Here is a 142349-nt window from a genome sequence, read left to right as displayed (position 1 = left end):
AGCAACTTGATGAACTCTTTCTCTTCAGCTGGTATGTCTCTGTGGGACTTCAAGTATTTTGTGAGCGAGAATTTCCTTAAACTCTCATGGTTGTGCTCCCTTTCAAAGTGCACAACCTCCCAGTGTCCAGGGGACGTCTTCCTCACAATCATGAGAGCTAGGAAGTGCGTCCTATCCACATAATCCTTGCGCCTTTGCCTCACAATCTTTTTCTCAGTTATTGGTCCATCATCAGCAACCTTCTCTTTTTTGTTGGCCCCAACCTTCTGGCAGATATAGATATACTTTGTTTTTTCATTGGCCTTCTTCGACTCACGGGATGTGTCGATCCTTATAGAGAAACTTGTATGACGGGCACAGGAATTGTCGTAGTCTTTAGCAGCATCAGAAGTATTGAAAGACATGCCTACAAAAGGCTCCTGCGGAGTGAATAAAACCTCAACACCATCCTCAACATCAACTCCATCTGCGGCTGTCTCAGCCGTGGGAACTGTCACACCACCAGATTCAGTCGGGAGCACCGTTGCTGCTGAGTTGCTAAGTTGCTGAGTCACCAGATTAGGAGGAGCTGAGTTGCTGGGCAGATGAAGAGCTTCATTGGGTATTATAGGGGGAGTCAAGTTGCTGCTGCTAGGCACATGTGCACCACTAGCAGCACGCACCGGTGGGAAAGTTGCACCAGGAACTTGCTGCAACTCAAGATCCGAAGGGGGCTGCAAGGAAATCATGCTCTTGTAGTTGTGCAGAATTCATATAAAAAAGCCCAGTAAAAGACATATTGAACCTACAAAACACAAATATTAAGTATAAGTTGTCATGCAAGGAAACTCATAATGTATATAGGGGGGCACACAATTTGTTACAATAATGAACCTACAAAACAAAACTAAATAGCACAATACAAGTTTCTTTTGTAGGCACAAAAAAATGAACACAAGTTGCCATCCAAAAAAAACACAAAATGTAGATAAGCTGCAGTCTGAGGAAACACAAGTTGCCACAAAATAATGAACACAAGTTGCCATCTCAGGACTACAATCCATAAACCTATATGTTCAGAAGAGTCTTGCAAGGGCATCCATCCTGTTGCTATTTATTTTTACTCTGCAAGTTGAATTATAAAAATTTATAGATAAGGTTAGATCTATCAGACGAAATTGAGTCCTAATAGTTCATTTACTGATCATTAGTCAAGAGGCACCATCTATATATTAGTTTAGTAAACTGTACTGCTTGGTAATGAAGATGTCTAGACAAAAATTATGGGATATGGTCACATGGAAAGGTTGTAGTCTTGTAGATATCTATTCCTTGTATTGATCGACAAGAAAGTTCCACAACCTCAGCAGTCAGCTCCTAGAACGTAGACCTAGCTAGTGCAAATTTGGCAGCAGTTTCTTTTACATTATTCATACACCGGATGTAAATTCACTGGTGCATTAAAAAAATAATAATCATGAGACATCATGCAACAAAAAGAACACAAAATTTGTTGCAATTCACACAAGTTGCTAGCAGTTTTTTGGGGATGGACATGAAAAATTACCTACAATTCGAAGATCACAGGGAAGAGTTGCGCAGATTTGGGGGGATTAGATCGAGCAGATGAGAAAGAAAGAGCACGAAAAGGAGTTGCAAACCTGTAAGGAAGGAGTTGCAGATCGGGGAGGGAGGATGCAAGTCGCGAGGGCCCTGCGGCGGGCGCGGCTGCCCTCCCGTGCGTGTCGGTGAGATGCGGCGGTCGGCGGGATTCGGCGGTGGGGGGTTGGATGGATGTTGCGGTCGGCGGGATGGGGCGGTGGGGGGGATGCGGCGCGCCTCCCTCCTTCCAGCGCGCGGGCCTGGGATTGCGGCGGCGGGATCAGAAAAGGAAATGTCGGACCTGTGGTTGCACGCTGGTGGAAAGGGCCGGGGGGGTCGCGCGGTCCCCAAGCGCGCGATATTTCGCGCGATAACGCGCTCCTAGCTGAAAATATCCCGGTAAGATTATATGGAAAGCTAAGTGGTTGAGTAATAAAAGATGGACTATAAATACAACAAATCGTTGACATGTGAAATTGGATACTCACAATTAAATTTATCTGAGCCTAAATAATAAGAGGATATATGTCGTGCCTCATCAGCTTTGAGATATATCAGAACATAGAGATGTTAGCCTCGAGATGCAAAGACTATATGAACCCCTGAACAATGATGAAATGGAAAACACCCAAATAGCATCTCTCTCTCTCTCTCTCTCTCTCTCTCTCTCTCTCTCTCTCTCTCTCTCTCTCTCTCTCTCTCTCTCTCTCTCATTTCATCTCATGGCTCTCGTCAGATGCAATAACAAGACGGCCATCTGCCTGACAGCTACCGTTTTTGTGATACTCGCGATCATGTCTTCAAACGCATCATCATGCCAAGGTAGATATCACCAACTCATTTGCATTGTTTCTTGAGATGTTCATCAGGGTATTACTAACCGATCAACATGTGGTTTCATTTTTTTTATTATTGCATGGCATGTGTAGGTAGTGAAGAGCAGCCGCAGCCCCAGCCCCAAGCAGCTCCAAAGCAGACGTGCTACCCCTACGATAACCGATACTGTTTGACTTATGACTGCGCCGCGATGTGCGGCGCAAACGGCTTCGATGGCTCTCGTTCCCACTGTGTTAAGAGAGAGAATGGTAAATGGGATTGCTGCTGCCCACATTAATAAGCATCGTGTAACTCGTGCATCTGTTTGGTTTGAACTGATCAATAAGAAAATTATTGTGTTTTCCTGCTTCCTAGTGGTTGCGCTGCTGTGTTTTGTTCCTACTGCAAGAAAACAAATGGTGTCCTTACTGCTAAAACCATTAGCTTGGCTACGTACAATATTAGTTTACTGCCAAAACAAATGGTGTCCTCAGCATGTAATAAAAGTCTTATGTTCAGTAATCTCTCCTAATCACTATCTCCAGGGTCGTTGTCCATAACGGTCATGTTAGGCACTAATGATCGAGTCACTAGTAGCGTGTTTGGTTTGAGATGCAGCCATCCAGAATCATCAGATCCATCATAACCGAGACGTTATGATACGTTTGGATTTCGGTCGCAGGATCAATAAACCGCATCTGTGACGAAGCGCCATTCATGTAGTGTTTTCCCAGCCACAAACCAAATCGCCTCCAGGGTTGAATCCGTTTCTCAAAAATTGCCTGATCATTCCATATCAGATGAGTTCGATCAATCCCCAAACCAGACACGCCATAAGTTTAGCAAATAAAAACATAGCATTTTAGAAATGGTGATGAGTAGATCCCTAGAAATTAGAGAATTTTTACAATGATTGAAAAAAAATAGGAGCTGTCTATCTGATAGAATCATACGGTGGTCAAGATAGGAAGTACCTAGAAGTACTTAGACTAAAGTATCTGGTGGTACAATAATGTGGAACCAAGTACCAAAAAGAGTGGGACTGAATACTAACTTAATTTAATTTTTCATAGATCAACGGTCTTGAAAAATTCAAGGGAAAAAGTATCTAAAAGTACCTTTTGGTACTTTACAGTTATTATAACAGACTAGAAATTAACGCATCAAATGGCGTTACAACCTTGGTAAGGATCTCATGCTTCAACCTTAAGATATTAGATATCCAAATCTTAGTATATGAGAGGACATTGGATACTATAAAATTTATTTCAACCTAGGTAATAAGGATATCATGCTTCAGCCTTAAGATATTAGATATCCAAATCTTAGTATATGAGATGACAAATTCCTAGACGATACTTGTGATTTGGTTGTCCTTTGACCTAAACACCTGCATACTGAAACAGAGAAGAGAGACAGATAGAAGTGATCCTCTCCTGACTCCTATCCTAGCTAAAAGAAAAGAGAGCTATTCTCCACTCATGGCACTCACCAAATGCAGTACCAAGAGGGTCGTGTACTTGACAACCACTGATTTCCTTATACTTGCGATCATGTGTTCTAGCTCTCCACACTGCCAAGCCGAGGAAAGTACGTGTCAGTTGTCGCTCCTTATATTTTGAAATAGTATTTCTTGAGATGTTCAGATGGTTTACTAATCAATCTGCGAATTTCTTTGTATTGTATTGCAAATAAGTGCAGTCGACCTTGACGACCGTCGGCACAAGCCGGAGCTGACGTGCTACAGTTACAATGGTGCGCACTGTGTGGATCATGACTGCCACCAAGTTTGTGACAAGAACGGGTTCAAGGGTGGTAAGGGGGCCTTCTGCAATAAACGTGGGGGTGCATGGGAGTGCTGCTGCCAACATCAAGCAGTGTAATGCGTCCATCTGTTTGACGCGAATAAAATTCTTATCAAAATGGTTCAGTTTTTGGTTCCAACTCAAGAGAACCAAATAAAATTCTTATCAAAATGGTGTACTGAGTACTGACCCTTACACTACTACATGAAACATTTGTCAAGACGCCGGCAATCAGGAGCTGGTTGCAAATGGTTGCATTGATAGTTCTTTTGTCGATTAGCGTGTTCTTCTTGTCTTTCATTCGCCCACCTGTTGGGATCTTGTGTCCTTGTCTGTGTTGTGTTGCGCTCGCAGTTGTTGTTCAGGTTGGCTTCTTACCCGCCCTAGTTTATTTCTTCCTTCAAAAAGTATTGGAGGACAAGAAGCCTTTCGATCAGTTCCGCAGATCTACTAACGCTTCAAACATTGTAGGACATGTTGATTGCTGTGCTACGACAAAACTGAACGTTCCTTCCGACAATACTAGCTGGGAAATATTCAGCTCTCACGGGCTAAAGTAAAAAAGTATGATAAACATTACTATATATAAAACTTGCAACCAGCCTAGTAACATGAGACGGGCCTTATCAGCTAGCAAAACTCTGACATTTTCAGATCCACACCTATTGGGGGCGTCCAAGCATATGATCATTTGCGGTGTTGTGTGGGTTTGGTTGACACAAGGATGGTGGTCTAATCCTAAAAGAAAGGAAGTGCGCTACCGACTGGGTCTTCATGCCTGAACCGCCAGACGTTAGATACGCTTGGCCTTTACTTTGCAGCCATTCATCAGCTCCTCCTGTGCTCCTTGTACCAGTTTGAGCTCCAACCAAAACAAACAAAATAGGTAAGATGCTAGATAGCTTGGCTCCAACCTCTTCTTGACAACGTCAAACTGCGATAGCGATTGGAACAAGAACTTATTGTGCCAAATGCCATCAGAATAGTTCACCATCCATTAACTAGGTACCAAAAAGAAATGGCAGTATCAACTAGTATAAAGCTGGAAAGAAGAGGTCACCGATCAGATCTAGTCGGTGTGCAAAAAAAAGGCCTCATCGTCAGAGAGAGGTCTCGCTGCAGCATCCCTGTTCCTGAGGGTTCTCACGCTCCTCCTCCTGATAGCTTCTCTTGTCATCATAGTGTCTAACAAAGTGTATGCGCCTTTTTCCGACGTAGTAGACCCACCAAATCTCACCTTTCGAGACTTCTCTGCGTACCGGTGAATTTCAACAAATCTCTCCTCATCTATCTCAAGTTCTTGTCTCGATCTTTTTGTGTGTTTGGTTGATCGATTAGTTGCTCAATTTTGTATCTGTTTGTTCCCTTTTTCAGGTATGTTCTGTCGGCTGCTGTCATCGGATGTGCATACACTTTGCTGGTGCTTCCGTTTGCCGCAATCCATGTTGCCCAGGGGAAGAAATTTGGGCGCGGTCGTGGCATAGCTCTCCTCATTTTCACTGATGTGGTATAAGCATTTTCTCCACTGTAGAGTGGGGCTGCCTACATCTCTGTATCCATTATCTAAAGTGCAACCCTCTTTTTATTTCTCTAGATAAAAATATTGAAATTTTAGGGGATTTCATTCCTACAATAATTATATTATCTTATTTTATTCAGATTAAAAAATATTTTTCAGAACAATTTTTTTCTCGTATTACTGAATAAAAATGCTTGCTGACAGTGAGTGAATGGCCCTGAATGCTAGGTGTCTGCTGTGCTAATCGCCACAGGAGCTGCGGCAGGCCTAGGTCTAACTGTTGAAGTTCAGCGTTCTCCACATGATTTTGATTCCAAGAATTTCTTAAATTTGGTGGACGTGTCATGTGGTTTGATGCTGGGAGCCATCATATGCACGGTGATCATGATAATGATCTCGGTTCACCCACTCACCTAGCTATCCCCACACACTCATACGCGAAGGAACTTTTATTTTAGACACAGGAAAAAGGTTTTCAGCCTCACTCTAGACATACAGATGAAATAATATTGCTCCTTTTCTTCTCTTTCAATTCTTTGTCAATCAAACAGTGTTTGTAATAAGTATGACTACCTTTTCTCCCCTACAACAATCTTAATAATGGATAATGTTCTATATAAAAGCCTATTGAAATGCGGGTGACATGAAGTCTTTTGTTCCTTTCTTTGTCCATGTTGTTTTGTGTTATAATAAAGAGGACAACAACTTGTTATTCTTATGTTGTTTTGTTGTGTTTGTGTGTTGACACTTGATTGTGCACATTCTAGTTCAATGGCATATAGAAAAACATTCATCCACTGTTGGCTGGACATGACTCTCGCAACAACTAGTTTATATCAGAAATTTCTAGAGAAAATTCAAATTCTTCACGAACGTTCGAAGGAATCTGGCCAAATATAGTACTTAATATTTGCTGCCAATGCAATAAGCTTACCCCCAGATGTCATGAAATATTAAAATATGAGCGTAAGTATGTGGAGCGACTCAACGACCTTTCCAGGTCACCAACATCCGCCAACATAGCAGGTTAGTCGTGCCAAAACAAGAGGCATGATAACAGGGGTGAAGGTAGAGCAGATTAGCGAGGGTGCACCGTACTTCATCTCAAGTCCAGGGACATCCAAAATGTTTGAACATTATTACATACTAATTTCATAGTTACCAAGTTTTAAACAAATACAAAATATCCACATAGGCAATAAGTTATTTTACATACTAATTTAATAGTTACCAAGTTTTAAACAAATACAAAATATCCACATAGGCAATAAGATGAGAACAACTATGAAAACTTGAAAAGATCAACAAATTTGAATTACCGATAATATTGTTTGCGAAAATGAAGATAATATGGGTCACTTCAGTGTACTTAATAATGAGAGAATGCAAAAATCATGAACAAAGGATGACTGGCATAGCGAAATCCAAACATATGTGATCCACTGATCCAACTTCAAAATCCCACTCACCTAAAGAAAAGAGAACAAAAGAATCAACTTTTATACCTAATAAATTGTAGGATTATTAAATAAAAATAGGTACAGTTCACTGTATTACCTCTCATAGATCATATTTACACTTTTTTTCCTTCTGCATGTTCGTGAAACGACGAATCACGGTCTCATTGGTGACTTTTCTAAATGCTTCTTTCTCCACATAACAATTAAGTCAGCATCCGTGTTTAGGAAGACAGAAAGCAATCTTGACCACGCGTGCTCAACTACTCCACTGCCTGGGCACTTTGCAGAGTTGCAGTCAGCAGAGAATTAGGGGCTGTTTGTTTTTAGGGATTTTTTTAGTCTCCATCACATCAAAAGGAATCTTAATTACTATTTTGCAGTATCAAATAAAATCTGTTTATAAATTTTTTTTACAGCTGAGTGCTAATTCGCGAGATAAATCTAATGAGCCTAATTAATCCACAATTTGCTACAGTAACCATCCGCTAATCATGGATTAATATAACTCATTAGATTCCTCTCGCAGTTTAGTCCCAGGGTTCTACAGTTAGTTTTATAATTAACTTTTATTTAATACTAGCTGAGACACACGTGCGGCACGGACGTGTACATGAATCACACATGTGTTTTAAGATCTTTATAAAAAATAATATTTTTTATAATAATTATATACACAAAATAATTATGTAATTTAACCATTAAGGCCCATGTGCTAGCGAAGACGGTCGAGATGCATCGATGTGTGTCGGAGTGTTTATATTTGGGATTTTATTTAGAATACTGTTAGATGATGAAGTATTTGTATAAACTTATATTTTTAGTTCCTTTTAATTTTGACTTTTCTATTCATCGATAATACTTGGTGTAATGTTAGATTATCATAACAATTGACAATGTAGATCTTTTCTTGTTCCTCTACTCACGCATGGTAGCAGACCAGCAAGTAGCTCCGCCGAATAACATAATGCAACCAAATAATACATTATTACATTATACAATTGATATGAAAAATCAAATGGAACGGCTTAGTCAAGTTTTGCGATTCTGACATGATTTTCATATCTTCTTAATATGGCAATGCTAGTGATGGCCAAAATAATCTCCAAACCTCTTAACTATCAATGTTACTGCTTCAAAATCAACATGCTAAATATTCTGGTAGCCTACTCACCAGACGGGGGTCACATGCCAAAGCCGTAAACATTGTGAAATTTATGTAATTAGATCTCAACTCGCATGTGAATCATTATTTGACATCCAGTTCGTAAGTCTTTCCAAATTTAACTTCGTTACGGATGTTTCTACTCCTTTTCCTTCTTTTCCTTTCTTTTTCTCTTCCAGATCAAATGATGGGATATTTTTGCCCCTGACAAGCTCGCCAGTGGTGAGGAGCAGAACGACGGCGAGACTCCCAGCTTTGTGACGGTATGTGGACCAGCATGCAAGCACGGTGCCGTCACACGGTACATGTAAAAACTGCGGTCAAGGCTATCGCCGTACATGGCTGCCTTTGCCCATCAAGTTCAGAACAAAGCTAGCGCAGCAACACCATTCATGGCTGCCTGATGCTCAACAGCTAAGGCGAGAGTCTAAATCCAAGCCATCTCCCTTCTCTCTTTGTTGTTTTCAAATCCACGAGCCAAGATCAGGACATATCTGTTTCCTTCTCCTCCGCCATCCAATCCACCAAAAGCAAGCTAGCAGCAATGCACTACCCATCCAATCGCTAGCACCAGTGACCAGCTCCCCATATGGTCTTCCCCACCATGAATCTCTTGCTCCACATCCTGAATAGTAGCACCATCATCATCTTCAATCTCTCATTTGCCAAATCAACGCGGCCCCATGCCTTATTGTCTTCCTCCTGTCCGAGGCGGCGAGCCGTGAGCGGAGGCCGGCAGCACGCGGAAGCAGCGCAGGCCGGCTGGAGCAGTGTAACACCCGTATTTCAAATTAGGAACCTAAATAAATCTAATCAGATTTTCTGTAGGTTCGATAAGGTTCTATTTATTTTATCTTGAATTTAGAGCATTTATCGCAAGCTTAAATAAATTATTTAGCCATAAAATAAATATAAGGAAAATAGGTGTGTGCATCTCATGCTGGTTTGCATTTTTTATTTGCTTGTTGTTCAACTTAAATTCAAATCTTTGAGTTTGAATTTGAATTGAAATTGTTTGAAAACCTTTTCTGAAATTGGAAAACTCTTCTTTTTCCCCTCACACCTTTCAGCCTGGCCCACCTTTTCTTTTTCTTCCTTTCTCCTTTTTCTCTGCAGCCCGTTTCCTTTTTTGTTCCGGCCCAACCGGCGTCCCAGCCTTCCCTCCCCGCCGGCCTTTTTCCCGTTCCTGGCCCAACCGGCCCAGCGCCCCTTTCTCTCCCTGTCACACCGCCAGGCGAGCCCCGCCTGTCGGGACCGTCTTCCTCCCCGACCGAGCCAGACTCTAGCTCGAGTCCGACCCAGCCACGCGCGCCGCCGCGTCCCCCTCGGGCCCGCACACCCAGGCGCCACGCCCGCCCCTATAAAAGCAACGCCACGCCCCCTGGAACCCTAAACCGAAGCCGCAGTCGCCGCCTTCACGAAACCTAGCTCGCGCCGCCATTGCTCTGCAGAGCTCGGAGCCCCGTGTCGCGCCGCCGCCCCGCTTCGCCTTCTCGACGACATCACAGCCCCGAGGCTTCGCGTCGAGGTGAGGGAGCTCTCCAGCTCCGTTTTTCCTTCTCCCTCTCGCTCTGTTCGCTCGCTTGAGCTCACCGGCGCCGCCGCTCTGCCATGCGCCGCCGCAAGCCCGCTCCGCTAGCCTCTATCCCGCACAAGCCCCGCCATCGAGTTCGCGTGCTCGCGCGCATGCTCCCAGTCCAGGAACCGAGCCAAAAAGAGCCCAAATGGCCGTTTTGGCCTACTCCGGCCATCCCGCCGCCGCGCGCCGCCGCCTAGCTCACCGCCGGCCGTTTCACGCCGCCGCCACTCGCCCCAAAGAACCCTAGCCGTCAGATCTAAATCGCACGGCCCAGATTAGATCGGATCTCAAGTCAACCAGTCAGAAAAACGGTCAACCGTGTTCTTTTTGCACTAAAGCCCCTCTGTTTTTCCAAAACTAACCCGCCGTCCTATTCAGTTGAAAAGTATTTACAAAATCACCCCTATTTTTATGTTTCAGCCCCTGCGTATAAGGTTTAATTGCGATCTAGCCCTTAGATCTTGTTTTAGCCATAACTTTCTCGTTTTAGATCCGTTTTCTATAATCTTTGCGCTCACGCGATCGTTGCAACGAGTAGAATAGTTTAGTAACCTCTTTTTGTACTGTTTATGTTGTTTGGTGTACTGTTTCTTATTGTTTGTACTTGTTTTCTTGCATGTGCGTGTTCGGTGCGATAGACGATCCGCAGTTCAAGGAGCAGCAGCAAGATCAAGGCTTCGGAGGATCGGACCAGCAGCAGTTTGAGGAAGGCAAGTGGACCTTTGATCATGCTTTTGACCCATGAAATCACCAAATTTATTACATTTACTTTTATGGTCATGCATGTGTCTATAATATGATGGGAACCGAGTTAAGGACATGCCTAGTATTGTTTACCTTATTCCTTGATCAACTTGGGTTTAATTTCATGTTGGGTAGCTATGCTAGCTGCTATACTTTGGGTTATGGTTGGTTAATGATGATGCAAATGCTATACATGTTTTATTCCATGTTCATGATGTTTAATGTTGTTAATCAAGAGTATATGATTTAATTGGAACATGGAGAACCACCCAGGAAAACAGTACAACCACAATACTATATGGCTCTGGTCTTGGCTAAGTAACTAGATGATCTATATGTTGTGCTGGGGCGTTTGATTGGTGGATTTTTTTTCGGGTATCGTGCTTTGAGGAGCGGGTGAAGGAAGCTTCGTCTTCTGAGGTACCGCAGAAAAAGGGACCAGTGCGTACATATAGTGATTCTTTGGAAAAGCCTCGTAGTGAATCCCTAGCCACTCACCAAAGGAAGTGTTTAAGGGCTTTGCAAACCCGGGCGACATGGGAAACACGAATTGTGGGTAAAGTGTACAACCTCTGCAGAGTGTAAAACTAACCGGTTAGCCGTGCTCACGGTCAAGAGCGGCTTGGACCCTCACATGATAATTGAACTGGAAGTTGATCTAAATCGTTGCTCTAATTTATGGTTAATTGTTGTTTATCTTTATATATGCTTATCTTGTGGGTTTAATGGTATATACTTATATCTAGTTAATACTTGCTAATAAAATTTGATCAACTAAAATTGCTGAGTGCAGTTAAACCGTGTCAGCTATTCCTTGAATTAGCCATGCATATATTATAGTTGTTTCCCTACCACTTGTTGAGTACCAACCATAAGTGTACTCACCCTTGCATACTTGCTGCTCAGACCGTAATAACAACTGTCCGGAGTTTCCAGAAGACTTCGAGGACTTCTAGGTGTATGTCTCTCAGTCATCTGCCTGTGCTGAAGAAGTTTCCGCTGCTACTCTATAGACGTTTATTTATTCGCTTAAGACATTCGGTTTTGTAATAAAGTCTTTAATACTCTCTTTACGCTTGCACTAGTTGTGATATTCACTTTATGTTTAATCATATGTGTGTAAACTGATCCTGGCGCACATATGAGATGCATTCGGTTTGCCTTCATAAACTGGGTGTGACAGAAGTGGTATCAGAGCAGTGTTAACTGTAGGACGTTAGCCTAGATAGAAATGGTCGAAAATTAAGGTCTATCTTGCTTAGTGGCCATGCTCTTTCATGCTTATTTGCTTAATCTTTATTGCTAGCTTTTATCTCATCCTTGATCACATACTTGTCTTTTCTTTCAAGTATGTTCTAAAACTTTTCAATCATGTTCTTCAGATGGCCTGAACTAGGCAGACTGCACGCAAGCGCACTGGAGGTCGTGCCTTCGCCCGTCGTACCGTTCCTGCACCCGCTGAGCCAGTACCCGCCCCAGCGCCTGCTTCAGTGCCAGCTCAGCCGGAGGAAGAGGTTGAGGAAGTGCTCGGGAGGGATTACTTCTTCGACGAAGACCAAGAAGGCAACATCCGGGAAGTTGATGCGGACGGAAACATGCAGCCATCTCTACCGTCACCGACGCCAGCACACGATCTAGGCCCGCCACTGGCCTATTTCAAAGCTCAGGTTCTAGCGACCGCAGTCGCTGGAGGAGGAGAAGAGGAGGAGCCCCTGGAGATGTCAGAGGATGAAGCCCCAGCACCGCCTCCAGCACCTCCTGCTCCAGCAGCTTCAGCGCCTGCACCAGCTGGAGGAGACCCGGAAGGCCCAGAGGACCCGGGCGACGAGGATGATGTAGAAGATCATCAGAATGATGACCCGCCAGAAGAAAGGGGACTGTACTGCGTCTACACCTCATGCCACGAGGAGGGTCACTTTCCCCTTCTGCTTCGGGATGTGCTGGAAGAGCTTCACAACCCCGTGGCTCCCATGTACGAGACAAGGCATTATGAAGACCCAGCGCTCGGCGACTACTTCGTCACTCGGGTCCACATAAGGGTGGATACTAGACCCCGAGGCATGATGACCGTCTCCGCACACAATTCCTCGACACCCATGGCGACCTACCGTGCCTCAGTCAGCCACGCTGCCATGAGGGCTCTCTAGTCTCTCAACCACACTAACCGTCGAGACTTGGAGAGCACAGACTATCAGCACCTTCCTCGCCGTGCTCGTGGGACAGAGCATACGGAGTTGACACTTGGAGAGGACGAGGAGAACCGCATCAATGTCACAGTGTGAGCTCTCGCCGGAGTCGACACGGACTTAAGGAACGTCGTCAACCAGCTGGACGACACCCAAGACCGACTGAGGGAAGCTCACCACAGGATTCGCCAGCTAGAGGCCCAGCTTGCAGTAGAGGTGCCTCCACCTGTTCCAGAGGAGGAGCCTCCGCTTCCCGTTTTGTCACCCCCGCGCAAGAGGCTTCGTTTCGGCGACCGTGGCTACCAGAACCGTTTCTATTAGATGATAGGCTTAAGAGTTTAGGTTGAGTCTTGTAAAGAGTCTTTTTGTAATCGCTAGCTCGTGAACATTTGCTTAAGTGTGTTAGTTAATCAGTGTGTTTCAATGCTTGGTTTTATGAACATTTGTGAGTTGGCTTTTTGTAATGATTGCGGTGTAATTATGGAGTGATGACCATGATTGCATCAAGTTTAATAAAGTTAGCTAGTTAGTAAAGCTTGGGGTTATCCATTTTATTTTTATATTGTCTCTATCTCATCCTTGCACCTATATTTTACCATGATTATTTCATGAGTCTTACTTGTCTAACCGGTCAGATGGTGAACACCAGGTCCGGATCAGGGGTTGATCAGCCACCAGTGCAGCGTCAGAGAAGAGGCAACAACCAGCAACCCAACAACATGAGTGGAGGCAACAACCAGAACAACGGGCCACCGCCACCACCACCAGCAGGGATGGAGCAGTTCCTTGCTGCGTAGACACAGCTGTTGACTCAAATGGCCAAAGCCATGGCCAATCTACAAGCTCAAGCAAATCAAGCTCCAGTTCCACAGCCACCACCGAGAGATCACCACCGTGACTTCATGAGTCACAGACCTCCTACTTTCTCCCACTCTCCAGATCCTCTTCACGCCGATGATTGGCTCAAGACCATTGAGAAGATGCTAAATATAGTTCAGTGTACAGACAGGGAGAAGGTACTGTATGCTTCAGGTAGATTGGAAGGAACTGCAGCAGACTGGTGGGATGCTTATACCGCCGCCCATGTTGATCAAAACACTATCACCTGCGATGAGTTCAGGACTCAATTCAGGGAGCATCATATACCTGAGGGTTTGATGAAGCTGAAGAGGCAGGAATTTCTAGCTCTGAAGCAAGGTGGAATGACCGTAAGTGAGTATCGGGACAAGTTCATCCAGTTGTCCCGCTATGCCTCCGCAGACGTGGCCACAGATGGGCAGAAGCAGGACTACTTCAGGCTAGGGTTGCTTGCACCCATCAGATATCAGTTGTTGGTGCACAGGTTTGAAAGTTTCCAGAAACTGGTGGACAATGCCATCGCCGTGGAGAATGCTCGCAAGGAGATGGGCGAGCAGAAGCGGAAGTTCGAGTCACAAAGCCAGTCTAGCAACTCGCGCCCGCGCTTTGGACCCCCACAAGGGAACCAGATTCGCCCAGGAGGACAGAATGCCAACTTTGGGCAGAACCAGTATCAGTACCCGCGCCAAGTTTAGCAAAATCAACAGAATCAGCAGTCGGCGCAATGTTTCAACCCCCAGCAGAACCGTCAGAACACTCCTGTCGGTACTCCCATGAGGAACAACAACACAGCCCCTACTGGGACCACCGTGTGTTTCAAGTGTGGTGGACATGGTCATTATGCGAACCGTTGTCCCAATCCTCCTCAGAACACTCCTGCTCAGAACAACGCTAGCAGACAGAGGCAGACTCCTCAGCAGCAGCCTAGGAACAACAATCAGACCCCGCAGAGCAACAGAGGACAGCAAAACTACGTCCACGGCAGGGTCAACCATGTGGCTGCAGACACCGCTCAGGAGGCTCAGGACGCTGTATTCGGTATGTTCTTAGTCAACTCAACCCCTGCATCAGTTTTATTCGATTCTGGAGCATCGCATACTTTTATATCTACTCAATACATGGCCAAGCACTCCATACCGCTTTGCACCATGCCTAGAGCTATGCTAGTAAACTCACCCAGGGGAACTATGAGAGCTATGTACCAGTGCCACGGAATTAAAATTCAGATTATGGGTAGAGAGTTTGATGCAAGACCTATAGTTCGGGATTCGGATGGAATTGATGTTATCCTTGGGATGGACTGGTTAACCAAGCACGATGCTGTCATTCAATGTGCCAAGAGATCAGTGATCCTTACCAGCCCAGCAGGTGAGAGGTTTGAGTTTGTTGCAACCCCTCCAACACCAGCAGATTATACGGTGAACCAGATGAAGGCTGCTCTGATAGAGGACATCAGGATAGCATGCGAGTACTCAGATGTGTTCCCCGATGACTTGCCAGGTATGCCACCTGAACGTGACATTGAGTTCATTATAGATCTTTTACCTGGTACTGCACCTATTGCTAAGAGACCATATAGGATGTCCACTGGTGAACTAGAAGAACTTAAGAAACAATTAAAGGAATTGTTAGATAAGAAATTTATTCGTGCTAGTTCGTCACCATGGGGAGCCCCAATGATCTTTGTGGACAAGAAGGATGGTACACAGAGGATGTGTGTGGACTACAGGTCATTAAATGAAGTTACTATCAAGAACAAGTATCCGTTGCCCCATATAGAAGATTTGTTTGATCAGCTGAGAGGAGCCAAGGTATTCTCCAAGATTGATCTGAGGTCAGGGTATCACCAGTTGAGGATACGACTGTCGAATATTCCCAAGACCGCTTTCACTACCAGATATGGGTTGTATGAATATACGGTTATGTCATTCGAGTTGACCAATGCACCAGCTTACTTTATGTACTTGATGAATAAGGTATTTATGGAGTATCTCGACAAGTTCGTAGTGGTGTTCATTGATGATATATTGGTGTACTCCAAGAATGAGGAAGAACATGAGGAGCACTTGAGGCTTGTTTTGCAGAAGCTCAGGGAGCATCAGTTGTACGCCAAGCTCAGCAAATGTGAATTCTGGTTGAAAGAGGTTTCGTTTCTTGGTCATGTCATCACAGATGGAGGAATTGCAGTTGATCCCAGCAATGTCAGAGATGTGTTGAAGTGGGAACCACCTCAGACAGTGTCAGAAATCCGGAGTTTTTTAGGACTCGCAGGCTACTACAGAAGATTTATAGAAGGCTTCTCCAAGATAGTGAAACCCCTTACTTCACTACTGGAGAAAGGAAAAGAGTTCGTATGGTCAGATGAGTGCCAAGCTAGTTTTGAGGAATTGAGGAGACGTTTGACCACAGCACCAGTGTTGGCTATGCCGGATATCCACAAGAGCTTTGATATATATTGTGATGCATCTCGGCAAGGACTAGGTTGTGTGCTGATGCAAGAGGGACATGTGATTGCTTATGCGTCTCGTCAGTTAAGGAAGCATGAGCAGAACTACCCCACTCATGAATTGGAACTAGCAGCCGTGGTGCATGCCTTGAAGATATGGAGACACTATTTGTTGGGACATAGATGTCAGATATATACTAATCACAAGAGTCTGAAGTACATCTTCACTCAGAATAATCTCAACCTGAGACAGAGAAAATGGTTAGAGCTCATAAAGGATTATGACCTAGAGATACACTACCATCCAGGGAAAGCTAATGTGGTTGCAGATGTTTTGAGCCGCAAGAGCCATGTAAATGCAATGAGAGTTAGGCAGATGCCTCAAGAATTGTGTTGGGAGTTTGAGAGACTCAATCTTGGTTTTGTTGGTCACACTGAGGGAATCACTATAGAAGTCGAGCTGACTCTTGAGCAAGAGATACAGAAGGGTCAGCTTGAGGATGATAAGATCAAGGAGATCAAGGAGCTGATAGAAAGAGGCAAGGCACCTGATTTTACTGAGGATGAACATGGAACCATGTGGTTCAGAAAGAGGATATGTGTGTCAGAGGTGGATCATCTGCGGGAGAAGATTCTAAAGGAAGCCCATGATTCAGCCTATTCGATTCACCCAGGCAGCACCAAGATGTACCAGGATTTGAAAGAAAGGTATTGGTGGTATGGCATGAAGCGTGATGTTGCGGCTCACGTGGCCATATGTGATGTGTGTCAGAGAGTCAAGGCGGAACATCAGAGACCAGCCGGTTTGTTGCAACCATTGAAAATACCAGAATGGAAATGGGAAGAAATTGGTATGGATTTTATAGTGGGGTTACCCCGTACAAAGGATGGCTATGATTCCATATGGGTTATTGTGGATAGGTTGACAAAGGTAGCTCACTTCATTCCAGTGAAGACTACTTACTCGGGAGCCAAACTGGCAGAACTATACATATCCAGGATTGTCTGCTTACATGGGGTACCTAAGAAGATTGTGTCCGATAGAGGTACTCAGTTCACGTCTCGGTTTTGGCAGAAGTTACATGAGTCAATGGATACGAAGTTGAACTTCAGCTCAGCTTACCACCCGCAGACGGATGGGCAGACAGAAAGGACCAATCAGGTGTTAGAGAACATGCTTAGAGCTTGTGCTCTAAAGCACGGATGCAGCTGGGATAAGAGCTTGCCGTACGCAGAGTTTTCATACAACAACAGTTACCAGACCAGCTTGAAGATGACACCGTTTGAGGCATTATATGGAAGGAAGTGCAGGACTCCATTATATTGGAGTGAGACGGGAGAAAGCCAGTTGTTCGGCCCAGAGATCATCAAAGAGGCCGAACGACAAGTACATATTGTCAGAGAGAATCTGAAAGTGGCACAGTCGAGGCAGAAGAGCTATGCAGACAAGGGACGTAGAGAGTTGATCTTTGAAGAAGGAGATTTTGTGTATCTCAAAGTGTCACATATCAGAGGTTTGCACAGATTCAAAGTAGCTTATGAGCTAGAACTACCGGCCCGATTGTCCGATGTGCACAATGTGTTCCATATATCTCAGTTGAGAAAGTGTCTGAGGGTGCCAGAGGAGGAATTGCCACTAGAGGAACTGAATGTGCAAGATGATCTGACTTATACTGAGTATCCGGTCAAAATTCTGGATACGTTAGAGAGGATTACTCGGAGTAAGAGGATACGGATGTGTAAGGTTCAGTGGAGTCATCATGCAGAGGATGAGGCTACTTGGGAAAGAGAAGATGAGTTACAGGCAGAATTCCCCCAGCTCTTTGCTAGCCCAGCCGAATCTCGAGGACGAGATTCCTTTTAAGGGGGGTAGGTTTGTAACACCCGTATTTCAAATTAGGAACCTAAATAAATCTAATCAGGTTTTCTGTAGGTTCGATAAGGTTCTATTTATTTTATCTTGAATTTAGAGCATTTATCGCAAGCTTAAATAAATTATTTAGCCATAAAATAAATATAAGGAAAATAGGTGTGTGCATCTCATGCTGGTTTGCATTTTTTATTTGCTTGTTGTTCAACTTAAATTCAAATCTTTGAGTTTGAATTTGAATTGAAATTGTTTGAAAACCTTTTTTGAAATTGGAAAACTCTTCTTTTTCCCCTCACACCTTTCAGCCCGGCCCACCTTTTCTTTTTCTTCCTTTCTCCTTTTTCTCTGTGGCCCGTTTCCTTTTTTGTTCCGGCCCAACCGACGTCCCAGCCTTCCCTCCCCGCAGGCCTTTTTCCCGTTCCTGGCCCAACCGGCCCAGCGCCCCTTTCCCTCCCTGTCTCACCACCAGGCGGGCCCCGCCTGTCGGGACCGTCTTCCTCCCCGACTGAGCCGGACTCTAGCTCGAGTCCGACCCGGCCACGCGCGCCGCCGCGTCCCACTCGGGCCCGCACGCCCAGGCGCCACGCCCGCCCCTATAAAAGCAACGCCACGCCCCCCTGGAACCATAAACCGAAGCCGCAGCCGCCGCCTTCGTGAAACCTAGCTCGCGCCGCCATTGCTCTGCAGAGCTCGGAGCCCCGCGTCGCGCCGCCGCCACGCTTCGCCTTCTCGACGACATCACAGCCTCGAGGCTTCGCGTCGAGGTGAGGGAGCTCTCCAGCTCCGTTTTTCCTTCTCCCTCTCGCTCTGTTCGCTCGCTTGAGCTCGCCGGCGCCGCCGCTCCACCATGCGCCGCCGCAAGCCCGCTCCGCTCGCCTCTATCCCGCACAAGCCCCGCCATCGAGTTCGCGTGCTCGCGCGCGTGCTCCCAGACCAGGAACCTAGCCAAAAAGAGCCCAAATGGCCGTTTTGGCCTACTCCGGCCGTCCCGCCGCCGCCTAGCTCACCGCCGGCCGTTTCACGCCGCCGCCGCTCGCCCCAAAGAACCCTAGCCGTCAGATCTAAATCGCACGGCCCAGATTAGATCGGATCTCAAGTCAACCAGTCAGAAAAATGGTCAACCGTGTTCTTTTTGCACTAAAGCCCCTCTGTTTTTCCAAAACTAACCCGCCGTCCTATTCAGTTGAAAAGTATTTACAAAATCGCCCTTGTTTTTATGTTTCAGCCCCTGCGTATAAGGTTTAATTGCGATCTAGCCCTTAGATCTTGTTTTAGCCATAACTTTCTCATTTTAGATCCGTTTTCTATAATCTTTGCGCTCACGCGATCGTTGCAACGAGTAGAATAGTTTAGTAACCTCTTTTTGTACTGTTTATGTTGTTTGGTGTACTGTTTCTTATTGTTTGTACTTGTTTGCTTGCATGTGCGTGTTCGGTGCGATAGACGATCCGCAGTTCAAGGAGCAGCAGCAAGATCAAGGCTTCGGAGGATCGGACCAGCAGCAGTTTGAGGAAGGCAAGTGGACCTTTGATCATGCTTTTGACCCATGAAATCACCAAATTTATTACATTTACTTTTATGTTCATGCATGTGTCTATAATATGATGGGAACCGAGTTAAGGACATGCCTAGTATTGTTTACCTTATTCCTTGATCAACTTGGGTTTAATTTCATGTTGGGTAGCTATGCTAGCTGCTATACTTTGGGTTATGGTTGGTTAATGATGATGCAAATGCTATACATGTTTTATTCCATGTTCATGATGTTTAATGTTGTTAATCAAGAGTATATGATTTAATTGGAACATGGAGAACCACCCAGGAAAACAATACAACCACAATACTATATGGCTCTGGTGTTGGCTAAGTAACTAGATGATCTATATGTCGTGCTGGGGCATTTGATTGGTGGATTTTGTTTCGGGTATGTGCTTTGAGGAGCGGGTGAAGGAAGCTTCGTCTTCTGAGGTACCGCAGAAAAAGGGACCAGTGCGTACATATAGTGATTCTTTGGAAAAGCCTCGTAGTGAATCCCTAGCCACTCACAAAAGGAAGTGTTTAAGGGCTTTGCAAACCCGGGCGACATGGGAAACACGAATTGTGGGTAAAGTGTACAACCTCTGCAGAGTGTAAAACTAACCGGTTAGCCGTGCTCACGGTCAAGAGCGGCTTGGACCCTCACATGATAATTGAACTTGAAGTTGATCTAAATCGTTGCTCTAATTTATGGTTAATTGTTGTTTATCTTTATATATGCTTATCTTGTAGGTTTAATGGTATATACTTATATCTAGTTAATGCTTGCTAATAAAATTTGATCAACTAAAATTGCTGAGTGCAGTTAAACCGTGTCAGCTATTCCTTGAATTAGCCATGCATATATTATAGTTGTTTCCCTACCACTTGTTGAGTACCAACCATAAGTGTACTCACCCTTGCATACTTGCTGCTCAGACCGTAATAACAACTGTCCGGAGTTTCCAGAAGACTTCGAGGACTTCTAGGCGTATGTCTCCCAGTCATCTGCCTGTGCTGAAGAAGTTTCCGCTGCTACTCTATAGACGTTTATTTATTCGCTTAAGACATTCGGTTTTGTAATAAAGTCTTTAATACTCTCTTTACGCTTGCACTAGTTGTGATATTCACTTTATGTTTAATCATATGTGTGTAAACTGATCCTGGCGCACATATGAGATGCAGAGGCGGCGCGGGGTGGCGAGCCACGTGCGGAGGCCGTCCTCCCACGGACTCCTGCTGCGCCGTTGGGTCGTCCACTCGTCCTCTTTGGAGCCGGCAGCTACCTCCTCGACGAGCTTCCACCCGAGCACGCACAATGCACGGGTGTGAGCGGACGGCATAGGTGCGGGGGTGGGTGCGGGCTGATCCATCGCGACGGACCAGATCGCGTGCTTCCGCTGCGCCGCCGGGTAGTCCTTTCCGCGGGCTCCTGCTGCGCCGCCGCGTCGTCCTCATCGAATCCGGCAGCCACCTCCTCGGCGAGCAGACACTCGAGCACGCACGACGCACGGGTGCGAGTAGAACAGCGCGGGGCCGCAGGGAGCAGGGGCAGGGGCCGATGCGGGCGAAGAGGTGGGCGAGCGGCAACCAGTCCGAAATATGGGTATACGGCGGGTATGTGCGTAGGCGGTGAGAAAAACAATTGGTATAAGGCAGAAACATTCTCCAACTCGTAGTTTTTATGAGTCTACTCTCCCTCGCACTCCCTCGGCTCCGACAAGCGAGTCCAGCGTGAGAGGTATAGTGGGTCCAATCCAGATGAAAAAAAAATTCAATTATTTTCGATCTTTATAGTATAATAATATTATAGTCAATTATTTTCGATCTTTATAGTATAATAATATTATAGATACTTATAAATACTAAGATATTTATAATAAAATTTAGTCTCTGGAACCAAACAAATTTTTAAGGAGGGCAAGCATGCATCCATGGGAACATGGGAGCTGGCCGGCTGAGGAGCACAGTAGTACATGAAGCATCACAAGGAAATTAAAAAATACGAAGGGTCGGGCGACCGGGTGACGGACGAATTGATCTTGACGTGCATACTGGTAGGATCGATTCCCTGCAAGTCTGGGAAGCAGCTGGGCGCCTGGACTTGTGTGGGCTCATCCTTGGGCTTCAATCTCGTCTAATGGCCTGGTGGGGGTGAACACAACTGGTCCATGGGGTGCTTATATGGTAGAAATTGATGGTAATAACTGAATTTTTATTTGGGTCGGGGTGCCTAGACATCGCAAATGTTAGGAGTCATACGTATGACTGATAGTCAAATAATCATACAAGGTCTAATAACTATTTTTTATTCCAGAACAATTTTTTTTATTGCTCGAACAATAAAAAAAATTGTTCGAGCAACAAAAAAATTGTTCCGAAACAAAAAATATGTTCTATCAACAAAACACAAGCGGGCCGGTTTGTTAGGCCAATTTTAGGCTCAAAACACAGAATCCTGGAAGGGTGAGAGTGGTGTGACAGTTCCACTTAGAGCCACACGCGTAACCCCAAGCAGCACCCTAGACATCCATCCACAGGTTTTAATTGGGCTCCGTCTCTGGGGTGAGAGTGGTGTGACAGTTTCACTTAGAGCCACACGCGTAACCCTGAGCAGCACCCTAGACATCCATCCACAGGTTTTAATTGGGCTCCGTCTCTGGGCACGACCCTTCAGATAGCCGTGCCACGAGGTTTGGGGTGACCAAAGTGCTAGTTCTTGAAAATTTAGATCCACATGGATTAATATTAAAAATATTAAATTAAAATAATTAAAATAAAAAATTCTAATAGGCGGTCACTTACACAGTTTTGTAGCATTTAAGGTGCTCTTTAGAATGGACTTGGTCATTATCAGCAACTTCATTAGCAGAAGATGGTCCCTATGCAAATGGCTTGGAACTGGATGAACAAAGATCAACAAATGACTTCCTTCCTGTGGCGGCGCTAATCCATGACATTATCATCATTTCTTCATTCTTAGTGAAAAAGCAAATTCAAGCCCATTAGTACACTAGGTCCATGGAATTGATGGACCATCTTAGATTTCCAGCCCACGAGTGCACCCACTGCAAATCCTGTTGGTGATATGCCCAAGAGCCCATCATCACAATACGGTTTAAAGGCCCAAGTGGATATTGATCCAAGAGGGATTAGGATTACTAATGGGCCTATGAGATAGAAGCCCATTAGTACGCCCTATATATATGAGGGAGGGGCTAAGGGGGGCGACGACCTGAGCCGCGCCACCTGCCTAGCCGCCGCCCCTCCCTCTCTCTCGGCCGCCGCCCTTGCCGTGCGTGCGGTGCTAGCACACCGACGCCCGGCGTTTCATCCCCGTACGTGTGGACTCCGTGGAGGCGCTGCTGCGACTGCTGCGCTGATCGGCTGCTGGGATCAAGTACGAGGAGCTCGGTTCGTGGGACGTTATCGACTACTTCCTCTACATCGACGCGCGACTTCTTCCGCTGCGCTGCGCGTCTAGTGGTAACGATCTATGATCTTCTACTCGCAAGTATCTTGGGTTTATGCGGTAGTGATGCTAGCGTAGCCTACCCGTTTCCCTACAGTGGTACCAGAGCCATCTTGCGTAGTTTTTGGTCTGGATCTTTTGCATATAGGTGATATGTTGTTGTAGTAGATTGGATCTATTACTTTTGCACGGTTTGATTAGATCAATTGGTCATAAGGGGTTAAAACTAGAGCGAGTTGATTGCGCGGCATATGACAAAAGATTAGTTTGTGTTCTTTCTCTGTTATGCATATGACATGTCCCTACCGGCTGGAATCACCATCGGGACTAACTGTGTGCATAGTCAGCAGATTGAACCAACAGATCAAGGTCATGTGTAGATGCAGTCTTCTCAAGTGCAAAATTTGCACAGTCAAGGTGATTGACCTAGTGAAAATTGAGGCATTATGAATGGCTCGGATTTGAGGTGATGCGATCACTCTGATGAGATTTTCATAGGGACCGCCGTTGCTTTCTCGCTGTAGCGGCTTCTCAAGCGCTACTTTGGTAGAACACGTCGTACGCCTAACTTGTTTTTGCAGGGTGTGATGTGAATGGTATGGCCTCAATGTCATGTGATGATGTATGTGATGATTTGTGCGGCCTGCGTGTCGCAAGTTAACACAACCGGGTTGAGGTTGCACCATTATTGTATAACGACCTGCGTGTCGACTTGTGATGTTTGAATCCTCATGTAATTATTTCACTAGCTATTAGATGTAGTAGCTTAGTATCTTTTCATGGAGGCTTCAATCATGATGGCGATGATGATCACCACAAGACAGGACGGATGGCAATGGAGGTCACCTTGGAGCCATGGCGATGGTACCCATTGTGATGCAAGAGGCCATACTATTCACAATATAATATGATTATATGCTTGTGATGTTTATTTTCCTGTCATACTATTCTTTCATGCTTTTACATATGGTGGATGCTTTAATCATGATAGAATAGCTTCCCTCAGAAAAGGTTGAGTTTTTGATGCCTTTTACCAATAGCTGCACCTATAAATTTTGATCGTTGTGTGGTAGGTTTACCAAAGTAGAGTACCCTCAGCTATCACTTTTGTATAGGGTGGATATCGGACATTCACAAGCATAGTATTGGTTTACTCAGCAAAGCTATCAAAACAGTTTTAGGCTTTAAGGCATAGGGTTGGGGCCGGGGCATTGGATGCCACCCAACAAACAAGAGTTGCATAGAGATGTGATTAGTAATTTGTTACTTACCTGTATCACTACTTTTCTAGCCGTGATGCTAAAGCTCACTAGAATTTTAGTGATTATGGATCTTGAACCACTATATGTCATTAGAGGGAAGATGACTTTGATATAGTAGGTTGTCTTTTGTTAAATCAGTTAATGAAAGTCTTTATATAAACTTAGTGCTGAAATCTTGCTTTACTTTAATGTTGTAGATCATGTCTGCCAGTAACAATTCCGCTTTCAATTTGCGTTCTGTTCTTGAGAAAGAAAAGTTGAATGGAACAAACTTTATTGATTGGTACCGCAACCTGAGAATTGTTCTCAGGCAAGAGAAAAAGGAGTATGTTCTTGAGCAGCCATATCCTGATGATCTCCCTGACAATGCAACTGCTGCTGATCGCAGAGCTTATGAGAAGCACTGCAATGACTCACTTGATGTCAGCTGTCTGATGCTCGCCACCATGTCCCCTGATCTGCAGAAGCAGTATGAGCATGCGGATGCTCATACCATGATCGAGGGGCTGCGTGGGATGTTTCAGAACCAAGCCAGGACTGAGAGGTTCAATATCTCAAAATCCTTGTTTGCGTGCAAGCTGGCAGAAGGTAGCCCAGTCAGTCCTCATGTGATCAAAATGATTGGTTACATTGAGACTTTGGATAGACTTGGTTCTGAACTTCACCAAGACTTGGCTACTGATGTTATTCTCCAGTCGCTCCCGGCGAGCTATGAGCCTTTTATCATGAACTTTCAGATGAATGGCTTGGATAAAACATTGAGTGAGTTGCATGGGATGCTAAAAACAGCAGAGGAGAGCATTAAGAAGAATCACAATCATGTGATGATGATTCAGAAGGGGAACAAAAAGAGGAAGCGTTGGACGCCTCCTAATCCCAAAGGTAAAGACAAGGAAAAGAGTTCCGGTGGTGAGTCCTCAGGCTATAAGCTAAAGCCAGCACCTAAGGCCAAATCTGGCCCTACTTCTGAAGATGAATGCTTCCACTGTCATGAAAAGGGACATTGGTCTAGGAACTGCAAGAAGTACTTGGAAGAAAAGAAGAAGAAGAAGAAGGGAAGTGAGACTTCCACTTCAGGTATAAATGTTATAGAAATAAATATTGCATTATCTTCTAGTGAATCATGGGTATTTGATACTGGATCGATGATTCACACTTGCAAATCGTTGCAGGGTCTAAGTGAGACTAGAAGATTTGCAAGAGGCGAGTTGGACGTTCGGGTCGGCAATGGCGCAAAGGTTGCGGTGTTGGCGGTCGGCACCTACCACTTGTCTCTACCCTCCGGATTAGTTTTGGAATTAAATAATTGTTATTGCATTCCTGCTTTGAGCAAGAACATTATTTCTTCTTCGTGTTTGGAAGAAGTTGGTGATTTTAAGATTGTAATTGAGAATAAACGTTGTTCTATCTTTTGCAATGGTATTTTTTATGCTCATTGTCCATTGGTGAATGGATTATATGTTCTTGATCTTGAGGATAAATCTGTCTGTAACATTAATACTAAGAGGCTTAGACCAAATGATTTGAATCCCACATTTATTTGGCATTGTCGCTTAGGTCATATAAATGAGAAGCGCATTGAACAACTCCATAAAGATGGATTGTTAAGATCATTTGATTTTGAATCATTTGACACATGTGAGTCTTGTTTGCTTGGAAAGATGACCAAAGTGCCTTTCACTGGTCAGAGTGAGAGGGCGAGTGACTTGTTGGGACTTGTACATACCGATGTATGTGGACCAATGAGCTCAATAGCCAGAGGTGGTTTTCAGTACTTCATTACTTTCACTGATGACTTTAGTAGATATGGCTATATCTACTTAATGAGGCACAAGTCTGAATCGTTTGAAAAGTTCAAAGAATTTCAGAATGAAGTACAAAATCAATTAGGCAAGACAATTAAATTTCTGCGATCTGATCGTGGAGGAGAATATTTGAGCCTTGAATTTGGTGATCATTTGAAGCAATGTGGAATTATTCCGCAGCTAACTCCGCCCGGAACACCTCAATGGAATGGGGTATCCGAACGGAGGAACCGAACATTGTTGGACATGGTTAGGTCCATGATGAGCCAAGCTGATCTTCCATTGTCATTTTGGGGTTATGCTCTTGAAACTGCTGCGTTCACACTGAATAGGGTTCCAAGTAAGTCTGTTGAGAAGACACCATATGAGATATGGACTGGGAAGCGTCCCGGATTATCTTTTCTCAAAGTTTGGGGATGTGAGGCTTATGTCAAACGTTTGATGTCAGATAAGCTCACTCTAAAGTCAGACAAATGTTTCCTTGTGGGGTATCCTAGGGAAACCAAAGGATATTATTTTTACAATAAGCCGGAAGGCAAAGTGTTTGTCGCTCGCAATGGTGTTTTCTTAGAAAAGGAGTTTCTCTCAAAAGGATTTAGTGGGAGCAAGGTGCAACTTGAAGAAATTCAGGAAACACCCGAAACTGTTTCAGCACCCACTGAAGATCCACGGGATGTGCAAGATGTTGCACAACCCGTAGTTGAGGCACCAGCCCCACGAAGGTCTATAAGGGCACGTCGCGCTACTGACAAGCTCAACCTCCTTATTACGAAGGAGCGCCATGTATTATTGATGGAAAATGATGAGCCCTTGACCTACAAAGAAGCAATGATGGGACCCGACTCCGACAAATGGCTTGAAGCCATGGAATCCGAGTTAAAATCCATGCATGATAATCAAGTTTGGAACTTGGTCGATCAGATTGACAGTGTAAGATCTGTCGACTGTAAGTGGATTTTTAAGAAAAAATTAGACATGGATGGAAATGTTCACATCTATAAGGCACGATTGGTGGCGAAAGGTTTCCGACAAATTCAAGGTGTTGACTATGAGGAAACCTTTTCGCCCGTCGCAATGCTAAAGTCTGTTCGGATTCTCCTAGCAATTGCCGCATATTATGACTATGAGATATGGCAAATGGATGTCAAAACCGCTTTTCTTAATGGACATCTAAGTGAGGATGTGTATATGACACAGCCTGAAGGTTTTGTCGATCCTAAAAATGCTGGGAAAATATGTAAGCTTCAGAGGTCCATCTATGGATTGAAGCAAGCATCTCAGAGTTGGAATATTCGTTTTGATGAAGTAGTCAAAGGGTTTGGCTTCATCAAGAATGAAGATGAGTCTTGTGTTTACAAAAAGGCTAGTGGGAGCGCACTTGTGTTTCTGGTCCTATATGTGGATGACATATTACTGATCGGAAATGATATTCCAATGCTTGAAGCCGTTAAAACCTCATTGAAAAAGAGTTTTTCGCTGAAGGATTTAGGAGAGGCGGCTTATATTCTGGGTATTAGGATCTATAGAGATAGATCAAAAAGGCTAATTGGATTGAGCCAAGACACGTACATTGACAAGATATTGAATCGGTTCAATATGCAAGATTCCAAGAAAGGTTTCTTGCCAATGTCACATGGCATTACTCTAAGCAAGAGTCAGTGTGCATCTTGCACCATGTACTATGCACTTATGTACTTTGGTTTCAACATCTTGCACCATATTTTACATTAATATGTAATCTTAGCCAATAACTTACATCTACAAAAACATGCATCCAAACTAGTATCTTTGTTTACTAACTCTACCATTGATTGTAACTTTTTAGATTCATGAATGAAACCAAATGCCAGTGGTATCTTCTCATTGAAGGGTGTGATTATATTGGTCTGGCCAAATTCACTTGTTATTATACGTAGCTTTAAGACTGAAGGCACCTTGATCGCCTTATTAGCTGTGCCTGACGACCTAAGCAAGGAAGAATCCCATCGGAATCTATCGTCCTTGAAGATGTAGTTTAATTTCCTTGAACATAACTCACACGTTATTACCAACCAAACAGGCCCTGCATGCATGCATAGGACTTGTATAAATCCTCATGGAAACAACAATTGCAATGCAAGCACAAAGCATATCAAATCCAATAAGACAAAAATGGCCGTCTCAGCTCGAGCTCGAGCTCTCGCCGTCGCAATTCTAGTGCTTCGGGTCATCAATCTAGGCTTCCTTGCAGCTTCTCTTGCCATCATAGCATCATCAGCTAGAACTCTATATGACTTGGCTCATGTTGATATTATTGGTGACTATAGCCGGTTTTACTATATTGTTGGTATAGTACCTCGTGAAGTATTTGACACCAACTTCCAGGATCTATACACATACAGGTGAAGGTTTGCAGAATATGAGAGTTACAGATAATCTCGGGATAGGCATACTTTCTTCATTCAACAAGAAAATAAAAAACCATAAGCAACTTTCTTGAATTAGCTATAGTCTCTTCATTATTTAATCACTTACCATAGTCTAATTGTATTTTTTGTTCATGCTTTTAGGTTTGTCTTGTCAGCGGCTGCCATCGGGTGTGCCTACACTCTTGTACTAATTCCTTTGTCAATAATTGCTGTCGTCCAAGGGAATAGATTTGGAGGCACAAGTGCTGCAAGGATCCTCATCTTCACTGATGTTGTAAGCATTTCCTCACTATATTCTTCAATAGTTGAGCCGTTAAAATTCATCAAGTATGACAACACAACTGTTCAGTACAAAGTTTAATTTGCTATACAGCTATGTGTTTATCTTGCCATGGTGCAGCGCATGGATTAACTAGTTATTTCCTCACAAGTACTCACTGAAAACATCGTATTGTTTGATGATTACGAATTAAAGATTGACTGAAAGGTGGTTTCTGGATACTACTTACCACTCTTTTCTGATGAATGAATGTATATATTGTCAGGTATTTTGCGCACTTTTCACCTCGGGAGGTGCTGCAGGACTGGGTCTCGTAGTTGACAATCAACGTCTTAATGGAAAACACTTTGACCATGGTCTTAGAAAATTCTACACCTCCTTCGACGCCTCATGCAGTTTGCTCCTAGCATCTGCGATATGCACCGTGGTCATCGTCATGGTTTCGGTTTTTTCGAAGTAATGAGCGTTTACATGGCTATGATGATCCATCAGCATGAATAACTTATATATATTTCCCTATTCAGCATGACGATGGGTTTGTATTGTTTGTGTTTGGACCCATGCATGTCCTTGAAAAAAATAAGATGGTTATGATTGCTTCAAAATAGTTACAGCGATGTAATAATATTTTGTGATAGGCAGAATAAACTACATATATATGTCCATTTAACATCATAAGAATTGCTGGAATATATACTAAGAATTTTATTAAGATTATTTTCATAGGTTAACAAATAACAACATATAACAAAAATCTAGGCATTCAAAATTGCATGGAAAGTAGTGATGAAGATTCTGCTTAAAGCATTTTCCTAGAATACGATGTTATGTCCTCTATCACCGTATAAACTTTCAACTTAAAACTGAACCTATAAATAGAGGAGATAAAATGACAAATCCCATTGGAAAATAAATCTGATCAATTAAAATAGTTGCCAGAGCAATTTTCTCCAACATTTTTATTCAAAGGTCAAGCGGACGAATTAAGTGGATTCAGGTAGTCTTCCAATTCCAATAAAAAAGTGCAAGAAGTGTTGCCATTTGTTGGCTGCTAGTTCTAATTAAGGGGCTATCTAAGTTGTCAAACATCATCAGAATTTGGCTGCAGGCCTGGCCGATGGCCTCATTGTTGTCTTGTGGGCATTTGGGATTTCCTTGTGAGCTGGATGACTTCCAAGACAAAAGCATGGCTTGGTCTTTGGTGCTCTGACTTTTTGGACCGGGTGGTCAAGCCAGCGCCCTTGGCACAGGGGCCTGGCGTCTTAGGCTTCATTAAATATGATGACCACACTAAATTTGTATAGTGTGGCTTGCTGCCATAGAGTTAAGATATATTTCCCTCCCCTGCCTCTTGTACATACACGAGCTCTCAATTTTTGGTTTCACTTGGAAAAATCGTGCTGAAGTTAGTTAAAGTTTGATTTATGATACGTGGGCCAAGGGGCTACAAAATTTTGGCACGCATGGCAAAGTTATTATATTTTTCAGCTAGTAGGAAATTATATATCTAGAAAAATCAAAATGACTAATAATTTAGGACGGAGGGAGTAAAATTTATGGCTAGGTCTTGTACCGCTAAGGACCTTTGCCTCCAGAAGCACACAAGTAACAGCCGTAGTACAAGGTCACATAGCCTTGTGCACTCGTTGATCCACAAGCCACGCTATTGCAACGGCGTACGAGTGTCCGGCAACAAAGCACGGGATTATCCAACGACACGTACACATATCAACCCGGTTGTACATACAGCTTGATCGCCCAAGATTGCTAGCTGCACGTTGTTTGTTTAGCAACTCGTGCACACTATTATCAGCGTGTGTACTTTCTCTCGATCTTTCAACGAGAAAATCAATGCGTGACTCTAGCTACCAACGCTTTTGTTTGTTTACAACCGCTATCCTAAGCCAAGGTATCATATATAGGCTAGGACGAAATGAAAACCTAGTAAATTCTAAGAGGATAAAACTTGCATGCACAGATTACTAACATTTTTCCAACAGTTTTGTTTCCACGTGAAAAAACAATTTCTCATTTATTACTAGCATATTTGGATAACTAACTGCTATGACCATATATAGGAAATAAATTTGTTAGCAATACTTAATATGGTTGGTAATTTGGTAGTACTAAAATAGTAGGAAACTGTACAAATTAAATTAGCTAAAAAACTGTTAAGTTGGCCACTCAGAAAGCAATAATGCTAAACAGCACTAAAACTGTTTCCCATTGATTAAATAAAAACTGTCAAGAAAGGCAACAAACCTTGTATAGTGTGAGAAAAACCTCAGACGAAGATCTTGCTAGAAAATACACACGGAAAATTAAGTAGATGATAGCACGATACCCCCAAGACAGATCCTGACGGAAACCTGACTGTCCCTTTCGTTCCAGACGTCCCCCAGCTGATAACCAAAAATGGCAACAGGAAAAGCGTTGGTTACGATTGTCACTCAACGGAAAAAACAATTAATAAAACCACGTAAGTTCTTGCCCTATCATGGAAGGACGACTCCACATGTTCCACACGCACCAACCCTAGCTCAAAGCCTGGCACCGTACACGGGCGGTACATGGCAGTGATGACCACCAGCAGCCTGATCCCGGCCACCACACGCTATGGTCATCATCCCAAACCGACGCCCCGGCCGGGCCCATCTGCAGCCTCACATTAAAACGATCAACAGCCACCCATCCATTGGCGCCAAGGAGCCTATAAATTCAAGCGATCTCGCCATGCTTGAACACACAAACAATCGAGAGCGAGCGCCTCACCATCCCGTGAGCATCTTCTTCATTTTTTCTTCCTCGAGCAATCGCCGAAGACCGGAGGTGCTCTGTGATGGCTCGAGTAGTTGGGATCTTGCTCGCCGCCGTCGTGGCGGCTGCCACGGCGTCGCTGCTTGCACCGGCAACGGCAGAGCTGACACGGGTGGAGCACCCGCCCAAGACCGAGGGGTCGCTCAACATCCTTGCCGTCGGCGACTGGGGGCGGCGCGGGCAGTTCAACCAGACCCTGGTTGCCGAGCAGGTAACAAAAAATCGTGACTCCATGCACTGATCAGTAAAAGTATAAAATTGACACAGTAATAACCGACGTTGATCAAGGAACGGAATGCCGAAATTACATATACAGTTCATTAATTTGGGCTCTATACAGGTAGTCTAGCCTACATAGGCACTTTTTTTTGTTGTACTAAGTTGATGAGTGTTGGGCAAGCAAGAAAACCTTACATGGTGATTGTGCAAGCAGACCATATCTTTACTATTAGTACTAACTGGAGGCTTCTGTTGAAGCCTTATGTGAAGACACCTAAGATCCTAGTTGGACACTCTAAAAATAGAGAAATTTAAAAAAAAATCAGAAACATCCCGTCATCAATCTGACAACTCTAATCATAATAGTCATAGAATCTATTATCTTTCCTAATAAATTACCCACCCCTACCATTATGAAAATAGAATAAAGTAACCCCTTAAACATTTATCTTTATCTAAACTATCCACCTCCGCCATTATAAAATTCTAAAGTAACCTCTAAATCTTCGTGTAAATTACCCACCTCATCATAAAAATAATGCAAACAACAGTCTAAATTTGCATATAAATTATCCAATTATATCATTATTAAAAGTTAAAGTAACCCATAAATTTGAATCTAAATTATATAATTATAAAGAAATATTAAAGTGCACCTATAAAATTATAATTATTGTTTCTATCATTATTAATATATTACTTATATTATTGTTTATATAAAAATACTACCTATATATATCAAACACACGTGGAGGTGTGATGCAAATGAAATCTATTACAACTAGATAATAATAAATATGTATTTTAGAGTATGTGTTAGAATATTTATTAGATGAAAGAGGGCGTAAGATAGATAATTATAATTATTAGCTATAAGTTTTATTTTATTTTAATTCTAATTAGTTCATGTGGGAGCACGGGTTGATAGGCTAGTGTTTAGAAATGCAAATGGCATAGGCACCTTTTTTATCTACTAAGAGTTATGAACCTGCACTAACGAGTAAAATTATTAACACTGGTTGATTAGTTGAGAACAGTGTAAGATATGTTCGGTTGCTACTCTGAATTGTTAGTAAACAACTCCTGGAAAAAAATCTAAACATATAACTTCTCAAACAGATTAAATGGTTAGCTTGATATGGATCATAGGTCATTTATTGTTCTCATGTCATTTTGGCCGATTTAGAGATTTTTAACGAGTTGGATAGAGTTGGGTGGCGATGACAGTGTATACCATTAACGAAATCTTTTTCCATCATAACAATGTAAGTGTGGATAAACTTCATGTAACAGTTATCATTATGGTAGGAACATTTCTACCAGCAATAGGCAATAGCTAAGTGAACATGGCCTAAAAAAAATTATGCCGTGATGAGGAATGGCGCTCTGTTCCACCTGGATAGCACCATTAGCATTCATGCCATGCATGACCTATTAGACCGGCCTCCTTCATGGCCATGCAGTGGACCTCATGGCCTTACCACACCCGTCCATGGAGCAGGGCCAGAATAGGCCAATTTATGATGAACACTATTTACTTTATTTTTTTCAATTATGCTTTAATTTGGAGGTTACTACCATTCATAATTGGACAAGATGATCCTCTTTGAAATAAACCATTTGGAGGTTATTACCATTCATAATTGGACGAGATGGTCCCAGCTAGAGAGTACTTTGGGACGTAGGGAGTAGCTGCTAATGCATTCTTGTTGATTTTAAGCCGGTCTGCCTCTGCGTGTGCACGTGTGCCTGCAGATGGGACTGGTAGGGGAGAAGCTGGACATCGACTTCGTCATCTCCACCGGCGACAACATCTATGACGACGGCATCGCCAACACCAGCGACCCACTCTTCAAGGAGTGCTTCACCAACATCTACACCGCCCAGAGCCTCCAGAAGCCTTGGTACATCGGTAATGGACTCTATATTTACATGTTACTCGATCACACAAATTGTTGCGTGCATGCCAAGCTAGATCCATTGATGTATGGCTTCAGATCGAGCTCAGATGATTGCAACACTCGACCAATGCCGTCGCTCGATCTATTTTAAATTGATAGAAAAGCAAGAGTACGTGCTGATCCTGTTCTGTGACATGCTTTGCAGTCCTCGGCAACCATGACTATACCGGCAACGCGCTGGCGCAGCAGGACCCTGCCATCCGCGAAGTGGACAGCCGGTACCTCGCCATTGCCAAATCCTTCATTGTCAACTCAGGTGAGCAAGCGATGCAGCTCATCAGTGCCTAAGTGTACACTATACACTAAATTTTGCAACGATAACTGTCTTATCAAAAGTTTGCAGCTTTGATGTTTACACAAACTGATGGGAGAATTTTTACAATAATTGAAAAAAATGAGAACCGTCCATCTGATAGAATTGTACGGTGGTCAAAGTACGTAGGAAATACCTGAAAGTACATTGACTAAAGTACCTGGTGGTACAAAAATGTGAGCCAAGTACTAAAAAGAGTGGAACCGAATATTAGTTTGATTTAATTTTTCATAGATCAACAGCCAGGAAAAATCTAAGGGAAAAGTACCTGAAAGTACCCTCTCGTATTTTATGATCATTGTAACAGAGCTCGAATGATGGAACATTCTTTGACATTTTTCTACGTTCCGGTATATATTTGTTCTTCATCGAAAAGAAATTGCGGACTTCTTCCTCATCGACACGTCGCCGTTCTACCTCAAGTACTGGAATAGCAGCAAGTACGATTGGAGAAATGTTGCTCCTCGCGACACCTACATCGAAACCCTCCTCAAGGTATACGCATACTGCATGATCGATGTGGTCCAATACGATATCTGAATCTTGATCTCATTTGCAATAAACTTGTCTCTTTGCCAGGACCTGGACAACGCGCTGACGCAATCCGAGGCGCCCTGGAAGATCGTCGTCGGCCACCACCCCATCAGCAGCGGCTGCGAGCATGGGAACACCACCGAGCTCCAGCAGCTGCTCCGGCCCATCCTCGAGGCATTTTGTCCATGACTTCGTCATCTCTTTTAGTTTTGCCTGTCGATCTGGACAGGTTACTAGTACTAGGACTAGCTGCTGGTCCACCAAGATGAACTCTGAAACTTTTTTGTTTCCTACGCCATGGAAATGATGCAATGCAGGCGCGTGGTGCTGACATGTACGTGAACGGCCATGACCACTGCCTGCAGCACATCAGCAGCAGGAATAGGTGAGCTCTCTCTATACCAATATCATCGTCACATATACTGAATTTACATTAATTGTACTGCTCCTGACAAAAAGTATATTTGCATTCTTCTGTTCTTGAGACAAAAAGTAGTAATTTTTCACCGTTGTTTAATTTCTGGGGAAAAATAAAAACATGCAGCCCTGTGCAATTTATGACAAGCGGCGGCGGGTCCAAGGCATGGGCAGGCAAGTTCAAGACCACCTCGGACAAGATCGAGTTCATCTACGACGGGCAGGGGTTCGTGTCGATGCAGCTGAGCAAGACGGAGGCGCACCTTGTCTTCTACGACGTTGCCGGCAACATCCTGCACACCTATGACAGCACCAAGACTGAAGATGATGAGCACTAGATATACCTAGCTGGCTAGATCCTAGATGGCCTTCAAGCTAGGCAGGCAGCACTGCAGATTGGTAAATCATCAGAGGTTGTTAATTAAATGTTTGTCTGAATTGCGATGCAGTTCGTGTGTGTGTTTGGTTGTGTCTGTGATAATATAATGTGAGATGTGTGTGGTGTACAGAAGAGAGAATTGTATCTTCTGTGGAATTAATAAGTTAATCAAATGAGAATTTTTACAATGATTAAAAAAAATAAGAACTGTCCATCTGATAGAATCGTACGGTGGTCAAGGTAGGAAGTACCTAGACTACAGTACCTAGTGGTATCAAAATGTGGGACCAAGTACCAAAAAATATGGAACCGAATACTAATTTAATTTAATTTAATTTATTAATTTTTATAAATACATTCATAGATCACCGGCCAGAAAAAATTCGAGGCAAAAGTACCTAAAAGTACCCGTTGGTACTTTACAATCATTGTAAATCATTGTAACAGAGCTCCAAATCAAATTATTTGCAAGTGTTGGCGGTGCACATGCTGCAAGATTGGTAGTGTTTATAAACAAAAGGTTTAACTGATTATCATTGCTGGTTCTTTCTCGGAGTTGTGTCAAAACCTGTCAATGATGCATAGAGTACTTCATCCCCCTCAAAATATAACAACTTTTCTGTTTGTCATCATCAATCACCATGCATAAAAGTGATGTTATGAAACCAAATATCACATCATGTTATTTTTTTCTATTTGAAACAAATTATTTTTTGTCAAAGATAAAAATGTTTGACCAAGGACAAACCTAAACTACTGTTTTATAGGATGGATTATGGAGTTAGGTGTTCCAAGTACATAAAGGTGGTTTGAAGGTCATAAACAGCAACACAAGTATTAATAATCAAATATATGTGTACTACACTTGTGTGGTGAAAGAAAAACTCAAGTTATTGGGACTAATCAAGCAACTAATTTAATGAGTAGAACTTTGGAGAGCTGCTGTGCAATTTCATTATTCATTTCTGCATTAGCGTTTACTTTAGCTATTCGTTTACAGCTACAAGATAAAACAACCATCCAAAATGGTGCCTTTTCCACCCATTCATTTATAATTTGAGGCATTGTTTGTAACATTTTTTTTATGAATGAACCAAACATGATCTGTACCTTCTTGTCAAAAGGTCGCTGGCCATTAAAATTTAATATTATTATTTTTACTATGCTGCACCTCTCTTTGAGCTTTGCTGCATGACGAACTAAACAAGGAAGGAACAGCTCCATCCAAATCTATTGTCCTTGTAGATGTACTTCCCGAGAACCTAAGTTTTCGTTATTTCCAATCAAACTGGCAAGCATGCAAATGACTTGTGTGTGTGTGTGTTTATATATATATATGAAAACTTGTAGAACTCATCTCAGATCAAAGCCAGGAATGGCCCTCTCATCTCGAACTCTCGGTGTCATAACCCTAGTCCTTCGGGCCATCACGCTCAGTCTCCTCGCAGCTTCCCTTGCCATTTTGGCAGCAGCAAGAGTTCACCGAGACGCTATATACATTGGTGATGTATTACTTCAACCATTACATGACTTCACCTTCAAGGATCGTTACACATACAGGTGAGGTTTTGGATGACAGGCAACTCTACTTTTACATTACCAAAATCTGCATTGGTCCCAAACCCTTGTGTTCCTCCCTCCCCAACAAAATCCCCAATTATGTAGTGAACCTAATGCCCTGTTTATGGAGTTTATATTGCCCAATATTGGAAGTTATAAATCTTTATTTTCTCCCTATCATGGTCATTTGAACTGTCTACTCTATACGGTTCACCAAGTTACTTTAATTTAATTATGTTAATCAAGTTTTATATCTAGGTATGTCTTCTCTATTGCTACCATTGGATGTGCCTACACTCTGCTGTTAATTCCACTGTCAGCTATTATGGCTGTACAAGGAAGAGGGATTGGAGGCACCAGTTTTGTAAAGTTCCTCATCTTCGCTGACATTGTAAGCATCCGTGACTTTATTGTTCATTAGTAGCCACATTAAAATCACTACATGATATGATCACACTAATAGTATGTATTTCATGAGGTTAAGGTTTGAAATAGACATAAAATTTAATTTTCTTTCATTATCTACATTTGAATTAAAAAAATAATCAAAAGATGGTTGACACATGATTCTACTTGTTCTTAAGTTGAACATCGCTGCTCGCATTATTGTTCAGGTTTTCTGTGCACTATTTTCCACTGGAGGTGCCGCAGGGCTAGGTTTCGTAGTTGATTACCAACTTCATGACAAAGGAGCTCCTATCCGTACTCGTAGATTCTTATACATGGTTGATGCCTCATGTGGCTTACTATTGGGTGCCGCCATCTGCACGGTGGTCATGATCATGATTTCAGTTTACATGAAGTGATAATATGGTTTACTTACATCGACATGGTGAGATTCTATTATTGACGCTGTTTTTCCTTTCCTTTGTCATGACTCATGATATGGGAGCAAAATAAATCGTTTAGTGGTTGTTATAAGGCTTCAGTGAAGTTATATAATTATTGTGACTCCAATTGAGGATTATGATAGAAAGGTACAAATTAAATTCCATTTTGATGAGTGGTATTGCGAAACATCTGGAATTGGAAGCCACCTCTGGTGTGGAGCTGGGTTGGGCGTATGATTCTAGTGACCATGAATCCATGATTGCTCATATTCCTACATTTGTACCAGATCGAAGTGTTTGCTGTAAGGATCGATGGACCAAGAGGGGGGTGAATTGGGCCTTTTTCAATTTCTAAAACAAAGTAAAGCAACCTTAACCTATGCAATACTAGTAGGGCACCAATTCACCAACCGGATAACTAAGCTACCTACACAAGCTAAGAGAGATAAAAACAAAGTAAAGCCTAGCAAGGTAGAGCTAAGTTATGATCTCTAAGTCAAGCACATGAGTAAATTGCATGAAAGAAAATGCTTGAATAAAGAGAGTGGACAAGAGACGACCGGATTTTTTCCCGTGGTGTCGATGTGTTGGCACACACCCCTAGTCCACGTTGTGACACTCACTAAGAGTCTTGTCACCTCCCATGTCACCGAGACTTGGGCGCTCACTAAGAGTCTCCGTTCACCATCCCGGCGTGGTGGAGCTCAAGCCACGTACAATCTTCTTCTCCGGGCTCCCACAATCCTTGGCAAGCTCCGCGAGAAACACCCCGATCACCAAGATCGCCTAGGTGATGCCAATCACCAAGAGTAATAAGCTAAGGCCTTCACTTGAGCAAGAACCGATCACCAAGAACGGATGCACACTAACTTCTCTCTACTCAAGTCCTTAATCTTGCTTCTTGATTGATTGAAAACACAAGTATGTGAATGATGAAGCTCAATGTGGCTCTTGACTATAGTATGAGTGTATGGATGTTGCCTGGTGTCAAGAGTGGGCGAAATGACCCATTGGAGGGGTATATATAGGCAGCTCACACAAATAGAGCCGTTGGAGAAAAGCTGCCAGAAAACTGCGTAGCGCCGGTTAATCCGACGTCCCTCCATTTGTCATCGTCGGTTTAACCGGTGAATGTAAACTGCCTCTTCTGAAAACTAGCCGTTACAACTTGGGCAGATTGACCGACGTATCATCGGTTTAACTGGTGAGTGTAGTTGTCCACTGATCAACTGAAAAACCAAGTCTCTGGACAACTGCACCGACGTTAACTCAAACCTATCGTCGGTTTAACCGGTGAGTACAACTTTTGAAATCCACTGAAAAACCATCTCACTGGTCAATTGCACCGACGTCTTGATTCAAACAGCGTCGGTTAATCCGGTGAATAGAACTTGAATTGCCCTGGAAAAACCAACTCTGGACTAATGCACCGACGTTAAATTCAAACACGTCGGTTTAACCGGTGTATTGAATTTGTCCAGATTCTGCTGACTTCGTTTAACCGACGTATAGAAAATTGAGAGCGTCGGTTAAACCGGTGTATAGACTTTTTCTGATTTTGTCTTTTCTGATTTGAGTCTTGAATGAAATCCAAATATTCTTGAGATATAGTTTGAGAACCACTTATTTGAACTTCTAGAAACCTGAGTGACCATAGTGTGCATCCATTTTCAAATGACCATGTCCATGCTCAAGTTACTAAGCCTTAACCCCTCTTAATAGTGCGATCACTACAAAACTATAAAACCTATACTAACCTAAGTGTCCTTCTCAACCTTGTGACACTTAGGACTAGAAAGATCCTTAGCTTTGACATATATAAATTGAAAACCGAGATCGCCTTTTAGAATGACCGAAATTGAGGGGCCTCTTTTGACATATGACCAAATGAGCGATAATGATCTATTAAGCTGCACAAACTCATTAGTCACAATAATGGTTGTCATTAATCACCGAAACATACCTTGAGGGCCTAGATGCTTACATTTGCCCCCAAAACCAATTTCATGCTTCGTTCATCAGTGTACAACAAGAGTTTTTTTTCCATTGTCCATCCTTTTTTGTGGTCATGAGTTTTGTGCTAAACTAAAATGTGTTTTTTAAAAAAAAATACGCAAATGCTCCTATACAAGCATGAGTTCATGTACATTCAACCCTTTGAGCACTTTGGAGAGATTGGATCAGCATATCTTGAGATTGACAAAGTAATGACCCACGCTATTTGCATGAGAGATGGGTTGGCAGGACCTAGCTCTAGGAGCTCAAAACCCAACAAAACAACATACTCAGGCAACAAACATACGTACCATACCTGCTGCCAGTGGAGGATGAACATGGGGCAGAAGAGTGGCAGGAATACTTATACTCACACGTGCGGCTGGGAGTCAGTGCATGGCAGAAGGGCGCTATGGGGTCATTGGCAATGGGCCCTCTACTGGCGGTGTTCATCTTCCACCTTGCTGGAATCGGACGAGTCGAAACCAAGCAGAAAAGAAGGTAAGAGAGGGCCAAAACTCAATGTAATAGCCTTAGAGTAAGGAAGAGCAAGCCAAGTAAGTAAATGGGCAAATCAGCAAATGGCCAAAAGTCCTCTCCCTCAAAGCCCTAGGGCTCTATTTATATGGAGGAGGAGGAGGTGGTTGTTTATATTTTTTCCATTTGTTACCTCAAATATTACAAGAAAATCCCTACAATTTACAAATAAGTCACTAGAACTTACAAATAGGTCCCTAAATGCTGCAACGAAGTCTTTAGACCTCATAAACAGGCCTTTAGAACCCCACCCCCACCCCCCAACCCACAACTTAGCCTCTTTTACACAAAGGGGTCCCTAGTCTTAGGTGGTGGCCTAAGGCACACCCCTAACAGTAGCCCCTTAGCTATTCGGTCTCAGCCGGCACAAAGAGACCGAATAGCGCAACGATCTTTGGCAAAAGGATGCTTTTCAAAAGTGTGATCACATCAAATTAACTAGTGAAAATAGGCGGGTTCCCGAGCAAGTCAGTCCTGGAAGGCAAAGCCCTTTTCAGCAGTCCTGGAAGGTCAAGCCCTGGCTCGACTGAAAACAGTGATGTTTTTCAGACCCACCCTCGCAAGAGGGCTAGGGGTGCCCACCACCTCGGGACTCCATTGCCGAGTTTTATCCCTTTGTTAGAACATTAGGTTAACTTTCACATAAGGGTCCGAAGGGGAGCCAACCGAGTTGAAGTGAGCGGAGATGGTAGATTGAGAACTCGGCGCATCTTACCAAACATGTACTTAGTTTACCAATGAGAATCGCAGGGTGGGCAAACGGATGAAATACAGAAATCAGCTCTTGGATCAAACTCAAAGCAAGGTCTACGACCTAAGAAATAGCGGACATTGGACTCTACTTAGAGCGGATGATCGATAAGCCATTTGCCGAGGGTTTACTACAGGAGTAAAAGAGATGGGCGACAAGAAGGCAGTCACCAGCTGCAACTAATGGGATTACCCACTCAGATGAGACCCATTAGAAGCGGTTGCCCCTAGCACTACCAGGAGGGTGCCTGGCCGGGGTTCGAAAGGACCTTAACAGTTAGCAACTGGGCAAGGGGTTACGCTATACCTACGACGACGCTGGCTCCATACCGGACAGAACTACAGGTATGAATTACCGTCAAAGGGGAAAACCATGGTTTGAGAATGGAAAGGCAGAGGATGGCTAGGGGCATACAAAATGGGGCGCATAGAATTGCTTTTTCCAAAAAGAAAAGAAGCAAAAGAAAAAGGAATGGAATGGTTGAGCCACCTAATAAAAGCTAAGGAAGGCTCAAGCTAACCATGTTAAAAGAGGCATATCTACAATCCAAACTCTGGTTGCAAGGAATGCCCTTTGCTACCTACACATGTGCCAACTTCAGATCTTCAGGGATTTGATTTCGCAATTAGCTTCGCTCCTGTGCTTCAATTGGTGAGTGGCTTCTTCTCTAAGCTTTAAATAGAGCTCCATCATCTAAGACAAACTAGTCCTCTAGTACACCCCACCTCTATTGGGATTGTTGTGGCCGAAGGTTGCTGCAACATCTTCAAGTCTTCTCTCACCAGCGTCGGATAAGACCCCATCGACAAAGATGAACTGGTCCTCCAGTACACCCCATCGCCAAATGGGATCAAGTCAAGTCTGTCCTTAAGGCACTGGTTTAACCGACGCTATACTTGGAGGCATCAGTGTAATCGACATACTATTGCCCAGAGACGATGTCAAGTGTGCAGGAGCCAAGCTTTCAGCACCGGTTGCACCGATGTTCGCCAGAGCATGCGTCGGTGCAATGACGTCAGCAAGAAATGAAGAGTGCAACGGCTACACGACATTCCCAGTGTCTCTGGTTTAAACGACGCCTGAGCATTGGTTTAACTGATGGTTACCAACTCAGCTGCAGAAATGTCAGAGGAGCCAACGGATAGTTTCAGCCTATGAGTGACTGGTTGAACCAACACCCTACCATCGGTTCAACTGATGCTTGGCTGATTTTTGCTAGTCGTTGGTGAAGCAACGGCTCCAAGACTTGGTAGCCTATATGTACGCCTCACCCCGGCCATTTGAAGCTTGCTGGAGTTCCAAGACATCACACACACACAAGAACACCTTCAAGCCATCCAAGAGCTTAGTGATCACATATTTAGTCCTTAGTACATCCTTGAGACTGTTACTGCTAGGTTAGCTCTTAAGTGAGTGAGAGAGCAAGATGTTGTTGCCTTGTGAGTGTGTAACGAACATGGCACCATTTATGCCATTTCGAGTGATTTTGGTGATCGAATGACAACACAACACTTGGACTAATATGATTGTTAAGATGATCATTCTCAGGCTTTTAGGTTCAAGTGATGACAAAGAGAAAGAGAAAATAGGCGTAGCAAGGCCCGAAGGGCAGCCCCTACGGGGGCATCCGGTGGTAGTCGGAAGAACCGACGCCATAATACCTTGGTGCAGAAGGGAATCGAAGCCAAGTCAGCCTATAGGCACCGGTTGAACCGACGGTCCAAAATAGGGCATCGGTGCATTGGGCGTCCTTTGTACCAGAGACGATGTCAAGTGCCCAGTAGAAGTGTCTTCAGCACCGGTTCAACCGATGGGGCATCGGTGCATACCACCGGTGTAATGACGTCAGCGTCCAGGAGAAGATTCTTTCAGCACCGGTTGAACCGATGAGGCATCGGTGCATTGCATCGGTTCAACCGGTGGTCTCTGCGTCAGCCATCAGGAGTCCAACGGCTACTTCGTGTTATGAGTGACCGGATGAACCGACGCTACCCTGCCAAGAGGCATCGGTTCTTCCGGTGGTACGCAGATTTTCAGCTAACCGTTGGAGCAACGGCTACAAGACTTGGTGGCCTATATATACGCCTCACCCCGGCCATTTGAAGATTGCTGGAGTTGCTGGACATCCCACACACACCCAAGAACATCTCCAAGCCATACAAAAGCATCAAGATCATATCCTTAGCCCTTAGCACACTTTGAGAGTGTTGTGTAAAGGATTAGCTCTTAGTGAGTGAGATTGCAAGGCCTTAAGCCTTTGTGCTGTGGTTCTTTAGCGAACCAAAACAAGAGCTTGGTGCGCCGGCACCTTGGAGCGTGAAGCTCGCCGGCAACGTCATCGACCCTCCGACTTGGTGTGGAGCGGCGACGACACCTTTGTGCGGGGGACGTGGAGACCCCCATCCTTTGTGGAGAAGCTCCTTAGTGGAACCCGGGGCCAAGGTGACCGTGATTGTGTTCACGGAAGAGACTTGGTGGCCGAGTAGCAATACTCTTAGTGAGTGCTACAACAACGTGGATGTAGGTGTGCCTTTGTGGCTAACCGAACCACGGGATAAACACCCGCGTCAAGAGTTTGCTATCTCCTATCCCGCTCTTTAAGCTTCCGCATTTCATTCTAGTAATTTGTATGCCTTTTCTTTCATAGAATAGTTTCTTGATAGGAAAGGCTATAGGTTGCTAAACTCTTTTGGGATAGGGGTTTTACACTAGAACAACCTAGTTGCACATCTAGATAGCTTGTTTTAGTTTAAGCTTTGTGCAAACTAGTTGGAGCCATAGGTCTAAGTTTTTATTAGTGCCTAATTCACCCCCTCCCCCTCTTAGGCTAGAGCACCCGATCACTTTCAGAGTGGTTCTAGAGTGAACCAACAAGTGTATCTCGGTGCGCCGACCCCTTAGAGCATAGGTGGCTCACCGGTCAATGACCCTCCGGCTTGGTGTGGAGCAGTGTCAACAACCTTGTGCAGGGGACGTGGAAACTCCCTTCCTTTGTGGGCAAGCTCCTTAGTGGAAAGTGGGATCAAGGTAACCGTGATTGTATTCACGGAAGAGACTTGATTGCCGGAAGTAATACTCTTCGTGAGTGTTTCAACAACATGGATGTAGGTGTGCCTTTGTGGCTAGCCAAACCACTGGATAAATCCTCGTGTCGAGAGTTTGCTTCCTCTCATCCCCTCTTTACGTTTCCGTATTTTTTATTGCAACTTGTGTGCCTTTATTTTCATAGAGTAGTATCTTGATAGAATTGGCTATAGGTTGCTAAACTCTTTTTGGGATGAGAGTTTCACACTAGAAAAAATCATAGTTGCACATCTAGATAGCATGATTTAGTTTCAGTTTATGTGCAAAATAGTTGGAGCCTTAGATTAAGGTTTCAAGTTACCTAATTTACCCCATCTCCCTCGTTGGCTAGAGCACCCGATCACTTTCAAGGTCCTCTCCCAGAATTCATAGGGGATTTGTCTAGTTTAAGGACACTTGACCTTAGCTGGAACAAATTTACGGGTCCCATCCCAACATCCATAAGATACATCACCGGTTTAAGGACCCTAAACGTCTCATACAACAATTTGACTGGATTACCTCTCGAGATTGGTACACTAAGTAATCTGACTAACCTGTATGTAACCCACAGTCACTTGGTTGGAGTCATCACAACGGAACACTTTGGAAGCTTGAAGAGCTTGCGGCACATAGATCTGTCTTCCAATTTCTTGAAGATTGGAATCAGTTCGAAATGGCGGCCTCCATTTACGCCGTGGCATGCTAACTTTGCTACTTGCAAAATGGGCCTGCTCTTTCACGCCTAGTTGCAATGGCCAGTGGACATAGATTAGCTCGATATCTCGAGCACCAGTATAAATGACAAGATTCCAGATTGGTACCAGCCTTTTCAAATGCTATAGATATTTGTCCATGTTAAAGAATAATCAACTTATTGGAGGATTGTCAGAAAATATGGGAATCATGTCATTACTGGAGCACCTTGACCTCAGTAACAACCAATTAACCGGTCAAGTACCAAAGCTTCCATAGAACCTTGTCTACTTGGACATCTTCATCAAATCCTTGTCAGGACCTCTACCTGCAAATATTGAACTTCCAAACCTTTGAGTGTTGTCGGTAGCTTCGAATCACCTCACTGGTGGTATTCTTAGATCTATTTGCAAAAGTGGAGGGTTGAGAACCTTAGTTTTATTAGCCAACAATATAATCATCTTGACAGACAACAGAGTGATGACATTCTTATTAGATTTAAGTAACAATAATTTTGTAGAATGCTCACATCATCAATGAAAAATTGCGAAATGCTACAGATCTTGTATTTATCTGGAAATATGTTCTCTGGACTGGAAGATTGCCTGTATGGATTGGAAAATTAAGAGCTTACGGTTTCTGCGCCAACGTCAAAATAATGTTCTCTGGGAACATTCCGATAGAATCTTGCATGTCTTCATACTTGGATATGTCAGATAATGGTATTTCAGGTTACGATTTCTGCACCTACGTCAAAATATTGAAAACCACTGAGACGTGAATATCCAGCAGAAATTTGTTCTGAGGTTTTTTCAAAGGATTTTGCTACCAATTTCTCGACATTCCTAAAAGGGGGGAGAAGCTCTTTGATGGTTCAATTCTTAGAATTGTTGGTCTGGATATGAAGATCGTTGACTTATCTTCCAATGACATCAGTGGTGAAATTCCAAAAGAAATAGCAAACCTTGACGGACTTCTGAATTTGAATCTCTCACGGAACCACTTCAGCGATAACATTCCAAGGAAGATCGGGGCCATGCATGCGATCTCTGGAGTCACTTGATCTCTCAAGGACCAAGCTTTCTGGTGAAATACCAGCAAGTTTGTCAAATTTGACATTCTTGAGTTACTTGGACTTCTCTTACAACAATCTTACTGCAACAATACCATCTAGATCACAAATTGACACCCTATATACAGAACATCCCCATATATGTATACCGGCAACATTTGTCTTTGTGGACCTCCTCTCCAAAAGGAGAACATATTAGGTGCAAACCAACATCTTCGTGCAAACTATGGAAACTTCAAGCTGGGTCATCGGATCAACCTCTAAAAAAACTGTTAAATACTGTTTGGTCCATGTCCAGGTGAGCAACGGTGAATGCACAGCTGTGATCATGGAATACAAAATCGCTCGATAATCGCGATTATCGGTGAAATTTACCGTTACCGATGTTGACTGATAAATGTTATCAATTGATTTTTCGATGGATTTCGATCCAAATTTCAAAAATTCAAAAAAATTTATAACTAGTGTGGAAAAAATTCTATAAAAAACTAGAGCCTCTCTATAGTCTAGAATGATGTCACATATTAAAAACAACCACCGTTTGCTTAGACAAAAAAATGTTTCCAATACTAAAGCCTGATAATTGATGCAAATCCATCGATAATCAATGCAAATCAGTTGATATTCAACAATTTTGGTTGATTTTCTATTTCCTTTCACCAACTTGACCAAATATGCATGGGGTATTTACTATATTGTTGTATATTATGCTACAAATGGATGGTTATACTGATAATTTGCAATGTAGACTAGTGTTAAATATTAGTGGTGGGAAGAAAGACTTCAATGTTGACTTGTTGTTAAATCGGTTAGGATACAATAGGCTTCAATGTTGACTATAATATGTATGCTTATACTAAAAAAAACTATGTCTAATTGGTTTACATAATTATTATTAAAAAAAGTGTCATTTATGAAAAATGGATGTTTTAAGTGTCTTTCTGTATGAATTATGGATGTGGTCATATGAGTCTGTTACCAATTTGCATAAAACTTGTGTCAATTTATGCTAATATGGACAATGTGGTTTGTATGGACTATGTACTTTTTTGTATTTATGTGCAATTTCATTTGGTGTATGTCTATTTGTGTGGTTTGCATAATTATACATAACATGGATATATGTAATATGTATCTATAGTTTATTCAATTTATGTCCAAAATATATGTACATGTTTATTTCTAATGCAATTCTATCGTAAGCTACGTATGTATGTATAATTTACCTTATAAAATACCATACATAACAAACCAAATAAAAATACTATAAAATTTTTTATTTTCCATCTGCTAAATACATTTCTCAGCCGAATTTTCGATAAATCGACCGATTTGCATCGATTATCAATGATAAATCATTGATTATCGATATTTGAATTTGATCTTCCTTATCAGTCGATTTTAGCGATATTTCACCGATTTTCAATCGATTATCGATACCGGAGGGCACTGATAAACCATGTATCAGTGATAACGTAAACCCTGTCGTGTCCTCATGCTCGTGTTCTCGACCACTTTCCTTTTTTCCCCCTTTCCCCGTGTTGACGACCGCTTTCAATTAGTAATGTTATTACATGCATGTTGTATGGGAGTAAACTATTATGCATGCGCTCGATTGCTTTTTTTCCTTTGGTCCTTTCAATTCTTTTCATGATTGTTGTTGTGTCCATCGAAGTAAAATTTACAAGTGGACAGCAATACAGAAAATATATATAGTAAAACTAACATCTTTTGATCATTCAAGTATCATGAACTTTAATTTGACGTTGATATTGATTTTTGAAATTTGGTAACATGCATGTATTTGATAACAGAATGCGCTCTTAAGTTTTTAAATTCATATTTTTTTCAAATGGTTCTTAATAACTGAATGCACACTAACATGCAGACTGAGTATACGCAAAATAATTTCAATTGAAAATGAAGTGTGATTGAAAGGGGGGAAAATAGGCCAACACAATTCCTATGATTGATGCATTGGCACGCGGCACCAACACTCATTTTGTGTATGCAGATGGGGATAATCGGGGAGAAGATGGACTTCGATTTCGTTGTTAGTGTCGGCGACAACTTCTACAAGAATGGTCTCACTGGTGTCGATGATAAGGCCTTTGAGGAGTCTTTCACTAACATATACACCACCAAGAGCCTCCACAAGCCCTGGTACACAAGTAAGGCCATACAATCTACCCTGATCAACTTCACTTATTTACTGTCCCAATTCCACAAATTAAATTAAGGGATCTATATATATTTCATAAGCTAGCAAATATATTCAAAACCTTAATTCAGCCCATCTATCATGCAGTTCTTGGCAACCATGACTACAGAGGCGACGCTCTTGTGCAGCTGAGCCCCGTACTTCGCAACCTTGACAACCAATGGATCTGCATGAAGTCCTTTGTAGTTAACGCAGGTTAGCGCAAAAAAAAAAGGTTGCACATCAACCGTCTCATCGAAATTGCTTATATATGACAAACTAAATTGTTGAGAAAAAAGAGACGCTCTTGTAAATTTCAATGTATTTACTATCTTAAATTTATTTCCCCAAAAAAAATTGTAGAGGTTGCGGATTTCTTCTTTGTTGACACGACACCCTTCGTCCTCAAGTACTGGAATGAACCTAAGAACAGCACGTAAGACTGGAGAGGCGTTGCTCCTCGCGAGACCTACATCGCCAACCTCCTCAAGGTAGTATGAAATGCATCAGCTGTTGCCATTAGACGTCACACAACAACGATGGGTTAATACTAGATTCATGCTCACTGTATGATCATTTAATTTCGACTAGTAATAAGTTCATAGCGTGTGTTAATTCATCTGAATCGCCAGGATCTTACCTGTGCGCTGAAGCAGTCCAAGGCGACATGGAAGATCGTCATCGGACACCACGCCATCAGGAGCGTCAGTGAGCACGGTGACACCCAGGAGCTCGTGCAGCAGCTTCTCCCAATCCTCAAGGTGTGTTCATGGCATATCATAGGTGTCATACATCATCTTCCACCTTATATATTGCTTGCTCGATCAAGGTTCAAGGTCGTGCCATTGTGATTTGTTAGCAAAATAAATGAATTCGCTGCCCCATGATTGAAATTTATGCAGGCCAATGGGGTAGATCTCTACATCAACGGTCACGATCACTGCCTCGAGCACATCAGCAGCAGGGACAGGTAGGCACTACTGCTCGGAGCTCGTCTCTCTCTCTCTCTCTCTCTCTCTCTCTCTCTCTCTACTGATGAAAATAAATAAATAAATAAATAAATAAATGACTTGATTATTGCAGTTCACTTCAATATCTGACGAGTGGCGGCGGTTCAAAGGCATGGCGAGGCATCTTCACGCCCAACACCGACAAGCTGGAGTTCTTCTACGACGGGCAGGGATTCATGTCGCTGCGGCTGACCAATACAGAGGCGCATCTCGCCTTCTACGACGTCGCCGGAACCGTCCTGCACAGCTGGGGGCTCACCAAGGGGGCATACTACTAACAAGCTGTTCCATTCTTGTTTGTGAGAGTTGATTGATCCATTAGTCAGGCCAACCGAGCACACCTCCTTTGGAAAATTGTAGTTGATTTTTCAAGTGCTTTTATGGGGCGATATGCAATTGTAGAGGATGTAATTGTTTTTTTCGGTGTAATAAATCAAAGGGGTGCTGCTCGGACACTCTTCTGAAAGATAATCATCTCAAAGCATGTGTTAAATAATCTTGGCAATGGGTATCAAATATATTGCAAATGAATAACTAGTAATAGAAACATGTTCGTTAGTTAGACTAATCCTAGTGCATTGTGGCATGCACATTAAATAAGTTCCATATATGAATTTTGATGTAACCTGTCATAAAAATAAGGAAGACACGTCGAGAGAAAAAAGTTAGACTCATGTACTCAATATCTTTGACTACAAACCATGTAAATGCTTATGCCAATTGTCAAAATTTGGGGTGCTCCTGGTTTTGCTAAGTCACTTATTATTAGGTTGTGTTTGAATTCTCAAATTTTCGAATTTATTTCATTTCTATTGGATTTATTTCTTTCTGTAATAGTGGAAATCCTAGTGGACCAAGACTTGGTCCATACTCCGATCAATCTTGCCCGTCTCCACCTTTGTCGCCTTCATCAATATCTATGCCATTTTCTTATTCTCTGCTTAATTATTAGGTTTATTCTCCGCTTAATCATATTGACCATTTTTTTCAATAGAATCCGGTTTTTTTCAGAAGCAGATGGTTCCTAGTTTATAGCTGTTAGAAGTAACTTTTATTGCAATTGGTCTCTCATCCTTCAATGTTGGCACATGGTTACCCTCAGTTATCTTCTTTTCTTTTAACTATGTGTATTTACATTTCTGATATAGTTATATGCTTTAGTATATAATTTTCATTATGTTTATTACCTAAAATAAGAACAAACAATAAATGCCACAATGAATAAATAATAGGAATATAGAATAAAGGAGAGTGAATAAATGTGGAATTGGAGGCTCATAATTCATTGGAATGAAAGATGATATGATCTAGTATTATATCACTAGTGTTCCCTCCCATGTATATTTTCAAGAAATTTGCAACATGAAGAAGGAATCCCATGTTCACATAGGGTGTGATTGGTTGCCTGTAGTATTTCTAGCCTGGGTAGAAGTTATGCATGGTCTGGGCAAGCCAGGCTATTCCTAGCCTGTGTGGTCGTGTTTGGTTGGTTGCACTGTGGTTTATTGCCCTGGCTAGAGTTTGTTTGGTTGGTTGCGTATGAAGTTGGCTTGCACTGTGTAATGCAATGTGGCATGTTTGGTTGCTTGCACATAGGCTGTTGTGATCACCTTGCGCTTGTTGGGGGTATGCTTACCCTTCCGCCGCATTAAAGACTCACCTAGAACCCTCCTACCCAGCGGCGGTCATTCTCACCCCTCCTCATCCCTTCGAGTGTGCCTCGAGCTCTCCTCCCCTCCCGTCCCCTCCCCTCCCCTCATCGAGTCCGCTACCGGCGCACCATGGCAGGGGGCTCTTCCTCCCGTAGCGGTGCGGCGAAGGAGACCGCAGGGCCTGGATCTAGTCGATCCCCATCTGTGGAGGTCTCCTCGCCACACACCACATGCATTGACTACTCACCGTTCATCTGCGAGGCGGGTCGGCCTTGTGCTGGGTGCCATGAGTACTACGAGTGGAAGCGCAATGCGGAGAAGGCGACGGCCGTGAAGAAAGGAAGCAGCAGCTCTCCGTTGGCTTCGAACAGATCAATGTCCCCCCTCTCAGATGGATCTAAGGATGAGGATCTCGAGGACGAGGTGGAGCAAGACGAGGACGAGGGGGATTCCGATGAGGAGCAGGAGCAGGATGCGGAGGACAGCGATTCCGACGACAACTACAGCGACTCACTTCCATTAACACCGGTTTGAGATCTCTCTACACCTAGTCTTGGATTAGTTTAATCACTTCTGTTTGTAGTGTTCAATAGGGGTCGCTAGGATTCACTTCTAGCATAGCCTGGGGTTAATTCGTCCATGCCGATTAAGAAATTGGTTGAATCAATGCAGCCCGTCTCTGTTAGCGAGATACCTGAAGGCATGGAGGTTTCAGATTGGGGTGGAATTGATAGTGGCACACAGTATAGGTGCCGCCATGGGAAGCGCCCTAGGCGTTTGCTCTACTGGGATGGCTGCAACACTGGGCGTCGCTATCTTGGTTGCTCTATGGTGGTATGAACTGTGTTTTAAAAGTTTACTCCCTTGAATTGTTTCTGTTCGATTTAATCATTGTTGCCTGCATTTCGTTCCTAGGGGAGGTCCAGGATGTGCCGTTTCGTGAAGTGGATGGATGAAGAGTGGCCTGCAAAGTTCTAGGAAGTTGCTTGCACCCTGTGGGATGTTGTTGACAAATTCAAGAAGACGGCAGACGATGCCCAAGCTGACTTGCTTGGTGCAATTCAACTGAGGAATGAGATCTATGAAGAAAAGGAAGCCCTGCTTAGTGAGAAAGAAGTTTGGGCCAAAGAAAGGGCCGTTCTGGTCAGTCTGAAGGAGGCATTGCAGAGGGAGGCGACAATGAGGGCTAGGTTCGCTCATGTCTCTTGCAGCACCTTGCAAGACAGGATTGCTCGTGAAGTTCAAGACAAGAAGATGATGTTTGTTGTGATCGTGTGCATGCTTGGTGTGTTGGTTGCCATTCTCTTTGGCATTGTGCTCAAGAAGTAGGTAGCTGGAGCTCTGCAGATCAGCATTTTGGTGATGGATTGATGAGTAGCTAGGTTGGTGGTTTTAGCTCTGCAGAAGAGAACAAAGTTGATGACATAATCCCACATGCATATAATTTAAAAACTAAAAAATGGCCATAAATCTTAAACCGTGCATAAAAAAACATAAGCAAAAATAAGCATTCTAGTCGAATTCCATTCCATTGCATTGCAATATTTGTTACAACAAGATCTTCGAAATAAGACCATATATGATTAATTGCAAATGATATTGTTACGAACATTCTTTTATCAAGCTAGAATATTTTGACATCAGCAAGCAAATAGTTAAGAAACAAAAAACTTATGATCTTTTTTGTACAAATTAAAGGTTAAACATAATGCATAAATAATAGAAAACTACCAGCTAAAAGAATCAACATCATGAATATTTGATTGTCTAGGACAAACAATAGGAAATGAACATCACAAACAAATCATTGCATGCATGATTAAATTATGTTATACAATGAAGAAAGTATTATAAATTAGCAACAAATGATTGTATGACCAGAATAAATAATTTAATACTGCAAATAAAATAGTCTATAAACATGACTAAATTAAAATAGCTCCACATGCATGGGAACAAATAATTTTGCATGGAGAAAAAGTGTATCTACATCATGAACAAATTATTCTTACATGTTAACAAATATGTACACAAGGTATACTTATTAGTATACAAAGAAATAATAAGAAGAGGAAAATTAAAGTAAATAAAGGAAAAGAGAAAAAGAAAGAAAAGAAAGAAAAGAAGATGAAGATTGAAAGAAAGAATTACTGTGAAAAAAGAAAAAGAAAAAAAGAAAAGAGAATAGAATAGAAAAAGGAAAAGGAAAGGAAAAGACAAAACTAAGGAAAACAAAATAAAGAATGGTTAAGGCAGGCTTATCGAGGGAAAATGGTATGGTCCTCGAGCAAAGGAGCAAGTCCTTCATTCAAAGGGGTTGAAGTTGCCTCGCTTCTGACCTCATGAACAGTTTTAAGGGGCTTCATGCCTTGCTTTGCATGTAGTCACAAAGGTGGAACACTAGTGTAGGGTGTCAGCCTCTTGAACAAAGAGAGGGTCGGGTACTTTGCGCGCGCGAGAGAGAAGACTGAAAGAGAGAGAAACTAAGAGAGAGGAAAGGCAAAAAAAGAAGAATGATCCAGTGGTATGTGGGTCCCATATAATGGCGAGAGATGAAGGGTTCTCCTATAATAAGCAAATCTCTATCTCTACTATTTCTAAAGCAACCTATGATTTTTTGGTCTATCAATTGGAATTCTAATCGGGACCCAAACAAATCGATCGATCCGGACAAATGAATCGGAATCCTAATCGGAACTTGAACAAATCAATCGGAATCTGAACAATTAATACCTCACAATCACAGCACAGCCTGTACATGTAGTGAACGAGCACAAAGTTACTAGTATTATGTACGTCTATTACATTACCCGTAGCAATGCATGGGAACTATGCTAGTAACTAATAAGCAGATAAAAGGGAAAGGTGATGTGTTAGTTTCTCTATGAAGATACCGATCATTGGTCGTGAGATATCAATGTGGAGGGTCAAAGTTTTTTCTGGTTTGGATACCCATATACTAAATAATGCCCTCCAAAAGATGCCACATGCTAACTACTTTTCTTTGAGATGTATCTAAGGGTTACGTGGGATAGGGGAGGATATGGATCATAAAGGCTATGGATTTGTACACGCCGTTGTTTTGAGCCCATTTTATTCATTTTATATTGCAGCACACGAAGGTTGCAAAGCCCTCGGACACAATTTAATTTAATCCTTCTATATAAAAAGACATACACAAGCTGGTACCCTGCGAGACACACACAACACAAGCAAGCCTTGATGATCACCACCCTCTTCTCCTCGCAGGAGTGTTAGAACTTTGTTCCCTCGCCCTCTTGCCACCTCCTGAAGATGGGTAGGAAGAGGCTTGCCTGCCTGACGGCGTCCTTGCTCCTGCTGGTTCTTCTTGTGGCCATGGCATCTACCTCGCAGTCCCTCGAGACTGAAGGATGTAAGTAGGCGCGCCGCCCAACTTTCACTACTCTGAATTGCTTGTATTCATTAGATTTTTTTCATTCAAATGTTGGTTATTAATTACTACATGAAACTGTGTTAGTTTCTATAATCATACTGTGATGCATGCATGTGTAGGCTTTGGCTCCTGGTGCCGCCGTCGGCCGCCGCGGGCGGCGCCGATCCGACGGCCATGCTTCCCTCCCTACAACTGGGAGAACTGTAACGTTCGTGGCTGCCTCTACATATGCAGAGACCACGGCTACCTGCGCGGCGGCTACTGCCCGTTGGACCAGTGCTGCTGCAATTAGCACATTTAGGAGGGGTGTGATCGATATAATGCATCCATCCATCTGAATTAGCAGATCCAATAATATAGAAGACCATCACAAGTGCTCTATCTAGTGCACCGTTTACTAATCTCTATCTCTTCTCTATTTATTTTTAAAACAAGCAATGATTCTTTGATATATCAATCGGAATTCTAATCGTAACCCGAACGAATCGATCGGAATACTCATTGGAAACCGAACAAATCAATCAGAATCACAATCGGAATCTGAACAATCATTGCCTCGCACAGTCACATCACGGGTTGTAGGTATATGTCATATAACTCGTAACAATGCACGTGCATTGTGCTACTTTAAAGTAAAATCTAAAGTACTAGGTCACACATACGATCGACTATATTCTTGATGCCATCTCTGACAGCGCATCTAGCTCGGCTGTCTGATCGCCATCGTACCACTATTCCGGGGTAATTAAATTTGGATAGGCAAAACTAGGTAAATTCGAGCCGAACTTACACAAGATGAATTCTTAGCAAAGTTTTCTCTCTTTTTTTTGCGTATTTCTACATGGGCCGTGGTAGGCCCGCCGCACCTCTTCCTAGGCCCGAGCCTCGACACAGTTGGACCGTACTAGGCCGAAATGGGCCAGGAATCCTATACATCTTCCGGAAGATGGGAAGGCCATTGAACTTCCAGTGTTTAAGATCCGTGCGGTACAATCGAGCGGATAATATTCGAGCAGTGGAGTATAGCGCCGTGCGTATGTCCGCCTTGGGAGTGTGCATGGATGTTGGTGGGTGGACGTGGAGATTCCATGTAAATTCAAAACTTTGATTCCATGTTTCTTCCAAACCGTAAATACGTTTTGGATTCCGTTTGAACCATGATGTAATTTGGAATTTATGCAACAAAACAAGATCACATATGCATATATTTTAATTAATTTTATTTTTTTCTAAAAAAATCAACATTCAAAGTATACTATTGCAACATCTGAGTATACATATTCAACATTTTGGACATACACTTTCAACATTTTCATATAAAATGTTTAACTAGTTTATAAGAAATGTTGTATTAAGTTTGAGTGAATGTTGAATATTGTATTTTAAAATATTGACTGTAGTAGTTTAGTGAAAATATTAATTATTGATGCAGCTTGAAGAGAGAAGAAAAAATAAAAGGACCCCTAGCACCACCTGCACCACATGCAAGCTGCACGTCAGCACATGCTTGCTTGCGCAGCACCGTCGCGCCGCGCACTGCTGCTAGGCAGACAGGCAGCCGGATGTGAGCTTCTGGTGGGCCGGCCGCGTGACACCTTTGTAATTGGGCTTTATAGATATATTTGTTATCCATCTTCCGGAAGGGCCGGAAGGGGACAGGGAGCCCCAAATGGGCTAGATAGATTAGAGGGCTCTTGCCCGCTAGGACCGGTTCTGGACTGAACCGAAGTTGCCGCTGCTCCACTCACGCTCGCACTCGCTATTTCTCTGTCCCCTCCCACGCGCGAACGAGCACGCCGGCCGGTGAGGCGGGTCACCACAGAGAGCTCCTCGCACCCTCGTCGCTGCAGGTCGATCGATCCCATCGCCGTCGTCGGCTCCGTCGTCGCCGGCGAGTTCATGGCGGTGAGTGATGGATGAATGCTGACACTGCATGTGTGATCTTCAGCTGTTAGCTGCTGCCGTTTCTTTTTTTGGTTTCTTGTTGTCTCGATTCTTTTCGATCGGTCTGAACATCTGTCGGTGTTCGTCATCGCATTGCCTGCTGGTCCATCATGGATCGGTTTAAACCCTTTTCTCCATTTCTGAATGCATGCACACGCAGCGCGATGGGTTGGATGTAGTTTGATTATGATGCAGTGAAAAATAAATCTCCAACCACAACGCCAGGTCAACCGTAGATTATAAGTGACAGCAAGGTTGTTTTCAGGATCGATCCATCATCCATGAGATTTTTCTTACAGTACAGAGTTAGAAAACGCATCTAGCTAGGATAGATATGACTGCCGACGCCTATTCCTAATCGCTGCAATTCCAATGATAACTGAAAATGGATTAGTCCCAGCTGATTTTTCTCACCTTGTAGCTTCAGCTTCAGAAGTGATTAACGAAAACACAAACGTAAGCCCTGATTGGCTGACCGTCATGCATGTCTAGTGCAGGTCCGGCTGGACCCCGGCTGCCTGAGGATAGGAGTGGCTCCTGCTGAATTTAGCATCTCACCATCACCATCACCGTCGCCACAGCCCTGCACTTCCCCCAACTGGACCATCGACGTCTCGGACGTGAGCCCCGGATCCATCATCTCCCTGCACCATGCTGCCTATTAGTACAGATTTCAGAAATTTTTATCACACGGTTGTCGTTCTTCTAGTTCTAGTTACTGGAAGTTAAACCATATAGATAAACAAGAATTTTTTTCTCGGCGAATATATCAGATCAGTAAACCAAGCTCAACAACATAATATTCAGAGAAGTACTCCAATTAGTGTGGACATGGGCTCTCAACGTGACAGTCGATTAACTGAACATGTGTGTTGTTTGCACAAGCACCAGCTGCTAATAATGGCACCTAACTAGTGGAAGCCGATTGATTGATCTATTTGGTGTGCTCTCTGCTGCTTCAGGTCAGAACAATCAAGGTGACCAACATACCGCTCTCGGCGACCGCGGAGAACATGAAGGAGTTCTTCTCCTTCTCCGGCGAGATCGAGTACGTTGAGATGAGAAGGTCTGTCCCTCTGCTCATTCTCTTAATCCCTTTTGCATCCCTTCCCCCCTGCTATTTGGTCATGCATGTCCTTTTCTTCTGTGTTCTAAATCTCGTGACAGGGACTCGGAGACGTCTCAGGTAGCTTATGTCACCTTCAAGGAGTTCCATGGAGCGGACACTGCTCTGCTCCTCTCCGTATGAGCATCGATCTTTCGATTCCAAATTCACCATTTTTTTCAAACTTCTCTTGGTTTCAAATTACAGTGCTTGAAATGCCCTCCTGTTCTTCCAGGGATCAAGCATGTGTGGCGATGTTCCTGTGAATATCACACCAGTGGAAGATTATGAACTGCCTCCGGAAGCCTACTCCTCCAGCACAGAAGTAATAATAAGAGTAAAATGCACTAGGGTCCTTAATAATAAGAGTAAAATGCACTAGGGTCCTTAAACTAGTTTACCTGTTCTGTTTAGGTCCATGAACTTCGAAAATGTATTTATAGGTCCACAATCTATTCAAGTGTGTCGCTTGAGGTCAAAAACACCTCTGACCAGAGTTGACCGCCTACGTGGACCGCCACGTCCGATCCAACGTGGCTGCTGGCCGCCACGCGTGCCTCGCCGGCTCCCGCGCGCGCAGTCCTGCTGCATCGCTCGCCGCTCCGCCCTCCCCCCTCTCTCTCTTTCTCTCTCTCTTTCTCTCTCTCCCCGTTCTCCCCCTCACCGCGCCTCCGCCTCCCATTTCTAGCCGGCGCCGCCCCCTCTCTCCCCCCTACGCCGCCGGCTAGGTGAGCCGCGGTGGAGGGACCGGAGCCCCGGCGAAGTGAGCCGCGGCGGAGGGGCCGGAGCCCCGGCGAGGCGAGGCTGGCGGCGGAGGAGCCCTCCTGCCCGATGCCCCGGCGACCACGTCCTCCTCTACCTCGCCGGCGCGGAGCTGCGGCGGGCGAGCAAGGCCATGGCGGATTTGCGGGTGGCGGAGGTCGGCCGGCCATGGCGGATCTGCGCGCGGCGGAGCTCGGCCGGCCATGGCGGATCGGCGCGCTGTCGGATCCGGCTCCCCCTCTCCGGCTGGCGTGCTTCGGCGGCGGCGGGCCGACGCGCGGTAGGTCGGAGCGGCGGAGCGGGCCAGGACGGCACTCGGTCGGCCGCGGCGGGGCAACGTCGCAGGCGGCGGCGGGGAGCTCCCTGGGTTCCGGTCCGCGGCAAGATCTCCTCGGTCCGCCGCGCGCTCGACCAGCCCCTCAACTACACTCCCATCTACCTCGCCGACCTCCTCCCGCGCTCCGTCCCACGCGTCCTCTACCTCGACTCCGACATCCTCGTCCTCGCAGGCGGCGGCCCCCGCAGGGCTGCGCCGGAGGCCCGCCCGGCGCTGGGCAACGCCGAGGCGAAGTCGGAGGCAGGGCCTCGGCGCGCAGATGGCAGGCTCACGGCCAGGGTGCGGCGAGCGGCCGGGGCAGGCGAGCGGGGCCGGCGCGACGCGGAGCAGATGGGAGCGAGCGAGCGGCGGTGGCGGGACTGCGCGCGCGGGAACCGGCGAGGCACACGTGGCGGCCAGCGGCCACGTTGGATCGGACATAGCGGTCCATGTAGGCGGTCAACGCTGGTCAGAGGTGTTTTGGACCTCACGTGATACACTTGAATAAATTGTGGACCTATAAATGCATTTTCGAATTTCATGAACCGAAACAGAACAGGTCAACTAGTTTAAGGACTCCCAGTGCATTTTACTCTAATAATAACTAACAAGAGCCCATGCTCTTCAATCTTCACTTGAGCTTAGCTCCATGATTTTGTTAGATTATTCAAGCACGATTTCAAATTCAAATTCAAATTTCAAATGACCTTTTTTCTTGTTTTCTTTCTGGCAACAAATTAAAAATTAAAGCCCGGGATCATCAGCTCGGCGCCGGGGACGCCGACGACCGGGGCGGCGGTGAGGAAGGCGGAGGACGTGGTGAGCACGATGCTGGCGAGGGGCTTCGTGCTGAGCAAGGACGCGCTGCGGCGCGCGCAGACCTTCGACGGGCGGCACCACCATCTGCTGTCGTCGGCGACGTCGCAGGTGGCGTACCTGGACCGCCGGCTCGGGCTCAGCGACAAGTTCAGCGCCGGCACGGCGGCGGCCCGCGGCGCGGCGCGCGGCGTCGACGAGCGGTTCCAGGTCACGGAGCGCGCCTGGGGCGCGTTCGCCGCCGCGGGGGAGGCCGTGGCGGGGTCCCCCTACGCGTCGCGCGGCGCCGCGTGGGTGTCGGCGGCCGTGGGCGCCGTCGCCAGGGCCGCGTCCGACGTCGGCGCCATGACCATGGAGAAGGTGGGGAGGGCCGATGGGGACGGCGACGGCGACGGTGGCGCGGCGGAGGCGGAGCAGCAGGCGCGCGTCGACGTGCATGACGCGCGTGCGGGCGGCGGGGCTCGGCAAGGAGATGGACATGACCACAAAGGACAAGGCAGTGTAGAAGTATAAAAAAAGTAACAATAGAGTAGTAGCTGTGTTTTTTTCGTCTTCTTTGAGCTCTTTTAATTTACTTAGTTTTATACAAGAATGCATAAAGTTATTTGAAAAATAAGATCGACTGAAACTATACGGAGCGCAAGATTTAGCTACGTTTCATGCTTGGAATTCAGTTTTCAATAAGCAAGTGTCCAAATCTTTTATTTTTTTGCGAGTTGAAAGCTACGACGAATCGTAACAATAATATAAGCATCAAATCAGCAAGCCTCAAACTCGGATTAGTCTCAGGTTTTGCTAGTGTATTAATTACCAATTGCAGACTCAAATTTTGAGTCCGACTCCTCATATAAGCGAATATTACAGAATTTAACGGCGTTATGCTTTCAGTAGTAGACGATGTTCCCGTCGACAGCGAGGTGTCTCTGGGAACTTCGTGAATCTTGGGGATCTGCGACCTCACACTTTAAAGATGCTTGTCCGAATAGAGTTTGTGCACATGCGTTCGTATAGGTGAGTGTTAAGGTACGTTTTCCAAAATTTGGACAAACTTTTTACAACTCGCGAACAAAAATAATATGGAGCGTAATTTGCCTTTTTTTTATTAAGGATGTGGAGCGTAATTTGCCGAAAAATTAGGGGAAGACGCGCGAGGCGGCCCTATTTAGATCGGGCCGAGTTGGATTCGGCCCACGCATCCGCGCGCTGGGGGGCTGGAGCCTGGACTGGACGTGCGTGGGTGGAAAGATAATTTTCTTTGTTCCGTACTGCTCGAACGGAACGAGTTGGCTCGTCTTAAAACGGAAGAAACGAACGGCAGCGTCGCCTCCTCGGAGGCACCTCTTTCATGTTCTCCAGATCATATCCCACGAGGAGGTGGTGACCATGGAGAGGTGTGTGCGCGGTATGTTGCACCTAGCACAATAAAATCAGAATTCCTAGTCGGCGTTCAGCGGCAAGTGCGACATGCACTTTCGACACAGAAGTCACATGTGGTACAATCGGCAAGTGCGACATGCACTTTCGACACAGAAGTCACATAGCGTTCAGCGGCAAGTGCGACATGCACTTTCGACACAGAAGTCACATGTGGTACAATCGGCAAGTGCGACATGCACTTTCGACACAGAAGTCACATGATGTCCCACGCCACAGGGAAGTCGGGTGCGGACGCGACGACTACGGGTAGACTTCTATGGCGATCTGTAACGTAGGCAAGGGTGCGGACGCGACGACTACGGGTAGACTTCTATGGCGATCTGTAAACGTAGGCAAGGGTGAGTACAAAAGTACTCAGCAAGTCCAGTTCATGCATAATGGAGTACAAGGAATTGGCTGAGGTTTATTTTGCGAAAAGCAGATTTTTACCCATGCAAGGTTAAATTTGTAAAGGCGTTTTAGCAAAAGAGTAATATAATCATATTTATGAGTATATATAAAAAGAAGTGAGTCCAAATTTTAATGCTACCGGACACTCTGTCCGCAGTAGCCCACGGCACTATTGCCGGACATTTCCAAAATCAGACCCAAATCCCATTTTAATAAAAATATTTTTTTTAAAAGCTCTAAAACCGGTTGTCTAGTTCAAGCGCTCTTAACCGTGAGCACGGCTATTTGAATAGTTTTACACTCTGCAGAGATTGTACACTTTACCCATACGTAGGGGTGGTAAAGGGCCCTCCAATTTAGCCTAGCAAATTTAAGGATAGGGCTGGATAAGGGCAGGGCTAAAATTATATTCATTTTTGAGCTAAAATTGATTAGGGCTCAAATTAATTTGTGAAGGAAGCAAAAGGGCCTGGCCCGTTACCACCCCTACCCATACGACATGTTTCGCTTTGATGCCAGCGCGCATATACACAATTCCTTAGATGTGTCGGCAAACTAACATGACAAAGCCGTTACATCAACCGGACCCAAAATATGCTACACGACAGACTGTAGGAGTGTCTCGGCTCCATACATCTGACCGGGTTAGCTACCCCGACACCGACGAACTCCTCGAGCACTCGGGCGGTAGCATCCTCTCGGGCCGACTGACTTAATAAGCTAAGGCCAGTGCCCATTTAGCCGTATGGTTGCACTATAATACTTGGCTAGAATCCTGCCAATTACCGGTCCTTAATCAAGACAAGGTGGATAACCAAAGACCGAACCACACAGGCTCGAGTCAAATCTCCAGTAGTCCCACACATGGATCCTATTCCACCCCATCTCTGGGTAATCACCACCATCATCATCATCATCATCATCATGTTCATTATACTTTATAAATTTAACTCACAACTTTTAAAACAACCATCCCATTTTTCTCATTTGTAAATAATTGCATTTGATAAATAATAGTGAGTAATATTGCATAAATAAATCCAAAGCATTCTAGTATTATTTATCAAGGCATTCCTCTAAACAGAGATAATCATGTTTAGAGATAAATATTAGGTTGTCAAGGAAAAATCAGGATGTAAACAATAGCAAGGTATGTCCTTTCAATTGGGTATTTAACTATGTCAAGCAGTAAAATATTTCAAGGTTTCGTATATCAATTGAATGCACTTTTAAATAGGCTTCTACGGGTTGTGTTTAAAAACTGGGATAAGCATGATCAAAAGCGAAAAGGTTGGACTTGCCTTCACTTAACAAACCGGTAGATCAACTCGCGGTACGCGTTTCGATTTCCGGCTCGCGGTACTAGTCCTCGTGCTCGCGGTACGTACTTCGGGCTTCTGCTTGCGGTAGGACCTTCCTAACTCGCGGCACCGGACTCCAAGCTTCTCCTCGTCGTCGTTCGCGAACTCTCGGCGACTAATACGCGGCACAAATCATACAAACAAAGCATACATAAATACAAACTGAACTTCAAAAACTATAAAACTAACAAAGATAGTTAGAGCTTGATTTTAGATAAATTTAGGAAAAAGAGTCAGGCCCGATAGCATGTAGTGCTTACCAAGAGCACGATGAGCTCGTCAGAACGAGAGAGCGACGAGCAAATCCTTGCTCTGGCGGGAAAAGATAGGGCGAGTGAGCTGGGGTTGGAAAACTAGCCGGGTTGGTTGGAAATGAGTTGAGAGTGATGGAGGAGCTACGCGAATGCGCCTTTTATAGACCAAGAGGATGCAGTGGCCGACAGCGGCGTGACGGGGTACTGGTGCGAGAACAGAGACAATGCTGTAGCGAGAAGTGGCGTTGCCGACACACGCACGACGAGACGGCAAAGCCGGCGGGGGCGGCAAAGCGAGATGAGGCCGCAGTACGGAACGGCGCCGAAAGCTGTCGAACAGTGACGTGCGGTCTCATCGTGGGGCCAGAGTGTCGCGACGCATGTGAGTGTGGTTTGCACGTGTCGCTCGTTCAGCGAAAGGGAGCGGCACCGCGAGGGGCACCGTGAGCAGAATGTAGGCAACGTTTCGTCCGGCGAACGGCTCGACGTCGGTTACACCGAATGAAAGCGTGCCATGTGCAGAGTGCTAACCACAGCAGTCAACAGACAGAAGTAAGGCCACTATTTGATAGGGCACGATTTTAGATGATTTGTGGAAAAAGAATCGGTGGAATCGGAATTCATATGTGTGAGATATTGAGTTTGGGATATTAACTGTTAATAAATTCCGAAAATGGAAATCAACATTGATCAAGTGCGTGACATGCTCATAAACATTAGGTACTACGTGGCCTATCTGTGTGTGGACGTGAGAAATGCACTTGGGCTGAGCTCTATTCAGGCAAGGATGGAGAGAAGCGTGGCCTGGCGCAGATGTCGAGGATGGCCGAGAAGGTGAAGTTGTGGACAGCGTCATCTTCCCCTCAGGCCCTCCTTGCTCGCAGTCCAGCTTGCCTCCGGAGTGGGTGGCGACGTTGATGCTGCTGTTCGGCTTCGGCGTGGTTCGGCTCGGTGCGGGAGAAGGCGCGACGTTGATGCTGCTGTTCGGCTTCGGCGTGGTTCGGCTCGGTGCGGGAGAAGGCAAAGGACAAGGGTCAAGGCCGGGACTTGGCGTCGGGGTGCTCGCGTGCGCGAGCCCGTGGCTTTGCCATGGCACACGTGCGGGCCCCAGCATCCCGGTCCTTGGCGGCCAGCGACTACGGTGGTGGTGGACGCGGGCGACGGCGAGGCAAAAGTAGGAACTTTTGGTCCCGGGTGGTGCTCAGTGCGTACACGCACGGGCGCTTGGCAACCCGAGGTCACGGCGGCCGCGTGTGCTCAGTGGTGGCCAAGAAGGAAAAAGGGGCCGGCACTGCTGCGCCGAGCGATGCGTGCACAGGCACTCGGCACAGCCGAGGCCGCGGCAGCGCCGTGACGCTCGCGGAGCTCCGGCGTAGCCGGGCCGCAATGGCGTCAGGCGGCAACGGGAAACGGATGGCGATGGCGTTCGGCTCTTGTACAAGAACACGGGAGGGAGGTACTAGGCTCTACGAAGGGGTCATCGGCGGCCGTAGCTCATGCTGGCAGCACTAGGGCGTTGGGAGCGGGACGGCGGCACCCATCGTCCTGGTACTTGTGAAAAAAATCCTAAAACCAAACAAGGCCTGAGAGAGCAGGAGGTAGGGAGCGTGGCGTCGCCAGACTGTGGTCGAGGACAGCGCACAGTGACGAAGGATGACGAGGACAGAGGCTGCGCTGCGCTGCGGGGTGAAGAGGCGCCGAGGAGCAGCGCTGGCCGTCAGTACACGAGGTCGTACGCGGGCGGTGCAGAATGGAGCAGCGACCAGCGGAGAGTGCAGGCGTGCATCTTCCGTGCGTGAGTGCTGTGCGGCTAGTTTTGTCGTGAGGTAGGAAGCTGATGAGCTGGTGAGCATCCGAGGCGAGGGGAAACGAAGGGGGCGCTGGCAGCCTCCTCCGCACGGGAAGGGCCCTGAGTTGGTCCCACCGGTCAGTGATACAAGAGAGAGTGCGGTGTGGCCGTGTGGGCTTGCTTGGTTTGTTTGTACTCGTTTGGGATTAGCAGGCCCAAGTGCCATGACACTCGTTTGTGGGCCTTACGTACAAGAACAAACTGGTATGCCATCACGTGAACAGGAGCATGCAAAAGAGATGGATTTTTCTTGCAAAAGAAGATGAGTTCAAAATTTTTTAAATTAGATTGGGAAAATGAATTTTTAAAATGAATTTTGAATTCAAACAAATTTTTATTTGTGTGAGATTTTGGGTTGTTACAATCTCTCTTCTCTATCAGGTTGGGCACATTAGCTAGGATTAGCTCATTGCTAGTCTTATGGAAGGTCCTCCAAAGAGGAATCAATTCCATCACTAATACCTAATTTTTTTATCGCAAAAACACACCTCAAAGAGGAACCAATTCCATCGCTAATACCTAATTTTTTTTATCGCCAAAACACACTCTCTTCACCCTATCATTTGAGTAATCCGCTACAACACATGCTACCAAAAAATGAAAAGTATTATTGGTAATAGAAAGAGAAAATATATTAGATATGAGTGATAAGTAATCTGCTGAAGATGCTCTTAGACTTTAAATTTTTGGGCCGTCAGCCTATGACCAGCCCATTTTTCTGAAGCTAAATCGTTAAAAATTGATGTATGAAGGCGATGTCGCCCTCGGCTCATCGGCTGCCTCCACAATTCCTCTTCCTCCGTCACTTCGCGCCTCCGTCATAGGTAGATTTTAATCCTAGCTCCACCACTAAATATAAAAGGTTATAGACATATGCTAGGCATTTTAGTAGGTAGATATGATTATGTATTTATGTGTTTTTATAGAAATAAGGGTGTGTTTAGTTGGTGAAAAAGTTTAGATTTTGGTACTGTAGCACATTTCATTGTTACTTGACAAATAATGTCCAATCATGGACTAATTAGGCTTAAAAGATTCATCTCATGCTAACCAGTTAGACTGCGTAATTAGTTATTTTTTAACTCCATTTAATGTTCTATGCATGTGTCAAAAGATTCGATGTGACGGGTACCGTAGAATTTTTTTTGAAAACTAAACAGGACCTAAATATATGCACATGTATATAACCTACTAATACGTCCATATCATGTTTTCAGAAAAAAGAACCAAATTGGTTAAACAATGACCAACGACAAACCAAAAGCACGCCGTTACTTTTCTTTAACGCGCACACACCATCACGTCCACGCGCCACGAGACTTCTGCTCGCGTCCGAAGCTCACGCGCGCGCCCCTCCTCTCCGACGTTGCGCGACGACGCAGCGGACACGCAGCGGCACACGATATTTTATCCGAGGAGGAGTTCCCCGGGTGACGGTTTTGCCCTCCGGTGGTGTTTGTTGGGGGATATTTTGGATTTTTGGCGCCACTGATGGAAGGTTCTGGATTCCTGGCTTACCGATTTGGCCTTTTTTTTTGTGCATCGATAAGCATGTGCATAGTGATATGGGTTGGGTTTTACCTCTTTCTCTCTTTTTTTAAAAAAAAAAGAAAAAGGAAAAAAATGAAAGAATGTCGCTTGGGAAGATCTGGTACGAAAAATCTCGATGAATTTGTAGGGTACAAGGCTACAAAAGTGTTATTTTCTAGCTCCTGATATGATTTTTCATCATGCGTATGCTTGGGCTTATAGATAGCCAAATAGGCAGTGTCTGATGGGCTGCATGGACACGACACTAAAAAATACAACACGAACATGACCCGACACGATGACCTTAGTGTCAGTGCCGGCACGACACGGGCTTAGTGTCGTGCATGGGCTGAAACAGCAGCATGCAGTGCTGACACGGGCACGACACGGTTAATGGGCCAACACGGTCTAACATAGCCCAGTCCACACAACCTCATATATAATCTCCACTTATCTCTCTTAAACCCTAATTTTCCTCCCTCCACTCCTATTTTCAGCCACGCCCACGCACGAGGCGTGCCCCCTGCCCGTGCACATCTCACACTCCCCTGATCCCCTCCGACCCTCTCCCGCCGTGGCTCGCCCTCCTCCCCAAGCCGCGCGCCGTCGCTGTCCCGAGCGCCGCCGCCATGGTCTTCCCCGCGGAGTGTGCCGTCCCCTCCGTCCTCGCGTCGCGCGCTGCCTCGACGCTCCCCGCGGCGCGCCCTGTCCGCGTGTCGCACGCCGTCGCCGTCATCCGTGCGTTGTCGTCACCCTGCTCAGGCGCCGTCACCGCCGGACGTCGGGCTCGTGCCAGCATGGAGCCGCCGGGCCAACCGTGCTGTCGTGCCGGCACGACACGATGACGTGGCCTTCGTGTCGTGCCTGGGCCGCGCGGCCAGCACGCAGTGCCGGCACGGCATGGCACGACTAAGCTTAGTGCCTAGTCGTGTTGTGCCGGAACGTGCCGTGCCGAGCCGTGTCCGTGCCGCACCGTACGGCACGTTTGGACATCTATACTTGGGCTGCAAAGATCGTTAACCATGACAAGAAATTGTTTGCCACTTTTCCGTTGACTATGACAAGAGATAAAGATTTTGTGTCGCAGGTGTGCAAATATATTGGACATGGAAAGCACATGAGTGCATTGGAGTAACTACTTCCTCCATCCCAAAATAAACGAACCTTTGCGATTTAAATTTTGTCCCAAAATATAGGTACATATAGAGTATGGCGTACAGATCACAGCAGCTGCAAGCTGCAAGTTCTGGAACCAACGAATAGAAAAATTGTGGTATAGATGTTGTGAAACCGTGCTGCCAAATGGTTCTGAAATCTGAATTCTAGCCAAATTATGGTAGTTTTTTATTTGCATGTGAACTGTTACCGTAATGATGATGTGTGAACTGAACGGAGGGCAAACCCTTTTTATAGGGGTATTACAGTAATTTTGCAGTTGTACTATGTTTGCTCGTTTGAACCTGTACGTGCACTTATTCTAGGACTGAGGGAGTATATGATAAGCATAGTCTAGCAGTCTAAGCACCACAGATCTTTATTAGGATGGGGCTTTGTTAGACAGGCCTCCACTGTTTTCTAAATACTAACATCTATGAAGAGGCTATCAATTTTGTCATTATTGTAAGAATGCATCAATTATCTACACAAAATAATCGGCAAAAATTAACTAAAAAGAAAACTTGATGGCAACATGACAAACTCTTTGCTTAGAATGTTTGCTTTCCTAAAACAGAAAAAGAACACTAAATAATTGACAAAGTACTTTACAACTACCTAGCAAGATCTTTTTTTCATAAAAGTAACCATCCAGTAGAACAGTACAAGAAGTTTTTGGCCAAAGACGTCAACTTCTGACACTACTTCTATATATATATGCTCCACAATTGTTTCGGTGGTCCTTAGCAATATCGTAATAATCTTCCCGGGCTCCTAGCAAAGTAGTTTACCATAACTTAAATGCAATGTAAAAATTAAGTTGTGATGAACTGCCTCACCTCTCTTAATTATCCCAGCTTACCAGCCAATGGCAATTTTATGCTAGGTAAAAAAAATACCATCATGATAGTGATGACTAGAAAACTTTACACTAAAAAACATTAGCATAAAGTACTAAATAAAATCTATTTATAAAATTTTTTGTACCGATGGGTTGTAAATCGCGAGACGAATCTAATAAGGCCCCGTTTAGTTCCCAAAAATTTTCACCCAAAAATTTTCACCTCTCCTTTAAACACATGTATGAAGCACTAAATATAATTAAATAACAAAACTAATTACACAGTTTGGATGTACACGACGAGACGAATCTTTTGAGCCTAATTAGGGCATGATTAGCCATAAGTATTACAGTAATCCACATGTGCTAATGATGCGGTCAAAGGCCTCAAAAGATTCATCTCGTGGTTTCCAAGTGAGTTCTGAAATTAGTTTTTTAATTAGTGTCCGAAAAACCCTCCCGACATCTGGTCAAAGTGCTGATGTGACATCCAAAAATTTTTGGGGAAGGAACTAAACGCGCCCTAAGCCTATTTAATCCATAATTTTCAGCAGTGATGCTACAGTAACCATACGCTAATTATGGATTAATTAGACTCATTAGATTCATCTTACGATGTGTAAAAAGTTTTACAAATAAATTTTATTTAGTACTTCAAAATAGTAAATTTCTCTTTTAAAAAACTTTTACCTAATGATCTAAACACGGGCAAAAAGCAAAAATAAAACGGCAGGAGTATTCGACTAGGCAAACGGTACTCGTATCTACGGGAGCACCTTCACTGCGAAGCGAAGAAAACCACGTGCACCGTCGGACACGCAGGGCCCCACCCTCCCACCCAGCGCCGTCCACCTTACCGCCGGGGCCCCACCCTTACCGCGTGGCAGATCTCGTAAATAACCACCAAACGCGTGCCCCTTTCCCTCCGCTCCCCCCGCGCAGGATAAAAACCACTCGCCGAAATATCTCGCCGCCCCCGCAGAATCTCCCATTTCCTCCCGCACCAGAGCACGCCAAACCACGGGCGCGCTCGCCGAGGAGAGAGAGGAAGCTAGAGAGAGAGGGGAGAGGGGCGGGCGGCGTGGCATGTTCGACGACGGCGCGGCGGGGGATCGCGGCGCGGTGGCGGTGAAGCGGATGAGACTGTGGGAGGAGGGGTGGGCGTGGGGGCCGCCGGCGCCGGCGGCGGGGGTCGGGGAGCAGCGGGCCGCGGCGATCGTGGTGGCCGACGCGGCGGAGGCCGACTTCCCCGTCATCTACGTCAACGCCGCCTTCGAGGCCGCCACGGGGTACCGCGCCCACGAGGTGCTCGGGCGCAACTGGTTAGTACGCCGAACCCTCCTCTCCGCTCCCTTCCGCTCTGTTTTCGATGCCGGAGAATGTCGCTTGCCTGCTGTCCCGCGCGAGCGGGAATCATGGGCCGCCGCTTGTTCGAGTGACTTTGACTAGCATCGGCGCAGTGCAGCCCTCTTTGGATTTCAGGGCTCTTGTAGCACAGAGCACCACGCATTCGTAGTAGATCCGCAATTTTTTCAGCTCAATCGATGCGTGTCGTCGCGACGCATGCAACGAAGGCAGGAATGGGTAGTGCTCTGCTGTTAGTAGGATTTCAGAATGTAGCAGGGCCTTTTGATTGGATGGTTTGTGAGCTTAGGATTCTGTGACGATTTAATCGAAGGACAGGTGGTACTATCACGGGGTTTGGGCAGACGGTGTCAATTTGAGTGATCCTGACACTGTTTGTCTTCGCGGGATAATTTGGTGTAATGGTCAGTGCTGACAGTAGTGAAATGATTTGGTGGACCACTGTCCGTGTTGCGATAGGAGTAAGCAGGCTAGCGATGTGTGACTGGTAGAAGCTCATCCAAAAAAAAAATCTTGGTTGTGCATATGCTGAGGAACGTGTAGACAACATCTCTTAAAATAATGAATGAGCGGATGAGATTTAGTTTTGGGCTTATTCATGTTGTAGATAAACTATTTCAATGGGATTGTAAGTGATGGGTTTTGGATGGCAAAGGAGCTCTGACTGTGAAATGTGCTGATGAGGACACCACGAGTACGTCTACACCAGCAGCACCTTCTCTAGCGTCTCCAGATGCACCTCCACCCCAGGCGCCACCTTCTGGGCCAATCACTCGGGCCCGTGCAAGAGAATTGAACTTCGTCATGCTACTGAAAAATGAAGGCCCAGAAGAATAGAAGCTGGCCCAACAGAGGCCCTTGTGTGGGCGCCTAGGGCTGCGCCCTCCCCCTTTGCCCTGGACACCAGGGGCGGCGCCCCATCTCCTGGCCGCCCTTCCCTAGGGGCTGCGCCCCCTCTCCCTCTATTTATAGAGAAGTTTCTTTTCAATTCAGACTTGAGTTTTGTTTACATCTAGCTTTAGCTACTCAGGAACACGCGCAAAATAGCGCTGTCCTCGTGTATTCAGAACTCCACCTTCGAGAGATAATCAGATTGCTCGCATCCTTTTCTTGTTCGTTCTTCGATTGCGGACAGGAAACGATCTTCGTGATCAGGCTGATCTTGCATCAACAAGGTCGGTAACCACAGGGAGTTGGTTCAGCGATTGCATTGGCGCTTCGGGTTCGCTCGTCGTAGTCGGATCGTGAGGGTCATCTTCCGCCAAGTCGAATTTATCTCTACTCACCGAAAGATCGGGCACTCCGGCTCTATCAAGTGGTATCAGGTTTCCAGGTTGATCGGTGAGTTATCTAGTGTTCTTCCCTTTCCTACAGTCCACAAAACCAAAAAAAAAATTATTATCAGGTTAGATCCTTGTCCCAGCACCTTTTGAGCCTTGCACTTTCTTTCAATAATTTGCATTGTTGAATTTGTGTGCTTACGCGTTCAATTGTTGCTGATTACTTTGTGTTCTATCCTTGTTTTCTTTTCGTCTAACCCTAGCGCCGCCACCATCTCTCTGCCCCTGATCGCCCTTTCCTGCCTTGTGTGTTTGGCAAGTCAAAAAAAAAGGAAAGAGAGAAACACAACCGCGTGCGTGATTTCTGGTCGCGCCTCTCACGCGCCGACGCCCCCACCTTTTCCTTTTTTTTGTTTCGGATCACGCCTCCCTGTGCACCAGTTGTGTATTCCTTTTAGCAAGTTTAAAAGGTTTGCCTAATCCTGATCGGCTTCAATTGAGAAAGTCTTGGTTGCCTCGGCAGTCCTACCATACAAAGGGACATCCGGATCTTGAGAGAGAGTATCTTCTTGTTACCGGAATACCCCTACTTTTCCTGAAAAGTGTGTGTGGTAACTTGCTCATTTGTATTCCTTTGCTCATATAATCAGTTTGTGAGTTTCTCCAGAAAAAAAAAACAGAAACGAAAAAAAAAACAAAAAACAAAAAAACAGGGAAACAGAAAGGAGGTTACCTCATTTGGGCGCATCACGCAGGACGCCTAGGTGTGCGCCCCTGCTGCTCCTTGTTCTTCACTTTTGTGTTTTTCCTTTCCCCCATATCCTTGCTCAACTTTTGCACCTTGTTTCCAGCAGCTTTGATTACGTGTTTGGCACTATAATTCAACCTTGCATTATTGTTTGATTGTGCTAACCCTTGAATTGAGTGCAGCCTACCCAGAACTCCACATAGTTCTACGACGAGCAGACTTTGTTTCTCCAGGCAATCGCTCCTCCAATCTTTCGCCGGTTCTACCTATTGGTTGCAGATCACCCCTGTGTGCTTGGTAAGAACGGATAAGAATTTGATAACAGCACTACTGTGAGCGCCTTGTGAACCGTTACACCCTTGTTGTCGTAGGCTTTGTTTTTGTGTTTGCGCTAACTATGGCAGGAGACGAAGGCATGACGGATGAAAAGCTGCAGGACATGCGGACACGAGTTGATGGACTGGCCGCGGACATGAAGACGATGCATGAACGGCTTGACTCGACGATCACGTCATCGACCGAGAGGTTCGATCAGCTCGACCTCGCTCAGATGGCCGCTAAGACCACGCTCGACACCATCGTGGCACGGCTCGACACATTGTCCACATCGATCACAGAGTTACAGAAAGATTATGGCGGTGACACGGAACAGGAAGAGGGTACTCGCACCGGTCGTGCCCGCCGTGTGGTACGTCATCAACCTAATGACTCATTTGCTAAGATTAAATTTAAAATTCCGTCTTTTAATGGCAAATATGATCCTGCTGCATATCTTGATTGGGAACTAGAGGTCGACCAAAAATTTTCATGCCATGATATTCCTGTTAATTCTCAAGTTAAAGCTGCTATTAGTGAATTTACTGATTTTGCTTTAATTTGGTGGCGTGAATATAAACAAAAACATCCCACTCCCACCACTTGGACTCAATTAAAAGTTGCCATGCGACACAGATTTGTCCCTTCATATTATGCACGAGATTTGCTTGAAAAAATGCAGTGCTTTCGACAAGGTCAACAGTCTGTTGAGGACTATTATCAGGAGTTACAAAAAGGTATGATTCGTTGTGGTTTGTTTGAGACAGATGACGCTGCTATGGCTCGTTTTCGCGGTGGTTTGAACCGCGAAATTCAGGACATCCTTGATTATAAAGAATATTCTGATATGACCACATTGTTTGCATATGCTTGCAAAGCTGAACGTGAAGTGCAGGGACGCCGTTCGAAGACATATCCTAACTCTTTTGCAGGAAGAAGGCCGGCAACCAGCTCAGCGCCTGCTCTACCTGCGTCATCCACGACCAGCAGTACACCACGCGAGGGGTCGGCCAAACCTGCAGCACCCCCTCCCACAGGTGTTGTTCCTTCCACAGGACGTACACGAGATATTCAGTGCCATCGTTGCAAAGGATTTGGGCACATGATTCGGGACTGCCCAAACAAGCGTACCTTGCTTATCCGTGATAATGGTGAGTACTCTTCTGAAAGTGATTCCGAAGAACCTCGACATGCTATGCTTGCCACTGACCATGCAGCTAATGAGGAGGTACATGTCACCCCGGGCGATGCGGATAGGTATGAAAATCTTGTTGTGCAGCGTGTTCTTAGTACACAGGTCGCCCAGCCCGAGAAAAATCAGCGACACACTCTGTTCCATACAAAGGGCGTTGTGCAGGAGCGGTCGATTCGCATCATCATCGACAGCGGCAGCTGCAACAACTTGGCGAGTACCGTGCTGGTCGAGAAGTTGTCATTACCCACTCGTAAGCATCCGAATCCATATCACATTCAGTGGCTTAATGATGGTGGAAAACTTAGAGTAACACGGTCAGTGCGTGTTCTTTTCTCCATGGGTGCTTATTCTGATTTTGTCGATTGTGATGTTATTCCCATGGAAGCATGCTCTTTGTTACTTGGTAGACCTTGGCAATACGATACTGATAGCTTGCATCATGGTCGTTCGAATCATTATTCTTTCATATTTAAGGGTCAGAAAATAATTATACATCCAATGACACCTGAACAAATTGTTCAAGATGATCTTGCTCGAGCTGTTAGGAATGCTAAACAACTTGAACCATCGCCCTCTAATTCTGAAATCAAGTTGAATGCTCCTGTTTTACTTGCTACACGTGCTGATTTTGATGATCTCTGCGATGCTCATTTGCCCTGCTATGCACTTGTATGCTATAGTGTGCTCGTTTCACTCGATGATGCACCGTCTTTGGATATTCCCCCTGTGGTTGCTAACCTTTTGCAGGAGTACGCTGATGTCTTTCCCAAGGACTTGCCATCGGGTCTTCCACCACTCCGTGGTATTGAGCACCAGATTGATCTCATTCCAGGCGCACAGCTTCCGAACCGCGCACCGTACCGTACAAATCCAGATGAGACGAAGGAGATCCAGCGCCAGGTACAGGCGTTGCTCGACAAGGGTTACATCCGTGAGTCTCTTAGCCCTTGCTCAGTTCCTGTGTTACTTGTTCCAAAGAAAGATGGATCATGGCGTATGTGTGTAGACTGTCGTGCTATTAATAACATTACCATTCGTTATCGATATCCTATACCACGCCTTGATGATATGCTAGATGAGCTTAGTGGTGCCATTATTTTTACTAAGATTGATTTGCGTAGTGGTTACCACCAGATTAGAATGAAACTGGGTGATGAATGGAAAACGGCTTTTAAAACGAAATTTGGGTTATATGAATGGTTGGTTATGCCGTTTGGATTGACTAATGCTCCCAGTACCTTTATGCGCTTAATGAATAAAGTTCTAAGGCCTTTCATAGGATTGTTCGTTGTTGTCTATTTTGATGATATCCTGATTTACAGCAAGTCTATGCAAGAACATTTAGAACATTTGCGTGCTGTTTTTGATGCGTTGCGTACTGCTCACTTGTTTGGAAACATAGAAAAATGCATCTTTTGCACACAACGTGTCTCGTTTCTTGGCTATGTTGTTACTCCACAGGGCATTGAGGTGGACAGCAGCAAGATCGATGCCATTCGGGAATGGCCTACACCGACGACGGTCACACAAATTCGGAGCTTTCTTGGACTTGCCGGTTTTTACCGTAGGTTCGTCCGTGACTTTAGTTCCATTGCAGCCCCTTTGCACAAGCTTACAAAGAAAGGTGCGCCATTTGCTTGGGGCGACTCGCAGGAGGTAGCGTTCAACACTTTGAAAGATAAGTTAACACATGCTCCTCTCTTGCAATTGCCTGATTTTAATAAAGTGTTTGAGCTTGAATGTGATGCTAGCGGTATTGGGCTAGGTGCTGTTTTGTTACAAGAAGGAAAACCGGTTGCTTATTTTAGTGAGAAATTAAGCGGTGCTAACCTGAGATATTCTACTTATGATAAGGAGCTTTATGCTTTAGTTCGCACTTTGCAAACATGGCAGCACTATCTTTGGCATCGCGAGTTTATAATTCATTCTGATCATGAGGCTTTGAAACATATTCGTACCCAAACAAATCTGAATCGTCGTCATGCTAATTGGGTAGAATTCATTGAGTCTTTCCCTTACATTATTAAACACAAGAATGGGAAGGAAAATGTCATTGCTGATGCTTTGTCTCGTCGATATACCATGCTATCACAGTTAGATTTTAAAATCTTTGGCTTGCAAACTGTGAAAGATCAATATGTCGATGATTCTGATTTTAAAGATGTCTTAGCTCATTGTATGAATGGCAAACCATGGGGCAAATTTCACATGCAGGATGGGTTCCTGTTTCGCGCTAACAAGCTGTGTGTTCCAGCAAGCTCGGTTCGTCTTTTGTTGTTGCAGGAAGCACACGGAGGCGGTCTCATGGGACACTTTGGCGTCTACAAGACGCATGAGGTGTTGGCCGCCCACTTCTTTTGGCCCCGGATGCGCCGTGATGTCGAGCGCCTTGTTGCCCGCTGCACTATTTGTCAGAAAGCTAAGTCACGACTGAACAACCATGGTTTGTATATGCCTTTGCCTGTCCCTACTTCCCCTTGGCTTGATATTTCTATGGACTTTGTTTTGGGATTGCCTAGAACTAAGAAGGGGAGGGATAGCATTTTCGTGGTTGTTGATAGATTCTCCAAAATGGCTCATTTTATACCATGTCATAAAACTGATGATGCTAACAGTGTTGGTGAATTGTTCTTTCGAGAGATTATTCGTTTGCATGGTATTCCGAATACAATAGTCTCTGATCGTGATGCTAAGTTTCTCAGTCATTTTTGGAGATCGCTTTGGAATAAATTGGGAACTAAATTGCTGTTTAGCACAACTTGTCACCCTCAGACTGATGGACAAACTGAGGTGGTTAATAGAACTTTGTCAACCATGCTTAGGGCTGTTTTAGACAAAAATTTGAAACGTTGGGAAGATTGTTTGCCTCATATTGAATTTGCGTACAATCGTGCCACACATTCTTCTACAAAGATGTGCCCTTTTCAGATTGTTTATGGTTACATTCCTCGGGCGCCTATTGATTTGTTTTCGCTTGATGCTGAGGGCGCCCCACATATAGATGCTGTTGCACATGTGGAACACATGCTTAACCTCCATGAACAAACACAACAAAACATTGCTGCTACTAATGCTAAGTATCAGGTTGCTGGTAGTAAAGGAAGAAAACATGTTACTTTTGAACCAGGTGATATGGTTTGGTTGCATTTGCGAAAGGATCGTTTTCCTACTTTGCGTCGTTCTAAATTGATGCCTCGTGCTGCTGGTCCTTTTAAGGTGCTAACCAAGATTAATGATAATGCTTATGTTCTTGACCTGCCTGCGGAGTTTGGTGTTTCCACTAGTTTTAATGTTGCAGATTTGAAACCATATGCGGGTGAGGATGAGGAGTTGCCGTCGAGGACGACTTCAGTTCAAGAATGGGAGGATGATGAGGACACCACGAGTACGTCTACACCAGCAGCACCTTCTCTAGCGTCTCCAGATGCACCTCCACCCCAGGCGCCACCTTCTGGGCCAATCACTCGGGCCCGTGCAAGAGAATTGAACTTCGTCATGCTACTGAAGAATGAAGGCCCAGAAGAATAGAAGCTGGCCCAACAGAGGCCCTTGTGTGGGCGCCTAGGGCTGCGCCCTCCCCCTTTGCCCTGGACACCAGGGGCGGCGCCCCATCTCCTGGCCGCCCTTCCCTAGGGGCTGCGCCCCCTCTCCCTCTATTTATAGAGAAGTTTCTTTTCAATTCAGACTTGAGTTTTGTTTACATCTAGCTTTAGCTACTCAGGAACACGCGCAAAACAGCGCTGTCCTCGTGTATTCAGAACTCCACCTTCGAGAGATAATCAGATTGCTCGCATCCTTTTCTTGTTCGTTCTTCGATTGCGGACAGGAAACGATCTTCGTGATCAGGCTGATCTTGCATCAACAAGGTCGGTAACCACAGGGAGTTGGTTCAGCGATTGCATTGGCGCTTCGGGTTCGCTCGTCGTAGTCGGATCGTGAGGGTCATCTTCCGCCAAGTCGAATTTATCCCTACTCACCGAAAGATCGGGCACTCCGGCTCTATCATGTGCATAGGTTCATTTCAACTTTCGCTGAGCCTGTTTTGGTTTTCTGGTGAGCAGAGGGTGGGGAGAACATGTTGATGGCTACCTGTGAGATATTTTGCTTGATACTTTTGTACATTGCTAGAGTTGGCCACTTGCACATAGAGAAAGGAATGATGCAAGAATAAACCCTAGGATATGTGGTTACACGAAAAAGATTTGTAGGCCATGACAACCTGGGTGGGCACCTGAGTCGGTGGTTGTCTTGTGACCAAGTTTTGGTGGCGGGGTTTGCCTACCCACAAATAGTTGACTAGCCTGTTCCTACTCTTCACATTTGTAAAACTTTGTTCCATGATACTGGATGTTTAATGAAAAATGAGGATATCAGTGGGAATTCTAATCTGACTCCACAGAAATTGTGTTGAATAGAAAGTTAGGTGATCCTTGGATCCATTCTGAAGTTGTTTAAGCATTTAGCATCAGATCTAGCTTACAATTTCAGTACTGGAAGTGGTTGAATTTTTTTTTTGTCAAAATCAGCGGCGTGATAGTTTACACTTTAGCCTTTCCTGTTGATGTCAAATAAGACAATGAACATCGACCTGGAAGCAATGAGAAGTTAATGTTTGGTTAGGCTAATCAGGCTGTTGAACAAATATTTGTTCTCTATATATTATAATGATAATGTTTTACAGTGGATATTGTCTTCTTGCTTTCTTGTTTGCTATCTTTCTTTCTTGTACCAACTTTTAAATTGCTAACACTGAAAAACTTGACAGAGGGCCTATGGAAGCATCTCATGAACTGTGTTCACTCAAACTTGTCTTTCAGCCGTTTCCTGCAATTTCGGGATCCACGTGCGCAAAGGCGGCATCCCCTTGTTGATCCCATGATTGTTTCAGAGATTCGGCGATGTCTCAATGAGGGGATTGAATTCCAAGGCGAGCTGCTCAATTTCCGGAAGGATGGTGCTCCACTATACAACAGATTAAGGCTCATTCCTATGCATGGGGATGATGGCTCTGTGACACATGTTATTGGGATCCAGCTATTCTCTGAGGCAAACATTGATCTCAGCAACATATCATATCCAGTGTATAAACAACAGTCTAACCACAGGCCTAGCATTCAAGATCTGAACTCAGCTTCTCATGAACATACTCCAAAAATCCAGAGTTCAGACTACTGTGGTATCCTCCAATTGTCAGACGAAGTTCTTGCACACAACATTTTATCTCGCCTGTCGCCAAGAGATGTCGCATCGATTGGATCAGTCTGTACCAGAATGCATGAACTAACCAAGAATGATCACCTGAGGAAGATGGTCTGCCAGAATGCTTGGGGAAGAGATGTCACTGTCAGGCTTGAGATGAGCACCAAGATGTTAAGATGGGGTCGCCTTGCAAGAGAGCTAACAACCCTTGAGGCTGCCTCATGGAGAAAGTTCACTGTTGGAGGACGCGTGGAGCCTTCCCGTTGCAACTTCAGTGCATGTGCTGTTGGTAATCGCCTTGTCCTTTTTGGAGGGGAGGGAGTCAACATGCAGCCTATGGATGACACGTTTGTGCTTAACTTGGAGGCTGCAAGGCCAGAATGGCGCCGTGTCAAGGTCTCTGCCTCCCCACCCGGCCGGTGGGGGCACACTCTATCATGGCTGAATGGGTCATGGCTGGTAGTATTTGGAGGCTGTGGACAGCAAGGTTTGCTCAACGATGTCTTTGTCCTTGATCTTGATGCTCAGCAGCCTACATGGAGGGAGGTTGCGAGTGAGGGTCCTCCACTGCCACGGTCTTGGCACAGCTCATGCACTTTGGATGGTTCAAAGCTCGTTGTTTCAGATGGGTGCACTGAATCCGGAGTTCTTCTCAGCGACACCTTCCTCTTTGACCTCACAAAGGAAAAACCAGCTTGGAGGGAGATTCCTACATCCTGGTCTCCACCATCCCGCCTTGGTCACACCATGTCTGTCTATGGTGCAACCAAACTATTCATGTATGGTGGACTGGCAAAGAGCGGTTCTCTCCGGCTGCGCTCCAGTGACGCCTACACAATGGATGTCGGTGAAGACAGTCCCCAATGGAGGCAGCTGGCAACAACTGGCTTCCCAAATGTCAGTCCACCGCCAAGGCTTGATCATGTCTCTGTGAGCCTACCATGTGGGAGAATCATCATATTTGGCGGCTCGATTGCTGGCCTGCACTCCCCAGCGCAGCTGTTCCTGATCGACCCTGCTGAGGAGAAGCCGACATGGAGGATACTGAACGTCCCTGGGCAGCCACCGAAGTTTGCCTGGGGACACAGCACATGTGTAGTGGGTGGCACAAGAGTTCTGGTCATGGGAGGCCACACCGGGGAGGAGTGGATCCTGAATGAGCTCCATGAGCTTTGCCTTGCAAGCAGGCCCGATGAAGACGAGTGATCTCTGATCTCTTCGCGCCTGGCTGTGCATCTGATTTAGATCCTATGCTATTCGGACCTACTTTCAGTGTGTTACCTCATTCTGCATTGGTATAAAAAGGTAGTGGAAATTGATCTGAAAAAAAAAGGTTAGTCCCGGAGAGTTTTAGTCTACTTTGTTGTTGTCATCCGAGATGTTTTCTTGCATCTGCATTGGTGTAACAAAAATAGTGGAAATTAGTTTGAAAAAAAAGGTTAGTCCTGGAGAGTTTAGTCTACTTTGCTGTTATCATAAGAGATGTTTTGTTCCTATGTTTTTAAAGCGGTAAGGCGAGGCTAGGCGATCCACCACCGTCTTATCTCCTAGGCAACGCCTAGGCGGGCTAAGGCGGGCTAAAGCGAGACCTTAAGCAAGGCGAGCCGCCACCGCCATGTCGCCTAGGCGACGCCTTGAAAACAGAGTTTTGTTCTCACATCGTTCTAGGCACATATTATTATGGTCTATATATTGGTTTTCCTTTTAAGAAACCCCCCACCCCAGCCCACGCAAAAAAGGAAAAAAAAATTGTGGATTGTAAATTTGTGTGGAAGTTGCCACCCAGCATTGCTTGTCTGCTCATATTTGTATCAAATTTAATTTACTTATATTATTACGTCATGTTGGCATCAAAGTTCATATACCAAAGCTGCCGCCGCTGCTCTAGTTTTATGATTTGTATCAAATTTACTATATTATTACGTCTTGTTGGCATCAAAGTTCATATGCGAAAGCTGCCACCGCTGCTCTAGTTTTATGATTTGTGTCAAATTTACTATATTATTAGGGCCTGTTTAGTTTCAAAAATAAATTCTACATTACTTGTCACATCAAATGTTCAGACACATGTATGGAGCATTAAATGTAGCTGAAATCAATAACTAATTACACAGTCTAACTGATTAGTACAAGATGAATCTTTTAAACCTAATTAGTCTATGATTGGACATTATTTGTCAAGTAAGAACGAAATGTGTTACAGTACCAAAATCAACAATTTTTCACCAACTAAACAGAGTCTATGTCTTGTTGGCATCAAAGTTCATATACCAAAGCTGCCACCCCTGCTCTTGTTTTATGATATCGACTAGAACTCTGGGCGTGGCGTTGCCGCGCCGTTCTTAGTCTGGCCAGTGTTTTCTTCTTGTAAGCTAATTGTTTGGCCAGTGTTTTCGTGTAAGCTAATTATGTCACGAGTGCTTTGCAGTGTCGTCAGCATGTGGGAGCATCAAAATAGTACAACATATGCGCGAATGATCCACATGAGATTTTCACATGCTTTATTTGTAATAGGACAAGAGATTTTGATTAGTGCCTTGGTGCTCCCTGTTTTGTTTCGCTTCTCCTCTGAGTAAATTAGCTTAGCCAAGACATAGTATGGATATGCATCCCTGTCGTGTACTACCTGTCTCTGCTGTTTTGACTACTGATCGAGATAGCTACGTCTACCTCAAAAACATGTTAACAGTATCCCAAAACTTTTGAAGGAAGAAACATTACTACAAAACCAGCATGCATATCAAATTTTGACTTTAGACAAGAGATATTACAATCTTCTAAAAGGGCACCAAATGCTAATGCAACATTTACATACGGAGCTGTCATAGGGATGAACCATCCACAAAATCATGGGTATTCCTATTTCTGTGAAAGTACTCCAATTCCCACTTTAGAATTTCAATCGAGAAACTTTGTTGCCGTTCAACCTCTATTTCCTATGTCAAAACCAAGACTTGAGAATGAATAGTCTGTACGTAGAAATACCAGATGCAAGTTGAGAAGGCTACTTGTAACTGAAAAGACTGACTTCTCAAGCTCAACTTTGGAAATGTCATATGAGAGCAAGAACAATACTGCTAACGAGGAGGCAAGAACAACGAGGAGGCAAGAACTGAAGCTTGACCTTGGTGGGTTTGGCAATATTTGGCAGCTTGTAAATACTCAACATTTGGATCTTGATCCCAAGAAAGCAGTGCTCTAATCAATTTGGCAATCTCTATTGTGTACAAATGTTTGATAAGAATCCTAATAATTCTGCATTGTAACAAGTGGTCTGATACTTGGATAGGGAATGTTACATTTGGAAATCAGGTGTTTAGTAGGAAGTAATAAGCAAGACCTTCGTTTCATTAGGTGATTGCTATTGTTGGGAGATTTCCTACATGAATAGTAGTATATAAGTACTGCCTAGAACTGGAGTAAAATGTTATGATGCCCCAATCAGCTTTAACTGAATATGTACATATTAAATGAAATTCACATTGTCAGTAGCTACCCAAGGGACCAAGGCAAAGCTGGCAGCTATGATGTTTATAAATTTCGAATTCATACCTATGAAAGTAAAGAGTGCAATTGGTAACTGAAGTATTGAACATAAGAACATACCTTTCATGGCGTCAGGAATGTCTTGGATGTTGCAATCAGGCTATATCTGATCCCCGTTGATTTCTGTAACTTGTTGATGATTTAGCAGATAAAAAATGAATCTCATTCTCATAGCAATAATCAATGGCATTGTATATCCAAAATAATTTCATACCAGGTGGGCTTGCAAACAACTATATCTGGAGAAACTATGCACTGAAGCATTAGGACAACGAAAATTATATCTGTACTTTCACGAAGAAATGTTGTCGCAAAGGAAATTTTAATACTGTGAGAAAACTTGCATCATACTCTCTTGAATCAGAGTCACATTTCCATGTTTCATGCTAAATGGGCTCTGCAAGTTCTAGTCGTGAAAACACAAGCTACTTAATGAGCACTTACCTTGGAGGCATTTCCTCGAGCAGTTGCTGTGCCACTGTGTGTCGATGCCCCCTATGGCCCTACATCTTTATGAGCTCTACCCGGCGTGCTCTGGAGGTTCCACGGGGGTGCCGGGGAGCTGCATAGCACTGGTGCCACTTGCCTTCTTTGTCGCCGGATCTTGCACGGTGCCGGCGTAGACACCGCGGCTCGCAAGCTGTGTGAGGAGTGTGGACATCAAACAACAATCGCGGAAGAGGCTGACGGCGCTTGAGGATGGAGGCATAGCAAAGTTGATCGGTGACTGCTGGAGGGATGGAGGACGGGTGCGGAGGAGGGTTAGCCAGTTTGGTGAAAGCAGTGCCACCACGAGCGACAAGGTGGGAAGCTCGATGGTGCTGGTTGAAGTGGATCGGGGAGAGCTTCCTCTTGCACCTCGACAGCCGCGGGAGGGGGAGAGCTTCCTCTTGCACCTCGACAGCCGCGGGAGGCGAGGGGAAGGCGGCTATGGTCGGAAGAAGGCGGCGGCGACGAGTCCAGTCCAGCTCAGCAGCTCGGGATGAAGTATCTAGACACCCCGTTCAGCTGCCGTGCGGCTGCTGCTAGTGACGTGGACCGTTCGATCAAGATCCAATGGATGAGAATTGCTAGTGACGTGGTCGAATGAGAAGCCTCAGCGTATGGTGCAGATTTCGTTCGTTAGATTAGATGACGTGGTCGAATCAGAAGCCTGGGCGTATGGTGACGTGGTCGAATGAGAAGCCTGAGCGTATGGTGCAGATTTCGTTCGTTAGATGCCCTTCGGAGATCAGAGTGTACGAGGCATGGCTGATTTTCTTTGAAAGTGATGTTTGAATAGCTAAGGGCCGGTGAGTAAAACCTTCAATTCCAATGGACAATACCTTTACCTCATTGCTTGTTCAAAGTGACGTCTTAAGAGTGAAGACGACACGGAGACGCTGGAATAGAAAAAGCGAGACGTGGTTTCTTGAAAGATGAGCTGGAGAACGAAAACGATTTGCATGGCAGCGTAGCCAAGCAGAGTACTGATTGCTGAATGATTATGCTCTGAACGGCAGAATTATTGGATTGCATATAGATATACTGGACCAGCATACACCAATCTGATAGGACTGAGAATCCCGGTCGCCACCACATTCTTGGTCCCATGCGCGCATCAGATTCTTGGTCCCAAACGGCACAAAGCCTCAAGTGCGCGCTGCTTTCGGACAGCATCTTCCACGCATTCAGATGATTCAAAGTTCAGAATGCGGGGTAACAAACAATACTTGCAAAGCCAACTCAAACAAAATACTACTGGCGGCAGGCATGTCAAATAGTACTCCATAGGTCATCAAGTAACATAAGCAATCATTCTAACAACGCTGCAACGCGGGAGCAGGTTTTTTCTTTCGCTGGTGGCCGGGATTGGAGCTTGAAAACCAGCATCCAGCCATCACTTTATCGACTTAAAACTGAAACAAAGCGTCATAACAAACATCTAGGGTACTTAATTAAACAGCGGCAATGCAGCATCATCTCAGTGCGAGGACGGTGGTGGTGATGGTAGGTATACTAGAAGGTAGAGCTATCGAAATCCAGGAACATTGGCTCTGGTCGCTCCCGATCATCAGCAGGCGCATCCGATCGAGAGCTTGGATCCATCTTACTGACCCTCTCCGGATTCCTTCGGGGCAGCGGTTTCCTTGATCTCGTCACCGCCATCCTCCTGAAGATGGAAGCAGTACCAAGGTCAAATGAGGGCCGCCACAGGTGATTTACAAAGGCAAGAGAACTAACATGTAGGTTAAAGAGATTAAGAAAACAAGTGGGTTAAAGGAAACTCACATTGGTGTCAGATGTCCATAGGGTCAAGTTGTCACGCAGGAGCTGCATGATCAGAGTGCTGTCCTTGTAGGACTCCTCACCCAAGCTGTCTAGCTCAGAGATAGCCTCATCAAAAGCCTACAAATATTAAATTCAAGTCAACTCCAGCAAATAAAAAGGTGAAGGAACCAAAAAGATTACGACATCCAAGTGAGCTTTGTTGCACTGTAGTTGGGAGCAGATATTTTATAAGTTTTGAACAAACACAGCAAACTTTACAAATTAGAATAGAAACACACAGTAATGCATTTGTCTACCTTAAGTTGACAATGACCCATGTATTCTAGACTGAGTTGGTAATAAACAGTCTTGTCATCACAGAAGGGCAGCCATTAATTCATTTGTATCTAAGATTGTAGGACTGCCCCTACTGTTACAGAACTAGGGGCCTGTTTGGATCATGGGTGCTATTTTTTAGCATCCCATTTTACCCCCAAAATAGCAGTTGAGGATCCAAACAGCATGTGCTATTTGGTGCTAAATGAAAATAAGCACCTCTTGGAGGTGATTTTTGGTGCTATTTCGCTGTGGATCCCACCTCTTGGAGGGGGTCTATGCATGAAAAGTAGAGCCAAATGATTGGGATAAGTGCAGTAAAGGCAAAATAGCCCTTGCATCCAAACAGCTTCTTGTGCTATTTTGTAGTGTGCTATTTGGAGTGAGTCTAGTGTGCTAAATAGCAGTATAGCACTAGTGCTATTGATCCAAACAGGCCCTAGGTTAAATTGTCATTTGGTTGTAAGCTGGTAGTATAAAGTGGACAATGTAGGCAGCAAGACATCAAGTTCTTGGAGAACCAACGGCAAAGACAGTAGAAGCATTTTACTTCCAACAGAACAAGAATATATAACGGAAACTGCAATAGATAAATAAGAGGGATTATAAGACAGGAAACAGGCAATTTGAAGTTAGCACAACTCTCGAATTTAGTACACTACTAAAAGAACAAGAGATAACGTTTCAGAGACTATGCATGAAGAACAAAAACTGGCACATTGTATTCCCTTTTCTTTTGAGAATAGTTTCACAGGTGATTTCAAGAAAGAATTCTCACAAAATTTGTCATGGCATGTGAAGTACTTCAGAATACACCTCTACAGTTCACAAGGCAGTGATTTCCTATTAAAGACTCAGGCATATATGTTGCCGACTTGCTATCTATGTCATTTCATCATTTTGTTAAGTATTGCTTGCAACCTTGATCTTTTTTTTTTAAAAAAAAAAGGCTCACATCCATGAATCCATGACATCATATATCACACGCTTAAAATTAGATTATTTCCTTGACATCATATTATGCTAAATAAGAAAAATCCCATCTTAATGATCAATAATTGAAATGGTGAGAGGGGTATCGTTTATGTGCTCAGCAAACAGTCCAACAATGCAGATCTAGAACGCATACAAAGCGATCCCACATGCCATGCACAGTAAAGGGAGACAAAGGGAGTGGAAGCAGACCTGCTTGGCAAGGTTGCAGGCGCGGTCAGGGGAGTTCAGGATCTCATAGTAGAACACCGAGAAGTTGAGGGCGAGCCCAAGCCTGATGGGGTGGGTTGGAGCCAGATCTGCCAGGGCAATATCCTACAGCACAAAAAGCAACACCAATAATGAATCCTAATATGCAAGATATGCTCATTCTATCAACATGTACACAAAAAATAGGGTTGGTTTTCGATAGATGTCCAACCTGGGCAGCTTTGTAAGCATTCATGGTGCTCTCTGCAGCTTCCTTCCTCTCCGCGCCTGACTTGAACTCAGCAAGGTACCTGCAAAATCATCAGGAGAAGTCAGATACCAAGATAAGCACTGCAGATTACAACTATAGTCATCAGTCATCTCCCACGGAAAACAGCACAGCAACACCGTCATATCAACAGACTTTTAAACTGTAACCTCACAGCTACACCAATCATATAAACAAATTCATAAATTCCAACTTCAGCATGCACGCATCGTCAAGAAAAGAGGTGGAACCCCCCTCACTCAAACGTCACAAACATCAGAATCTAATTTCCTTTTCTTAGACTTTCCACCACCACCAATAACACGAACCTAAACCACACAAAATTCAAACAAAAAAAGACCACACCTTAAACTTTGACCTAATCGTCACCAAGAACCCAGATCCCTATCACCCCCACACATGACAGAACATCTCTATACAGATCTTAAGTTTTGGCTTCACCAACCACCACTAGGTGGCCCATGTACAGAGGCCGGAAATCAGATTGTGCCCCCACAAATAATCATCATCAGCAATAAATAAGGACACAAATCCCCCACTAATCCCAGTCGCAAACACCCCAACACCCCAATACATCGGGATCTCATAAATAAACTATTCGAAACCTACGCCCCCCACCATCCCGCGTCGATCTACCCGAGAAAGCTCACTCCTCGGCCGCTCCGCGCGCAGATCGAATCGTAGAAGGGCCAGATCTCCCGCGGGAAATGGTACCTGTGGTAGTCCCCCTTCATCTTGAGGTAGAAGACCTTGGACTCGGCGGCGCCGGCGGAGGGGACAAGGTGGGAGTCGAGGAGCGCGAGGATGCCGTCGCAGATGCGGGCGAGCTCGGCCTCGATCTTGGCGCGGTAGGCGCGGATGGAGGCGGCGTGGGCCTCGTTCCCGCGGCCCTCCTCCTTCTGCTCGATGGAGGAGATGATCCGCCACGAGGCCCTGCGGGCGCCGATGACGTTCTTGTAGGCGACGGACAGCAGGTTGCGCTCCTCGACGGAGAGCTCCTCCCCGCCGCCGGCGCCGCCCGCCGAGCGCGCCACGCGCTCCATGAACTCCACCATCTCCTCGTACCGCTCCGCCTGCTCGGCGAGCTTCGCCATGTACACGCTCTCCTCGCGCGTCGGCTCCGACGGCGACATGGCTGCGGGCTGCGGGAGGCGGCGGATCGGATCGGGCTCGCCGGCGAGAGTGGCAGCAGGGGCGGCTACAGGGATGCGGCGGGCGCAGGGGATCTGGGAAGAAGCGGACGCGGTTGTGCGGGGGAGGCCGGCGCGGGGGGGCATTTGAGGAGGGCGCGCGGGGGGGCGCGGGACCCGCGCGTCAGCGGGATGACGTGGCGGTCAAGGGCGCGGGGCGCGGGGCGCGCGGCGGGGGGAGCGGTGCGGGGGGGAGGGGCGTGTGGCGCTGGGTGTGGCCGGGAGCGGGTGGAGGGGGCGTGGTCGGCGGGACACGTGGCGGGGAGCGGGTGGGTCGGAGCGGTGCGCGGTGGGTGGTCGCGGCGCGGGCGGGGAACGGGAGGTGGGGAGGCTTGGGCGGTCAATCTGGGGGGGGGGGGTGATGGGAGGTGAAGCTTCGCCCGTGCTGCTGTCTGGGTACAATCAGTAGGAGTATTTTTTTTAGGAAAAAAGATTTTATTTTCTATATTTATTTACCTCCGTAGTCTACGAGGAATCGAAGATGTGTACAGTACATATATTTTTCAAGTACTATAACTTTTGGTGAAAAGATAGATGAGTTGCCAAAATGTAAGTACCATCTGTATTGTTTTCATCGAGGTAGCAATATATTCTTGTCATGGCCATCTCGGTGAGCTGAGCTCACTGTGAGAAACTAAGAAAGAACTTTTCTTTTTTGGTTCCCTCCTAAGAGGTTTTCTTTTATGCTTACTAGCTTGTTAAGCGCACCGGCTAATTAAGATCACCATGCATGCTTTTTGTACTGGAGTGTGTAGCTGGGCTAGCAGCCTATATATCGATTTGCTAAAGAGCCGAGCCGAATGAGCATGCCGTCCGATCCTTTGGTTGGACAGGTGGCTAGCATCCGGAGGGGTCGGCACGGTGGAGAGTTTGCGGACGGTCCCCGCCGAAACCGCTAACCGGTAACCGCCGGCCTCCGGTTCCGGTATACCGGTCCGGTTTGGCCGGTTACCGGTCGGAACCGGACAAATTCAAATTTAAATTCAAACTTCATAGTTCAACCGGTTTGTACCGGTATATCGACCGGTTTGACCGGTTTACCGGCCGGTTTGACCGGTTTGCATTCAAATCTGAATTTAAAATCGCATGTGTAACCGGTATACCGGCCGGTTAGACCGGTTTACCGGCCGGTTTGACCGGTTTACCAAGTGGGCCTTAATGGGCTGTCTCATTTTTTTCTTTTTTGTTTTAACTTTAAATGCCCGAAAAGTATGTTAAACGAATGAATTTTTGAGAAAATTTGACACCATTAGATTCGTCGCAACTTGAAATATTTTTAGGAATTTTTCATTTTTTTGAATTCAAATTTAAATTTTGAATTTGGACCGGTTTCATACCGGACCAAACCGGAACCGGGCCGGACCGGTTACCGACGGTTCGGTTAACTCCGGTTGGATCTCCTTTTTTTTAGAGAAGACTTTGTTGGATCTCTTTCTCTAGCTTTTTTTTAGAGGCTCTCTCTCTAACTATGTTGGATGGATCTCTCAAGCATCCAAAGTTTCTCCTCGAGGCCTGAGGTCCATCACGACGGCATTTTTCGAGGCCGCCTGCCTATACACAACAACAACGACGACGATAACCTCATTGGGCCCATACAGTAGGGCATCATTTCTATCCGAAATCATCTCTTTTATAAATACAAGTGAAAGTGAAGTGAGCTGCTATGAACAACACCATGCATCATTTCTATCCGAGACCTTTTTTTTCTGTAAGAACACGCTCGCTGCTACTGATGAAAAAAAACATTGCGGATGGATGAGAGGCCCGTTATATTGGAGGCTAGAATAGACTTCCGGAAGATGGATAAGCAAGCCATCTTCCAACGCATCAAAGCCCACGCCGCCGCTGCCATCTCTGCCATCCGGCTGGCGGCACCAACGCCGCCGCGCCGCACTGCCCACCATCCATCCGCTGCTGGCAGCCACCACCTCGACCCTCCCCTAACCTCTTCGACGCCATGCCTCGCCTGGGACCTGGCTCAGCCGCCGGTAGCCACCACCTCGGCCGGTGACACTCCATCAACTCACCATCCACCCATGCACCACCACCCACCGCCTGTCGATTCCTCCCCCGACCTTCTCTTCTAACACCGGCAACCATTGGAGCTTTCAAATCTCGGCAAACTCGGAACCCTAACTCACCGCCGGCCTCAACCACCACCCCGCCCACCGGCGACCTCGCCGGCGGCCGCTGCCCCCACCTCCGACCCCTCGTCAGGGCCGGCAGCGGCGCAAATGGCGGAGGCAGGCGTGAGGTTGGGCTAGGGTTTGGAGAGGTGACCCAACGGGTGTAATATTCAGCACGAATCTTAAATACTGGAATGTGGGGAAGAAAAAAGATCTTCCGGAAGATGTATAGAATTCCTGGTTATATTGTTACTCGAAGAAGGTGAACGAAATTAAAGGCCCTCACAGCCCAGGAAAGTAGCCCAGTTTGGGTTAGTGTCCAAATGCGGCTCTACACCAGGCACATGTACTTCGCCGTCAACATTATTACGCATGTTCAGAGTTCCTCTCTCTCAAAAAAAAAATTAGGCATGTTCAGTTCATGCATGCCGGCTAGCCTAACAATTTTGGCACCGTTTTTGGTTTCTTGCCAAGGGAAGGAACGGCCAAACCAACCCAGACTTGGGGTCCCCAATGCCATGCAACTAGGCAACTGGATCAGTCACCTCCCCTTGGTAGCTCTTGTTTGTCACGGGATGACCGAGTTGGCAGCTAGGTCTCTCCTGAAAAAGTGCATGCCCGGCCTGGCCACAGAGTGAATCTGCCTGGATGCGTACCCTGGCAAGTCTCCAAGCAAACGAAAAAACAAGATCAGGTGCAGTAGTGGTCATACTGAGATCGGGATCACCGGGTGCAGACAACCACCCTGACGCCAATGAGCCAATTGGTCAGCTCATGCAGATGCAGTTGAGCTAACACAGATCACACCGGATCAGTTTGTTTAGATTTAAAGCAAACGGCTGTTTATAGTAATAGGGAAAAAAAGATCCGGACCAGTAAGCTGCACACGTAATCGGCCACGCATGTAGGTGAACTCTCAAGTGAATGAGTGATCATCCTCTTTCATCAGGTTGAATAATACATGATGAATTCGATGATGGCAAATAAAGCGACAAAATACTCATATATCAGGTTAAGGTGGGGGTTCTCTGATGAGCGACAAAACTGCTTGGAACTGAAGTTTTTTTCCCAACCAAAGCCACCAAACTTTCTTGGCATCATGGCGTGTCCATATAGCTTCATCACACTCGACGAACCTGCTGCAACTGCATGCAACCACCCAATCAACAGTTCACTCAGCCGAATCAATCGCAGACAAGACGACGGAAATGGAATTCAGCAGCAACGAGCTCGCCGGCCGTGGTCGTCCCCTGCGACAGCGGCGTTGCGGCCGCTGCCGCCGCCAGCTTCTTCCTGCTCTCCTCCTCCTGCTGCTGCTCGCCGTCGCCGGCCACTCCCCCGCCGCCGCCAGCATCTTCGGCGGCGATGCAGCATCGGTACGTATGATCCTAGCTAGACATCTCATCACCTCGATCCGTCGTCAGCTAAAATCGACACTCATCGTGTCCGCGCCGCCGCGCCGTCCTTCCGCAGGAGTGCAGCCGGACGTGCGAGTCCGAGCACTGCTCAGGTACGTTCGCCATGTCTGAACTCTGAACTCTCTGAATCTCTGATCGACGAGCGAGCGATCGAGGTCAGATTGTCTGAACCTGCGCGTGGAACTGATGATCGCTGGGGTTTCTCTGCTGGCAGCGGCGCCGCTGATGCGCTACGGCAAGTACTGCGGCGTCTCCTACACGGGGTGCCCCGGCGAGGCCCCCTGCGACGCCCTCGACGCCTGCTGCGCCGCCCACGACGCCTGCGTCCAGGCCACCGACAGTAGGCATCTATCAACTTTGCACAGACTGATTTTATTTACGGCAGATCAACGCATCATCAGATTTTGTAGCATGTAAATCTCTTCCTTTTCCCTTTCTTAATTTGGTTTTCGTTCTGCTTGTTACGTGCGTTCTTGGCCTGGAGCGACGGCGCAGACGACTACCTGAATACGTGGTGCAACCAGAGCCTGCTGGACTGCGTGGCAGCGGCGAGGCCGGCGGCGGCGGCGACGACGTTCGAGGGGAACCGGTGCAACGCGACGGAGGTCGCCGACGAGATCGCCTCCGTCGTGGAGGCCGCCGTGTACGCCAAGGGCATCCTCCACAAGCCGTAGCAGCCTGACAGCAGCAGGGTGCCCGTACGTGTCGTAGCTGACGCAGGCAGGCGCTCGAAAGGGAAAGCGGTGGCTGGAGCCGGTGGCCTAGAAAAAACGGCTTGCGTGTACACGACCTGCCCGACGTGGTCGTCGTCTTCTCGTCGTCCCTTTCTTTTTCCTTTTTTTTTTACCAATCTATAAAAGATCAGATACAGTGCGATTTTTTTTTCTTGATGAAGATCAGATACAGTGTGATTTGGATGAAGCATGGTGTAGAGTGATGATGAAGAAACATGCGCTTTTGACCACACCGATAAAAGGCATTTTCTGCTTTACCTAGGCCCCAAATATGAAGCCTCAAAACCACCCACGCGTCAGTAATTCAACCCTTGAACTTGAAGACGCTTCAGTTGATCCATCACTCACTTTTACCAATCATTGGGTGTAAAATCAACCGCTCAGGTTAATCTTTGACATTTTTACATTTGCTCCCGTGCAACCAGCGGCATCGGGCGTCCATTAGACTGGTGCTGATTGGAGATAACGGGTCGGTCCACTGCTTGTCCGTTTCAGAATTCGGTCCGAGTAAGCGGTTTTGGACTTGTTTTGCTTACATTTCTACTGGGCTGTTACCCGGTTTTGGACTTGTTTTTTTCCTGAAAAAAGTTTATCTTTATTTTTTTTATTCCATACCCAAAGCATCAAGTGACCTTTTCTTTTCTAAACAGTGCATTTTGGAGTTTGGACATAGGGACTTTTGTGAATGTTTGTACACTAAAGGCAATCTGACTGGTTTATAACAATATTACTTAACACAGCACGTTCGCAGGTCAAATAATTTTGACGCTCACAGAACGCTAGTGGCAAAACGCAGGTGATGTTCCCATCAAGTTGACACACAACTTACATACCCCGCTTGCACACACTTGTTACCAGTATTCCACCAAACTTTTCACACAACACAAATCCAACACACCTATAGCCAACACACGGGTGCAGAGACATTCCTTACCCAGCAGCTTGCACGCGTCTCGCTCAGCCATCAAGGCAGGGGGTAGCGGCGTGCGAGGTCTTGCAGGTCTCCAGGATGGCCTTGGACTTGCTGTACAGCGACGTGAGCTGCCCTTCCCGCTGCGAGAATGCCCGGCTGATCACCCGGATGTCCTGCTTCAGCTCCTCCATCTTCTGCCTCTCCACGCCCAGCTCCCCGGCCAACTCCTGCTTCTCGGTGGCGAGGCGCTCGGCGTCCTGCCGACACACGGAGAGTTCCCTCTCGAGCGCCACGCACCTGGCTATCGAGTCATCTAGCTGCGCCTGCTTCTCTGCGACGAGAAGGTTGGCCTCCCGCTTGGAGTCAGAGAGCTCCTGCTGCAGGGACGAGTTCTTGTCCCGCAGCAGGTCGCACTCCTTCTCGAGGGCTGCGCATCTCGCATTTGATTCCTCCAGCTGTTGTCGGTCAGAGACACAGTCCTTTTCTAACCTTTGGCACCTTGCTTCAGTAGGCTCCTCCAATGGCGCAGCCTGAGAACAGAGCACAAGAAATAGCAGAGAAATAGGAGGTCATTTCTCAGGTCCAGCAGAGAAACAGAAGGGTGAAGAAGTAAATACGCTAGAAAACCATCCTCATCACCCTGTTTTTATTTACTTTCTTTCATCATAAGAGATGACCTATAGCTTCTCAATCATGCAACACTAAAAGCCCAGAAATATATGATGCAGCGAAAGGAACCAGGTGACAGGCCTAAGTAGCAACAATGAAGCAACTTACTCCCGATGCAACTTAGAAGTGACTGAGAGTAACTTGCCTCAACCATATTGCAGGGTGCAATAGGTTGTAGCTTTTCTTGAAGCAAAGCTATCTAAACCATCCACACTTCAGACAGCTAACCATAATCAGAAATTTGGATCCAAGGTTGTCCGTTTTGTTAAGAAACTAGCACGTCAATGTTGGATGTGAGCTTATTTAACTAGCTGATGGCAAGTGGCGATAGATAATAAGTAGGTAAAAGAAAACATGGTTGCTTATGTTGACTGTTACATAATGAGGCAGCCGGTGTGCATATATGAAAATGAAAATGATGATGAAGACCCAATTTGATGTTTAAGTATGCAGAGCGCAATGAGAAAAGATGTACCTAATAGATCAAGCTTGTGGCATAGATGGAACACAAGAAACAGGTTGACAAATGGATAAATGGGATGTAGCTGAATTCAACAGCAAATTCAATAATGTAAAAAATGTGAGTAGATAGCCTCCTTGGCACATGCACTGAAATATAGGGGTTAAGATATCACTAAGTTCAACGCTTTCCATTCAATTTATATACTAACATGACTCAGAAATAAGTTTAGTCAACCAAAATTCAAACCTCTAGGATATCACAGAACTGAAAGCATATTCCTTGACTTCATCAGTACTGAGCATGTATATCTTACAGAGACAATACCATTTTGCTAGTTTATTAACATGAACAAAGTACATTATTATGTATCCAAAATTAGCATGTATGCTACGCATTATTAAGTTTGGGAATGGCACCGCTGGTTGGTGTTAATTTGGAACTTCAAGTGAAACTAATGGATAATGATAAGAAGCAGTGATTGGAAAAAGTTTTTTGAACTAGCTTAAATACGTGTACCATTGCATGGTCTGTTATTTTTTAATTTTAATGTGGAAGTGGAACTGTATAGTAGGTTCGTGGGAGATATGAGTGTTAAACCCCCACCATCCAAGTTCTGGTCCTACATGGCTTGAATTAGGGTGCTACTGCATACAAATTTATGTAGTTCTTCCTTGGTAGTCTAAATTTTTGTAATAATTTCTGTCCTAATCACAATCCGGGAAGTTATATATTTGAACCACCGTAAATAGTTGTAAACAAACGTAGGATAAGGTTGGCAGAGTAACGTACTGATGTTGCATCTTGTAGCAAGGATGCCTTGCGTTTCAGACCAGGTGTCATCTCCAGCATGTCAAGATCAGTAACACAACCTTTGTTCAGGCACGTCCATAGATCATCACTGGCAATATTATCCAAATTTTCAGGCAATGGGCTGACCTCAACATCATTTGAATAGCGTGAGCGATGTGCAACAAATCCATCAGGTGTATACTTGAAATCTGGAGTTTTCAGTGCATCGAGCTGCAACAGGAAAAACAAATAGTTCCATTAATATCTGGAACTTGCATATTACAAGTTAGTTGGAAAGGAAGGAAATGGATGAATGTGGTGAAGGAGATGGACCATCAATAAATATGCTGTGTGGGGAGCTTTAGCTTTCCCTAATAGCACCAACATGTGAAATGAGATATTACGAGATTGAAATATTTGTTACGAGGCTTATTTTCCATTAAATATACCTGGGTCGAATCAGTAAACTGGTCTGCTGATATGCTGGTGTTATCGAGGCCCTCTAGCTTCTTCTGTTGCTCAGTCAAATGGTGCTCTAGGGTCATCCGTAACTTCCTTTCCTCTTCAAGTTCCATTGCCAAACGATCACGCTCAAGCTCAGACTACATGAAAAGATTATAAATAACTTCAACTAATTTAACAAGTTGTTTATTTTAGATCAGTTATTAAATGAACAGGTGTGTGCTGCACCCCAAAATAAATGAGAAACACAGGTTCTGGCCATTAGTGTTTACACACCTTGTGCATATCATTGCGTAGTTTTAGTACAACCTGCTCCAACCCTTCAGAATGGGAACCCTGAAAACTCATGAAAAGTGCATCAAGACACGTAACAATATCATACCTACTCTTATGGAGCAAGATATCAAACTAAGAGCAACTACCTGCAGCTTTTTACGAAGTTCTTCTATTTCTCGTTTTTGCCTCTTCAGCAGAGCAGCATCTGTTAGAATCTGTCATATAGGCGACCATGTTAACCATGCTAACAAATTAAAATTGAATAACTATATTTATTTCACAAGATATTGGAAGGATCACTGTTTGGACTAGCACCAAAACATTTATATGGATACATTCCAGCAATCTGTACTAACATCTTTCACATTTGGTGAAACATAGTAGAGCAGTGAATATAGACAACTCAGAACACAAGTTCATTCAATTGTATGTTGGATGTAGGACAACTCAAAATTTTATTTAGAAGCTTTAACACATACCTCATTTACTTGGGCACAATTGCTGACACATTTTGCTCTGCTTGCAAATTTAAGGGTTCCTCTAGTTTCCTCAATGTGCATCTGCAGATTAAATGGTAATTTTGTTAGAATATGCAAAAACAAAGAAGATACTAGTTAGTACAGGAAGGTATAGTACTCAGAATGCAACAATTATAAATGTATAGACAAACCTCTTCTGGTGCAGCAGTGCAGATGATAGAAGTTTTTGTATTGCCGCCAAGTGCAGGTTGGAGAATGCGAGTCAACTTACTATCACGATAGGGAATGTGCCCTCTGCATCAAAAAGAAAAATTGTCAATTAAGTACCACGGAATTATGGATCTTACAAAGTTTCATATGATCATATCATTCTGTAGACAGTAGATAGAGTGAAGGCAATATGAATTATCCTTTTCTTGCATAAGGTAGTCAATTGTTTAACACTGATAACTCTAAGAACATCGAGGCAACAATCCAAAACTGTAAAGCAGTTTTATTGCAGTAGACCAGTGGACACTGCACCATACGAAAAAGACAAAAAAGTGTTTCTTTACCTAGGTGAAGGTATAATCTTTTTCACTCAGGACACTACATAGTTCAAAAATCTCCAAAGGTGGAAAAGAAAGTGACAACTTCTACTTTGGATAGTGAATTAATAAGTTTGATATACCAACTAATTCATCCTAACACTTGAGGCGTTGATAGAAGGTCAACTCAATATGGGACATTAAAAGGTAGCAGTAGAATCATCTGAAATGAGATATAATGAAGTACATGTCTTTTTGATTGATTTGCAGTCAAATTCAGTACAGCCTGACAGAAGGTGATAAATTTGGGAAACGCGGGAGGAAGACTATCACACAATCCTCAATAGACATACCTTTGCTTTCCATTCTCACTTAACTTATTGATGACATTCCCAAGCATCAACAAGCTCTTGTTTATATGCCCTGCCTCATTCAAACGCACCCCTTCAGTTCCGGTCTTGTTGTTTCTTTCTGACCCAGCTAAGTCCACCAGATTCTAAAATTAAACAACAGGATTAATAGCATATTCTCGACATTTTTTTACTACATACATGATACATGGATATAGACTGGGAAGCGCACACACCAAAACAGAGACACGGATAGGATCTTCAGAGTCTATCTGATTCTTAGCACTGCTTTCAATGACCTGAGACCAACAGAAAAAATAAAGTTACAAATTCTATCATCAGTTTCAGTAATCTACACAAATGGTTCTGAAACAGATTCAATTATAGAATTAGTTGGGGATTCAAAATTCTATACCATTCTGAAAATAGTGTGTGACCGACTACTCCGGGCGTTCATGTTTGTCACCCCAAAATGCCTGTTCACTGGGAAGAAGAAAAAGAAAACAAGTCACGGACGGCAAAACATGTTTCCAAATTGTTGAAAATATAATAGCATGTGAACAGAAATGTGCCTTCTCCGAGCTGGAGGAGCTCCAACACTTGTTCTGCGCTGTTCACGATCTCCTCCCGCAAACCAGCTACATATACTCCACGCTATAGGCAAACAACAAATGTTCACTGTTACAGAAACCTGTCGAGAAATATGAGGATAATCCCCAAAGGACTCCTTGCATTTACCTCGAGGTTCTCTTTAATCGGCAGCCGGCGGCCCTCAAGCGTCAAGAGGTCGTTGATCTCCTCGTTGTAGATCTCCATGTAGGACACCCTGACGAGGAACTCGCGGTCGTCCGTCTGCTCCGGAGCCCCAAACCCAACCAATCAATCCATCACAGCAATAGCAACCACACCAACCAATCTAACAAGGGCCTCATCATCGTCTTGTTCGGGAAGAGGCTAATCGAGCAGTCAACTCACCTGACGCACGGTGTCGAAGACGTCGCGGACGGCGCGCGGGATGATGCCGGGGTCGGCGTCGGAGCCGTTCATGGTGAACGTCTTGCCGCTGCTGGTCTGCCCGTAGGCGAAGGCGGTGGCGTTGAAGCCGTCGACGACGGCGCCGATGAGGTCCCGGACGACCGTGCCATAGACCCGCTCGTTGGTGGCGGCCCTGTCGAACACGTGGTCTGCGGAGCCAACCGGCAAATCGTCAACCAAATGAATCAGCCACGAGCGCACGGGGAATCGGGTATAGGAACAGGGAGCGGCAGCGGGGGCGAGGGAGAATGGAGGAGGAGGAGGAAGAGGAGGAGGGATCCGTACCGAATACGAAGGGTGCGCCGGGAAGGGGGCCGGCGGCGCGGTGGACCAGGGTGACGCGGGTGTCGTCGATGCGCCACTCGCGGTCGCCGCCCGGGGAGGGATCGGCGGCGGCCGGGTTGGGAGGGCGGAAGCGGACGGCGACGGAGATCTTCTCCATGGATGCGGCGGCGGCAAGGATAACGGGCGGCGTGCGGTTCGGCTTCGGGGTGGGGGGATTTCAAATTTCGGTGTGAGCGGGGAGGAGCGGTGGGGGCACGGAAGAAAAAGGGGAGGAGCGTGCGTGGTCGCGTTTTTTTTAAAATCATTTTTTACAGATATATATTTATGGTTTCATAATTTACAGATTTATACCCCTACCGTCCTCCTGCCGGGTGGTAGGGACTTTAATATAAATAAAAATTATTTTTAATCACATTTCGGTCTCTGGGGGAGCCTGCCACCCTGTAGCCGGGCGGCAGGTACCCGCCGCCTGGTGGCGGGGCAGTAGGCCAACCCGCCACCCGGCAGGGGGCGGCAGCCCCCTCTATATAAAAGGCTGAGCTCTCCCTCCCTACTCATTTGCTTCCCACGACATCCAGAGAGGGGGAGGGAGAGAGGAGGGGTGTGGGAGGGAGTTGCAGCGGCGAAACCCTGTCGGATTTTGGATCCGAATCGCAGGTAATAAATATTTCTCAATTTTCTTATTCTAAATTTTTTGTATGTTTAATTCTATAATTAGTGTATGCAGCAGTAATGATATTATAGCGATTTAGGTACTATTTTTATTATAATTTATGTAGAATTAGGATTAGTTTTTAGAAAAACCATTTAGGTTTACCAACCATTTTTGTAGTATTGATTAGTTGTTTAATGCGAGAATTTTTTTAAAAAATGCTCAAAAATTGTAGAAAATGCTTGAAAAATATATGAAAATTTCAGATAAATTGTAAAAAAAGCAGAAATTTTTTAGAAAATGTTAGGAAAATTTATTTATAAAAATTTATTGTACAAAAATTGTAGGAAATGCTAGAAAAGTTTATGAAAATTTCAGATAAATTGCAGAAAACTTATATTTTTTTGTGTTAGGTATGGCCGAAGATACGCCAGCTCTACTTGACCGAGTCATAGACTCGTCGCACCGGTCCTTCCTTGCAGTGGTTCAGCGTGTGAAACTTAACGTGCTGCGTCCACGTCCACCAGCGGAGTTGATTCCTGTTGACCCACGATGATATGTCGTCGGATTATGTTTCTGAGAATACGTTTGTTCGTATACGTTTCCTACATAATGTACTTACCTTTGATCGTTCTACTTTTCAGGTTGAGTGATGCTGGTCTTCTCACTATAGGCCACTTTGCTGAGAGTGGTTTGGCAAAGCTGGATAGGTCCCTACTGACGGCTCTGGTTGATAGATGGAGGCCTGAGACACACACCTTCCACCTCCCTTGTGGGGAGATGGCACCGACCCTACAGGACGTTGCAATGCTACTGGGTCTTCCTATCAGTGGGGATGCCGTAGGGCCTCGCGTTGTCCCGTCTACGTGGTTGGACGATCTAGAAGAGCGTTTTGCAAATGTTGACCTCGCGATTGATGTAGAGGAGCACCCAAAAGCAACAGAGTCTGCCAAGTCATGGATTCTACAGTTCTAGGTACATACCTCGTTTTGTTATGAGTAATGTTAGAGTTATGCTTTTGACTAGTGCAGTTTTGGTTTTATTTTATAATTGATCTTGTACTCATAAATGTTCATCTTTTCTATGTAGTCCGACAATTTGGCAAATGATGCTGATGAGGATAGCGTCACTCGATCCCTTGAGGCATATCTGTTGTGGTTGTTTGGATACATAATGTTCAACAACTCACACGGGACCTATGTGGATAGGATGCTTGTGCCTTACGCACAGGAGATCGCAGAGGCAGCTGTGGAGGAAATTCCTCAATACAGTTGGGGTTCAGCGGTACTTGCAGCCACGTACCGTGGCCTCTGCAAGGCATCGGTGTAAAATAAGCACAATACAATTCTTACAGGATGTCCGATTCTGCTACAGCTTTGATCGTACGAGAGGATAGCAATTGGTCGTCCGATTATCGACCACTCATCGTATGAGCCGGATATGTACGGTGACACCGAGGATGATAGGCCCACCATGGGGGACTCTCTGGTATGCTCGTTAGGTACGGAAATGACTGCTACTCGTACTATTATGTTGGCAATTCTGTTGCTTTGTTTGACCCTCTTTGTATTTCTTATTGGTATATATTATTAATTTCGTGCAGAAGAGTTGGGCCCACGTACAGTCTCGGCGGTCCTATCCTGAGTTTGTAGCTGAGTTTGATCGGTTGACACCTGAAGACGTTGTGTGGGAGCCCTACTCCCAGTTGGCTATAAACACTCGTGCACCGTTCGGGATATCTTCGGTTTGCTCTCAGGACCAGGGCCTTTGGATGACAACTACAGCATTGGTGTACGATATTTACATTGAGGCCCACTGCCCGGACAGAGTCAGGAGTCAGTTCGGTCAAAGGCAGTTGTATCCTGTGCTGTCAGCATTGGATCGGGTCCAACGTCATGACCACAGGTAACGATTCATATGTCATTTCAGTGATAATGCATTGCTGCTTTAACTAATCAATATTTAATTTGTCGAGGGCTGGTCAACCCTTCTCGAACATGTGGGTGACAAGGGTGCAGCCTTGTGTCGATGGCTGGGACCAGGCAGAGGAGAACGTGGCGCTTCCGACCCCTGCACACACAGAGGCTTCATACAGGGTGTACCTGAGCTGGTACTAGCCTAAGACTCGTTGCCGCTTGCTATATGCTGACATGCATCCACAGCCGTATGTTGCGACCCCACAGGATGGCTATGCACGACATAGGGATGAGGCATTAGCTGGGGCGATGAGTCAAAGTTATCATCGCTTTTCAAATACTTTGGATTAGAGTGTTAATGTCTTTATTTTTCTTGCATGCAGTTTGAAATGTGCAGGTTGATGGACGTAGATGCCAGGGCGAATTTGATGAGGATTCGAGCGGGATCTATGATGGATAGGAATGAGCAAGAGTCGGTCTGGACCCGAGTTTCACAAAGAGCCCATTCCATGCGTGAAGCCTTGCCTTTGGTAGCCGGACATCGTACGAGGACTCCTACGGTTCGTCTCAAGCCTCGACCTCGTTTCCTTGTGGTCCCACACAGCAGCAGTCTTTCCCAGCACCTTATTGGTCTCAGCAGCATTATCCAGGTACGTGAGGATACTTACTGACTTCATACTTTGATAACAACAATTAATTCTCAGTCCATACAGGTGATGAACACCCACCTTATCAACCTCACGGAGGGACCCAGTTTAGTACCATGGCACCAGCTGCAGGGATGTCATTTCAACCTACACAGGCACCACCACGACATTTCGGTAAACATATAGTCCATATCTTAATTTCAATTAATTTTGGTATAAAGTCTAATTCCTTTTACATTTACATGTAGGATCACAACACTTATATGATGCGGGACCTTTTTCGTATTACCCTATGGCGACAGCAGAAGGAACGCAAGGTAAATACCTAATCCGCAACCCGAATTTATCATGTTCTTCTTATTTTTATGAATATTTTAAATAATTTGAACGGTTTACAGGATCGCACCACAAGCTTCCTGATATGGGTCCTTCTTCGTATCCACCACCAACAGGTACGTATGATGAATATGTACCCAAATAGATGACTTATAAGACGATGATTAAGATATCTTAATTGCTACTGCATAGGGGCCACACAAGATACCTTAGAGGCGAACTTCGAAGACTGGAGTCGGTTATTTTCTACACCTAACCAGCAGGCCGATCCTACCTTCCAGATACCTGTGGCCACCGGACGTCCAGGTACAGACGTAGGGCCTCCAGACCGACACACATACCCTACAGACCACGTCCACGCACAGCGTAAAAGAGGTCGACATGACCGGGGTGGTTAGGAGGTGCTTTTAGTTGTTTCTGTATTTTTGTTATGAACATGTCGTCATGTTATACTTATTTCGTTCTCATGCATCACCTATTTCATTCTCAGTTGCGTATGTGTATGAATTGCTAAGTTATACTTTTCATATCATCTACTTTACTAACGGTTTTTATTTCTATCCAAAATATTTAAAACCACATCTAATGCCGCACTGCCGCACTGACGGTCAAGGTTTAACCTGCGGGAGGGGCTTGCCGCCCCCCTGTCAGGCGGCGGGTAGGCCTACCGCCCCGCCACCGGGCGGCGGGTACCTGCCGCCCGGCTGCCGGGCGGCAGGCTCCCCCTAGGGGCCAAAATACGATTAAAAATAAATTTTATTTACATTAAGGTTCCTACCGCCCGGCAGGAGGGCGGCAGGGGGCCGGCCGCCCCACAGCCTGGCGGTAGGGGTATAAATCTGTAAATTATGAAACCGAAAATATATTTCTGTAAAAAACGATTTTGAAAAATATAAAAATAAAAAAACCGCGTGCATGGTCGGCGCGTGGTGAGGCCTGTGAGGTGGGTTGGGCTAGGCTTATTGGGCTTTTCTTACTGGGCCGATTAGGGAGCGTGTTGCGTCTCCCGTGCGTCGTGTTTACTTCGAGCGACAATTCACTCCTCTCGCATATTGGATTTATGCTTTTTTTAAAAAAAATAGGTGTATGCTCATGCGTTGCTACGGAAATTTTTTTATTTTTTCAAGAACATATACATCAACGATTAAGATAATTATAATGCTCAAACATAATTTTGCACGCAATAACACATGGACACAATAAATTCTCACCATGAGCATTATTTTTCACCATGAATAACACTTGTAACACCATGTAGCATCCCTTAAACATAAGCACAAACACTGTGTACATATAAAAATAGGTGTCTGATCAGCAATTAAATGGATGGGAAAAATATTATAGTTACACGAGGATAGAAGATTAAATGGGCCTATTCATGGCTCTAAGAATAATTACCCATTCCATCCAAATTACCAATGCATGATCGAGTGCTTGGAGTGCATCACGATGTCAATTTTTGGACCTCGGCAAGTTGCCCAGCTATTGCAGGACTTGCGGGACAGGCACAACTTATTAAGAAGTCACCGCTTGCATACACCTTTAGCACCACCTTGTCCACGCAAGAAAATTGCTGTACATCCGGTGTTTCTTCCTGCCCTTCCTAACCACGACTGCTCCACCTTGGAATCGCCGATTGATTGGTTATTTCCTGATCAACTTTATTGTGTTACGACCTGTTAATTGAATATCGAAGAAATTCATAAAATTAACTTCAATACATATGACAGAGCAATGCATAGAAGACTATATATATAAAAATGGAATTTAAGAATGAGCATATTAGCTGAATAATTACAGGATGATCATAGAGTTATTTCAACCAACATCGAATTGGAATCTGTAACAGAATTTGATCAACATCAAAGAATTCGAAAAATCAACATCTATATCTATAAGGCTAGTCGTCTCTCTTATTGTGTTATATAAGTTTCAAATGGCAAACTGAAAAAAAAAAATCTATAAGGCACATGTGCAATCCTCCACAGAAAAGAAATTCATTACCAGCTTCTAATGGTCAGCTAAATTCCTCTTTAACCCGACAAAACCAACTCAGCCCTTCAAAGCAGACATAATATTTTGATTAGAATCTTAAAAAATTCAGAGAGAATGAACAAGTCAAACAATTAATGCTCTAAATTCGCAAGGAATGAGACTGAAAGAACACATTAGCCAACAAAAAATTGCATAACACACCAGTTGCCATCAATTCATCAAAATTCACATAATCCCAAAAATAAAATCATTTCGATAGCAGTTACGGCATTGCCTTTCATACACCCATATAATTAATAGTAATTAGTGTATCTATAATAATCATGGCAAGCAAGAAGATTCCTATGTGTGTGCAGAATTTGAATGGCGGGACATTATGAGTGAGACTATATGCAGAGAATGCTGGTTTTGTAAGAATAATATGTACTTTTCAAAAAAATATTAATGATATGAGAACATACAGTTTTGATCGTCCATGTAAATAGCCTCAAATGCATTATATATAGTTTGACTATTTGATTGACCACATTCCTAAGCCTGCATTATATATAGTTTGCCTATTTGATTGACCACATTCCTAAGCCTAACAAATAGATAGATAATTGTATGGATTCATGAACAGAGAAGGGAAAAAACAAAAATCTTGCCGATCCATGAACAATTTTGTTTTTGAAGTTCAGAATGGATTAGAACTTTGCCACTTCATACCTCTCTTTCAGGATGTTGAAATGGATACGAACTTGCAACCTCTTTGCACGTGAGCGGTTGCCATTTCGGATCATCAGCTGCAGGGACATACATTGTAGTAAATCTGAGAGGGCGGCATAACTTCATATATAGAATGGTCAGGTTTTATGCAACATACAGTTTTACAATTTTCAAAACAGTTAACAGGAAACTAAGCTTGAATGGGGAATCAGGCAAGGATAGCTACTGCAGCAACCGTCGAAGACTACATACAACAAAAATAAGAAGAAAGGATCAAATCACAATATAGAGGCCACACTTCAATACATATCCTAGCGAGGAAAATCAATAAAATATGTATTGAGCAATATCTGCAGGAAGGATAATGATAAGGCAATTACAATGTGAATGAAGTCAACTTACAGACACATTTCAGTGTAAAAATATCATTAAGAAAACAATGCCACAAAGAAGCTCACATTTGGTTAATTGATTAGAATCAGAGCAGCGTGCAGCTAGATGCTTGAACGAACATGCATGCAGATGCGTGCAGTAAAGTGGGCCGGTTGGCCAGATGCGTGCAATGCGAGCAAGGGACCACGGAGGTTTTGCAACAACCAATTAACTGCAGTCAAATCTGCTTTGATGCCACAGCCAGAACAAATTCAACTCGACCTGGGCCGGAACAGATGGATCAAATGGAGAAAAGATTGGGAGCCGACATACCTGGACCCAAATCGAGTGCCGCCGGCGCCGCTGGCCGCATTCACTGTCCTCGATGGATTATGCAATTGGTTAAACCCTGGCGAGTCACTAGAACAAACTACGGACAACAGAACAATAATCAAACGAATCAGTAAAGGAAGAAGAAATTCCATAAAAAGAACCTTCGATTCGCTAGCCAGCGTGTCGGTCCCGAGCTCCAGTGCCGCTGCTGAATTCGCTAGCCAGCGTGCCGGTCCCGAGCTCTAGTGCCGCTGCTGGATCCAATTTGCTATCTGATGTTCACAAATGTATAGACGCAAACGAAAGAGTTGCATATCATTTTTAGAAAGTCAAAATTCTACCTTTTTCAGTCATATCTTGCTTGCATTACTGTGACTGCAATGTTACTGACCGATTCTTGTGTATGTGTAATTTATTCTGAATCTGAATTGAAGAAATTATAGTGGAAAATTTCAACCATTTCAATATGCAGCCGAGAAATCTTGAGGTCATCGCAATAAGCAGCCGAGAGATCTTCAGTAGGTTGAGGAATATACCGTGAACCTAAAGCTAGTGCACATGGAACTCCAGTGACCAAAAGCAAGCCACTGGCTATCATCTCTTCGATGGACTGCAAGAAAATCATCTTTGATAGGCACTTTATGGGGGTGCGACAATTCACCAAAGTGAGCAGGTCTTGAGATTCGCAACCTTTGCATTGAAGAAATAAAATTAAACCCTCAAAAGACATACATGAACCATTTATGATTATCCAAAATCATTTTCATGATCCAATAGACACGGATTCAAATCCCCTGTTGCAATGCATAATTGCATATTGTACCAATCAGACAAATAAAGATCAGTTGAATTCTAGTGATCGGAGTGTGTACTGACACACAAACCTGCCAAGCCAACTCATGCACAGCGAGGGCGATGATGATGGCGCCTGTTGCTCGCTCAGCCAACGCGGGGATCGCCGCGGATCATCAGCGATGGCGAGCGACCGGGGGAGGTGGCGTGATGTCACCATCGAGGGCTTGCAACGCCGTCTCAGAGGAGGACGTGACATCGGCTACGGCGCGGGGTCATGAGAGCGACGTCGCCTTCGAGAGAGGGCGAGGGAGCCGGTGTGCGGATCGCGGGGCCAACCGAGGGCAACGCCGCCGCCGTGCAGATCGGGTCGCCGAACGAGGGCTAGGGCGATGACGTGCAGATCACGGAGGTTTGCAACGCCGGCTCGGAGAGGACGCGACGGCGATGGCGAGGGGGGGGGGGGGGGGGGGGTTGAGCCTGGCCGAGGGTTCGCAACGCCGTTTCGAGCCCACCGAGGGCGATAGCGATGGCGAGGTGGCGAGGTGGCGAGGCCGACCAACACCGGCTCGAGCCCATCGACAGCGACGGTGATGGCTACAGATCCAGGGGCATGCGGATCCTGGGGGCGTGCGACGGGGAGGGTCGTGCGGACGGAGAGGAGCGTCGCGGAGCGCGAGGGGGAGACTGAGAGGAGGGGAAGGCCGGTGGGTGGAGGACGATTTTTTTTGCGAGGGGAAAACAGTCCGTGCAGGAGGAGGGAGGGGCGACGTACGAAGGTCGGAGGGGGCGACGTACGAAGGAGGGGATGACGAAGGAAAAAAAAAAGTGACCCTTAGCCGCTTTTTAGTAGTAGGGATAGAGATAAGGAGACACTAAAAATAACAAAAGCATGGAGGGAAATGTAATCTTGAGTGACTTGTTTTTTTGCGCGAACTGCCTCTATGTTGGTTGCTTGATTTCGGAAAAAAAATTCTTTGTTTTTTGAAACTAGAAACCTTTTTTTCTTGAAAGCTGGAAGGTGCAAGTCCAACAAGTTGAACATCTTTGTTCAATCCTCGACAAAAAAAAAAGAACATCTTTGTTCAAGCTAGAGTTCGGTGAGCTGTTTACTGTTCTACTCGTAGTCACAAAAATTCGGGGTCGATAGGGTCGAGGGATGGGATCAAGGAACGAGATAGGTTCTTGTGAGAGATTTTTACAAGGCAGGAATGAAAATGATCCTGCATTTCTGGGACGGGATCGGTGTTTCCGGGTCGAGGAACGGTTACCTCGACCCCGGTTTCTATGACTATGGCCCTACTAGCTCTACTCTAAAATATATACCATTTTAGTTTTTTCCTAGATTAAACTGCTCTAAATTTAACCGAGTTAACAAAAAATTGTGTTATCTATAATATCAAATAAAGTCACCAAAAAGAAATATTTCATGGCGAATTTATCAAAAAAATGATTAAATGTTTGTTTATTCAAGTGTGGCAGGAATTGATATATCAGCTATGATACATTTATACCAAAGGCTCATATTTATTTAAGTGCAAGAATTGATATATCATATCCTATTATATAGTCCATTGACATATCTAAACAACGGTGCAGATAGGACATTTAAACTATACATTTAGACCTGGAGTTTTTTTGGATTCTCATCATTTATTAGAGTATCGGAAGATATGAAACTATAGTATAATGCGATATCAAAGCACTCCAATATATATATCTGGCAGAGGATATAAATAACGAGAGATATACACTGAATATTGATTTGCAATACAGCACAAGAAGGAATGCTCTCTTCCTCATGGCACCCATGAAGATGAAGACTGCTCTGGTTCTGGTTCTTACAGTCATGTCTTCGACCTCCCCCAACTTGCCAAGCCCAAGGTTCTTAAGCTGGCCTAGACACACCTGTATCTTTAATTACTCCGCGATATTTTACTTTTATTTATATGATCTGATTATGTTGTACACGAAGGCATCAGTCGCGCTCACGGGGCTCCACCGCAACTTGAGTGTTTCTCGGAGGCTCACTACACTAAGGCAACTTTAGTGTTTCTCGGAGGCTCACTGCACTAAGGAGATGTTGTAACAACCGTATTTTCGAATTAGGAACCTAAATAAATTTAATTAGGTTTTCTGTAGGTTCGATAAGGTTCTATTTATTTTATCTTGAATTTAGAGCATTTATCGCAAGCTTAAATAAATTATTTAGCCATAAAATAAATATAAGGAAAATAGGTTTGTGCATCTCATGCTGGTTTGCATTTTTATTTGCTTGTGGTTCAACTTAAATTCAAATCTTTGAGTTTGAATTTGAATTGAAAGTGTTTGAAACCTTTTCTGAAATTGGAAAACTCTTCTTTTTCCCCCTCACCCCTTTCAGCCCGGCCCACCTTTTCTTTTTCTTCTTTTCTCCTTTTACGCGGGCCGTTTTCTTTTGTTTTGGCCCAACCGGCGCTCCACCCTTTCCTCCCCGCCGGCCCGTTCGCCCCGCTTCCTGGCCCAAGACGGCACAACACCCCTCCCCTCCCTGTCTCTCCGCCAAACGGGCCCCGCCCGTTGGGACCATCTTCCTCCCCCGACCGAGCCGGACTCAGGCTCGAGTCTGACCCGGCCACGCGCGCCGCCGCGTTCCCCTTGGGCCTGCACGCCCAGGCGCCACACCCCGGACTATAAAAGCAGCACCCCGCGCCCCCTGGAAACCCCAAACCGAAGCCGCAGCTGCCGCCTTCGCAAAAACCTAGCTTCCGCGCCGCCGCCATTGTTGGAGCTTGGAGCTCCAAGTCGCGTCGCCGTTCCATTGCTTCCCGTCGACAATTTCTCGCCCCGAAGCTTCGCGTCGAGGTGAGGGAGCTCTCCAGCTCCGTTTTCCTTCTCCTTCTCGTTCTGTTTCGCCCGTTTAGGCTCGCCGGTGTCGTCGCTCCGCCATGCGCCGCCGCACGCCCGCTCCGCTCGCCTCTATCCCGCACAAGCCCCGCCGTCGAGTTCGCGTGCTCGCGCGCGTGCTCCCAGTCCAAGATCCGAGTCTAACCCAAGCCCAGATGGCCGTTTTGGCCTACTCCGGCCGTTCCGCCGCCGCGCGCCGCCGCCTAGCTCACCGCTGGCCATTTCACGCCGCCGCCGCTCGCCCCAAAGAACCCTAACCATCCGATCTGAAATCCACGGTCCAGATTAGATCCCATCTCAGTCAACTAAATCAGAAACCGGTCAACCATGGTCTTTTTGCACTTAAGCCCCTCTGTTTTTCCAAAATTAACCCGTCGTCCTCTGCTGTTGAAAGATATTTATAAAACAGCCCCTGTTTTTATGATCTAGCCCCTACGTATAAGGTTTAATTACATTTCAGCCCTTAGATCTTGTTTTAGCCATAACTTTCACGTTTTAGATCCGTTTTCGATGATCTTTACGCTCACGCGATCGTTGCAACGAGTAGAATAGTTTAGTAACCTCTTTTTGTATTGTTTATGTTGTTTGGTGTACTGTTTCTTATTGTTTGTACTTGTTTGTTTGTATGTGCGTGTGCGATGTGATAGACGATCCGCAGTTCGAGGAGCAGCAGCAGGATCAAGGCTTCGGAGGGCCGGACCAGCAGCAGTTTGAGGAAGGCAAGTGGACCTTTGATCATGTTTTTGACCCATGAAATCACCAAATTTATCACATTTACTTTTATGTTCATGCATGTGTCTATAATATGATGGGAACCGAGTTAAGGACATGCCTAGTATTGTTTACCTTATTCCTTGATCAACTTGGGTTTAATTTCATGTTGGGTAGCTATGCTAGCTGCTATACTTTGGGTTATGGTTGGTTAATGATGATACAAATGTTATACTTGTTTTTATCCCATGTTCATGATGCTTAATGTTGTTAATCAAGAGTATATGATTTAATTGGAACATGGAGAACCACCCAGGAAAATAGTGCAACCACAATACTATATGGCTATGGTCTTGGTTAAGTAACTAGATGATCTATATGTCGTGCTGGGGCGTTTGATTGGTGAATTTTTTTTGGGTTATCGTGCTTTGAGGAGCGGGTGAAGGAAGCTTCGTCTTCTGAGGTACCGCAGAAAAAGGGACCAGTGCGTACATATAGTGATTCTTTGGAAAAGCCTCATAGTGAATCCCTAGCCACTCACCAAAGGAAGTGTTTAAGGGCTTTGCAAATCCGGGCGACATGGGAAACACGAATTGTGGGTTAAGTGTACAACCTCTGCAGAGTGTAAAACTAACCAGTTAGCCGTGCTCACGATCAAGAGCGGCTTGGACCCTCACATGATAATTGAACTTGAAGTTGATCTAAATCGATGCTCTAATTTATGGTTATTGTTGTTTATCTCTATATATATGCTTATCTTGTGGGTTTAATGGTATATACTTATATCTAGATAATGCTTGCTAATAAAATTTGACCAACTAAAATTGCTGAGTGCAGTAAACCGTGTCAGCTATTCCTTGAATTAGCCTTGCATATATTATAGTTGTTTCCCTACCACTTGTTGAGTACCAACCATAAGTGTACTCACCCTTGCATACTTGCTGCTCAAACCGTAATAACAACTGTCCGGAGTTTCCCGAAGACTTCGAGGATTTCTAGGCGTATGTCTCCCAGTCATCTGCCTGTACTGAAGAAGATTCCGCTGCTACTCTATAGACTTTTATTTATTCGCTTAAGACATTTGGTTTTGTAATAAAGTCTTTAATACTCTCTTTACGCTTGCCCTAGTTGTGATATTCACTTTATGGTTAATCATATGTGTGTAAACTGATCCTGGCGCATATATGAGATGCATTCGGTTTGCCTTCATAAACCGGGTATTACAAATGTGCTAGAGCAGATGCACATCTGAAGGCACGAATAGCAGTGGCGCCTTTTGTGGGAAGAGTATTTTTTTAATAATAGAAAGAGTTCTGGCTTCATCCCTTGCCAAGAGGAAATCAGTCCACACATTCTTACACGTAGCAGATCAACACTACTGCTGAACCAGGTTCAAAAAAAGTAAGTAAAGTATCACAAGCCAATCCGTAAACTAAACAGCTAACCATAGGAGGCCTTAGTGGGAGCATGTGCCATCTTATGGGCGATTTGGCTAACTCGAAATAACATTACTTTTAATCGTGCGCGAGTTTCTTCGTCTCTGCGGGTGCTATTCAGAGGAACATATTGGATCCGGTTTTGGGCGCTGCTGCAAAAGAAGAGGAAAGACCGCCAGTGTTAGAGGGGTGTCGCGCACTTGAGTGCCTTGCCATGGAAGTCTTCGCGTCGATTGTATGGCCATTTAGTAATCGGATTGTCTGTGTTTAAGCACATTTTAGTCTCTCTTTTTTTGCTACTTGATTTCATTTCTTTCGGACGCGTTGTGCTGTGTGGTTGTGTTTTCGAACAGTTATATGTATCAATCATTACAGAGGCTGGAATATGATTAATATATTCCCTTATCTAAAAAAGGAGGCAAAAAAAAATGAAGAGCCGATATCTCCAGTGACTGACACGTCTGGATCATCATCTTCTTTCTATCGTCATTGTCATTGTTTTTTTACCACCGGCTAGTGATTCTCGTGGATTGTGTGTTTAGGGGCGGATGGTATGCAAAAAGACACAAGGATTATACTAGTTCTGGCCGCTTGAAAGCGTAATACCCAACGTCCAGTTCGCCACAACTCATGTATGTTGCATCAGTTTGCAGTAGGGGTGTATAAACAATCGAGAGAGGGACGGGCGTCCCAAGTCTCTAGAGTGAGTGTGAGCTAAATCTATCGTCTAGTCGGGGTGGCCGGGGACCTCTGGTCGGGCAGAGTTTCATGGTGTTAGGCCAGAAGAGTGTGTTCTCCTGTGTGGAGAGTTTTTCTCTGGAAATGTGGAGTCTCCCCCTAGGGTTGTCGTCTGTGTGGAGAGAAAAAGAGTCCCCCGCCAAGGGAGGGGACATAGTACAATAAAGAGAGAGAGAGGGGACGAAGGGAGAGTCATGCCGCCTCCGTCACCGTGGGTCCCTCTAGACCCGTCGTTGTCATCCTCCTCCTCCACGGGCGGACTCGTCCCGTCGCGCGGTCAGCGGGGCGAAAAACGTGGAGTCATCCTTGTTGTGGTGCGGCACACCCTTACTCTATACCCACTACATCATAGGCCATGACAGGGGGGCGCACTACTGTTTGCCGCGTCAGGGCATGTCTTGTCGTTTGCCATCCCATGCCACTCGTCAGTCTCCGTGCGCGGGTCGTGGTGGGCCTGTCCTTTGGTCGGGCGTACTCCCTTTATCAGAGCGATGGTCGGTCGAGGCGGATCTCCTCCTCCAGTCGGGCGAGGCGGAGGTCCCGTCATTGGTGAGGCGAGGCGGACTACTTCCGCAGGAGTTGAGTTGCTTGGTCGGGGCTTAATCGCCTTTTTGAGATGGGTTACCCGCTAATCCCCGATCTTCGGGTATCCCTAGCTAACATTGATTCCTGACAGTAACCCCCAAGCCCTTGCTGGGATCTTGATTGGATCTCGCAAGGGGTCCGTCCGCCTTTGAATCTCTTTCAGACTACACCATCTCCAGCGAGCGCACCTAGTGGGTGTAGCCCCCGAGCCTCTAGGTGAATCGCTGATTCGCACAGAGGGTTATCTCATCCCAGGCGCGTTGTCTACCGTTGGTCGGGAATAGCCAAAAAATGGTTTCTTCCCTTGGACTTCGGTGAGTGCATGCGAGCGCACCCACTGGAAGAACAAGGAAGAACACAACTCAATTGCAAAAATCCTTGAATTAAGCACTCAAATGTGGGGTTTCACAAACCGATGATGGCATTGTTCTTGACAGATTAATCTAAGCAAACCGCCAAACTCTAACTAGGGTGATGACTACTGAATATATAAAGAGTTAGGGATGACCTCAACCCCCTGATCACGTTCCTAATGGACCCAAAACAATACACAACCCAACAGCTCAAAAGACGGCGATGCAGCACCGAGACAGATTCTAGACATCAATTTGCTTCGATGATTCCTGATGACTCTAGATGAATTTGGGCATGAGACTGGTTCCATTAGAAAGTTTATCTTCTTAGCTTTTTGTGCATATGTAGAACGTCCAAAACTGAGCCCATACACGATCTGGGCGTCCGTTTTAGTGCAGACTGCTCCAGGACTCCGAGATAAACTCTAAGTGGACTTGATTCGGGTCTCCAACTGGACTTGCACGCCCTTGCTGATCCTCGCCACCTTCAAACCGTTCTCCATATATCTCGTACGTGGCTCTCTCCGAGGCTCCTAATCATAATATAATAATTAGGTAGCAATTTATTCTCAAAGTCATATAAAGAAGTGCTTAGGAACGAGCCCACCTCTAAATCAATTGTCGCGCACGAGCTCAGTGATTGGACCTTGAATGTCCAGCGGATGATTATTGTGTGTATCCGAGGGAATGATGTCCTCATCATACAACCCTAAGTGATACAATTCACTACGCAGGATGTAGGGTATTACACAACTCGCGGGCAGTGGCGGACGCAGAGATTGGGTAGAGCCTAGGCACAAGTTGCAGTTGGCAAAGCTGCCCTTGTTCCATGTCTTGGCAAGTATAGGCCTTGCTGAGGGGTATTTTTTTTGCCTAGATCAATTGCACGCATGGTAAACCTTATGTCCCTCAATTGCCTAGCTCAACTGCACGCATGCCTCTCAATTGGAGCCCGGGCCGGTGCCCAGGGTCGCCGGGCCCTGGATCTGCCCCTGATCGCGGCCCAAACCTGTGTAAACCTTATGTTGCTTGCACGTTCCAGTTCCTGATCTCAGCGACACTCTGCCTACAAATCTGCTATCTTAGTGTAACATCCCTAGGTTAATTAAAGGTTAAACATGTCATCATATGCATTATCAAGCATTAACCATAATTAGTTTGCACTTGGGAGTGATAAAACTTTAGGGCTAAGACCTTTCAAAATTATAAGGGCGGACGGTCTCCCCCTATAGGGCGGACCGTCCTCAGCTCAACAGCATAGCCAGTCTAGTTAACAATGACCAAGTCAAGCCTTGCCACGTCAGCACCCCGGACAGTCCATGCCCCACCGGCGGACGGTCCGCCAGTGCACATCCGTGTGTCCAACACGCAGAAACTTAGCACCACGTACCCCTCACGGACCCCACGCGTCAGCCACGCCTCCTCTTCCACCAGAGCACCCCGTGCTCTCTCTCCCTCATCCCATTCACTCAAACTACTCTCTCTCTAACCCCAAGCCATGGAGGAGCTTCACCCTCTCCTCCACCATTGAAGCCTCTCCTCCTCGCCGGAGCCTCGCTGGAGCATCGCCGGAGATCAACGCCGACGAGCTACACCACCTCGACTTCATCTTTTTCCTTGGACTAGGAGCTTCTCCAAGCTTCTCCCTCCATCTCCTTCCTCTTCCTCAAGATTCAAGCAAGGAGAATGAGCTCGAGCTTCACCAAGCCCTCTACCTCATCTTGAAGCCCTTGCCGGTGTTCCAACCATCGCTGGTAAGCTCATCCCCTCCCCGATCCATTCCCATTGCCCTAGGTTGCAAGCCATGAAGCCCCCTAAAGCACTTTCACCATTGTTGACCTAGAGCTTTGAGATCTTAATGCATGTGTGGTTTAGCTACCAAAATGAACTCCCTAGACTCCCAGGAACCTTTAGGAACAAACCCCATCCCAAACCGTGGCCGGAATCGCCGGTGGCGAACTTGCCGGTGAGCCTCGGCCGTGTCGCAGACGGTCCGGCCCTTATGGGCGGACAGTCCGCAAGTCCCAACCCAACCAGTAGAGTCTCTGGAACTTTTTCGGCCTCCCAAAATTTGTGAGGCGGACGGTCTCCCCCCTAGGGGCGGACGGTCTGCAGGTCATTCTTTAGCCTTACACAGAAACACCCAGAAACCATGTTTTTGACCCAGAATGGTCCGCGGTTGGCCGGCGGACGGTCCGCTATTTAGAGCCGGACGGTCCGCTTCTTCTAAGCCGGACGGTCCGCAGTTAGTGGTCTATCACCCCTACACTTAGCTATGATTAATCCACATATGTACTACATGTCTAGCCTCTTTTATCATAGTTTGCAATATTAAATCACACCTTCTCATACCATTTGCATACCATGTCAATCATTCATGGCATATTTATTTATCATGCATCATTGCAATTGTGTAGAGACCATGACGCCGGAGCAAGAGGAGCTTGAGCCGGTGATCGTTGGTGATGACACTCACTTCGATACTCAAGGCAGGCACCTAAGCATTTCTTACTCCCTATTTTGGATCAATGAAGTATACATGTCTTGTTTGCGCATGAGTTACTATATATATCATTGATTGCTTAGAACCTATTTGATGCATTACCAACCTTGATTAGGGTATCATCCTTAGATGAGTATGCTTGAATAGGTGTCATGAACTATATGCTTAGTCATGCTTAGTTACGGTACAAGACGAGAGGTGGCAAGGTCACCACCACTCGCGAGCTATAGGATGTTCGATTAATTTTACATGATTAGTCAAGAATGGATACAAGTTAAGCAAAGATGAAAGATGATTCGGACTTGGGCAAGTATGGTAGGGCCATTTTGGGATGGAGCTTAATGGTTAGACTTGCTTGAGTTGATTAAGGACCGATGCGTAATCGCTTTGATACTTGAGCACCTTTCTGTACAAACCACATACTTTATAATGGGACGGTAAGCCAATTAGCATGAGTCACACCTTGCCTTGATCGGATTCGGTGTGAGTTGTGATGGAGTGTGATCGGCGGGTCCGGTGCACTTGTCCTTCCCGACCGTTCGCTCATAGCCGGTTGTGTTTGTGTGAAAGGTTGAGGCATGAATCAACACTTATCCTTGGCCATGGGTATGGTCGCTGTTCTTGTTCTCGTGTGGGAAAAGTTGTACACCTCTGCAGGGTTTTTGATCTATTGCAATAGCCGTGCTCTCGGTCATTGAGCATGCTCTTGTACTTTGACTTTAACGTAGAGTTACCGTGGAAGTTCATGGAAGATTAAACTTATGATTTATGAACACTTTACTTATGTAATTGTTTGATGCATGCTTTAGAGATCATAGATGCCATATCTTTTGCTTATTACAACTTGATCAAAGATAGATGCTTTTATGCAAAAGTTAATACCTTACTCTATCCTTGCTACTAACCAAATGCATTCTCCTTGAGGTCGGGCTAGTATATACCCATATTGGATATGCCCTGCGAGTACCCTTCGTACTCATGGTGCTATCATTAAAGTTATTGCAGGTGATTCGCAGTCGGAGGCCGTCTTTGGGTACTTCTACCCCGCAGATGGAGGTGCGGGTGAGGAGTAGATGGCCGGTGGCTATTGGAAGGGCACTATCGGCATATAGTGTTAACCTTCTTATTTTGTACTATGTATGGAGTGTATGCGATGTAGAACTTTCCGCTGCAAAACTCCGAAACTCGATGTCCTTGCACTTGAACCCCTTTTATGTAATTAAAACTCTATGTACGATTGTGCTTATGTGATGATGTCCACATGTAGTGCAAGTGGAGTGGGTTTAAATCCTGGCAGTGCTCATGACACATTCCAAGGACTACCGGGTTGGCCCTTTTTAATCTAGTTGATCAATGGACGATAACTTGATTAAACGGGATCGACTTGGGCTGGTTCCTCATAGTGTGGCATCAGAGCTATGGTTGCATTCCATGCATGGTTATCACTAAAATTTTGGTGTGAGGCACGTTTAGGAACAAAATGGTGATCACTAATAATCAATTGTTTGTAAAATTTTGCTTTTCTTAAGGTTATATGCTTCTATTATATATATCTCTTATCTTCCATAGAGCTACTTTTCTTACCTTGAGGGCTGCGCATTAGTTATTATAAATATGTTCACTAACTTATCTTGTCTTGCTCATGATAGATGAATGGGAACTTGGGCCAATTGGTCATGGTGACTCGGGCTGAGGAGGCGGAAGGCTTTCCTCCGCTCCTTGCCGAGATGCTTTGGAGAGGCAACTTCTCGCGGAGGCCGGAGTACTCGGTCTTTGCGAGGGGACTTGGGCCGGGCATGGTGGACTATGTTGCCACCGTGTTCATCCCGAGACATTTTGTTGAAGGGGTCACGGAAGCTCACAACATTTCAGCTCATGGAACTTCAATTGAGATGGCAATCCAAGAAGTGGCGTACAAGGCCATGGCAATTCTCCGCCAATAAGTGATCGAGTTGGAGCGTCACCCATTCACTCACTTCCCAATTCAAGGACCATTGCAAGGTGTGAATGTGTTTGAGATGGGAATGGGAGGTGCTAGCTTGTATGAAAGGCGTATGTCCGAGTTGGTGACGGCACAAGACCAAAGCCTCCGTTGCATCCGAGCGGAGTTAAGGGAGACAAGACGTCGCTTCAAGGAATTGCAACGCACTGTGGATATGTATGTTCGCATGGGCCGTGTGCCTCAAGATGTGTTGTATGGACCCAATGATTACACCCCACATGAGGCGGCACCATTGGAGCTTCGCTTTCCTTTAGTTCAAGGCATATATCTTCCTCAACATGTGGTGGGGCAAGCACGTATGTCCAATGGGCTTCGTGTGTGCCGCTTTGCCCCCCACAACTTTGACTAGAGAGATCATCTTTGGTGGTGAACATGCACCCCTCACTCACCCGGAGAACCCCGAAGACACCGGATCCCCTCAATATCACCTTCTTGATGACTTCCCACCATACTTCGCGAGAGGTCCCTATGGTCCCTTCTAAATATTTATATAAACCTATGGCGGTTATGAGACTCCTCGAGCTATGTGACTCGTTGTAATGTACTGCCTATTTTATGTAATCGAATAGTTAATTGGTGAGACCGTATGAGACACTAGTTAGCTATATGCCTATGTAATGTACTACTATATATTATCTATGTGGACCTCCGTTATGTTAGTTGTGTGCTGTGTTATTTGTGCGTATGGCTGCGACATGTCATCATTTATCATCATTCATGCATGTTTCTTTTGAGAATATGGGGGTACTAGATATTTGATTATGGTTACTTCCTATGGGTGATTCTTAGTGCTGTCCAAAATTCTTAGTCTCATTGTTCCTTGATCCATCCTATCTATGATGTCAAATTTTATTCTCACACATTTGTGGTTGATATCTTACATAGTTGTGCAATTTTCTTTGTGCAATTGTATTATATCAATTTTCCTTTCTCCCGGTCGCTAACCTCCTTTGTGGTTGGCGGCAGGATGGTTGAAAACTCTGGTGCCGGTGGTGGTGGTGGCGACCCGCCTTTCCCTGATCCTCCTCCATTGCACCCAACCCTTGCGGAGATCCTTAGAAGGTCGGAGGAGAGCCGACAAACGCAAAATCAGATTATGCAAGCCATTGTGCAGCATTTGGGTGGGCAGGGACATGGTGGACAACGCCATGGTCATTCCGCTTTTATGGCCACCGACCCTCCTATCTTTCGTGGATCAAAGGAGCATTTGGTTGCTGATTTTTTGCTGCGTACCATAGAACAAAAATTTGATCTTATTCAATGCAATGATCAAGAGAAGGTTAATTATGCGGCTCATCAACTTTGTGATACCGCGGGAGCTTGGTGGCATGGATACAAGGCACAAGTTAGAGAAGGTCACCAAGTGACTTGGGCTGAATTTCGTGAGGCTTTTCGTGCATATCACATTCCTAAGAGTGTGCTCAATATCAAGAGGGATGAATTCCGCAAGTTGCGCCAAGGCAACAAGCCCGTGATGGAGTATATCAATGCTTTCAATTATCTTGCCCAATATGCCTTGGAAGATGTCAACACGGATGAGAAGAAGCAAGATCATTTCATGAATGGACTGTCTTTGAAGCTACAATCTCATCTCTCTACCACGGATTTTCAGGATTTCAATGACATGGTTAGCAAAGCAATTAAGGCCGAGTACAAGATGAATGCATTTGAAAATGAGAATCGCAGGATTGAGGTGGAGAACCGCAAGCAGGCTGCCTCTTCTTCAACCGGTGGTGGCTCGCAACGCCCCCGCACGGGACTTCCTCCTCCACCCCGTGCGCCTGGTTTTGGTGCTCCTCAACCCATGTGGATGGCACGCCATCCTCCGGCTCCCCAAGGTCAACCTCCTCGTGCTATGGGGCAGCCGGGAGGCGGTGGTGGAAATACCTCTCGTGGGCCATGCTTCATTTGTGGCGGGCAAGGCCACATCTCTCGTGAGTGTCCCTCTCCAAGAAAGGGTGGAGCCGGCAATGCTCCAAACCCACCAACTCCTACTCCTCTCCAAGATGAGAGGAATGGTCAAAATTCCAAGCGTGGAAAGTTGAATCATATCACGGTGGAAGAAGCTAGTGAGGACATGCAAGTTCTTGTTGGTATGGTTTCTATCAATTCTAAACCCACTCGAGAATTATTTGATTCCAGTGCATGTCATTCCTTCATGAGTAGAAAGTTTGCCATAGAACATAATTTTCCTATCCGGGTAGTACCTACTCCTTTTATCATTGATGCTCCCGGAGCAACATTAGTTTCTAAGGAAGTGGTCAATTTAGCTCAACTTGAAGTTCCGAGACTGAAATTCATAGTAAGCCTTGTGGTCATTGATCTAGAAGAATTGGATGTCATTATTGGGATGAATTGGATGACTAAACATGATGGGGTTATTCGGTGCAATCCTCGCTCTATTGAACTTAGGCACCCTTCCGGAGTGCGAGTTAATCTTTATCTCCATGAGAAACTTGGTTCTCAACTTCATGCTCTTAATGCCACTATTTTGTCGGAGTTAAGGGCAATTCCGGTGGTATGTGAATTTCCGGATGTCTTTCCCGAAGAGTTGCCGGGGATGCCTCCCGACCGGGAAGTGGAGTTTGTGATTGAGCTACTCCCCGGGACGGCCCCAGTATCTAAAAGACCTTACTGAATGCCTCCCAATGAATTAATTGAATTGAAGAAGTAGTTGCAAACTCTCCTTGACAAGGGATTTATTCGTCCGAGCTCCTCACCTTGGGGATGCCCGGCTCTTTTTGTCAAGAAGAAGGATGATAGCCTAAGGATGTGTGTGGATTATCGACCATTGAATGAAGTGACCGTAAAGAATAAATATCCTCTTCCTAGAATTGACATCTTATTTGATCAATTAGTTGGTGCTAAATTCTTTTTCAAGATTGATCTTCGTTTGGGATATCACCAAATTAAAATTCGAGAGGAAGATATTCCCAAGACGGCTTTCTCTACTCGGTATGGGCTTTATGAGTACATGGTTATGTCTTTCGGGTTAACTAATGCCCGGCATATTTAATGTACTTGATGAATTCTATCTTCTTTGAAGAGCTCGATGTCTTTGTGGTCATTTTCATTGATGACATTCTTATTTTCTCCGAGACCAACGAAGAGCATGCCGAACATATTCGCATTGTTCTTCAAAAACTTCGTGATCATCGTCTCTATGCCAAGTTTAGCAAGTGTGAATTTTGGCTTAAGGAAGTGGCTTTTCTTGGGCATGTGCTTTCTGAAAATGGTGTGGCAGTTGACCCAAGCAAGGTGAATGATGTGCTTGATTGGAAGCAAACCCAAAATGCTAGTGAAATCCGGAGTTTTCTTGGACTTGCAGGTTATTACCGTAGGTTCATTAAAAATTTCTCCAAAATCTCTAAGCCTATGAATGAGTTGACAAAGAAGGGTCTGGAATTTAAGTGGACCGATGCTTGTGAGAATGCCTTCCAAACACTCAAAACCAAACTCACAACTGCTCCTATTCTTGCTCAACCGGATATCACTAAGGGATTTGATGTCTATTGTGATGCATCTAGAATTGGACTTGGTTGTGTTCTTATGCAAGAGGTCCGAGTTATTGCTTATGCTTCATGTCAATTGAAGCGTCATGAAGAAAATTATCCCACGCATGATCTTGAGCTAGCAGCGGTTGTTCATGCTCTCAAGATATGGCATCATTATCTTCTAGGAAATTCTTGCAATATCTACACCGACCATCAAAGTCTCAAGTATATCTTCACTCAATCGGAACTCAATATGAGGCAAAAAAGGTGGCTGGAATTAATCAAAGATTATAAGTTGGAAGTTCATTATCATCCCGGTAAGGCCAATGTAGTTGCCGATGCATTGAGTCGAAAGGTGCAATGTCATTGCTTGCATACCCGGTCCGGATTCGACACACTTTGTGATGATTTTCGGAAGATCAACCTCACTATGGTAGAGCATGGGTCACTTGCTTCCTTAATTATCACTTCTAATCTCATTGATGAAATCAAAAAGGCTCAACATGAAGATAAAGGCATGAGGAAGCTTAGAGCTAGAATTAGTGAAGAAAAGCTCAAGTGTTTCAAACTCGATGATCAAGGGATTCTTTGGTTTGGAAAACATTTGGTAGTTCCCAAAAATTTTGAACTTAGAAAGAAAATTCTTGATGCGGCTCATGAATCTCAATTTTCTATCCATCCCGGTAGCAACAAGATGTATCAAGATTTGAAGCAAAAAATTTGGTGGACTCGCATGAAAAGGGAGATTGCAAGATATGTAGCCGAATGTGATGTTTGCCAAAGGGTGAAGGCCAAACATCTCAAACCGGCCAGAACTCTTCAACCCCTTCCTATTCCATCTTGGAAGTGGGAGAATATATCCATGGACTTTATCACCGGATTACCTCGTACTCCTCATGGGTACAATTCTATATGGGTTGTTGTGGATCAGCTCACAAAATCTGCTCACTTTCTTCCGGTTAAAGCCAACTACTCCGTTGAGAAATATGCCGAGCTTTACCTCACCAAGATCATTTGTCTTCATGGAGTTCCTAAATCCATAGTGTCCGATAGAGGTCCTCAATTCGCTGCTCAATTTTGGAAAAGTCTTCATGATGCCATGGGTACCGAGCTCACATTTAGTACCTATTATCACCCTCAAACTGGTGGACAAACCGAGCGAGTCAATCAAATTCTAGAAGATATGCTTAGATCTTGTGCCATTATTTATGGGAAGAGTTGGGATGAATGCCTACCCTTTGCTGAATTTTTCTACAACAATAGTTATCAAGCAAGTATCGGGATGACTCCATTTGAAGCATTGTATGGGCGGAGTTGTAGAACTCCTCTCAATTGGTCGGAATCCGAAGAACGTATATATTTTGGCCCGGACGTTGTTATGGAAGCCGAAGAGAAAGTAAGAGTCATTCAAGAAAGGCTAAGAGCAGCTCAATCTCGCCAAAAGCATTATGCTGACCGGCGAAGATGGATTCTAGAATTCCAAGTTGGTGATCATGTCTATCTCAAGGTCACACCTTTCAAGGGTACTCAACGATTCCAAGAGAAAGGCAAGCTTGCTCCTTGCTATGTTGGTCCATTCCAGATTTCGGCAAGGCGTGGGGCTGTCGCCTATCAATTAGAATTACCATCATCTCTATCAACCATTCATAATGTGTTTCATGTCTCCCAATTGAAGAAATGTCTAAGAGTTCCTATGGAAGCCACTAATTATGAGAATCTTGATATTCAACCCAATTTGTCTTACAAAAAGCATCCTATTCAAATTCTTGACCGAGCTGAACACAAGACTAGAAACAAGGTCACTAAATTTGTAAAGGTCCAATGGAGTCGCCATTCCGAGCATGAGACAACATGGGAACAAGAAGATCAACTTCGATATTCTTATCCTGAATTATTTATGGATGAGTATGTGCACTCATGATCCTTTCTATCATTTCAGCTTGTTTATGATCTTCTAGTGATTCTAGGATAGTTGTTACATGATCTATTGAGTTGTTACTTTGGTTGGTACCATATACCTTAGAAAAGACCACCAAACTGAGCTCTTTCTGGGCATTTTTCATGACTCGCGGACAGTCCACCCCCTAGGGCGGACTATGGTAGAATCACTTTGAACTACACTAGTTTTACTGCATCAACACTTTAACTAGTATAACCAATGGTCCTTCGGGTAGAATCCTGATATAGCCACTCGATATCGGATCGTAATACAAGTATACATCCCGCACGAAGCCGAGTCAGAGGTACAACAATTTCACAAAATTTCACATCACATAGATAAGGAGTATAATTACATCAAAGTTTTGAAGCTAGTAAGCCGAAGCTTTAGCTTTTACAGTTTTATTCCGAAAGAAACTAGAGAAGTTTCACAGAAACAAACTATAAGAAAAGAGTTCTGCAGCAGAAAGTAAAACACGACTATGTACAAACGTCGTAGGGGTGATGTCATGGTAAGCCCGGACATGACATCATTCATCCGAAACATAGCTGGTAGATGGTTCCCATTCCATCGTCCAGCCAGCAGGTAAAGCACTAGGCCAAGTTGAACTAGTGTTTTGGTCATCGGAAAGCATTCCTGAAAACATTATCAAAAGCAAGTCTGAGTATACTAATACTCAGCAAGACTGACCTATCTAAGGGTATAACATAGCCCTTTAACTAGACATGAAAGGTTTATGAAGGCTCTGGAGTTTCTTTTGCTGAAAAGCAACAAAGAGTAGATCCTTACTTTCAAGTTTTAGCTTTCAGATTCTAGTTGGATTAACCATTCTAGGTAAGCATCTATCTATACAAACATGGTAGAGGACATCTGCATACAACAAAATTAAGTATCATCAATGTTTCATTTCTTACTCTATGTGGCAAAGGGATCAAGCAGTCTCAAATTACGCGAGAAACGGACGATTCTGAATCGAATTTCCAACCTTGCAAGGATAAACCTAACACACACGCTTGGAGTACCGTTGAGTCACTCCCAAGCAACCGTTTGCTTCTCATTCCGGGTTGTGGATCAGTGCCACTCTCCCCGACTACAGAGAACCGCTCTTCTCTATACCCGTGGTTTGTTTTGCAACATAAAATAAACTTTCAATGTAATTTAACTTCCTATCTCTAAGAGAGAGTGGAAGGTATGTCCACTTGCCGGGCCGATTAGTTACTAGGCTTGCCGCGTACCATATTTACGGCATGTGGCTAGTACTTTCAAACGCTTAACCACCGCTACCACACACTGCGGCCTTATCAAGTTCATCAACACAGACGGACTTCAACAAATCCGTCCATGATCCTTATAGTGATTGTAGGAAGTGAACAATCAACTCCTATAAGCTCGCGAGTGACAGGAAATCACTCGACTTTTACCGGTCTTATTAGCATAGCATCTAACTCGGATTCATATCTAGTGTTCAAACAATAGGTACCTAAGATTATGCAACTAGGGTTTTCACTCAACTCCAATAACTTAAATGCACAAGTAAATAATAACAGTAAATGGCATAATTTGAAATAATATGATTATGCACCGGGGCTTGCCTGTAGAAGTATCTGTAGGGTCAGTAAAGATTGGTTCTTCCGAATCAAAGTTCGGAGCTTCTGTTAGTTCGACAACGTTGGCCTGAGCTTCAGAAGAAAAATCCCCGTCTGGCTCCTGGGTGAGCTCGTAAGTGCTGTCTGCTAATGGGGTGACTTCTATATGAAATGCAAAAGTTGGAATTATAGTGAGGTGCTTGAGTATAGCTTTCCTTCACTATAGAGTAAATAGGGTGAAACTCTATAAAATAACATGGAAAATGAGTTTTTATTTCAAGAAAATAATCTTATAGACACAAATTATAATATAGGAAGAAAATTTTGAAAGTATATGTTATAATTCACTTATGAGTTTAGAAAAATTTTGGAAAGCTTGATAGGCTTTAAAGAACACATAGATCAAAGTTCACCATTGGCATTGGTCTAGAACAAGAGATGCAAAAATAAAAAGGCCATAAAATAATCCTATTTTTAGAATTAAATACACAAAATTTTAGCAAAACTTTACAACATAAAACTTGTAAAACTATTTACAAGGAGCAAAACAAAATTAGTTTGGTATTTTTCTAATTTTTCTACATTTTTCTAGGAATTTTGGAAGTTCACTGCAAAAAGAATAAAAGGGAAAAGAACTTTTTGCAGTAAAGACCCTGGGACAGATTGCAATCCTTGCAATCAAGTCCCTGGTCGGAGTCAAAGAGAAAGGGGTGGCTTGACCGGCTGATTCCGGCGAGGTTCGTCGCCGGCGATGAGGGCCAAGGGGCCAGAGAGGTAGAGGAGGCCATGGCACACCTTTTGGTGTGCTTGGGTGCCAGAGGGGGCGACCGGAGGGGGCTCGTCGGCGGAAGCAGGGAGCGGCGGCGGGGGTTGAACGGCGACGAGGTCATTCTGGTGGGGGAATGGCAGTGGGGATGGGTCGATCAGCTTCACGGATCTGAAGTGAAGCGGACCAGGGGGTTTGTGGTTTTTGGGGTGAGCTTGTGACGGCGGTTCGTCGGCGATTAGAGTTCGCCGGAGAGGAAGATAGGTGGCGGCGGGTGTATGCCGGCGAGGGGGCTCATCTGGGCCTTTTATAGGTCTAATAGGGAGTGGATGAGCGAGAGGTGAATCCTGGGAGTAAACTTGGCAGGAGAGAGGAACGAAATCGGCCACGACGGCGCTTACCCGCGGCCGGCCGGCAAGGTGGCGCGAGGGGAGCTCGCGGAGTGGCGTGGCGCGGGGAAAACAGGCCAGCAGGAGGCGGTTCGGAGGCGGTGAGGCTTGGTACGTAGCGCGTGGAGGAGGCAAGGCAGTTCGGGGAGCGAACCCAGCGGCGGAGAGCTCGCCGGATTGGAAATGCAGCGGCGGCGATGTCGGCGGGTGCTCTGGGCGACGAGGCAGGGGAGAGGACAGGGCGACGGCGCTGGGTAGGGACACGGAGGGGCAGGGAGGTTGGTAGAAGTCCCAACCGGCGGCGCAGGCGGCCGGTGGGCGGAAATCCGCGGCGGCGGTGGAGCAGAGCTCCGGCCATGCTGGAGGTGGAAGAAGACTGGGAGGGTCTTATTTGAAATTTGCAAAAACTTCAGGGACTTCACTATAAACAAATATTTCCCACTATTCTAGGGCACAAATGAAAAAGTCCCCAAAATGAAAGTTATTCAGTTTTTCAAGATCTACAACTTTCATGTTGTGCAAATTTTCATTAGGTCAAGAGATTTTGAAATATTTTGAAAATTTTGGAAGAGCTTGAATTAAATATGAAAAATACATTTTTGGTAGTGAATTCATCACAATTTTGGACTTAATTGCAATAAAGCTGCCAAAATCATGATTACTTGTATTTTGCAAGAAAGACCTTCATAAATTTTGAAAATACTTCCTATGTTAAAACTTTTTGCAAAAAGGGGCTAGTAATTTTGTATAATTACATATATGCCCTTAATTTGCATTGAAAATTTTTGACTATCATACAAGGATAAATTCACAAAATCTGTCCATAGACTTAGGTTCCAATAGCTAGACACCTGAAGTGTCACACGGATGGTCCGCCCTTCAATTTTTCAGCCTCACCAGGGCACTTGCAATTTGCTGTTTTGGGGCCGTTTTTGCCTGCGGACGGTCCGATTTTCGACCCCGGACGGTCCGCCGTTGTCTCAAAAATCCTACACAGAACCTTCTCGAAACTTGTGTGTCTCACCACTTTGAACCACGGACGGTCTGCAAGTTTTGGGCGGACAGTCCACAGTAGAATTTCCTAGACTTACCCAAAACCATCCCGAAACACCTAGTTTTCAGTTTTTGACCAGCGGACAGTCCACGTTCTTGGGCCGGACGGTCCGCCGTTGATGAACTCGGGACCCAACCGAACTCCATCATCTCTGTGCAAAATTCTTCCATGGCTACCGGACGGACCGCTTGGCCCGAGCGGACAGTCCGCATATCCTTAGGTCCTTAGCAAAATCTTAGGACAAGATTTTTCTAAGGGGGGGGGGAGAATTTGTAACATCTCTAGGTTAATTAAAGGTTAAACATGTCATCATATGCATTATCAAGCATTAACCATAATTAGTTTGCACTTAGGAGTGATAAAACTTTAGGGCTAAGCCCTTTCAAAATTACAAGGGCGGACAATCTCCCCCTATAGGGCGGACCGTCCTCAGCTCAACAGCACAGCCAGTCTAGTCAACAACGACCAAGTCAAGCCTTGCCACATCAGCACCCCGGACAGTCCACGCCCCACCGGCGGACGGTCCGCCAGTGCACATCCGTGCGTGTCAAACACACAGAAACTTAGCGCCATGTACCCCTCGCGAACCCCACACGTCAGCCACACCTCCTCTTCCACTAGAGCACCCTGAGCTTTCTCTCCCTCATCCCATTCACTCAAACTACTCTCTCTCTAACCCCAAGCCTTGGAGGAGCTTCACCCTCTCCTCCACCATGGAAGCCTCTCCTCCTGATGGAGCCTCGCCGGAGATCGACGCCGACGAGCTACACCACCTCGACTTCATCTTCTTCCTTGGACTAGGAGCTTCTCCAAGCTTCTCCCTCCATCTCCTTCCTCTTCCTCAAGATTCAAGCAAGGAAAACGAGCTCGAGCTTCACCAAGCCCTCTACCTCATCTTGAAGCCCTTTCCGGTGTTCCAACCATCGCCAGTAAGCTCATCCCCTCCCCGATCCATTCCCATTGCCCTAGGTTGCAAGCCATGAAGCCCCCTAAAGCACTTTCACCATTGTTGACCTAGAGCTTTGAGATCTTAATGCATGTGTAGTTTAGCTACCAAAATGAACTCCCTACACTCCCAGGACTCTTTAGGAACAAACCCCATCCCAAACCGTGGCCGGAATCGCCGGCGGCGAACTTGCCGGTGAGCCTCGGCCGTGTCGCGGACGGTCCGACCCTTATGGGCGGACAGTCCGCAAGTCCCAACCCAACCAGCAGAGTCTCTAGAACTTTTTCGGCCTCCCAAAATTTGTGAGGCGGACGGTCTCTGTAACAACCCTGTGTTAATTTTAATGCTAATATCGTGCTTAATTAATAATGAAGGCTAATCAATGTCATTAGCGTTAATCAAGTTCGCATAGTAAATATCGAGTTAGCCGTGTTCGTCTACATTTTTCTCCTTAATCCGAGCCTCAAATCAACTTTCGCCCAAAACGAAAGTTGTAGATCATGTTTTCCTCTACAACTTTTATTTTGGCAAAATTTCAAGTCCCTATATCAAATTTTGAGATTCGGATGGTTAAACGTGAGTCCAAAATGGTCAAAATCAAACATTGTGCTTCCCTGTGCTCCCCTGCTCGCCGCCATTTCCACGCGTCGTCGCACCGGCGACTATAGGCGTCGCGCGCCGGCGAGTCTCGTCGCCGCTTAAGCTGTCTGTCGAGGCAAATTTCATTTTTGCCTCTCCCCTCTCGCCTTCACACCGAGCCTGAGCTCCCAGCCCTGTTCGAGTGCCAAGAGGCACCGCCGCTCGCCGCGCCGGCAATCTACCACCGCCTCGCCGTCGTTCCTCGCACCCAAGCCTTCCAAACGCCGATTTTCCTTGCCCTCCACCTCCAACGCCCTGCCACGAGCCCGATTTCGCTGTTCCTCGGCCGGAATCGCGGCCGCAACCGCCGGCCGCCACTAACCCTAACCTTGAAGCTCTGCCCCTCTCGTCGACGTCCATCCTCCGCCCTTCCTCAGTCTGATTGATGGTCGCAGTGAGCTTCCTCGTAACTTACTCCATGTCCCCGACCCCTTTTCCCTTGAGTTTGGGCGCCGCAACTGCTGGGAACATGCCTCGCTGCCGCTTGCCATCGCTCGCCCACCGCGGGGCTGCCCTGCGCAAGCATGCGGGCCACCGCCGCTCGCCCTAGGGCCGCCTGGGCACCCTGGCCGCGGTGCACCCCGCCTCCGCCGCCGGCCGGCCGTGGCCGGGCCGGAACACCACGGGCCGCCATGCACCCTGCCTTTCGCTGCCGCGGGCCATAGTGCGCGCGCCCCCTCTGCGCCTCCCCGCGGCCACCCCTACTCCGCCCTGTGCCGGCCCCACTGGCATTTGGGGCCCGGCTGTCAGCCTCCCCCTCTTTTTAAAGTTTTTCTTTATTGTTATTTCGGCTGCAGACTTTAAATTTTTGTAGAAAAATATCAAAAAAATGATAAAAAAGCAAAATAAATTTTGTTAGGTTTCTAAAATCGAGATCTACAGAAGACAAATACTTGGGCATGGGAAATGTCACTTTTACCCCTGCTAAAAATTCAAGTTGTGTTTAAACTAGTTTAATTAATACCGGTTGTTCTATTGCTCTAGACATTGTGAAATTTATTCAGTAGATTACACTTTGTATGTGTAGTCCACTGAAAAATTTTCAGGTGCATAGCCTTTGTGCATGTTTGTGGATCTATTGTTGTTTGATTTTCTTTTCTAGGGTTAAATACTTTTCTATATCAATAAATGTTGGTAATTTATTTATGCACTTCTTATCAGTAATTTTTCATGATAGAAAAGTTGTGCTACTAGATCCTTGCGGCTTGTTAAGTTTTTGTGTTTAGCTAGTTCCTAGCTTTAGTCTTTCTTTGTTTTCGTCGTGGCTAAGCAATGCCTTTTTGCTTCTTTCTGTTTATGGTGCACCTAGCTTTCTTAAAGCAAGTTTAGTAGTGTTGTTGAAAGGAAACACTTCAGGCTAAACTAGGTTGGAAACTGAACCCTCCTAGCGGCGCCATGTCCTTCTTTTTGCTCGGTTCTCTTTAATTGCTAGATAAATGATTGCCAGTCAGGTCTCTCTTTTAACCGCATTGCATTGCATCGTTTTGAAATGAATCGCATCTGAGCACTCATGCGTCGCACTGTGTCATAACTATTCCATGGCATTCTTTTTCATACGTGTAGACGCCACGAACGAAGCCGCCTACGAGCTGATCGCCGAGCCGATCCAGGAGCCGCAAGCGGGAGGGCAGCAGGAGGACGCAGTCGAACCAACTTTCGAAGAAGTTGCTAACCCCGCTGACCTGCAAGGCAAGCCCCGGATCATAACCCTTACTTTCAGTATCAAATGTTTATCTAAGTAATTGTGCATTTATGTTTATAGGAGTTGTATGAAACCCTAGTGTGAATGTTTTTCTATAGGTACCGATGAGTCTCTACTACTGTGCAGGTCGTTAGTACTGCAATGCTTAAATAGGATTCGGTAGAAGTCGAGTGATTCCTGTCACTCGCGTGTTATAAGTCCTAGTTAATGGCAAAGTTACTGAAGGATGAACCAAGGAGGAAAAGAGAATTGGAGACCGGGCGGGAATGAGTTGGAGTATGGATATGGAATAGATGAGAAAGTGAACTTCCGCCTATGTCAATTGAGGACCGTACCGTTGTTGGCCCTGATGACTGAGGATTGAACAGTACTAACCACATACCGGGAGTAGGAGGTAGTCGAAACCGGTATGCTCATTACTTGATTCACAACGATACTTTGGATCACAACTTGCTACTCTGGGAGTGGGATGATGGCGGGTGTTGTAGTCGCCCTCGGGTCCACTGGGTGTTCGCCGTGTGGGGCTCCTCACCTGGGTTTCGGCAGGTGTGATTCAGACGTCGGGGTGATGATAGTAACAGTTGACGTGTGTGGCCCGACGGAGTTGCACGTGTCGTGTGAGTTAGGTCCACCTTGCAAGGTTAAATCGGATCGATTCGCCGTCTCTCTCGGTTAAGAGAACCTTGGTCACTGTGTCACATCGTAGTAAGAAGTGGAATAAGCATTGAAAGGTCAAGATGGAATGTTGTTTCTATTGTTTTGAAGAATTAATCTGATCTACCATGTGTGCTCTAGATACTTAAGCAAATTTAGTTGGTTTTCGATATATTAAACTTGAGCTAAAATATTGAAAGCAAGGATTCACTACTAGCGGCGTTTCAGCAAAACAAACCCCAGAGCCAAAAGCATGCATGTCTAAGAGTCAGCTAAGTATATATCATAGTCGGATAAGCCTTGCTGAGTATTAGTATGCTCAGGGTTGTTGTTGTAACCCTCCTGAGCAGGTTGTATTCCAGCTGACTTTGAGGAGGTATGTGCGTCCTGGATTGGACAACCTCTTCCTCCTGGGTGGACCGTTGAGTGGGCCCCATCTTCCCCGTGAGGATCAGGCAGGTTGGTATCACATCGGTGGGCAGGATATGGAGCTCGCCTTGTATCGTCGTCGTGGTTATCGTATTGTATTTCGAACTCGGTTTTAAACTTCTGTTGTGTTTTTGAACTCTATCGTTTGTACTTAAAGCTTTTATGTAAAACCTGTGTTGTAAATTAATTTGAAGATTTCTGCATGCTGCTATCACCTGTGCTCGTCTTCGTACGGGTCTGCTAGTGCAATTGTGATCCTGGAGTACAGTAGTTTAATCGGGATTTACCCGACAGCCTGTCAGATTACACCGTTTTAAGTGCACAGTAACTTGATTAAGTATTAAGATGATGGTTAGTGCACTTAGGCCGGTTTAATTTGGGCGGTGCTGCTACAGCTTGCATCAGAGCTCTAAATTGCACTGGGGTGATTACTGGTGTGCTTAATTAAGTCAAGTAACTCTTACCTTGCAACGATTTCGGGTTTTTTGAAAAGTTGACGCTAGATGCGCTAAGGAATAGGATAGATAGTTCGTATGCCCTAATTAAGTTACATAAGTTAGGTGGCATCTAAGTATCTATTTTATTCCAGCACTTCCAGCTTTTACTTTTTGTTAAACCTTACTTCGGTAACGACGCACCTTCGCTAAGGTAAGCAAGGTAAGAATTCTTGGTAGTCCTTTAGAATAGCCCACGTGTTTAATATGTGCGCGGGTCCTGTATGATGAGCATACGAGGAGGTGATAAGGCTCAATTCAAACGAGCCTGTCGCTATCTGCCGCCTGATATGGAGTGCGGATTTCATACCGTGTGATTGTAATCACGGTCATCTTGTAAGGCAATGTTACGAGATGTAAACCTGTCATGCGGTTGGCCATGACCGTGACCCTTGGGACATGTCTACCCTTGGATGTCCCGTAAGGCGAGTGTACGGGAAGTGGATACGTTATTATGACGTATGCAGCGCTGCCCATTCAGTGTCGAACGTCTGGGTGCCATCTCTATAGTGGATGGTAATGTATGTGTGAATATGTGGGAAACTGCATATGCGTTACCCGTGTGGCGTAGGACACATGTGGGCCGTTCGTGAGTGCAGGCACGAAGGGTCCAGAAGTGGTTATATACTCTGTGTTCTTTTGCAGGTAAACTAACCACATTAAGCGCGCTATGAAATCCTTGATCATAGGAACGACTAGTTTATATATAGGGAGAGTGCGTAATTTTGCCACCGGTCGTCCTCGTATACCATAATTTGGTACTTGTTGGGAGAAATGGTAGAACGTGCATGCATCTTGCATATTTGAGTGGTTGATCGCCTTGTTGTTTAGTATTGCGCTTCAGTAAAATTTAGTTATGTTTTTGTCGGGTACTTGAAAATTTTGGAACTCTGGTGAGGAGCTGTGCATTGGATATCTACGAATCCGAAATCCTATTTCAGAGATGTTCAGTGCCATCTACGCTAGAGCTACTCTGGTCGGAAATTGTGCAACCCCGAGTTACCAATCTACGGTTCAAGTTGCGCAGATGCGGTTTCAACCGAAGCAAGTCATTTTATTTTTTCCCTTGGTGAACCATATCGCGAGGGAAATGATTCATGTCGCGTGTTCATACTATATATGCACATTCTTTATTTGCATGAATTAGTCCTGATAGCGGGATGGCTAACCAAGGGGTGGTTATTTTGCAGATGGGTGATAACCACGCTGCCAACCATGATAATGAGAATCACGAAGCATTGCCCCAACCACCTCCCTCTTTGGCTCAGGCTATTGCGGCTCTTATCGCCGACCGCAATGAGCAGACTGAGTTGATGAGGCAACTGGTGCAAGCCAATGTCGGCAGAGGTCGACAAGCTCCGCCACCACCAGCAGAAACTGACTATGTCAGTTTTCTGGCCACCCAGCCACCTTTGTTCCACAAGGCAGATGATCCCCTTGAAGCAGACGCTTGGATTCGCACCATTGAGGATAAGTTCTGCATTCTCAAGTGCACCGAGATGAACAAGACTGCATTTGCAGTGCAACAGCTGAGAGGACCTGCAAAGATATGGTGGGTCAATCACAAGGCTCTACTTCCCGCCAATATGCATCTCACTTGGGATGAGTTTGTGGCAGCTTTCAAAGCCCACCACATCCCTACAAGTTTGATGAGAAGGAAGATGGCAGAGTTCCTAGCCCTGAAGCAAGGGAACAACACCGTTCTCCAGTACGCTCAAACCTTCAATCAGTTAGCCCAATATGGTGGCTTTTACGTGGATACTGATGAGAAGAGGCAGGACTGCTTTAAGAGAGGGCTCAACACCAAGCTTCAGGACAAACTAGCTCTAGTGACTTGTAACAACTTTACTGAACTAGTCAATAAGGCCATTACTCAGGAAGATGCCACACTAGCACACAAGGCTGACATGAAAAGGAAGGCACCTATGGGATCCTCCAGCAATGCACCTCAGAAGTACAAGCTGATTCAGACAGGGACTCAACAGGCTTCAAACCGTCCTCCGCAACAGGGTCGTTGGGTCGCTAGGCCGCCACAACAGCAGTGGGCACCACGTCCCTCGACACAACAACAAGGGCAGCAAGCTACACGCCCCAGCAACTACCCCTATTACAATTGCGGTAACTATGGGCACTTTGCACATGACTGCCGTATGCCGTCTAAGCAGAGCAACTACAAGACCCCCACACCGGTTCAAGGTCCTATCCAGCAGACTCAGAAGAAGAAGGTTGCACCTGTTAAGACTGGACGTGTGAACTACACCACTCTGGAGGATGTTCCTGAGGGTACTCAAGTGATGGCGGGTATGTTTTCCATCCATCACCGCCCCGCTATTGTGTTATTTGACTCTGGAGCATCTCATACATTCATCAGTCAAGCATGTGTAGCACGGCTTAATTTGCAAGTAACCCACATGATAAGACCTTATATCATTCATGCACCGGGCGCACACTTAAGTACCAGCCAATTAGTTCGAGGTGTGCCCCTTGACTTGAGCGGGACTATTTTTCAGACCACACCCATTGTCCTTCCAAGCCAGGGGATAGATGTCATACTTGGAATGAATTGGATGAAGGAACATGGTGCTATCATCAATACCTCCTCTCATATCATTCAGTTAAACTCTCCCACATATGGTTCTGTGGATATTCATCTTTCCCAGCACGAGATTCCAACAGGAGAGGTATTCCATCTTGAGGCAAAACCCTTAGAAGAAATTCCTGTGGTTTGTGAATACCCCGATGTGTTTCCAGAGGACTTGCCAGGCATGCCTCCCGATCGGGATATTGAATTTGTTATAGAGTTACAGCCTGGCACAGCACCCATATCTCGAAGGCCATATAGAATGACTACGAGTGAGTTAGCTGAATTAAAAGTTCAGTTACAAGAGTTGTAAGATAATGGTTTTATTCGACCGAGCACCTCACCTTGGGGATGTCCGGCTTTGTTTGTAAAGAAGAAAGATCATGGACTGAGGCTATGTGTGGATTACAGGCCCCTGAATGCAGTTACCATAAAAAACAAATACCCACTTCCTCGAATCAACCTTCTTTTTGATCAACTAGCTGGAGCTAAGGTATTCTCAAAAATAGATCTATGATCCGATTATCATCAAATCAAAATTAGACCGGCGGATATACCAAAAATAGCTTTCTCTACTCGTCATGGTCTTTACGAGTATTTGGTGATGTCCTTCGGATTAACCAATGCTCCAGCTTACTACATGTACCTTATGAATTCAGTGTTCATGCCGGAGTTAGATAAGTTCGTCGTGGTCTTCATTGATGATATCTTGATCTACTCCAAAAATGAGGAAGAACATGCTCGTCATCTTCACATAGTTCTTCAACATCTTAGACAGCACCAACTATATGCCAAATTCAGCAAGTGTGACTTCTGGCTAAAGGAAGTTCCATTCCTCGGTCATGTCATATCTGCTGAGGGCATCTCTGTGGATCCCAGTAAAGTACAGGATGTACTCGATTGGGAGTCCCCAACTTCAGTTCCTGAAATTCGCAGTTTCTTGGGCTTAGCTGGGTATTATCATCGGTTCATCCCAGAATTCTCCAAAATTACGAAACCAATGACTAAAATTCTTAAGAAGGGTGTCAAATTCTACTGGAGTATCCAATGCGAGGAAGCCTTTCAGAAATTGAAAACACTTCTCACTTCAGCTCCAATCTTGGCCCAACCCGACACTACAAAACCATTCGATGTCTACTGTGATGCTTCAGGCACAGGACTTGGCTGTGTTCTGATGCAAGAGAATCGGGTGATTGCTTATGCTTCTCGATCACTCAAGTGTCATGAAGAGAACTATCCCACTCAACTGCCGGGAACGTGCCTCGCTGCCACTTGCCGCCGCTCGCCCGCCGCGGGGCTGCCCTGCGCAAGCATGCGGGCCACCGCCGCGCGCCCCAAGGCCGCTTGGGCCCCTTGGCCGCGGTGCACCCCGCCTCCGCCGACGGCCGGCCGTGGCCGGGCCGGAACGCAGCGGGCCCTCGCGCGCCCTGCCTTGCGCCGCCGTGCGCGCGCCCCCTCTGCACCTCCCCGCGGCCGCCCCTCCTCCGCCCTGTGCCGTTCCCGCCGGGCTGCCCCGGCTGCGGGTGGGCCAGGCCGCGCCGCCGCCAGGCCTCCAGTCGGCCGCCGCCGCCGTGACCGCGGCCATGGCCCCGGCACGGGCGAAAACATGGGAGGAGAGGGGAACTGGGAGCTGGGCCGGCGCCCCCTTGCATGTGGGGCCCAGCTGTCAGCCTCCCCCCCCCCTTTTTAAAGTTTTTCTTTATTGTTATTTCGGCTGCAGACTTTAAAATTTTGTAGAAAAATATAAAAAATGAGAAAAATGCAAAATAAATTTTGTTAGGTTTCTAAAATCGAGTTCTGCAGAAGAAAAATACTTGGCATGGGAAATGTCACTTTTGTCCCTGCTAAAAATTCGAGTTGTGTTTAAACTAGTTTAATTAATACCGGTTGTTCTATTGCTCTAAAAATTGTGAAATTTATTTAGTAGATTACTCTTTGTATGTGTAGTCCACTGAAAAAATTTCAGATGCATATCCTTTGTGCATGTTTGTGGATCTTTTGTTGTTTGATTTTCTTTTCTAGGGTTAAATTAAATACTTTTCGATATCAATAAATGTTGGTAATTTATTTATGCACTTCTTATCAGTAGTTTTTCATGATAGAAAAGTTGTGCTACTAGATCCTTGCGGCTTGTTAAGTTTTTGTGTTTAGCTAGTTCCTAGCTTTAGTCTTTCTTTGTTTTCGCCGTGGCTAAGCAATGCCTTATTGCTTCTTTCTGTTTATGGTGCACCTAGCTTTCTTAAAGCAAGTTTAGTAGTGTTGTTGAAAGGAAACACTTCAGGCTAAACTAAGTTGGAAACTGAACCCTCCTAGCGGCGCCATGTCCTTCTTTTTGCTCGGTTCTCTTTAATTGCTAGATAAATGATTGTCAGTCAGGTCTCTCTTTTAACCGCATTGCATTGCATCATTTTGAAATGCATCACATCTGAGCACTCATGCGTCGCACTGTGTCCTAACTGTTGCATGGCATTCTTTTTCATACGTGTAGACGCCACGAACGAAGCCGCCTACGAGCTGATCGCCGAGCTGATCGCCGAGCCGATCCAGGAGCCGCAAGTCGAACCCACTTCCGAAGAAGTTGCTAACGACGCAGACCTGCAAGGCAAGCCCCGGAGCATAACCCTTACTTTCAGTATCAAATGTTTATCTAAGTAATTGTGCATTTACGTTTATAGGAGTTGTATGAAACCCTAGTATGCATGTTTTTCCATAGGTACCGATGAGTCTCTACTAGTGTGCAGGTCGTTAGTACTGCAATGCTTAAATAGGATTTGGTAGAAGTCGAGTGATTCCTGTCACTCGCGTGTTATAAGTCCTTGTTAATGGCAAAGTTACTGAAGGATGAACCAAGGAGGAAAAGAGAATTGGAGACCGGGCGGGAATGAGTTGGAGTATGGATATGGAATAGATGAGAAAGTGAACTTCCGCCTGTGTCGATTGAGGACCGTACCGTTGTTGGCCCTGATGACTGAGGATTGAACAGTACTAACCACATGCCGGGAGTAGGAGGTAGTCGAAACCGGTAAGCTCATTACTTGATTCACAACGATACTTTGGATCACGACTTGCTACTCTGGGAGTGGGATGATGGCGGGTGTTGTATACTCAGGGTTGTTGTTGTAACCCTCCTGAGCAGGTTGTGTTCCAGCTGACTTCGATGAGGTCTGTGCGTCCTGGATTGGACAACCGCTTCCTCCTGGGTGGACCGTCGAGTGGGCCCCGTCTTCCCCGTGAGAATCGGGCAGGTTGGTATCACATCGGTGGGCAGGATGTGGAGCTCGCCTTGTATCGTCGTCGTGGTTATCGTATTGTATTTCGAACTCGGTTTTAAACTTCCTCTGTGTTTTTGAACTCTGTCGTTTGTACTTAAAGCTTTTATGTAAAACCTATGTTGTAAATTAATTTGAAGATTTCTGTATGCTGCTATCACCTGTGCTCGTCTTCATATGGGTCTGCTAGTGCAATTGTGATCCTGGAGTACAGTAGTTTAATCGGGATTTACCCTACAGCCTATCAGATTACACTATTTTAAGTGCACAGTAACTTAATTAAGTATTAAGATGATGGTTAGTGCACTTAAGCCGGTTTAATTTGGGCAGTGCTGCTACAACCTCCCCCCTAGGGGCGGACGGTCCGCAGGTCATTTTTCAGCATTACACAGAAACACCCAGAAACCATGTTTTTGACCCAGAATGGTCCGCGGTTGGCCGGCGGATGGTCCGCCAAATGGTCCGCCGTTTAGAGCTGGAAGGTCCGCTTCTTCTAAGCCGGACGGTCCGCAGTTAGTGGTCTATCACCCCTACACTTAGCTATGATTAATCCACATATGTACTACATGTCTAGCCTCTTTTATCATAGTTTGCAATATTAAATCACACCTTCTCATACCATTTGCATACCATGTCAATCATTCATGGCATATTTATTTATCATGCATCATTGCAATCGTGCAGAGACCGTGACGCCGGAGCAAGAGGAGCTTGAGCCGGTGATCGTTGGAGACGACACTCCCTTCGATAGTCAAGGCAGGCACCTAAGCATTTCTTACTCCCTATTTTGGATCAATGAAGTATATGTGTCTTGTTTGCGCATGAGTTACTATATATATCATTGATTGCTTAGAACCTATTTGATGCATTACCAACCTTGATTAGGGTATCATCCTTAGATGAGTATGCTTGAATAAGTGTCACGAACTATATGCTTAGCCATGCTTAGTTACGGTACAAGACGAGAGGTGGCAAGGTCACCACCACTCGCGAGCTATAGGATGTTCGATTAATTTTACATGATTAGTCAAGAATGGATACAAGTTGAGCAAAGATGAAAGATGATTCGGACTTGGGCAAGTATGGTAGGGCCATTTTGGGATGGAGCTCAATGGTTAGACTTGCTTGAGTTGATTAAGGACCGATGCGTAATCGCTTTGATACTTGAGCACCTTTCCATACAAACCATATACTTTATAATGGGACGGTAATCCAATTAGCATGAGTCACACCTTACCTTGATCGGATTTGGTACGAGTTGTGATGGAGTGTGATCGGCGGGTCCGGTGCACTTGTCCTTCCCGACCGTTCGCTCATAGCCGGTTGTGTTTGTGTGAAAGGTTGAGGCATGAATCAATACTTATCCTTGGCCGTGGGTATGGTCGTTGGTCTTGTTCTCGTGTGGGAAAAGTTGTACACCTCTGCAGGGTTTTTGATCTATTGCAATAGCCCCACTCTCGGTCATTGAGCATGCTCTTGTACTTTAACTTTAACGTAGAGTTACCGAGGAAGTTCATGGAAGATTGAGCTTAAGATTTATGAACACTTTACTTATGTAATTGTTTGATGCATGCTTTAGAGATCATACATGCCATATCTTTTGCTTATTACAACTTGATCAAAGATAGATGCTTTTATGCAAAAGTTAATACCTTACTCTATCCTTGCTACTAACCAAATGCATTCTCCTTGAGGTCGGGCTAGTATATACCCATATTGGATAAGCCCTGCGAGTACCCTTCGTACTCATGGTGCTATCATTAAAGTTATTGCAGGTGATTCGCAGTCGGAGGCCGTCTTTGGGTACTTCTACCCCGCGGATGGAGGTGCGGGTGAGGAGTAGATGGCCGGTGGCTATTGGAAGGGCACTATCGGAATATAGTGTTAACCTTCTTATTTTGTACTATGTATGGAGTGTATGCGATGTAGAACTTTCCGCTGCAAAACTCTGAAACTTGATGTCCTTGCACTTGAACATGTAATTAAAACTCTATGTACGATTGTGCTTATGTGATGATGTCCACATGTTGTGCAAGTGGAGTGTGTTTAAATCCTGGGCAGTGCTCATGACACATTCCAAGTACTACCGGAGTTGGCCCTTTTTAATCTAGTTAATCAATGGACGATAATTTGATTAAACGAGATCAACTTGGGCTGGTTCCTCACACTTAGGATATCGTTAGGTAGACTTGGCGGTGAAACACCGACAACCGTGACAACTTAGTCTTTTCTTTTTCTCTTTATTTTTCATATTACAAAAACCTAATACATGCACTTGCTTATATAGTCCTGAGTACATGACCGGCCATACATGGGAGCTACCGACAACGCATTCAATTCACGCTGAGTATAGTCTGCATCGATATTAACCACCACAGTACGGTTTGCTGTCCGCGAGGGTCTTTATTTCCTGGTCCCCACCTCACCTCAGCTAAGGGGACGTTTAGTTCCTAAACCAAATTTTTTTTTGTCAAATCAACGATTTGACCAGATGTCGGGAAGACTTTTCGGACACTAATTAAAAAACTAATTTCAGAATTCACCTGGAAATTTGAGGCATTTGACCGCATCATTAGCACATGTGGGTAACTGTAGTACTTATGGCTAATCATGCACTAATTAGGCTCAAAAGATTCATCTCGCCGTGTACATCCAAACTGTGTAATTAGTTTTGTTGTTTAACTACATTTAGTACTCCATACATGTGTCCAAAAGGAGAGGCACAAATTTCGAGGTGAAAATTTTTGGTAACTAAAGGCGCCCTAATTGCTGTTCATTAGTCGTTGTGAACATTAATGGAGGTTCCAGCCATGAACTGATACTGCTTGGCTCTGCTAGCAAACATGTAGAATGAAGCAACGTGGATCTCGTAGGACGAATAGTAATCTACCCTTGCATGTAGAATGAAGCTGCAGAGTAGAAGGTTTGAACGAGTGTGGCGACGAGACGAGCAAGATGACAGCAGCCACAAGGGAGATGAGCACCCACGGGTTGCTCATGTACGTCTGCATAAACATGGCTCGCCACTTGTTCCACGGCTTCCTGCAGTGGGCGTTGACATCCCGGTACACTCCGCGGAGCCTGCTGTCCCGGCTCAGCGCCGCTCCCTTTGCCAGCACCTCCTCGTCGCTGCCGAGCAGGTTGACGACGACCCCGCTGGACCTCAGCAGCGCCACGTCCCTGGCCGAGTCGATGATGCCGTCCATGAAGAAGATGAAGTCGGTGATGTCGTTGCCGGCGCCAGGTTCCAGCCGCTGGAAAGCCATCAGGTTGAGGTACTTCTTCTCGGTGTAGTCGTCTACCTGCACCACCGGGATGCTCAGGGTGCCGCGTTTGAAGCTGATGGCCTCCAAATTGCGCCACTCGCCGTAAATAATGGTCGAAGTCGCCGTATAGTGGATTCCTGCCTCGTAGAGCTCCGTGGCGGTCGGCATGGACTCGGAATAATCCTCGTTTTCAAAGGAATCTGGCGCTGAGCAGTGTGGCGTCCTTCAGAAAGCCAAGGATGCTGAGCTTGCCGCACCGACGGCAGTTTCCATCCGGGGTCCCCAGGTGAGAAAAAAGTGGAGGGGGTGGAGTGCAACCTGGTTCTGCATCAGATAGTCTTCCTGTATCCAACAATGTTGGATCTTTCCTTGCTTCCTCATGGTGTCAAACTGTACCAGTCACGCAAGAAATGAGACCAAATTCTAAACGGATCGGAGTAGGAGCAAAGGAGATACGAAATGGGTTCAACGTCCAATTATGAAATCCTTGGAAGAAAAGGATAAATCGAAATATAGCTGCTATGCCAAAACTCGGCGCAAAGAACCAACCAGATTGTCCCCGTGGATAAATAAGGAATACGGAAACAAAAACTGCGATTGGACCAGAGAATGAAATTGCATTATAAGGCTGCAATTGAACAGACCAAGCAAGTTCAAATTGACGTAACATGAAATCTTTAGGTGCAAAAGCCCCATGAAAAGCGACAAAAGTCCATAGACCACCTAATTGACACCAACGAGTAAAATCCCTCTGTGCTTCCAGGCCCCATAGTAGCAACAAAGAGTGTGCTAAACTATTGGTAGAAGTGAAAACCGCCGCGGTTAAGAAATTGCAACCTTCCAAATAGGAACTAGCCAATCCATGGGTCAGCTTTTCTGTCTGAATGGAACCAAAGCTCTCTGCTTTCTAGATGATCCCTGTAGAATAGGAGATAGAAATTATCCTAAATATCTATCTAATCTACTTACTTCGTTCCCTAATTTCATTCAAGAGATCCTAAGGAAAAGAGTTGGGTTTCCACCGAGCTGAAATAATATATTGACGGTTCTAGTAAACCAAAACCATGGTTTTTTGGCTATTGGGCTTCCATTTCCTTTTTAAACAAAACAAAAGAAGATTTAGTTATGATTGGAAATAAACTTTTTTGTATCTTCATCCATAGATCCTTTACTCATATTTATTCAATCGGAATACTTAAATGCAAAATTATGCTTCGCGATTCTGTACTCATAATTAAATTTGTATTTTGGGTGCAAATTAGACTTGGCTAACAGGTTGTTGACATGAGTCAAAACAGAATCACTGCTCTTGAAGTTCTTATTCGAGTTAAAGAAGCGAACGATGCCTTTCAGCACCTCCACTGCCTCAAGGTAGCTCTCCAAATCCTCATGGGGACCCCTCAGTATTGCCGCCTCAGCCTGAAGCTCGAAAGCAAACATTATACAAACTACGTGAAGATGCCGAAATTCTGTGGTTTGGATTTGATGCTTGACCAACAAAAAAACAGTCCGCAGTTATTTGCCGGATTAGAGGATTACTATAATTTTCGATGCAATGAGTTCAGCAAGCAATCAAATTAACATTTCAAAAGTTTTTTTTTCTAAAAGCAAAATATTCCAGTCAGAAGAAATGCTATATTTCGTCAAAAAAAAGAAGAAGAATGGTAACCAAATCTAATCTCGTACAGCAGTAAAAATCACTGACTGAATTTCTAAACAACAGAATCTTAATGGGAGCAATTTCCTTCATATTGGGGGGGAGAACTCATTTTGTATCCATGATTCCTGCATTGAACCTAATTAACCGCGGCGTAGTGGACGGCGGCGCCTCCCTCAGCGCACGGCTGAGCAGAGCCTCGGCCTTCCCTCGCTTCCGTCTGCCCAGCACGAGACCCCCACCGAATGGACAACTCGGTGGCAGTTGCTGTAATTACTAGTAAGAAGAAAGGATACGTACATGCTTGGTGGAGAGAACCGTTGCGAAACCACTCGTTGGGTGAAGTAGCATACCAGTAGCAGTTGTGGGGTTATTGCAAATCAAGTGATGAAAGTCAGTGAAGTAGCAGTAAGAATTTTATTGTTTTCTTTGATAGGAAAGAAGATGTGAAACGAACATGGCACCATTTATGCCATTTCGAGTGATTTTGGTGATCGAATGACAACACAACACTTGGACTAATATGATTGTTAACATAACCATTCTCAGACTTTTAGGTTCAAGTGATGACAAAGAGAAATAGAAGATAGGCGTAGCAAGGCCGGAAGGACCGCCCCTACGGTCAGTAGTACCGGTGCATCCGATGAGCATCGGTGCATCCGATGGTTGTCGGAAGAACCGACGCCATGGTATTTTGGTGCAGAAGAAAATCGAAGCCAAGTCAGCTTATAGGCACCGGATGAACCGACGGTTCAAAAAGGAGCATCGGTGCATTGGGCGTACTGTGTTCCAGAGACGATGCAAGTCGCGCTAGAGCCAAGTCTTCAGCACCGGTTGAACCGGTGATGCATCGGTGCATACCATCGGTGTAATGACGTCAGCAGAAGAGGAGAATGCTGTGAGTGACCGGTTTAACCGACGGGAAAGCATCGGTTCAACCGGTGGTCACTGTGTCAGCTGTCATGACTTCAACGGCTACTTTGGGTATTAGAGTGACCGGATGAACGGACGCTACCCCAGACAGGGCATCGGTTCATCCGATGATACGCAGATTTTCTGCTGACCGTTGGAACAACGGCTACAAGACTTGGTGGCCTATATATACGCCTCACCCCGGCCATTTGAAGATTGCTGGAGTTGCTGGACATC

At 45.3% G+C, this 142349-nt stretch overlaps 8 protein-coding genes, 1 long non-coding RNA gene and 1 pseudogene across 15 annotated transcripts in view; 5 read left to right on the top strand and 5 right to left on the bottom strand.

Moving 5' to 3' along the window:
- The window catches only part of LOC120645717 (protein FAR1-RELATED SEQUENCE 5-like), a 1360-nt gene extending 632 nt beyond the window's left edge, over positions 1-728 (bottom strand). The window contains exon 1 of the mRNA XM_039922475.1: positions 1-728. This exon is cut by the window's left edge and continues 350 nt beyond it. Within this exon, the coding sequence (XP_039778409.1) occupies positions 1-728 (728 nt within the window).
- Positions 729-31511: 30783 nt separating this feature from the next.
- On the top strand, positions 31512-35596 carry LOC120644643 (purple acid phosphatase 4-like). The gene is made up of 7 exons (XM_039921322.1): positions 31512-31796; positions 33560-33716; positions 33911-34021; positions 34455-34573; positions 34658-34786; positions 34930-34997; positions 35157-35596. The coding sequence occupies exons 1-7, from the start codon at positions 31608-31610 to the stop codon at positions 35365-35367; spliced, it is 984 nt and encodes a 327-aa protein (XP_039777256.1). The 5' UTR covers positions 31512-31607; the 3' UTR covers positions 35368-35596.
- A 12324-nt stretch (positions 35597-47920) lies between these two features.
- Positions 47921-49400, top strand: LOC120644642 (annotated as a pseudogene).
- Positions 49401-54068: 4668 nt separating this feature from the next.
- On the top strand, positions 54069-59645 carry LOC120645716 (binding partner of ACD11 1-like). Its single transcript, XM_039922474.1, has 6 exons — positions 54069-54168; positions 56626-56753; positions 57096-57199; positions 57301-57376; positions 57474-57563; positions 59067-59645. Exons 1-6 carry the CDS (start codon positions 54069-54071, stop codon positions 59643-59645), a joined length of 1077 nt encoding a protein of 358 aa, XP_039778408.1.
- Positions 59646-69020: 9375 nt separating this feature from the next.
- LOC120644640 (adagio-like protein 3) lies at positions 69021-79530 on the top strand. 2 transcript variants are annotated; one of them, XM_039921319.1, is made up of 2 exons: positions 69021-69271; positions 77670-79530. In XM_039921319.1, the coding sequence occupies exons 1-2, from the start codon at positions 69036-69038 to the stop codon at positions 79255-79257; spliced, it is 1824 nt and encodes a 607-aa protein (XP_039777253.1). In that variant the 5' UTR covers positions 69021-69035; the 3' UTR covers positions 79258-79530. The 2 variants fall into 2 exon arrangements, with proteins under 2 accessions (XP_039777253.1, XP_039777254.1); XM_039921320.1 differs by having other exon boundaries at positions 69137-69271; positions 77618-79530.
- Positions 79531-83309: 3779 nt separating this feature from the next.
- Positions 83310-86953, bottom strand: LOC120644641 (14-3-3-like protein GF14-D). Its single transcript, XM_039921321.1, has 5 exons — positions 86369-86953; positions 85598-85676; positions 85369-85491; positions 83869-83985; positions 83310-83749 (listed from the first exon to the last, which is right to left on the bottom strand). Exons 1-5 carry the CDS (start codon positions 86929-86931, stop codon positions 83687-83689), a joined length of 945 nt encoding a protein of 314 aa, XP_039777255.1. The 5' UTR covers positions 86932-86953; the 3' UTR covers positions 83310-83686.
- A 2828-nt stretch (positions 86954-89781) lies between these two features.
- On the top strand, positions 89782-91309 carry LOC120646307 (probable phospholipase A2 homolog 2). The gene is made up of 4 exons (XM_039922935.1): positions 89782-90346; positions 90444-90480; positions 90603-90728; positions 90884-91309. Exons 1-4 carry the CDS (start codon positions 90179-90181, stop codon positions 91060-91062), a joined length of 510 nt encoding a protein of 169 aa, XP_039778869.1. The 5' UTR covers positions 89782-90178; the 3' UTR covers positions 91063-91309.
- Positions 91310-91814: 505 nt separating this feature from the next.
- Positions 91815-97580, bottom strand: LOC120644639 (kinesin-like protein KIN-7L). Its single transcript, XM_039921318.1, has 14 exons — positions 97371-97580; positions 97026-97234; positions 96789-96902; positions 96623-96704; positions 96466-96533; positions 96287-96349; positions 96054-96196; positions 95365-95467; positions 95174-95254; positions 94841-94909; positions 94695-94754; positions 94406-94558; positions 93957-94187; positions 91815-92565 (listed from the first exon to the last, which is right to left on the bottom strand). The coding sequence occupies exons 1-14, from the start codon at positions 97525-97527 to the stop codon at positions 92080-92082; spliced, it is 2019 nt and encodes a 672-aa protein (XP_039777252.1). The 5' UTR covers positions 97528-97580; the 3' UTR covers positions 91815-92079.
- Positions 97581-102114: 4534 nt separating this feature from the next.
- LOC120644638 lies at positions 102115-105574 on the bottom strand. 6 transcript variants are annotated; one of them, XR_005663863.1, is made up of 6 exons: positions 104491-105574; positions 104330-104405; positions 103782-104240; positions 103625-103701; positions 102926-102979; positions 102115-102597 (listed from the first exon to the last, which is right to left on the bottom strand). It is a non-coding gene; the product is annotated as an uncharacterized LOC120644638 (long non-coding RNA). The 6 variants fall into 6 exon arrangements; XR_005663862.1 differs by having other exon boundaries at positions 103782-103868; positions 104083-104405; positions 104491-105573; XR_005663864.1 differs by having other exon boundaries at positions 103782-103868; positions 104491-105572.
- A 33537-nt stretch (positions 105575-139111) lies between these two features.
- On the bottom strand, positions 139112-139711 carry LOC120645715 (putative UPF0481 protein At3g02645). The gene has a single exon (XM_039922473.1). The coding sequence runs from the start codon at positions 139709-139711 to the stop codon at positions 139112-139114; it is 600 nt and encodes a 199-aa protein (XP_039778407.1).
- Between the last annotated feature and the right edge of the window lie 2638 nt (positions 139712-142349).

This window comes from Panicum virgatum, chromosome 8K (genome assembly GCF_016808335.1).
Source record: "Panicum virgatum strain AP13 chromosome 8K, P.virgatum_v5, whole genome shotgun sequence".
In the NCBI taxonomy this organism is placed as follows: Eukaryota; Viridiplantae; Streptophyta; class Magnoliopsida; order Poales; family Poaceae; genus Panicum; species Panicum virgatum.
The sequence above is the reverse complement of the archived record's forward strand: the minus strand, read 5'-3'. Positions and strand labels throughout refer to the sequence as shown.

Bases quoted from the DNA above. Each gene is read 5' to 3' on its own strand.
- LOC120645716 (XM_039922474.1), top strand. From the start codon at position 54,069: ATGGGTAGGAAGAGGCTTGCCTGCCTGACGGCGTCCTTGCTCCTGCTG. The intron at 57,377-57,473 runs GTATGAGCATCG...CTGTTCTTCCAG, and splicing joins ACACTGCTCTGCTCCTCTCC to GGATCAAGCATGTGTGGCGA. The intron at 57,564-59,066 runs GTAATAATAAGA...TAAAAATTAAAG, and splicing joins CCTACTCCTCCAGCACAGAA to CCCGGGATCATCAGCTCGGC.
- LOC120644639 (XM_039921318.1), bottom strand. From the start codon at position 97,527: ATGGAGAAGATCTCCGTCGCCGTCCGCTTCCGCCCTCCCAACCCGGCC. The intron at 94,910-95,173 runs GTATGTGTTAAA...CCTATATGACAG, and splicing joins ATTGTGCCCAAGTAAATGAG to ATTCTAACAGATGCTGCTCT. The intron at 94,188-94,405 runs GTATATTTAATG...TTCCTGTTGCAG, and splicing joins AGTTTACTGATTCGACCCAG to CTCGATGCACTGAAAACTCC.
- LOC120644641 (XM_039921321.1), bottom strand. From the start codon at position 86,931: ATGCCCCCCCGCGCCGGCCTCCCCCGCACAACCGCGTCCGCTTCTTCC. The intron at 85,677-86,368 runs GTACCATTTCCC...ATGATTTTGCAG, and splicing joins ATGAAGGGGGACTACCACAG to GTACCTTGCTGAGTTCAAGT. The intron at 85,492-85,597 runs GTTGGACATCTA...TTTGTGCTGTAG, and splicing joins ATGCTTACAAAGCTGCCCAG to GATATTGCCCTGGCAGATCT.
- LOC120645715 (XM_039922473.1), bottom strand. From the start codon at position 139,711: ATGCCGACCGCCACGGAGCTCTACGAGGCAGGAATCCACTATACGGCG.
- LOC120644640 (XM_039921319.1), top strand. From the start codon at position 69,036: ATGTTCGACGACGGCGCGGCGGGGGATCGCGGCGCGGTGGCGGTGAAG. The intron at 69,272-77,669 runs GTTAGTACGCCG...CTTGTCTTTCAG, and splicing joins GAGGTGCTCGGGCGCAACTG to CCGTTTCCTGCAATTTCGGG.
- LOC120644643 (XM_039921322.1), top strand. From the start codon at position 31,608: ATGGCTCGAGTAGTTGGGATCTTGCTCGCCGCCGTCGTGGCGGCTGCC. The intron at 31,797-33,559 runs GTAACAAAAAAT...GTGTGCCTGCAG, and splicing joins AGACCCTGGTTGCCGAGCAG to ATGGGACTGGTAGGGGAGAA. The intron at 34,998-35,156 runs GTGAGCTCTCTC...AAAAACATGCAG, and splicing joins CACATCAGCAGCAGGAATAG to CCCTGTGCAATTTATGACAA.
- LOC120646307 (XM_039922935.1), top strand. From the start codon at position 90,179: ATGGAATTCAGCAGCAACGAGCTCGCCGGCCGTGGTCGTCCCCTGCGA. The intron at 90,347-90,443 runs GTACGTATGATC...GTCCTTCCGCAG, and splicing joins TCGGCGGCGATGCAGCATCG to GAGTGCAGCCGGACGTGCGA. The intron at 90,729-90,883 runs GTAGGCATCTAT...GCGACGGCGCAG, and splicing joins CTGCGTCCAGGCCACCGACA to ACGACTACCTGAATACGTGG.